The sequence below is a fragment of the Nesoenas mayeri genome (assembly GCF_963082525.1).
Source record: "Nesoenas mayeri genome assembly, chromosome: 4".
NCBI lineage: Eukaryota > Metazoa > Chordata > Aves > Columbiformes > Columbidae > Nesoenas > Nesoenas mayeri.
The window spans coordinates 45,001,223-45,145,401 of NC_137540.1; positions in this window are offsets into that span (position 1 = coordinate 45,001,223).

The following is a 144,179-nucleotide window of genomic DNA, read 5'->3' on the forward strand; positions in this document are numbered from 1 at the left end:
CTTGAACAAATACCTGGATCTACTCACATTCATTCTGTGATTTGAGCAACGAAGTCACATATATGTAGTCAGTTATATAATCAGGTTATACACCTGCAGGGAAGGTTTGTTCCTATCATCTGAGAAAGGGGTTCATTATTTGACGGTGAATATAGCTGATCCTTCTCTCTAAGGTTGGTCTACATCTGAGGCAAGGCTAAGAGCTGATCCTGGGCCCCCCTGAGCCTATCGTGGTGACACGACACCACGTGAAACAGACCGGGCACAGCACACAAGACCCAAATGCTGAGAACCAATTTTCCTGTTTACAGAGGACCAGGACATCAGGTGATGCAAGACAATGTTGCTCCAATGCCGCTCTGTGGATATATGAATTGGGAGTTCAGTTTTAAATCCTGCTATATCCCTAAGAGTAAAATGGGATGGAAAGAGGTCCAATAAGTGGGTCATTGGATGGCAGACTAAACTTCCATGGATAGATAAAAACATAGTCAAAGGAGTCTTACTGTAGCAAGGCCAGAAAAAGAGAATCCTCTTGCTCAGAGACAGTCAGAAGACAGCTGACTTAGAGAAAACGGTGTACCTGACTTGAGTTTAAATCTTTGTGTTTAATTCAAATCTTTCAATTCAAAGCTGAGCCAGGCTAACAGAAAGCTATGAGGTACAAACTGAAAGTTATGATATTAGATTAGTTTTAATCCATATAATACATCTGCTAGATGAATAATGCTTCAGATACTTTAAGTAAATTTGATTAATTAAGTTCCCTAATGACATTCTACTGTTTCTTATAAGTCTAATTTTGTTTCAGGGCTAATAGGAGAAGAGCAGAGAACTGAGACACAGTCTCTCATCTTGGCTATATTATAAATTAGTTACAAATGCAACATGCAACACAAAATCACACAGCTGATTTACTAGTATGCAAGCAAGCACTTCAGCTAATTGTATAATGATACCTAAATTACTGAGGCACAGTGACACTCACTTGTTATGCTCAAGGATATAAGTAGAAAAAAAAGTGTCAAAATGTATAATTTTAGTGTAAAACTGGACCAGAGCTGAATGAGAGGTAAGTCCTTAATTAGTATCAAACTGAGCTATCTGGCCATTACAAATCAAACACTCACCAACACTTAAAAGTCATTACTTTTCTTTCTGCACACTTCAAAGCCAGCAAGCCACAGAGGCGCTTTAAATGTAATTATTGTTACTTAGTGGAACTCAAACATCTACTTTTTTTTTTTTTTTTTTAAACAAAAAATAGTGCTTCGTCTTGTCTTCTGCTTGTGTGTACATTTCTGTTTATTCTTTTAAACAATCATTTCTCAAGTAGTAACTTTCTTTCCTCTGTGCTTTTGGTCTCCACCCATGAAAACAGCAACAGTTCCTGTACAAACAACATACACCTATAAGAAAATTATGATAACGCCCAAAACGCTAAGCATTTTTTGTCCCATATAGTTTTTCTTAAGTAAAGTTATAGTACTTTTTTTCTAAAATTTTGTTGTAAGGCAAAAAATAACAGTTTCTCATTTAAAAATCTTGGATGCCCAAAGCCCATGAATATGTACACAAATTTGGCTATGATTATAGAAGAAGATCAGAAAAAAAAAATAAAGGAAAAAATAGTGTATTATCAGTAAAGGAGACCATGTATTTTGGAAAATAAATGCCTGGAATAGAAAATGTTAACAATACCAGAAAAATAATATAAAACGAAAATCTTTTGCCTACTGTGAAAACTCCTGTGGCAGAAAACCTGGGTGTTGTATTTTAAGTTTTTGACATTAACTTTTTCATTCTGATCTGCAAAGAAGCCTAAAGATATCCATAGTCTCTTGCAGACCACCCCACTAGGAAAGGTCCTGTGTCCTGACTGGGAGGAAATAATTGTCAACTGCACAGAACAAAACAACTCTTCCATTTAAACTCTTCTAATTAGAAGTGATCAGGGAAAGAATTAGATGCAGAAGCAAATAAGCTATGTAGAATGCAAATGAGCTGTTTTCTCAATTGTATTCAAAGTCATCAACAGCTGAATGAAAATTTGTTATCCCAAACCAGGTGCATAGGCATGGAGCCCTCAGCATATAAAAAAATATATGAGGGGTAGTTGCTTAGAGGTTCAAGGCATCTGTGTCCCCTCTTGAGCCAGAAGTCCTGGAGTTGCCAGCACAGGTGGATGGTGTTGGCTTACTGGCTATGAGTCTATGGAGGGAAGGAAGATAAGAAATAAAGGGATATATTGATCAAGAATATCTTCTATTTGTCTATTTCTGCCAGATTTCCTATAAATCCCTGGCAGATGGTGAAGCTTTCCTTGCCAGAATCTAACACAAGGGCATCTAGCAATACAAACAGGATTTATCCTACCATAGAGGTAAATTCTTTCCTACCTTCCCACAGGATTCAATAGCACTTAACTCACGCCAAGTGACACTGTTTGTACTCAATGGGGTGTTTGAAGCCCGAGGGAAAGGAACAGGTATGGAAAATGTAACAGATCATTTTCCCATGGTATGTCACTGCCACGTGCAGGCTGGTCGTTCTTTAGTAAAAACAAGGTGCTTGTATCAGTGGGTTCACTCAAAGAATAAGTTGCTTTGAGAGAGAGACCAGCATCTGGTTCTGTTCTAACTAATGTAACCCACAAAGAAATTGCTGTCATGAAACTAACAGATGTGCTTAGAAAACTGAAACTGAGTACTGGTCAGTCCTATGTGATGCCATTATCTTCAGCAGAGCTATATGGGAATAAGTGACTGGAGATTAACTTTGGGTCTTTGTTGCAAACAGTTCAGATACTTGGGTGGAATTCTGCATAAGCTTAGCTCTGGCTTAAATAGTATGAAATTCTGCTGTGTAAAGCAGAAAAGAGTTCAGCCATTTGATAGGAAATAGCTGCACATGAATACCCATCTGTTACTACTGAACTCTAAACACAATTGTGTTTTGTTGATGTTTTAATTCATGTGTACTGCTGTAATGTGCCACAACAATCTCCTCCAAATTGTTACTATAATTAATAAGAAGACTGCTATGGTTTTAGGTTTGAGTCAGGAAGCTGCTATTTGAATGATAGTACCAACTGATTTGGACACAGTAATATCATCTGATGGTGTGCATGAAGAACATGCCCAGCTGGAGAAGCTTTGAAGCAGTCTGAGTAGGAGAGTGAAGTTCTGTAGTATAATTAGTCTGGAAAATAAAGACAGTCTGAGTCAAAGATGTTATCACACTTATTCATTTCTGTTTTATTTTTATTACGTATCATCGAAATCTAAAGGACAAGCAAAAACAAGTATTCCCTGAGGGACAGATTCTGCTGCCACTCTTGATACAAAGCCTCTATAGACTTTTGTAGGCATTTCTAGTAAAAAGAGATGGAAGAATAGAGAATCGCTCTGTCTGTGTTCTGTGCACAGCAATGGGCAACCAAAGAGTTAACACCAGAAACCCCTTACAGTGGAGATAATACTGATTCAGTCACATGACTTCTGGATTATCAATAAACAACTTAATGGTGTTAAAATCACACATGATGTTTTTCTCTTGCCTCTACCACAAAGCAGTAGAGACCACCCAACTCAGCATTTCAGTTGTGCTGGATGTGTGTATATTTGAAAGAATTCATGAAACAGTTTAACACAAAATGCGTTTCAGAACACATACTTCTATGATAATGACACTTGGGAACTGTGTGATGGGATGAGTGGTAGATGGTGTGAGTGCATGGGAAGCTCCTTTTGGCAATATACACTGTTAGGAAGAGGTAAGTCTGAAATGTTGGCTCTTGAAATCAAGAAAGTAACCAAAACTTTCAGGGCCACATACTGAAATAGGCTGGGGTGAACAGAAGCTTATGAAATTACATGGACTGAGGAGATCACAGCAATGGAAGATGAAGTGAAAAGAATAACTTCTTTACAAAAAAAAAACTTCACTGTAATAAAAACAATGATAGTACATGGTTAATATACAGTCAAAACAAAAGCATAAATCACACTTTCCACTTACTATACAACTCATGTGTACATTTTAAGCATCTCTCACTAATAAAAGCCAATGTCCTCTAGTGTTAGAAGCTATAAAAAAAAGGAATGTGAAACTGCAAAAGGAGCTCTGTATGAGAAAGAGCAACAAATCAAAGCACCACTATATAATTCAAAAGTTGTAAATGCATTGGACATTTTGTGCTTTTAATTGGACAGAAAATGTGAAAGTGAGGATAAGACTACAGATAAAAAAATAACAGTTCAGACTGTAAATTCAGCAGAAAAAACCCACGACTCTTTAAAGTCTTATAGAAAATATAGACATTTTCTTTAAGGTGACTCAGAACTACGGCAAGATTCTGCCTTTGTCATTTAGAGAGGCTACTGCTATTGCAGTGATGAGGATAAATTACCACTGGACAATAAGTTACTTTGGACAATATTGAGGACTATCCATCATTCTCTGTTAAAGGATTGAGTGAAAATCTCAGATGAAAGCAGGATCTTATTTATATCAGTAAATAATACTGTAGTTGTAGCTGCTACAGACCGAGGCTGTAAGTTAGCCTACTGGCTTGCCTAGCCCTGCTACAGCTTTCAGATTTGCCTGAGAAACTTACTATTCTTGGCAAACTGTAAGGTCTAGATCAGCTACGCGGTGATTTCCTCATATTTACAAACACTAGCTGTATTTAATCATGCAGGAAAGACTAAATCTCTGCTACCCTAGGATAGTTATATACATCTCAACTTTTGCAATGAATTACGTGCTTACTGTAACATTTTTTCATATCCTCTTTCTGAATCGGTTTGTACTTTAATGGCCACACAGACTGCTGTTTATGTACATCTTCCTTCTCAGGGAGTCTGTCGGGAGGCTTTGTAGTTCCACATCTGTTTTTATACATCCTTCTCTTTCTGCTTCTCTTTCATACCAAAAGAACATACATATGCATAAAAAAAAAAAAAAAAAAGGGAGAAAAGAAATCCCTTTATGTCCCTTTCTATCTCTTTCTGCTATCCCTCCTTCCCTGTTTTATTAAGATTCAGGATTGTCATTTTCCAGATGATCCAGCTGTGTCAACAGTGGCACTCTGGCAGTTTTATGTATACATATGTCTCATGGATTCACACTCTGGTCTTGCACACATTTTGTGAATAGACCAAATGCTCTTTTCTGCAGGAAATGGCGATGCAGAATATGTCCAAAAGCCAATCATTGCCATGCTTGGTTGCCTAGGATTTAGCTAGGAAGGACTTAATATCACAATATAGATCAAGGCAATGCTGGAAAGAAAAACACATCAGAAGCCCTGATAGCCTTTTTTTTTTTTTTTTTCATAATTTCTGCTCTATTACAGTGTCTTTCATAGTCTTTCAGTTTATGTTAAGCATTTATTCATATAACTATTTTTCCTTCTTCTTACTTCTTCACAGGGTATTCAATCACGCATTTGTGTCTATTTTTCCATATAGTAGTTAGGAATGTTCCTTGATGATGAGAAGTTCTTGACTTGGTAAAGCAAAGACAATAACTATGAATCTTAACTGAAGAGCAGTTATGGGGAAAATGTTAATATAAGCAATTTTACTCTTGGATAATGGAAAGAAAAGTGTGTTTAGAAGAGAATGAAGCAAAGATCTTTTTCTATTTTGATATGAAAAGGTAAATGAATAGGTGAATATAAACTGTATATACTCCCATCTTTACTTGACGTGGTAATTTAGTCAAAACAGAATTGTTGTTTATGTAATGTCAGTAGTGGAATCTGAAAGAATGAAAACAAAGATTTAAAATGCAAGTTGAAAGAAACTGTGTGCATTTTTCTCCGCAGCACTCTCACATTCATAGGCTTCCACTGACTTAAACAGCTTCCCTGGGAAATTGTGTGCCAAGTAGAAAAAAGAAGAACAAGAATTACTATTTCTTAGAGGCAAATTTTCCTGCTCTTATTTATAGGAATGGTCTTAAAATAATTTTTCTATTTGCTTTAAAGAACAAAAAATGATGAAAAATTTTATTAATACTAAATTCTGCAGCTCTCAAAATCATGATTACCATTTTACATGGTCATTTCAATGAGAACAATATGAATTGCAATCAAGCTCACCTATGCTCTGTGAATCTAGATTTTAAGTAGATGTTGAAAAATCACTGAAGAAGTATGAATATTTTACTCCATAGTTATTTCTATAACACTAAGATTTGGGGTCAACTATTTTTCATTTTTAAGTGATATTGGTACATCTTTTATTGAAACATTACTATCTAGGATTTCTGTGAACGAACTGTTATTACTCTGAGCCAAAAACCAGATTTAAATTCATATGAATATTTAATTGGCTAGTTTGAAAACACAAGGGTCATTTGAGTCTCCCAAAAAACACTTGGAGGAAGGCTTGTGAAAGGAGCATATGCTACTTGCAGAATGTTCAGGTATGGTAGTGTAGCTATGGTTTACACTATGGTGTTGTAACTATGGCTTATTAGCTAGTGCAGATTTGAACTACCTCCACCCACAGCCCCTAAACTTCACTTAACCTAATCTAGGGAAATCCAAGACGTACATGAGCAGTTATAGGGCAGGATAAGAAGTCAGCTATTTCTGGAGGAAACTGGCATTTTATATGAATTTATTAATCACGTTTAAAATCATTTATCCTTCTACAGAATCCCACTCACTCTACACTGCCTGTAGAAGTGGTTCAAGCCCATTAGAAGAAAAGGCAGAATAAATCCAATGGTCAAGAGTGGTTTCTTCACTGACCTCTGACAGTTTTTATTTAGTCCCTACATTTGATCTGGCAACAGTTTGTATAAGCCTATCTACCCTTGCACTCAAAGTGTTTACAAATATTGGCACCTTTTTTATTTAAAACATCTGTGAACAAACAGTTATTGATTTTATTTTTTAAAAAGTGCATGTTAAAAACAATACCTGAAAGTATAGGAACTAGAAAGTGGTGATGATCTGAAAAGAATCAAGAGAAAAATAAAGTCTTGGAAAAAAATACTGATGAGACAGATAGATTACATGCAGGGAAAAGAGAAGACAACTCTTTGGCATCATTGGGACTGGACGCTACACAGGGTGGAGCACAGTAGTATCACACAGACAATCCACACCTCCTACAGCCAGTTTAGATCAGTTACAAGCAGCAGGGCTGGTGACTGTGCCTGGGATAAGGCTGATCCTAGATAGATACAAAATCTAAGGTATGAGGTAGTATGGCCTAAGTGGCATAGAGGTCATACACTGAACCTGTTTCCACAAATTAACATGCTATTGTGCATCCCATGAATCAAGATAACTTACCCTCCATATATTAGCTTACAGCAAGTTTGGGTTCAACAAATACCCTAGCTTAGATCTTAACTGATATTAAGTACCTGGTTTTCCATGCAAACTTGTCTATATATCCAAGTATCTTCTTCTATTTGAAACCAAAACTGACAATTTTGTTCTTCAATGAAATCATATTCATTTTAATATTCATTAGATGCACCAGTAAGGGGTTTAGAAGAATAAATATGAAAGAGCTCAATCTCATGTACTTATGGTGTTAACTCTACTTCTTGCAGTCAGAAAATGTGTTCTCTTTACTTAAGGTAAGTACTGCAATCAAAGCTTCTGATTTACTTGCAAAATAATATTTCCCCATTCCAATGCCTGGAATTGTTTCAAAGCCTGAAAAACCTTTTCAATTGGGAAATTACAACTGTTGTGACTGGGCTGGAAAATAACCATGAGAAAAGGGATTTTGCCATGGGAGGTCACAACACCTTACCAAACTCCAGTAGCCGATAGGTCTTTTTGCAGGTGAAATAATGGCTAGCTGTTCTGAACAACAGTCAAGAGTCAACTCTACATAGAACAGTTCATAAAAGGTAGCCTGTAATGGAGTTTGTACTTTGTCCTCTTAAGTTAAACTAATTGAACTTTGAAGTGTAATTCAAGGTATGGCCAGCTGATACCAGTAAGACCATAATGTTTGGTATTAGTATACTCACACAATCTAAAATCTATTATTTGTATTGGTGTACCAGGTAATCAAAAGAGATAGAGTCTAGAAAAAAACAGCCATCTCTTGTCACTCAGAAATGTCGAATCAGTTTTCACACTGGAAATGGCAGTACCTTAAGTACAATGTGACACAGCTGTTCAAAATAAATGCCCAATACAAAACTACTTTTGAATTAGTAAAGGGGGAGCATCATTGAATAGGCTTGTAAGCAGCTAATTTACTTTTGCTTTATTTTGGAAATAAAAAGAAACTTTTCTGATAGTGAGCAAAACTGGAACTCAGCTTCCTGTTGTCAGTGTCCACTAGAGATATGACTCCCTCAAGGGAGTTTATAAATTAAGTTATAATTTGGACAACTTTATTTCCATCTTTCTCACCACAATATTGCTGAAGACACCCTGGATCAATCACTTAAAAACCATATTAGCGTAAATAATGCTAATTTAATTTTATAAACTACTAATTAGTAGTTTTAATAATCTGTTGTAGTTGTAGCTGTAATAATCTGTTCAAAAGAAGTTTAAAAAATGAACCTAACAACTTCACTAATATTCTCGCTGAATCTGTTGATCTCTGAACTTCAGAGGTGAGGTGATCCAAGCAACCTTGACAGATAGCCAGGTGCCTCACCAGGCTGAAAATAAAAAGACAAAAGCTTGATTAAAGTGAAGGACTTGGCAAAACAGAAGCTGCACTCAAGCTTTTACGAATATGCAAGTGGAAGACAGTGGAGAATCAGGCCTTGCGTCTTAATATGTATAAATATTGTCTCATCTGGTGCTCCCAGGAATTTAGGAGAGTCCTTTGAACTGGTTAAACAAGTACACTGTACTTCAGTCTTTAGCAGACAAGCATTTATGTCTTTCATTGGAGTCAACAGCCATTTTACACTGGCTTCTGTTGTAAAACCCAGGAAAAAGGTTGGGCTGTAAACAGCCTACAGTGCTTGTTCCACATTGTCATGGCATGACGCTTGTCACAACTTTCCCTTTAAAGTGGCTTTGCTGTTCCAGAGCTTTGTGATTTCCCGAGCAACCTGAAGGACAGAGCACAGAGGAGCATGCATTCCTGCAAGGCACTTACAGTTGTTTTATTCTTAAGATTTCTGAAGGAAGGTACCACTGAAACCAGCTATGCCATGAAGAAATTTAAGCTAGATATTTCTCCCTGTGCTCTTTGTGCTCAAAACACTTTGAACACAGAAATTACTGTTTCTAGAGGTAGAACATGCAGGCTACATTTGGTCTAGTAAAACTTGAATTCAGCTTATCACTTGCTCAGTATTTTCCATGGAAACTTAACTCTTAGCCATATATTAATTTATTTCTTAATCCTAATCTATTTGTAAGAAATTCTAAATATATTTTCTATATATAATGTGTACTGAACATTTTACACCGAACTTAAAAATAATAATAGGAATAATAATATGTTTCCAGGACACCAATAATTATTTATTTTCTTATTCCCTTTTTTCTCCCAGAAAAAAAGAAAAAAGAACTGTCCTACTTAAAAGAGGCTTTGAGAAATACAAACTAAAAGCAGCAGAGTAAAAACCATTTACAAAACTTGAAGTGACTGATGATGTAGATCACAGGCCTCAGTTTAATTGCATCTGTATCTTCTATTTGTAACATTAGTGGAAATATGGAAAAAATAACTCTGAGGTCAAATGTCGTTCAGTTTCACAGGAACCAAAAACCCTCTGGTATACTATTTAGCTGCTTACACCATATCGGTTTTCAAGACAGTGGTGCATGAGCTATGAGAGTAGTATGACATATGAAAGGAATCCTTTCCCCACTTTCCATAAATCATGTTTTTACAGTTCAGGAGGAATTCTAAATAAACAAAGTAGGAAAGAAATGGTGGCAAACTTTTCTGCAGATGGTACACTACATGAGAACAGCCGAGAAGTAAATAGGGTTTTAATGCAGAGACTAGGACTTTAAAGGATATTTGCATTCTTTTTTTTTTTTTTTTTTTTTTTTTTTCCATTCAACTCTGTTAGATTGCTTAGCATCAGCAGTTTGTTAGGTTGGGTCTCGCAGAAAAGAAAAAGTCCTTTTAAAAGCATTATCCTTCACACTTCATAAATGAGCAGAAGGATCATTACTCAGTGGGTTTTGTCTTCCTTGTTTATGATTATTGATAGACAGAAATATCTGGTTCAGGGCCCTAATACTTCCTTGAGCCGAAAAGCTCCCAGACTACACCAAATAGGGGCTCAATCTGTCGTCATCTCTGAAAAGATTGCCTTTAAGTTCCTGCAGTGGAATGGACCACGCGAGGTTTGCTCAAGAGTCTGCTGCTAAACATAACTTAGAAATTAGTCTGCTGGTGTAAAGTATTTTTTTTTAGCATTATGTAGTGATTGTTTGTGTGTTTGGTTTTTTTGTTTGTTTGTTTTTTGTTTATTTTGTTTTCTTTTTTGTTTGTTTTTTGTTTGTTTTGTTTTTTGGTTTTGTTTTGTTTTGTTTATTTTGGCCAAGGTTCGGTCTTGCATTCTTTGTATAAATTGCAGTCCTCTTTACCTGGGTGGTAGATTGGAGTGTTCTGGAAAATTGAACTATTGTAAATCATTAAGACAATATGGGAAAACATTACTAACACAATTATGACTACAATCATTAAATGCTTATACAGGGATTAATGATGCAATAGCTTGCAATATTCTGTTTTATTACTAGCTGAACATAGCTATACATTCCAAAAGAAGAGACTTTTTAATAAAAGGACAATATTTAATTTTATTAAATTACATTTATATTTAGATTATTTAAAGAAAGAAAAACAGTCACTACATTAATTTGCTGTCAGGAACAGTTTCCATATATGAATATTATTATTTGTTTCAACACTTGCTCAAAATATACTGCAGAGATGTTATTCATACTTACCTTTGACATAATCTTTTTCCTGGTTAAATGTCTTTGAGGTTTTACCTTCAAGAATTCATGCACATAATACTTAGTCACTGAATTCTGCTCAGTGCTTTGCTAATCACTGTCATACAGTCTGTTTACTTTATCAGTTTCAATTTGCTAAAAATCTAATTGGAGATGGTATGATAGTATTTGTTCCTCAGATACTAATGTTAATGAGGAAGCTTTTTTTCTAAAGCTTTTGTTCCACTGAGTAGTTCTTGTTCCTGACAAGGAGTATTATGCGAGAATACTTTTTACTTCTGGAGAGAAATTTGAATCCTGTTCTACCTGTTGAGCAATGCAGGGATTATTTAGTCCTTTAAAACATGTTTTGACAAAGCACATCCTGAGAGAAGAAATATGCCTTGTGAAATGGCAAATAGCAAAGCCAGAGGAACTTGCCTCCCTATGTGTCTTCCATATCTGTAGTATATGATGTAGATAGAAACAAATCCAGAAATATTGCTTCTTGTGTGGATATCTGGACTGGTTCTTTCAAAATTTAGAATGACACTGTGAAAGGAAACTGAAAAGGAATCCAAGTCAGAGAAGAGAGAAATAACTCCATTACTAGTAAGTGAAATGCTAATGAAGAAAAACTAAAGGAAAATTATTTCCTTTCCATTTACATTCTGTTTCTACTGTATGATTTGTGCTCGTGTCACATAAGCAATGTGAAATAAGCAACAGAGAGCCTCACAGGAGAAAGAGATTTCACAGAATCACAGAATCACAAAATGCTAGGGATTGGAAGGGACCTCAAAAGATCATCCAGTCCAATCTCCCTGCCGGAGCAGGAACACCTAGATGAGGTTACACAGCAATGTGTCCAGGCGGGTTTTGAATGTCTCCAGAGTAGGAGACTCCACAACCTCCCTGGGTTGCCTGTTCCAGTGTTGTATTACCCTTACTGAGAAGAAGTTTCTTCTGAAATTTAAGTGGAACCTCTTGTGTTCCAGTTTGAACCCATTACCCCTTGTCCTACCATTGGTTGTCACTGAGAAGAGCCTGGGTCCATATAATGTTATAGTTACACAGTACAGTAATTTAGTGACTCTGCCTGAAACTTCCACACTGTGAACGGTTCAATTACCTTTCTCCTTCTTCGCATGTTAAGGTGTAAATTGAGCCCAGTTTTGCTACCGGTGCTTTTTTTTTTTTTTCTACATGTTTCATGTGTATCCCAGACCAGGGACAACTGAGAATCATTAATGTGAGTCAATTGCATGGGAATAAATTGAAGAATGGATTGGCTTCAGCTTAAGGGAAAAATGTTGGAGTCATGTATATTCTTAGTGGAAAAAAACCAACTGCTTAGCTTGTAACAGATTCTCCCTTGATGAGCTGGAGAATTAAGGTCTGAGGCAGGGGACTACAGGTCCCTGCAGAACCTGGAATCACTCAAAGGGTTCAAGATTGTGATGGGGATCTTCCCACGCAGAGCTTTTCAAAACTGTGAAACATGAAGGCCTTTAATTCCGACAAAATATTCACATAAAGGTGACAGAAAGGTTTCTAGGACACAAATTTCCAGCAGAACTGAGAGTGGGACAGATACACGTCAGTTATAGTGGTGTAATCACATATTTTCTAAGTTTTTATTGTCTTGACTTACAAGTTGGCTTTGATGTATACTGACTTTCAGTTCAGATGCAGCACTGTGGAACAAGTGATACTCAAATGTCCTGTGTAAATGCATCTCCAGTTGCTCCATTTCCTTTCTTCCAGCATTTCAACTCCTCTCTCACTTTCCCTAATGTGTTTGAAGCACATTTTTTTTGGAGGATATCTTCTGATTTGTTGCCTTTTCATTCAGAAGTGGGAAACTCTCACTGCAATGAGAAATATTGGGAAACTTGTAACAGTTATTCTATATAGGATGATGTGGAAGATGGAATACAGTCTAGTTCTCACAAGCGGGAAAATCTGACAAGAGTAATAAAATATCCTTTAGCTATAAAGTAAACAAATATTACGTGGTTAACTATAAAGACACAATTCTCCTACTGCTATGGTTGTGGTGCCACCAAGTCAATAAGATTTTAAGGTTTCACTTATGGCAAAGGATATCTCAGAAACTTGAACAACAGGAAACAGAAGTAACAAAAAAAATCTAATTAGCTGGTGTTCATATTACTGTGGTAGGCCTAATAAGCAATAGGCCTAAAATAGCTTTGTGCCTTTGAAAACTCCTATATTCTGCTTCAGAGGTGATAAAAAATATCACTATAAACAAAATAATCCTTATTATGATCAAAAATATTATTATTATATCCTATTGCACATAGAAGTATATGGAGCTAAGGAACTATAGAACAGCAAGTGAAAGATGATTCATGGCAAGGCTAGGGCTTTTGTCCTTCTGTCCAGACGGAATAGGAATTATATGCTCTTGATATGGGTACCCACTTTGCAGCGATAACACAACAGAAGCTTGAAGGATCTTGAGCCACTGAGTTCATTACCACTGTATTCATTTCAGTTTTCAGCTGTATTAGGTGTGAGTAGTTTATACCAGAGTGTTTTGTTTTTCCAGTTTTGCATTGGAGAATTGTATACGCAAACTGTCAACAAAACACGTCCAGTTGCACAAGTGACATAAATTATATTCAAATGAACAATGAATGTGAAAGTTTCCAGATGAAGACTGGTAAGACAGTTTCTTTCTTTCTAGGGTGACCACTGGGACAATATACAACCTCTTTTAAAAAATAAATTCCTTCATGAAGTTATAAAAATGATGAAAATACTTATGTACTTTGTGCATGACCCATACAATCTCCTACTGCTCCAGGACATCAGGTATGTAACTTTCTCAGAATGGCATCAATAAAACTAATTAGTTGCTAAGAAAATAACACTAAATTAATTCTAGCAAAGAAAGTGAATTGCAAATTATTTTGCAAAAAATGGAAGATCAAAGTCATGAATATTAAAAAACTAATTCAAATAAATACACTTCTTTGTGCTATTATTTTTACAGCCTTTTTCCCAGGCAAGAATTATGTATTAGAAACCTAAGTTCCCAGGCAATTCACGAGTAAAGTGAGATTGACATTTAGAATAACATGTTGTGTATGTAGCTGCTGAGAGTTAAACAGCTGGGTGGGTAACTGAGTTATTAATGCTGTCCCTGAAGTCAAGCTACCTGACGCCTATCCTGGAGACAAGTGCCTGAGTCTTAAAGAAATTCAGTTGTATGAAGAACTTCAGTTTATTGGTCAGAGCATCTGGCCTAGAAATACAGAAATGTTGGGTTAGTATTTCCTTATTGCCTCAAAGAATTCAAGCCCACATCATTTATTAAAAAATTTTCCAGACATTATGGGTCTGAGATGGAACATGACGTTTCCACCTTGTAATATGGACACTTGACTAAGAACATGAATGATCTGGAGGCAGCAAAAATAAAGCACTGACAAATTTCTAAAACCTGCTTGGGGAGGACGGCCTCTTCAGAAACTATCCTAGGCATTAAACTACTCCAGCTTAAGTGTTTTTTTCCATCATTTCCTATTCATTTTCTAGTTATATTCATATTAAGACAAAGAAAAAAAATCCACACCTTTGAAACTGGCTAAGGAAGGTACTGTTTTAGAATTCCACAGCTCTTCATGATAGAAGAAAGGTCATGTTTTAAAAGATTGTAGTTACTTGCAGCTGCATTCGAGTTGAACTTGAAGTCTGAATTTGTATTAGATATGCTCAGATGATGTCTCGCAAGTTGAGTTCCTTGGAGAACATATGTAGGAAATGACATAATTTTGGATCTTAATCTAGTCGCATAAGCAAGGTGTGAGCCAAGCATTGTGAACTACTCAGACGTGTCAATTGTAGGCATCTCTGGAATTCAGTTATAGAATGAGTCAACTTGGTAGTTTGCATGGCAGCACAGTAAAGATTTTTCTGAATGCTGTTTGGGCTTGACTTCCAAACTTTAGTGCAGCCTGAGTGCCTCATTCTTTTTTCTGCTTTTGAACCTGTGCTGGTTTGTTTTCAGGGAGATTACTGCACAGAAGGACAGAGAGTTGGCTTATGTTGTAGAATAAGAGAAAACATAGAAGTGGACTCGGTTGTGTATAAAGCCACATTACATGGCAAGATTTTGCTTTGGCTTTTAAGGTATCTAGGTACCAGGAAGTTTTTTCTTCTAGTTCAGATTAAAAATTAATTGTGCTTTTGTATACATAGTAGAAAGATCTTGTAGGCAGCACAAAAAGGGCATTGTTCTTAGGCTATTTTTCATTGTTTTGTTAGTGCATGCCTCGAGATAATTTTCTTCCTTCCAATTAGGAATCTGGCGTGTTTCAGAGATATGGAATGTACAATAATTATAACGATCAAGTAGTTGAGTGTTTGAATGTGTGCCTAAAATGTATAGGTAATTGGTATAAAATGTGCAAATATTTGACTAAGTGCCCTGAGACACTCTTCACATCTTGAAGATGATATTCTGGTATTGAGACTTCATACAACTAACAGCTTATATGATATGCTTTGTTCATATCTATTGCATACACTTGCATTTACATGATTCACTGACTGGGTTTCCTCAAAGTGACTGTTTTCCATGCTTTAGGAATATAAACTAACATGGGAACCTGAATTTGTACTGCCTTTATCAGTCTGTTGCTCAATTTATTTATGTAGAATATCTACATTGTGCTTTTACTTGCAGCTGAAAGCAGCACATCCATGTTTGTGAGGTGTTTATCAAGTGAACCATCTGAACCTAGTTGTCCTTTATTTTCTCCTTTAGTTACCATACGTTCTTTTAGCTTAATTTTTACCTATTTTGCAATATACATGTTTTGAGATTTTTTTCAGTATATCACATTAACAATTATCCCATTTGAGACTTAATTGGTTATTCTACATAATACTGTTGTCCTGGTCCAACCAGTATATGCTGCCCTTTGTCAGATATCACCTTATCTTAGAAAGATTATTTTTTCCACTTCCATTTACAGACTGTACCAGAATAAACACAGGGAAATGAGCAAAAATCTATAGTGCTCTGAAGAGGAAAAGTAAGTTGTAACTAACACCTGAAAGACTCATGGAACCAAATGAATAAGACTGAGGAAGAAAAAACAGATTAAAAGAATCCCCTAAACCCAGAGGGAAGGGTACTTCACTGGTTAAAAACTCCACGTGTATAATTTTCTGATTCTGAATCTTTCCAAGGAGACATCTCTAGAATTACTTATTTTAGTACTTTCCAAAGCTTTTAAGTTACATCAAGATGGTTGGTTAATCCCTGCCAAATAACTCTGAAAATTCTGTTTGCTTTACGTAAATACCATTTTAACTGTGCTCCCTCCAAAAATGAAGACTCCTGAGGGAGAATTTCACTGAGGAACACTTTAATAAGTGCGTAGAAAAACCCTGTGTTTTCTGAAGGTATGCTGAAGTTTTATGTGAAGTTATGAGTCACATTTTTAAAAAATTCCCTCATTTCTAATCCTAGAACTGTAAAAATGAAATCACATTTTCCCTAAATGATAACAAACCAAGACATATTAACTCTTTCTTTGTCCCTTTATGCCTGGTGGATTTTTTATAAGAAACAGATGGCCAGCTCTCTATTTCCTTGTTCTTTCCTGACCATACTAACAGTGCATAGTTGACTATCTATGTTTCCTTTTTTCTCCATGGCATTCTGAGTTTTGTAAGTGATAGGAAGAAAGGTTTTGTGATAGTGTGCACATAGCATGACTTTTCAGGAGGCTGTAGCACAGCCTCATTTTGAACTTGTTATCTAGCCGCATAATTCTATCAGGTTAAATGAAATAATCTGTGCCCTATCAAAGCCTACAAGACATCAGCTTCAGCCTGCTCTTCTTTCCAGAAACTCCTGATATTGAATCCTCTGTGACAGTACAGTGACAAGTTATTCTGCCATGAAGCCAGCTCCCTCCGTGACATTATAGGAAAACCTGTGGATAAAAACCAAAGAATAAATGTCAATGTATCGGTTAAAAGATAGATATCACATCTAAAGCCAGCACTGGAAATGGTACCTATGATTACTGATTATTTTCTGCCTTGAGGGCTCTTTCAGTCCACAGAAAACAAGAAGCATATAGTAAAAGTGAAGAGAAAACCACAACAGATTCAATATCCTTGTAAATGGAGAAAATGAAGCAAAGATTACATTCAGTGGTGGATAAAAGACTTTTGGGATAGGATCAGCTAAGTGCCAGAAATAAAAAAGGTTACAGTGGTTATAGGCAGACAGTGGGAGGTTCAGGGCTGGAGTGATAACAGACAGCAGCAGAGACAGGAAGGTGATAAAACTGAATGGATGAAATAGGATTAAGAGAGATATAGATAAATTAAATCAACTGAAACCTTACTTTGGTTCTGCCATGTAATTATATACAGTTATTTTACTGATCATGCATCTCAGAAAATTGCAGCCATTTTCTTCATTTGAAAAAGAAAAAACAACAAGCAAACCAAAACCACACCAAGCTAATAACATTCACAGGCACAGAGGGAATATATTTTTGCAGTTTTCTTGACCCATATCAGAATATTTTCTTCTCTATTATAAACCTCCCTGTGTCAACTAGAGGAAGGAGCCTTCCCTGGAAAGACATCACATATTACTGCTCAAATCAATTTTATAACAACAAAATTCCTTAGAGAAAACTGACTTAATCAAGGAGGTCTTTTTGCTGTCTTACAGCAGGGCCATTTTTTCACAAATTAGCTATGGGGAATCTATCCATCAAGTGGGTAAGACTGTGATATAGTAGTTATAGTAGAATCTATTAGTAGACACTAGTAGTGATATTAATCTCAAATAATTTCATTTGATTGAATAAGCATGTGGTCAAATTCAGTGTCATTTTTTTAGTCACTGGAGAGAAGCTGGTACCTCCAAAGTGCAATTCATCTACTAATTTCCGTAAGAAAGGAATCTAGACAGCTGATTTTTAAATGCCTGAAGTTAGTTGAGAGGAATATCACCCAAAGTGCCCAGAAAGACTAAGCAAAGTAACTTGGATATCTACTGTTACCAGTGGAATTATTTATCAACACAGACTCTCGATGATTTAACTTGAAGATAACAGACCCATGTTCGCATTCTTAGCTTCTGTTCTTTAGAAGGCAGAGATTTTCTGTGGAAGATACTGGACAATCTAAATGCTATCCCAGGTGCAGAAAAATAGCCTAGGTTAGGAGAAACAGAGAGAAAATGAGTAATAAATGCTGTCTGTGATGTCTGTCTTCCATCGATAAGAGGTGTGAATCACTGCATCTTTGAGGAAAAATGTTTACGTGATGGTCAGCCCTGGAGTCAGCTACAGCCTGGGAAAGGTGGCCTCAGGAGCTGCCTGCTCAGCACTAGAAGCACTTACTCTGAATTATGCTGTCAAACAGCTTTACAGAGGACTATGGCAAATAAATTCACTTTCTTATAATATTTTCATGAGTCAGACACCATTATGGGCATGGAGTGGCATGCACTGGCCCGCCACATACGTCTGGGTGCTAGAGAGGCACAGTGGCAGGGATTTCAATAAGTTAACACACATTTTCCAAAGCCAGCCTCAAGTGGCCTTTGCTACTATCTCTTATTATCTTATCCTTCTTAAAAGTTTTCTTTTCCTGGCTCATTTGCAGTACACACTTAACCAGGAAATACCACGAATAAATATGACAGTCAAGAAGTTGAGTTAGAATAGCCTTAGGAAAAAAAAAAAATCAAAGTTCAAAGCATAACAATGTTCAGATCTGAAAATCAAATAAATTATTGAGATGTCACTAGGTTTTAAAGAAGGCCTCAATAACTTTCTAGTGCCTTGATAACAGGATTAGTTTTCCCCTGAAATTTGGAGATAGTTGCAAATTTTCTATTGGATCAGTTAGAGTCATTGCTTTAGAATGTAAATCCAGCTTTCCATTGAATATATGGGATTTGATTTGCTTATTACAGAGAAAGATAGTTCAACCATTCAAATAAAAGCCTGGATTGCAGTTCCCATCCGTGTTACATCCTCCTAATATAACAACTTCAGCATTTTGTCTATTTGACTGGAAGGAAAAAAAGCCTACAAAGACAAAGATTTTAAGACTGAATTAAGGAGACAGATATTACATAGGAGCATTGATTTTTTATGAAGAGTAGATAGAAAAAGATTACATTCTAAACTCATATTTTGTGAATTAAGAGGGCAAAATACAACAGATATTGATCTCTGCACATAGGTAAACAGCAGTTGCAAATATAAATTGCTATCTCACAACACCATTCATGCAATGTATCCCCAGGAGCTTTACTTGCTATCAATATAAAACATACAAAACTGCTACTGAACTAGATAATCCTTAGAAAACAGATGTCTTTTAAGTAGTATTAAAGTCAGAAAGCCAGCTGCTTGGACCTAGCCAGAGGTTGATGCAGGATTTGAGAAAGGGAAAAACATCTGTCTTTAAGTCACACTCTTATCTGGGACTGGCAAAAGGCAGGTAATGGCTTGCTGTCAGTAAACTACTCTACTGAGACTGGGAATGGGACTGATGGAAGAAATCTTGCAAATTCTCCCATACTTCTCCAGATTGCTACCAAGGGCAACATCTTTTTGGGTTATCTAAACAGCCAGAGTCACTAGAACAAAGGCCTAAGAATCCAAACCTAAAACAAAAGTGGGATGACACAGGGATGATTCCAGGGCCAAGAATGGAGTAAACCATAGATTGCTTGAGAGGTTATACCAGGTCCTAAAACTTGTCTATATCCTCTTAGCATTGCTTGGCAAGATGTTGTTTGTACTAGAGAAGAGTTTTAACATCCCTACTCCCAGGCTGCTGGGTATTCTGTCACCAGTTTGTGTGGGGTTTTTTTAATCTATAATATCACGCCAAGAAGGAAAGTGCATATGTAGTAAAAGGATTTTGTTTGACTCAGTGGAGGATTTCCTACATCAAATGAAACTGCTATGCCTATGTGGAAATGTATCAGATCACTGAGAATCAGTATCTGTTGGTCTTTTTCTTATTTTGACTGGTCATGGAGTGATTGTTAATTCGTGCTGCCCTGCTCCCCTCCTAACACCTGTCACTTCTCTCTTTGTCTTCTCTGTGTGCTCCCCTTTGTTCACATTTCTTTCTATTTAGGTTATTTTCTCCTAAGTAAACCTCAGTTCTTACAAAATTATGCACATATACATATGAAACAGGATTAAATTAATAGTTTCTTGGCTGGTTTATTTGTATGTCATACTTCTTTTTTTTCAGGTTCATCTTACGAGTCATATGAAAACTATTGAGAACAAAGACTGCCTATGATGTTGTTTTTACACTTCCATGAGCATCACTTTTCAGTTGGTCTCCAGAACTATGTTACATTTATTATAGTGTCTAATGGTGAGTCCTATAATTAATGTAATTAATAATTCTGAGCTTAGAGAAGTACTAATGTTACATCAAAAATGCAAAGTATGAAAAACATATAAGGCTATAACATTTAAAAATAATAAGCTAACAAAGAACTGTCAGGAATATAGTAAAGTGAATGATTGTCAGGAAGTCACAGAAAGTTATGTATTTAGCAAAGTACATATTTTAGTAAAATGCCTGTTTATGAAATACTGCATAGAAACCAATCCTCTTCAAAATATTGTTTTATGACAAAAAGTAACTAAACAGCAGTTAAATGCCACTGACACTAAGAATACTTTCTTATTCAGGAAAACAAAACTCCAGCTAAATGTCATTTTTACCAAAAATATGTATCCCACATACAAGCTTTCCTAAATGCAATGGAGAGCTATGATATTTACAAAGTGTTTCAGTTTCTGAGAACATCACATAGCTTGATGTCATCATCCATTGAATTCTCACATGAAGTAGAAACATCACTTTTTCTATATACCTTTCAGATATAAAAGCGAAGACTTTGAAACCTGTCCAAGTCATGTGAGATGACTGAGTTCAGGCAGTGATAGGAATCATAGTTCCTTAACTTTCTGATCAGTGCCTTTTGTAGCCTTCTGATTAGAAGCTTTCTGTGAGTATTCCACTCATGAGGGATCTGAGACTCCTGTGCAGGCACCTGAGATCATTGCCTTTTCCTGAACAGCAGACAGAGAGGTTTGCCTATGGAGATGATATACGGGCAACATAAGACAGCTACAGAATAAGACTATACCAAATTGTAACCTTCCACTCATTTTGTGAATAAAACTTTTACCACTATCTCTTTGCAAATTCCTTTAGCCAGGAAAGTCCAACTTAGAAGTAGATCTCTGTGTGGTGGTGAAAAACAGTGACTTCTTGAGATTGACAATATGATCTGGTAGGACTTAGGGCAGCCCTGGAGAACTAAATGGTTGAACCCTTCCTTACTGAACAGGCACTCTTCTGTAGAAGAATGTTCTGTATTGGCTACCCAGTGAGTCACTGCTTTGAACATCTGCTTTTGAGGGGATCTAGCATGGAGAGGGTGAGGATAGAAGCTGCTAGTCAAAACACCTGACTAGGAAAAAAGTTGCTTCTATTTGACCAGATAATCCCAGGTGACAAAGAAAACTCCAGTAGATGCTAAGACTGGTTATGGTTAAGTGATTAATTATTACGTAATGTGATTATTTAATATTTGTCTATATTATGCAAATGTTTGATCAAAAGTCTAGGAACTCTTCCGTGTAACAACTAAGACTTATGAAACGCAACTCAAGGATGATCAAAAAGATCATTACTTTCTTTGAAAATGTCTCAATCTTACTGTAGCAGAGGTGATGCTGAAGGGAGAAGTGGTGTTATCAGTTAGCTCTTACATGGTAAGAGAGACGTGGTGAAGAGGAAGGGGAAAAGAAGGAAGGTGAAAATTGGAGCAGATACAAAAAGAATAATCTGAACACAAAGTGTGTGGTTTGCAAATAAAAAAATAATTAAAAAAAAGATAGAAAGAAGGAGTAGGAGCAGAGATGGGACAGAAGAAATAGGAGGAAAGCAAGCCTTTGAGGCTAGCACACTATTTTGCAGTACTGCAAAACAACATGATTCAAAGTGTCTTTAGTTTTGTTAGACTCTTGAGATATTTGTGAGTAAAACTTCCAAATCTGACTGGTAATATCCAATTTTATGAGTCTGTAGCACTCAACAACATTGTGTTGCATGCTCTGGATATTCACACACATTTCTAACATCCTGATCACTTCCCATATGCCAGAAATTCTGAATCAGCTAGTCCTGAGTATAAAACCAAAGAAAAGACTACTAGCAGAAAAGTGTATTATAAGAAAAAGCCTACTGTCATAATAATTGAACTACTCTGTGAAATTATATCACAAAGAGATAAATTTTCTGTCATGTTATCAGTTCTTAAGCTTAGTTAATGCCTTTCCTTATGAATCTTCGCCTCTTGAATGATTTATAGCATTCAAAAGCAATACAAGTGAAAATTGCTTTTTCTTAAAGTGAAATTTCTCACCCGTGATATTGTGCCTATGAATCAACTTAAAGATAACTGAAAATATTGCATGTTTGGCTGAGCTGTGTTTTTGGGTACCGAACATCAAAGCCTACAAGACTTTGGGATAAAAGAGCTACCGAGAAGTTCAGCAATAAATCCATCTGAATGGGGTGTTTGTCCAGTTTGACCTGAGAGATGAAAAAAATCTCAAGATTTGTGCAAAAATTCAGTTATATGTGACTTTAAATGAAATTCAAAGTATTCAAAAAGTCACCTGCTACCTGGTATACAATGTATGTAATTCTTTCATTACTGCTAAGATATAAATTTCTTTGCCAGAAGCGTTTTTGAGAAAACGTGTTTAGGCACCGAGACTTTGCTTTTAGGGGATCTTTTGAGATCTTAAGAAGTAGTTTTACTTTAGCTGTGTTATTATCTTTGCTCTTTGCTGTAAAATGCAGTAATGATGCAGTTTTAATTGGACTTTGAATCTAGTAGTTTTGAAATGGTAATCTACAAGAAGGTTTAAAATCTTTAAAAAATGAAGGCTGTTGATCTAGTTATAATAGTGTCTTGGTTGAAGAATTAATCCAAGATGTTTATCTAATACATGTGAATAAGCAATCACAAAATGTATGGAAATTATTAATACTTAAAGAACCACTGAAAGTGGCTACATGGAAATGAACAACAAGAAAAATCTGTCTTTTAATTGCTCATGTCTATAATCCCTTTCTGTGATATGAACTTCAACAATGATAGCAAACAAATAGAAACATTTCCTCTCAATTGCTTCTACTTCTAAGCTGAACTTGTGTGGAGCAGAGTTCTGCTTGCTGCAAAAGGGGCAAGGATTTTTTGGGACCTGGACAGGAAAAACCAAAAGAGGTTATACATACATACATACATACATATATATATATGTTCTCAATGAAACTACAGAAGTCTCAGAAATGTTTCATAAATGTGTGAAATAAACACAAATTAGAAAAATATGTCACTCCTCAGGTGTACAACATCACTGAGTTGCAATAATCTAATTGTTCTAAACCGAAACATGTTGTTTTGCTGGAATGAAGAAATGTTGAATGAAAACTTGTATGTTTTTCCAGGGATGAAAAAGACTCATATTCTCATGTTGCAGGTGACAGAAATGAAAACAGAAAGAAGACATGCTCAGTGAAGCTCTAACACAGCACAGTTTTCACCACATTGATAGCTATAATGCCTGTAAACAGATAAAATAACACCCTTTCTGAGTGCAAGAAACAGAAACTATTGCATCTCTAAGTAAATGGGAGATTTCAGAAATTAAATGTCAACGGTATTTAATTCAAATGGCTATTAGAAGGATTCATCCATATGTATGCACAGCACAATCTCCCCTCTTGACACATTATTAGGTAGAATTCAGCTCAGAAGGGCTTCTCTTAGTAAAAAGAAAGTTGATAATATATACACAAATGATGCTACAAACACAAAAGTAGTGGTTATCAGACAAAACAAGAGTTTTCTTAAACACAGTGCCATCTGTAGTATTTAGCAAGGATAAGAGCACCAGAAAAAGCTTTTTTTTAGAAATCCTGTCTTTTTATGCCTTTTTTTTTTTTAAAATATTGTTAGTATTCTTTTTAGCATTTCAAATGACAAACCTTAACCTGATCTTACACCTCTTTCTAAGTTATAAAAAAGAACTTACTTATTTCAACTACATGCCATTCATTTTCTGTGGAAGTTGGCAATTTTAAAGTTATTGATTTAAATAGCAGCATTTAAAGGCAGTGTAATTTGCAAACATTTCCAGTAACTAAGTTAGGACTTAGAAAGAATGTTGGAAGCTATAATGAAAATTCCAGTTTCTCTCACTTCTTATCACGTTGTCACATTCTGCATTCTTGAGGCAGACTCAAAATAATTATGTAGCCTTTATGATACAGCCACTATTTTATCAGGAAGTTTAGTGTTGTCATTTTAACTGCAGAGCTTGTATACTGTACTCTCTATATATTTTTTTTTAATTTTATTTATTTATTTTTTTTTTCAGCAAGGATTTACAAATATGTCTACCTGCTTATTAGGCCAAGGTATAACCCTAACACACAGTTTCCAAACAAAAACAGAACAAAAGCTAGGCTGAGCAACAACTATAATGTAAGTACTTGTCTCATGCAAAGAGAAAAAAATAATCAACACTTGCATCCTGGAAGGTGCTGGTGTATGTAATTTTCTGCTTTGTTTGGTTCAGTGGTAGTCAATGGCATGCAGAACTGAAACCTGAGAAAGAAGTCTGTTTCAGGCTAGTGCTTATTCCTATTTCATGTAAGAAAGAAAAGCAAATAAAAACCAATGCTCATTAAGTTGTGGAGTTTCATAGCGGAAATTCTTTACAGACCACTAATTTAATGATCAATGATCCCTTGCAAAAGTAGATAGTCCCATTCACACTTGAAAAGTGTGTAATCCATATTATCTGGCAAATAACACAAAATCTAAACCGAGCAGCCTTTCGCCTTTCTGCACAGTTGCTTTCCATTGCTACACATTTGTCCAGGCTGAGTATTTTAAAACTAGTGCACCAGACCTGCTGACTCTCCAGTTACTCTTATGAAGTTACTCAACTGCAGTGATTTAAGAGAAATATTTGTGGGCATGTCTTTGCTGCAGAATCAGCCAAGAGGCTCAGTATGTGGGTTAGCTCCAAGGAAGAAAGGGAGTACTCGATTCTATATTTGAGTTACCCTCTCCTGATGTGAGTTACCCCAGTCTGTGGATTGTTAGGACATTCAGAGTCATATTTTTTGTTCCACATCTTTGAGGTCATATCTTTGACATCATATCTTTTGTTTTGCTTGTACAGCATAGCGAGTCTGAACCTTGCTGGGAGAATGCGGGTCGCATTTGAGGGTGTGGAGGAGAGAGTTTTCAGAAGGCAGTGAAGGACAATGAGCATAAGAGTATTTTACTCAATGTACTGCTTTTAAATAAGCCAATGACAGTGAAAACCCACCCCATGCTCTCAGCCTGGCTAGCTAACCTGCATTCAAAGGAACTTTCCATTCTAGTGCCTAGCCTAGTGCTTTGGACAGGAGAAGCAAGCAAAGAAACCCCATAAACAAATAAACCCAACTAAACAACCTTAAATCCCAAATGAAATAGTGGATTTTGGTCTGAACCTAGAAATTATAGGCTGCTCTATCTATGATTGTTACTACTTGTTGCATTTGGCTGAGGGTGACAGAGGTTCCTGTAAGGGAATGTGCACTGCTATAAATTCAGAAGTGGATACCATTATACGCATATCTTTTGAACATGGGCTGCAGAGTCTGGATGTCCAAATGAGCTTCAAAATGCGAACTAATTTTAGGAAACTGGGAATGTTTGCTGCCAGTGAATTAACTCATTAGGAAGTATGATTTTTTAAATTTGATTCAGTGTAAAGAAATAAACTACTATGGTTAAATCACTGTCAGAGAAAAATATCTAAACTTAAGTATTTGAACAAATGCACACAACTTTTGAAATATATAGTTCATAGGATAGTGAAGGCAGGTGAATACTGGAAAACTGCAAACTGTTCACATGTTAAGGGTTTGTTTTGACTGTTTATATTCCTTTTGTAACACTTCTTACAAATTCTTTGCTGGATCCAATTACTATTAAAATATTGCTTTAGGCTGATGTGTTTTGTTTTTTTTTTAAGTAAGCATTGCAAAGTACTTGTAGAAAATTAATGGTGAATTTTATATGTAAATATTCACACTCAAAGATTGCTATTTAGCAGTATGTTCATCTGTCATCGAATAAAAACAAAGCTTCTGCAGATGTGCAGAACAACATCCAATAAATACTTTGTGGTTGTTGTTGTTTTTTAGGTAAATAATAACTTTTTAAACAGAAAATTTGGTTAGAAAAAGCACCTAACATTATTTTTCACAAATAAATCAATCAGTTTGAGTGCGTATATCTAAATCAATGTAGGTGCTTGTTTCACTGACTGATTGGCTGACATTCATTTCTCATAGTCCTACTTCAGCAGATACTTAAAGCTTGTTGTACAACCACTAGTAGCTGCTAAGCCCAAGATGAGCTTCATCTTTCATATGGAATATCAGACCTTCATGCATCTCATTGAACCACAAGAGAGTTTTGGTTTTGAGCTGATCCTTGGTGAAAGGTAAGGGATAAGGAAAGCTCTGGGTCAGCGATAATATTAATTCCTACTTAAGTCAGCTTCCTAAGTATTTATACAAGGAGTGTCTGTCTCTGATTGGGTGTTTCTGGAATTCTTTCCTCTTGTAGTCTCAGTATATATACAACAGTCTTTGTCAATAATGCAGATCAGCTTTTTAAGTTAGGCAAAAAGAAAGTAGATGTAGTGACTGGTAATTCCCATACTGGTCACAACATACAGTGAAAATCACCATGTATTTGCACCATGATCTAACAGTTACATGGATCCCTGTCCGATGCCTGAATGACATAGATAATGCAAAATTGTTTGAAATTCTATTTAACAAATGGCTGACTACATCTGAAATATTCTTTATCCAAACGCTAGATAGAATCATGGTAGAGGCTAGTACTGCAGCCTGGTAGCAGCATCACAGAATGTTAGGGATTGGAAGGGACCTCGAAAGATCATCTAGTCCAATCCCTCTTCCAGAGCAGGAACACCTAGATCAAGTTACACAGGAATGTGTATAGGCGGATTTTGAATGTCTCCAGAGAAGGAGACTCCACAGACTCCCTGGGCAGCCTGTTCCAGTGTTCTGTCACCCTCACTGAGAAGAAGTTTCTTCTCAAATTTAAGTGGAACCTCCTGTGTTCCAGTTTGAACCTATTGCCCCTTGACTTATCATTGGTTGTCACAGAGAAGAGCCTGGCTCCATCCTTGTGACACTCATCCTTTACATATTTATAAGCATTAATGAGGCCACCCCTCCACCTCCTCCAAGCTAAAGAGACCAAGCTCCCTCAGCCTTTCCTCATAAGGGAGATGCTTCACTCCACACACAGCCACAGTGTGTTTGGGAGACAAGTATAGTTATTGTTTCATATACAGGAAAGCACCATTTTTATTTTTACTTTAATTACTCTGCCCCCACCAGACAGAGAAGAAGTTAAATGTGACCTTTTAATTCTCTCTATGAAAACTGAAGCAGGTAATGGTAGGTACACTATCTGATAACTCCTCAGCATAGGAATTCCCCAGTATAGCAGTTGTTCAGGTTAAAGGAAGCTGTGAATCTCAGAAAATGGAAGACAACACTTCTGTTCACATAGGAGAGAAAAAGGTTTCAGGACAGAGGATGGGAAACCTTAGCAAGTTGGACTGGAAGACTGTGAGGCCATCCAGCTCAAGGTTTGCTTGAACCTAAAACCAATTGCTGTTTGACAATACACATGTAAGACCACACTTGTGTTATTCTTCAGTGTGGAGACTGACCCTACTGCATATATTTAGCGTCCCTCATCAAGCCTTTCTTGCCTAGGACATTTGCTGTAAATTTTGAAAGCATCGATTCTTAATTTTTCAACCAGATTTTTTTTTTTTTCTTTTTGTTTCTTCAATCGATGATTAAAATCAAAGACCTGTGTGAAAACAATTCTAGATCCTGGGGACACCAGTAAATCTTGCTTCTTCACTTAACATACAGAGACAAACTTTTAAATTCCTTTAATAAAGCTAGACCTTTTGCTTTCTATGCACACACTCTGTTTACTGAAGGGAAAAAGCAAAGATAATATTTGGGATTTGTATCATAAGTGTCTGTCTTCACCAAAAGACTGCTTGCAATGTGTCATGCAGCTTTGCTGTCCTTACTTGGCAGAATAATGCAATCTATGTTGGCTATGCCACTGCTGGATAGACTCCTCTCATTGACCGCCCTACTCACCAGCCTCCAACCCTAGATCTGTAAACTAACCATATCTGTACTGAATAGCTGATTCAAGCCGTCATGACAGGGTTAGAGTGTGATTACCAACTCTTGAAAGCAGATCATCAAAAGAGTTTTACTGTGGGGCAAAATTATTGAATATTTATGGAGCATAGCTTGAGCCAATTGTTCAGAAGCTCCAACATACAAGCTTCTAGAAGACTGTAAAAAGAACGGTGTTGTGTCAAACTGAGGAATGTTCCCCCAAACCAAAATCTTTAGCTGTTTTCTTCTGTAAAAAAGGCAACTGTACTCTAGTTCCTACAGCTGTAAACAACATCAGAAATAGTTCAGGCAGACCACTGTACAGAATGAAATCATAGGCCACAAAAATTTCTTATGTTTTATATCCTGAGGGTAACAGTTTAAACACAGTAATGTTTTGCAATTATGCAATGCCTTTGAGTTGAGGAGCCCCAAATTTTTACAAAGGTGTGTAAGAACTATGCTTTTGAAAGACTTACAAACAGCAGTGGGGAGGCTTCCATGCGCAGTTGTGTGAAAAAATAATTATTTTCTCTATGGTTCTCTGACTGTAATGAAAACAGAATCAAAAATTCTGTTTAGGTCAATAGATAGTTAATTTTTTGTTTTCTTGGTGAAGATGAAGGTCACACACATTCATTTTTTTCATCTAAAATAAACCATTCTCTTTTATTTTGCAAGTTGGACCCTTTTCCTAACATACCCTTTACTCAAAACAAGCTTTAAAAGCAAAGAAATTATGTTCTATTTTTAGAAATATTGACATGATTGACCTCCAGTGTTGCCCATTTTAATCTTGTTTTGAGGTCTCTCTTGAATTTGATACAAATTCATGAAATATTTGTGTTCTTCTCCTTTCTAATTAATGGAACTCATTTCTGCTCTCCTCCCATTTATGTCATTAATACCTCTACATCGTGAATTTGCACCAGTAACTGGTCCCACTGTGTAATGATTGATGTAACAATTCAATCTGAAAACAGTGTCATGATGTCTGAAACACACTTAATTGCACTGCAAGCCAAGCCAAGCTTGCAGGGGATGGATGGAGTTTCAAGGCAAGCAGTAATTCTAGTTATTAAGAAGCTGTGAGTAATGCTGGTAGTAGAGGTTATCCATACTGGGAATCATTCTTAATGTAAAATGGAGTACCCGAAATAATTCTTGTTAATCTTCTTAAAGCCTGAGACAATTAAATTAAACAGGTTATGAGAGGGGAAAAAAAAGCTATGAAAAATTAGATGGAATTGTATTTCATTAACATTTTGAAATTTCCAGGTGTGGGGGTTTTTTTTGTTTTATATTTGTTTTTTTTTTGGTTTGGTTTTTTTTTTGTTTTTTGTTTTTTTTGTGTGTGTGTGTTTTTTCCTTTCTTTCTTTTGTTTTTGTTTTTGTCTTTTTTTTGTTTGTTTTTGTTTTTGTTTTTCACACTAGCTGTAGAGTAGATGGGACACTGGAAATGAAAAAGAAAAAGGGAAAATAAACTCATCGGTTCTCCAGCTTCCGGGAAAGCATTTCTATTGGCCTAGAAAAACCTCAAGCACATAAACGTGACCATTAATTTTCTACTGTACTCTGAGAGTGTGGCATGTGCCCAATTGTAACTTTAGCTGCCTCCACTTATAGAAACTTTAATGACAGAGGCACTGAAAATGAATATGGCATCTATAAATAGTGAGCTAAAATTCTTAATTTTAGCTAAGTCACGCCTAATTCTAAATAAACTGACGTTCGCTAGGATATTGCTTCTGATGGCTTATGATCAAGTACAGTATTTGACCATATAGTGTTGAGTTGTGACCATATAGAGTTGAGTTATCCCCTTCAGACTTGAGCTTTGGAACAATTAAAGACACTACCGTTAGGGAATCAATGACAGCTTTCACACAAGGCCTACTGCCAGCCATGAGACATGAGGAGTTTATTCTGGACAGAGATTATAGCTAAGAACTTGGAAGCAGTGAATGTTAAATCCAGGAAAGAGCATGAAGGATGGAGAAAGGAGTGAAGGAATCATCTGAAACAGGGTAAGCTTTCAACTTTGGCCATCAGTCATAACTGGACTAACACGTCTGTATTTGTACACTGATTGGATTTTCAGGTATGTACGGAGATCACCTCAAAAAACTTTCTCCAAACTGAGCACATTTTAGTACAAAGAGACAAAGTAACAAAAAATATAAGCCCGTGGTATAAAGGATCAAATTCTCAGATTTTCTTGCAAAAAACTTTCTTGCCATTTAAATGACATGAAGTCAAGGCAACTCTAATGACTATGAAGAGACACAGCCACTGAATGCTGTCAGCTCTTATTTCTTTGGAGTCTTATAATGTCAGGATAGAAGGTTTTCTACAGCATTTCTGAATTCGCTTGTCTACTTACATGTAAAAATGAGGAGACAGAGAAAATTATTTTATTTTTGAATCTAAGAATGCCTATCAGATTTGGATTTGGGTCAAAGGTGTTGCAAGGTTGTTTTCATTGTGCAGATTGTTTTTCTCATTATAAAGTTTTAATGTAAGAGCAATCTGATTTTTCTTTTTCCTCAGGCTGGTTGGTAAGTGTCTTTTCTGAGAATTCATCTCCATGAACCATACTGGAACATTTCTTATTTGTGACTACTTATATAAATATGAAAGACCAGAATATGTTTTGTTACTAATACTCATGTTTCAAAGAGCAGATCCATTCAACAGGCACTGCTTCACTAGTCTTTTTTGTATGAAAGTGTAACGTGTTTGTGGTTAAATATCCTCAGAAGATTCCTCCTCTTCTTTTTTAATAGCTTTGTTTCAAATTTCCCACAGTCATAAAAGACCACACAAATAAAAAATTCCTGTAAAAATGAATAGCACAGTATCACAGAAATTATCTTAGCTAATTTGAGCACAGAACAGTTGTCAAACATGGTATTAATTTTTGATGTGAAATATTTATTGTCTCATTTTCCCTTGTCTTCAAGAAGAAAATGAGATGATGCTTTATTTTAAAAATTAAAGAGGAAATTTCAGTAACAATTTATATTGCATGGTACCAAAGTTCTGTAATCCAAGAATAAAAATGTAGTTATTTGCCAAAGAAATAAAGAACCTTTCCACTGAACTAATACTGCTCAGTGAATTATAGAGCAGGATAAATACTGTAAAAAATCGCAAGTATATTAACATGTTTTTAAGAGAACCTTGGCTGTGATCACATTCTTTTTATATCCCATTTCCAAAAATGCTCCAGCAACAATGTTTTCTGGCAGGAACATGTACAAAAATAGCCAAATGTTAGTGTGATTATTACAGAATGAGTGTGGAAAAAAAATTAATTTCATTTTTCACTTTTTGGATATAAAATACATTTCCTGGACTCAGTAAAATACTTAGGCAGATGCATAAGTCTCATTTTTTTCAAAATGTATGCTAAGATATTCTCGTCTGGAGTTGATAAATAACTTGAAAGTATGATATTACTCTAAAGTTGCATTCATTTATCAGAAAGGTGAATTACATATCTGTAAATAAAATGGGAAAACAGACAGTACTGTAGTGGAAGGGATAAAACATGGATACTAAACATCTCATAAGCTTCTTTAAAGTAGAAAATATTCAGTAGTTAAGTTTAAAACCACAAATTTTGATATGTTCAGAGGTGTGAGCAGCCAAAAAAAAAAAGTGATCAGTTATTTGTGATAATTTTTTTCATCTAATAATTAACAAATTATCCACTTGTGAGGAACAGAGGATTTTCATACATTAATAAGTATTTGTAATTTCTTCTGCATTGTGTTTCTCAAATAAAATATATGCTACTGCTTTCTTCTTTGATAGTGATGAGTCAAATCTGTTTAAGAGCAACTGCTGTCTTATTTAAATTCCTGACTCACCACATTCAGATTTTTGATATTTCTGGCACTTTTATTAATGTGGTGTTTTTCTGCTTTAAACAAAATTACTCCAATTGCTAGCAGATTCATTCTGGTGACAGCCAGTTGTTACCAGGTCCAACTTAGGCCAAGGCTGCAAGTACCTAACATAACTTGTTTGGGGCCTTGTCAGTACATGCTCAAGTCCTTAGGTTAGCCAATACCTGTTGAAGTCAACAGAAAGTCTTCAAATAGACTTTAACTATATCCCTGAGATAGAAGAATTTGTATTTTTCTGGGAATCATGACTGCATTGAGGACTAAAATAGATTAAATTAGATATGTAAATTAGACTAAATTAGATATGTAAGAGTTCCTTGTCCTCTGAAGTTCATTTTTTTTGTAGTAGTAGAAAATTCAATTTTTTATCACAAATGAACACTATTTTAAAATGCTTTCTAAAAATCATAGGAGTGTCTAAACTACCTATTAATTAATGTCCAGTCTCTGTCAGACTTACTTCAGTTCTTATATTCTGGAAAAAAAAATATTAACTTCTACAGTGTCACAGAAATGGTCAGGGCTACTAAGTTCAGTAATTCCCATCCTTTCTTGTTATATTCAGGTGTGAGTACCATATAGACTTCTCTCTATTGCTTCCCTTCCCTTCCCTTCCCTTCCCTTCCCTTCCCTTCCCTTCCCTTCCCTTCCCTTCCCTTCCCTTCCCTTCCCTTCCCTTCCCTTCCCTTCCCTTCCCTTCCCTTCCCTTCCCTTCCCTTCCCTTCCCTTCCCTTCTCTTCCTTTCCCTTCCCTTCTTTTCTCTTTCTCTCTTCTTTCTTCCTCTTTATTGAAGAAGAAGTGTATATTTTTTTTTTTCTTATAATTCTTGTGCAACAGTAACAATTATTGCTGGATAACTTCCTCTTCTTTTTGTTACTGATTGATACGGTATTTTTACTGTGAAAGCAATTGGTCCTGCAGATCTCAAAAAACAAAGGATTTTTAAAATAACCAGTGATAAATCTCTAGTGTTTAGTTAACTATCAAAGTAAGGAAAACACAGGGCAAGCTTTTTAAAGCAAAGCGAGTACATAAGCCATGGCCTTTGGGATATTTTCCCATGATTTGCTCATACTGCAATTTTCAAGCTGAAATTCAAAAGCTGAAAATATATATATATTTACTGCAACTCAGAGTAGAATAAAAGCTTTCCATGTAAGCATTCTCAGTAAGCAAAAATATCTTTAAGGCTATAGCTGCTACCACATTCTAGAGTTCCACAGCATAATGTTTTTCAGACCTTTTTTTTTTTTTAATGTTTTAGATTCCAAACAGTCCTAAATGGTTTCAGCCATCGTATAATTTAACACTGAGTCATTCCACATTCCTACAACAAACCTTCTGTTATGCATAATTATACATTTTGAAAATAGATAAGCTAATTTTGCAACATGAATTTTCTATGGTAGCTGTTCTGCTACTATTTTAGCCTGTTTTTAATGCTATACTCACTGCAACAGCCCTCTTATATACAATTACAATTTTGAAAAGTGACCAACTTTCACTACAATTATATGCATCAACCCAGACTCTCTCCTGTGGAAGAGTGGTGTGCACAAATATTTTTATGTGTTTCTAGACCTAAACAAAGATGTTTGAAAGAATGTGCCACTCTACAGGCATTACTATGAGGTAGAGGTAAAAATGAGAGAGCTCTGACAGTTTCTCAACAGTCAAATATTTCTTTCACCTTTACTCACTTGTTTCAGTTTCTAAGCTGATGTGCAGCAGAACAGAGTGGAGCTACTTTGTGTTTATACAAGACAAGTTATGGGTCCAGGAAGTTCATTTGCTTCACAGTAGTCAAGAGCCTGCTTTTATTTCTGCACACCTAAAGAAAAAATATATTTTTCTGTTGCTGTCCTAAAAATAAAATTCAGCTTAAACCTGTGCCCTGCTTTTACTTTGTATATCTCAACCCAGAGAGAGAATTGACATTTGGTAGTCATCTTTTGCTTGCTCAGCAAAATGGAAGGTTAAATTAACAGAGTGACAAATACTGAAACACTCATTTATGTGAAAGGACCAGACATACTAATGGGCCTAGAAGATGCTGTACAACACCCCACTTAAAGATGTAGTGAAAAGGGCAAAATTTCTTAAAAAACAGAGTCTCTTATTCTCAAATTTGCCAATAGGTCAACACAAAAGCTACTGCTTGTTGAAGAACAATAACTGAAAAAAAGAGAAGAGGTTAGGCAGACAAGTGAAGCACAAAAGGCTTCTGAGTTGGAAGTTCTTTTCTTTCTACAAAGGAAGAGCTTTGGATTGTCCCCATGTGGAGGATGATAGAGATAAGCAACTCTCTGGTGGTAACCATCTGGGATGGGAGGGAAGATCATAGGATGTTGTGGGATTCTCTTTGTTTCTTTCTTTAACTGTGTATGTCTTTGCTGTTTTTTTGAAGCTTTTCCAAACCCCAAGGCTTCTGAGGTTCTTGCATCACTAATTTTAACTTTTTTTTTTTTTTTTTTATATAACAATATCAGAGCAATGTACATATGTGTTAACACAGGAGAATATCAGTGTTGGGCCCCTAATTAGATTCATTCATATTGATACTGAAATTTTTAAAAGTCCCCAGCACAAATATGTTCAAGTAGTCATTATTGCCCTTCTGATGGGAAAATATAGCAGTTGTTGCTCAATGTACTACTCCTGAGCCAAGAATATCCATAGAATTAAGTCTGACTGAAGCTCAAATAGATTGTGACATAATGAACCTGATTCATCAATGCTGCCTCACTAAGTTTCACATTATATCCTGGGAGATCCTTGGAAACTTATTGTGTGTGGGGTGGTGGTGTCTGAAACTGAGATATAATATTCAAATCAAAGTCTTCAGTAGCAGAAGCTGTTGCACATTACTGGAGAATGACCAAGTAAATATTGGAGTGCTGCCATGTAAGTCAAGAGACAGAGAAACATGTTAACAGAGACAATTTGCTGCAGGGAGCTACTTGGGAAGAGTTTAGGGGTGGGAGGAAAGAGTTTAGGGCACAAGGGAACAAACCCAAACATGCCTTATATTTATTCAGCACTCTGTAGGCCATTCTCCAGTGGCCTTACCTTTAATGTCGAACATTTAATTTTTTTTTTTGTAGACAAACAAGAGCTCAGTAGATGTTCTATTTTCAAGGTCTCTGCTCATCCCACTCGTCATGTATTCTTTGATCAGTGGGAAACTGAAGTAAAAGGCAACGCTTTAGGGCTTGATCCAGAAAGCTAGATAATTTTATTTACATGAGAAGAAATAGACAAATGTGTGCTTACAGGTAGGGGCTGTACACGGACATATTTAAAAGATAACTTGGGAAGTGTTAACTTGTCTGTATGTGAAAGCTGCTCAGACAACTCTTAGCTAATGAGGTAAAAGAAAACAGTAAAATTGTTATTATCAGCATGGATGAGAAAGGAGTCACACATTTGACATCTGATTTATAGGTAATTCATATAGCAATTGCTTGAAAACTGTGTTGAATTATATTTTATTTCAGTATCTTTAATAATTTTAATGATTTCTATCTAGAGCACAGGATTTGAAACCAGAACTCAAAATCTAATGACATTTTTTACAATTCCATAAGAAATTAGGTCTTCTTCAACCAGTTGCTCCGACTTGTGGTCTGTTAAAATGGCAGTTACTGAAAAATGTGGATTTTTTTAACCACTGGGACGTAAAAAGGGCTATAATTTCTCAAAATGCCTAATTAAGTGTGAAATTTTGAAATATGTTATATTCCTCCAATTTAATTTTCTATTGAGATGTGCATGTGTATCATAATATATCTTCATAAAGTTTAAATAATGGTTGATAGATTAAATACAAAAGTAGTTTAGAATGTCTCATCAATCACGAAAAAAACATGGCAAAATCTTACTAGTTTATTTCATTAAACCAAAGTTTTGTACAAGACTTCACTTGTATAGACAATTATGTTCATAAAATCTGCTGTTACCTAGATCGTGATGAACAAAATGTTCAGAAGATTAAGTTACTTCAATGGTCACTGTTGAAGTCAAGTGTTTGAGTTCAGCATAAGAACACATTTCTATGGCCTGTGTTTTATATAGTTTCAAAGCTCTTGAACTTTGTTACACTCCAGGTGTTCTCCATTTCCATTTTCTACTGGCTTACATGCATTTTCAATGACCTTATCGTATACCAGGAGGTGTTTTTCTACCTGTAGATCTTGGTTTCACTGTCTAAGGAGTATAATTGCTTTGTTTATGTCTGGAGTAGCACAGATGAGATCCAGTGGTGCAACTTTTTCAGGCTACAACTTACTTTTTTTTTTTCCACCCCAATATAAGTAGTTGTAAGTTATTCTATGTTACACTTTGCACATTTTTTCACACAATCATTGCCTATCATATCCCCACTGAGTGTAGCTGTTAATAGCTTGTCATTTGCTACATATAGTTACATGACTGATAAAATATCAAAGTGGTCTTTCAAGATTTAAGACTATATGCAATGAAACTATACGCTGTATACATTCAAGGGAATTATGCATGCCCACAGATGAATATGATTTACAAGTACATGGATCATTATGAGTAATAGAAAATAACATAAAATTAAGAAAATGTTGTAAATGAAATGCACAATAAAATATAGAAGATCTGTCATTTGCCATGCCTGCTTGTTGGTGGTTTGGTGTTTATTTCCCACCTCGTCCCACTATTTTTCTACTTTTTTCAGTCCTCACTATCAATTCCACTAATTTTTGTGTTGTAATGTTACATCCTTATTTGTAATTTGGTTGAATTTGGCAGCAGATGCAGGACATAGGTAGGCCCTACCTTGATGTTTTGGTTTGGAAATACTGAATCTTGATGAAAACTGTATTTATTTGCTTATTCACTGTCATTATTATAGTAGATACATCTCTGTATGGCTTACTGAAATTTTTTGAACACTATTTTCCTCTGATAGGCAGTACTTTTTCAGATACAATTTTTAAGGAAAACTTGGTATATTGAACAGTGACTTTTCACTATTTTTCCTTTTTTTTTTTTTTTTTTTTCCAAATCAATAGTGCTATTGATTTTCTTCTGCTAAACAGCCGTGACCAATGTCCTCTGGTCAGTATGTTTACTGAAATTCCAGTGGGACCTAGAATGAGGAACATTTTGACAACTGGACATAAATAAGATTCAAGATTGCGAAGCTGTATTTTATCTTGGCAGCTGCCCTGATTAGTTGCATTGGAAAATGGTTTCAGTTCTATGAGTAAGGAAGAAGAATGTGACTGGACTATAGAATGGTTTTGGATTTCTTTTTCTTTTTCTTTGCCCCCCCACCCCCCTACTTTTTTAGATTTGAGACTGGCACTTAGACTGCTTTTGTAAAATGCCTTAATATTATATTTCTGGATTTTTAAGAGTATATAGAAAGAGAGGAAGGTGGATTCAGCTACCAAAAGAAACTTTCTGTTTTAATAAATACTTTGAGTTACTGAATCTGTAACCTGCAGGATAATACTATTCAGTGGATTGTCAGAGTTCACATGATTCTGTATGTAATTACCTTGGTATTATAATTGCTGTCTGTAACTGCCTATGCTGGAAATGATGTAAGTTTCTGACCAGGGGGGATGTTTTTACATTATTGTATTATTCATGTTTAAAGCAAGTTTGTGAGGAGTATAACTGGAAAGAGAGAAAACAAGGAATTTAGATTAAAGCCCTTTATAGAAAAAGAAATTGAATTTGAATTTTTTTTTTTTTTCATGACAGCGTTGTTGTGAGGCAGATTAAAACAAATTCTATCCTATAGAATCTTTATTTCTGCTCAGAAAAAAAAAAAAAATGAGAGGATTTGGGAAAAAGTATCAACCTCATGAACACTTCCTTAAAATAATGTGTTTTAGAACAAAACCCATGCCATTGTGAGAGCCTCCAAACTTATGTATTACTTTGCAAAAGAACAACAATTTAGGGAATGAGATTACAACACTAATCTGTACGCCATGTAGTTAAATGTGGTTTCAACATGCTTGTGGACTGGTTCTTGATGATTTTCTGAAGAGGAGGAATCTGCTTATTCAAATTTCAGGGTAAAGGTAATAAAATTTGTAAGATCAGAAATCTAGCAGATTCTACATATCTGCACTAGCAGAAATCTCTGTTTTAAGTACTTTCAGATAAGCATATAATTCAAATTAACAGTTATTATGACTTTTAATCACTTTTTCTATTCAAGTTCACATAGTGAGTAGAGACTTCTAAATGATTAATAAATGTTTCAATAGGCAATAATTAGCTGTTGTGCAGCAAATTAATATGTTAATTCTTATTTGAAACATTACCATCTTGTATTTTCTCCTCTTTTGCCCTAAATTGTTTGTACTACATATGACTTTTGTCAACCAGATAATTCTAAAATTCATCATTCAAATTCAAAACTAGAAAACAATTTACAGCAATTTTAAAACACTTAAACACTGACTCCTGAGATCTTAAAGGTTTTTTAAATTCTGATTTACCACCTTCCCGATGTTTCACCTTCCCATATAAGCCAAAAGAGCTATCCATTCTCTCAATTATTTCGAAGTTAAAAAAAAATAGATATGGTATTCTAATCACAATAAGACAGACATATATTTAATGCTAATTAAAGGTAGAACACATTTTTGTAGTATATGTATCTGAAAAGGATATACCCCATTACCTGATCTAGCAGTTGCAGCAAAGAAATCAAGAATTAAGAAGGAAAAGGGAGGATATGTTTCCTTACAAATCAATGGTCATATTTTAAATGCTATATAATATTTTGTAATAATGATGCTATTCCTCTCATTTACACATTAAACATTTATATTAAAATAAAACTGCTTATATTATTTCCCCTGTTTGCTGCATGTCCACAAAGAGGTCTCAATTATCTTTACTAACATAATTTATTCTTACAAAAGTTCTTTTTATGACTTGACTGTCAACAGCTACTAAAAGTGTCTTGGACTGAGTACTTGTTCTGTGTGAGGTAATTAATACTGGTCAGAATTATACTTTGGACATGTACAAAATAATCACAAGCTCCCTGAATCTCTCAAGAAGAGGTAGTAGCTTAGTTGAAAAAAAAAATCATGGAATTTTATAGCAGTTTTAATGCTTTGTAACTTGGCTGCACTGTCTTAGCCCACAGCATCATTCCTGAATATATTAAGCTCCTGAAAGATTTAATGACTGAGTGAAGATTTTAGATTAAATTGCATTTTATCACATTCATGTGTGTAATTGTGTGAGCACGCATAGCCTCGGTTGCAAAGAAAAGCTGAAAACCAGGGCTGAGTCATCAAATACCTTTCTATCAAGACTCTGGCAAAGGACTTTGAGAAGAGCAGTGTCTTATTCTACACAAGGTTATCAAATGCATTGTTTTTTATTTCTCTCATTCTCTCCAATGAGGCCTACAGCTTCCTCACAAGGGGAGGAGGAAGGGCAGGTACCAAACTCTTCTCTTTAGTGACTGACAGAACCTAAGGGAATGACAGGAAGATGTGCCAGGGCAGGTTTAGGTTGGACATTAGTAAAAGGTTCTTCACCCAGAGGGTGGTGGAGCACTGGAACAGGCTCCCCAGGGCAGTAATCATGGCCCCAAACCTGTTAGTATTCAAGAAGAGACTGGACGACACCCTTGGACACATGTTGTGAATCTTAGGGTTGTCCTATGCAGGGACAGGAGTTGGACTCGATGACCCTTGTGGGTCCCTTCCAACTCAGGACATTCTATGATTCCATGATTCTAATTTGTATTGCCTCTTGCATTTTGTAAAGCCATTAGCAATGCTGTCCCAAACTGATCATGAGTCATACAACTCTCCTAATTTAAAAATGGGAAAATACTTTCTAAGTAAGAAAGTTCAACAGCTGCTTTTTTTTTTTTTTTTTTTCGAAAGAGGGCTAGCTTTAACTTGTGCAGCAGCCTGAATCTCCAAGATTTAGGACAGTGTCCACCACCTGCACTGACTGTTGACAGAAAACAACAACATGCTTCTGCTTGGTCTGAGCTGCAAAATGCATGTTCACATTCTTGCCTGGCTCATTTACTTACTTCCATAGATATAATCTTTGGAAGAAAAGCTGTCTTTGCTTTTGCCTGTGAATGTATACTACCACTAATGTGAATACTTGAAACATGAAGTTAAGCCCAGCTTCTTGTGGATCAAGAGGGTTGGGCTCTTTGGATCCAGTGGCAAGTCTCTTTTTCTTCTGAATGATTGCATTCATTCTGTACCCAAAGTAAGACAGACTAGCCCCTGAGCCACTGTATTTTACCGTAGTATCCTCATTTTGTAATAGATAATATACCATTAAAGAATTCCAGGAGAAGAGCACTGGATGCCTTTTTTTTTTCCCAGCCTGTGATGCATTGCATAAGGCAGTGTAGTTTGGTAGAGGCATTGAAAGAAATTTCACTTGGTCCACTGCTGCTATTTTCTGTCCTTCATACACTGCTTAAGAGGTGTAAAACAACAAAGAATAAATAAGAATCTGGCCTTTTTTTTTTTTTTTTATGGTTTCTTGTGGAAAAAAATCACTTATGAACACCTGAATGGGTCACATGAATGGGGAATAGATGCAGAAGTAGTCTGATCATGACTGAAAACAAATTGAAACTGCCAGAGATATAGTCTTGGTGTTATTCTCCTAATTCAACACTTGTTCATATGCCTGTTGAAAAATGTTAAAGATGGAAAACTGTTTCTCTGCAGAGATTCCATCATTCACTTTAGGACTTTAGTGATACTCCTTAAAAAAGACAAACAGGCAAATGTGCTTGTGATGGTTTTTCATCATTCATAAAAGAAAAGCTAATAATGAAAATATGTATTTGATGTTTTATTCATGAGCTAAATGTTCTAAATTGGTTGCTGTAATAATATAGTTGTATACCTTTCTGCATGGTTCCAAGTTTATTTTATTTATAGTCATGAAGGATACAATATAATGATGCAAAGAGGGATGAGTGATTAGCATAATGGATGTACTGATCAAACAGCTTCTTCAGAAATTTCCTCTCTCTACTTTCAATAACTATAATTATTCTTTATTCAAAGTAAATTGCAGCATCAGAAGGTACACCTTTTTGGTGGCTTCTGCATTTTGTTTCAGATGAAGCATCTGACAATAAACAATGTTGCTCCCCTTTGCTCTTTCTTATTAAATATAAGTGAGTTTTCACATTTGTAGTATTTCATGGTCATTCAGATGATAATCTTTAAGTAGTTTAGAAAAAATAAAGATTTTGACTAAAATTTTGTTTTCATATATAATACAAAGCTTTATTTTCATAAAGAAGTCTTTTGACAATAAAGCATTCCCTTTAGTCTGAAACATTTTTAGTTTTAGAGAATAGATTAAAAAGAAATGAGAAAATAAAAAAATAGTTAATTTTTTTTCAAAATTAACTTACGAAACAAAAAGTGTCACTGACTTTTTCCCAACTCAAGTTCCTTCTAATCACTTATATTTTATTCACTATCTGCTTAAACTGGTGGAATCAGAATCCATTCCTATTCATAAACAAGATGAGGAAATAAGTATGAACCTAATATTCCTCCTAAGCCATCCTTTAATCCTCACAACCGATAAAACACAATTCAGGGAAAAAAAAGCCTGAAAAATAGTTTGATATTGTGGATTCAACTTCCTAATTGTTGCGTAGGGCCACCTCACTGCCTGATTTGTTGCATTCAAAATAATGTTCATGTGTTCAAAAATGAAAGTACCAGAGAGAAAGTGACATATTATTTCCACTGTGGCTTAATTAAGAGGAAAGACTTTTGATTTTTATGGTTTGCTTTTAATAACCCCCTTGTTAGTACAATGTAAGTTACAATGTAATTTTTCCCTATGTCAGTTATAGATAAGCTAACAGAAAAAATCTTGTGAGGGGGAGCTAAGGAGTCATAGTAGCATATAAAAAGGAGGATGAAGTCCTTTTTGAGGCAGATTTCCTTATCTTATAAAGTTAATTGCAGTGGGTTCTAGATCCTGCAGAATCAGGTCTATAGGCAATTAAGATGAGCCCAACATTAATAACATTATACTAAGTTGCGCCTTATGTTAAATGAACTTCATGTAACTGAATGAAATTGCTTTCGTATGAACCTACAATTTGCCAAATGTAGGAGTTTCAATATCTGGTTTCAAAATCTGGCAGTTTATCCTTTTACCCTAAGGACTTATGGGTTGGAACGAACTACCATCTGGTCCTTGCAAGTCAATCTGTGAAGCAGATTATAAATTTTTGAATATAACATTTCTGCAAAAGAGTTCTTAATTTTTCTTTGTTTTTCTATTTTTTGAAGATAAAGTGTTCATGATCATCTTTTAGTGTCAGAATCTCAGCTGAAGACGAATCCTCTTGGATGAGTTACTTGGCAACAAACTTCTTCACAACATAGTTTCTCTTTTGTCCTCCATTTTCCTAATTTAATCTGGCTTAAATTCAAATATCTTCTCTGTTTAGCTATCTTGAGTATCCTGTCTTTGCAGGTTAGGGAAATGCTTTTTGTTCTTCTTCCAAATGGTATGAACAATCAGAGTAAGTAGGAATGTTGCCATCTTTCTAATGCTTATATTCCAAAAGAGTAGGAAGACTTCCCAGGATATTAATTACTCCTAGCTGTATTGTGAATGGAATTCATAATCAGTTAAGACTTTTAGTTTTCAGAAAATCTGTATTAATTCTACTGTAATTTTAAATGAAGAGCATGGTGTGGTAGTATTGACTGGACATCCATATGACTTCCTTTTTGCTAAAGATTCTTCTTATCCAAAACCAATCTCCACTTAAATAATTAATTTAAAAATGCCTATGTGATTAATCTGTGCCTGCTGTGTCAATATAGTCCAACAGCTAAGGCAGAGAGGTGCAGAAGACTTAGACATGTTTTTCTCAGCTTAGGCTTGGGCTGACAGGGTGTCTTTGGGCTATTTACTTTTCCTCTCTGAGTCAGCTTTCTCACCTGCTGGAATTTCTGAAATGTCCTTCTTTTGTGAAAAAGTCACTAATCTGCAAGGGAAAGGTATTATGTAAATCACAGTTACCTAGTTACAATATTATTTGGTGTGTTAAAGTCACAGAACTACATTTCAAACTTCATATTTGTAGTCTTGGTCCTATCAAAGTACCATACATTTTCCAATCGAACATGCTAGATAGGTGATCTGGAAGTATATCTCCTAAACCACAAACATATCTGATGAAATATGCGGTGTTATTTCTCACACTGGCTGTGCTTTGAAATGGCATTTTCCAACCGAGACCACACAAAATCATGGTGAATGAAACAAGAGAAAGGAGAATAATCGTCTGATGAATCAGAATCTGTATGGATTCTCCTTCATGGTGGAAAGTCTTTAGAACTTCTCCATGTTTTCTGAGCTACTAATTAAAGTAAAACTTAGTTTCTTTAACAGTGTTTTTATATTCTTAGTTAAAACTTGTTATCTGTAACTATATTTGTGTATGAATACACACAAACTTGTATCTAGATGACTTAGAGATGCTGAGCAACTTAATATTTGTAGGCATTTCTTTAATTATCAATCAGACAGTAGCACAAAAACTATTGACATTTTCCTTCAGACAGTAGAGTCCAAACTCCTCAGGTGATATTCAATTATCAGATTGTGGTTCTTTAAGCTCTGGGCAATGCTACCTCTCTTCTTACTCAGTGAGTCACATCTTTTTTGTTCCATGGATTTTTTGAGGGAGAGAGGATGCTTTTTGTGGGGGAGGGAGGGTGGGAAGTAGAGGGGAGGGTAGCACAGGTTACTTTCTAATAGCTCTTGGCATCTTTCAGTGATCAAAGTGCCCTTAGCTCTCTGATTCTGTCAGAGGAAATGTGGATGGTCTTTGTAGTACTTCCTAGCATGCTGAACACTGAACACTACCTACAGCAATGCCAAGAAAAGGACAAACCCTTTTAAATTTTACTTTGGAGACTTAGCACAGGCATGCAGAATTCTGTTCATCAGTTCTGTCTGGAATGGTGAGGGTAGGTTAAATCTTTTTGGTTGCCTTTTAAACAGGCTAATAAGTTATTACTAGCTTTTCTTGTGAGAGGTCATAATGGAGAAAAAATAAGGGAAGTTATTAAATGCTTTGGCACCAATTTCAATGCAGTGAGAATTACAGGTGGTTAAATCATAATATTGCTGGAAGGGAATTCAAAAGGCTATTCAGTCAGTGTCCCTCCACCTACTGCAGGGAAGGGTCAACTACATTTAGGTAGAACCTGAGAGACATCTGTGCAGACTTGTCTTAAATACCTGCAGCACTGGAAATGCCACAACTATCTCAAAAGGTGTGACCCAGGCTTTACCTTACTGCCATAATATTAATATGGTTTTGTTAATATCTTTTTCATTGTAATTTAAGCCAATTTCTGTTTTTCATATTCACATGAATATGATATTAGGTTAATTTCTTCCCCTTTCCTGAAGTGTTTATTTAAGCAAATACTTACTTTGTTTGTTCTCTCCTTGGCTCTCAGTTTGTATCCTTCAGACTAAACTTTTCCATCTCTTTATTCAATATTCTGTAATAAATCATTCTTTAAAGACCTCTCATATTTGTGCCTCTCCTCTCGACTTCCTTCTGTCACCTTTCTTGAAATATGTTGCCTCAAGCTGAACAGAAAGTACTTCTACTTTGTCCTTACCAATGCTGTCTAAATCAAAAGATTATTGCATTTGTCTTTTGTTTAGATGTGACAATCAAGGTTTAGTTGGCTGATTGCAAAAGCATGACTCCGCTGACTTATGTTCTGCTGCTTATTAAGATAACTACTATATCCATCTCTCAGAGTGTTTTTCTACTCAATTATTTCAGACCATGTATTTATGTAGATGCTATCTGTCCTTTAGTAAGTTCTACATCTCTCTGTTAAATAACATCCAATTATTTTTCAGGACGTGTCTCCAATTTGTCAAGTTCAATTCTGTCTTTCAACATATTTGTAATCCTAATTTCATGAATTCACCACCCAGTCTCTTAATGAAAATATAGAATGAGTATGAGGACACAGATGCACAAGGAATAGAGCTCTGCAGAAATCTGTTTGCCATCTAGTTCAGAGAGAGCCATTAAGAACCATTCTTGGAACACTGTTTTCCTCAGTTTCACATCTAAAATATTTATCTAGATCATGATTTTACAATTTGCTTAAGAGAATGCTATACATAAAACCCCACAAAATATATGACATCTACTGATTTTTATCTCTCCATGGTGCCAGTTTTTCTGTTGTAAAGTAAAATAAAATTCTTTTGACCTGATTTTTTATTGATGAATTCCTGTTCACTGTTAATTTATCTTTTTTCGTGTATATTGGTTACACTTTTTTTTTTTTCCCCAGATTATTTTCTACAATTTGAAATTAAGATATCAACTCAATAATTCCTTACTTATTTCTTTCTCTCTCTTTTAAAGCATAGGCTTTAAATTTTTATTTTGCCATCCTTCTCAGTTTGTCAGAGATCTGCAGTTTCATCCATCAGTTCTTTAAGTTACCGAGTGCATTGGGCTAACGTGTTTTGGAATAATGAAAATTACCTAAACACTTTCTTATTTATTTCTTCCTCAATCAAGAACAAGATTTTACTCTTTTATTCCTGGTATTATTTGTGATAGTCACTTTATCAGACTTGATATTTTCCATAAAAAAGCACTGAAAAAAAGTTCTCCTTTTCTGCTCAAACCAACACTTCCTATATGCTGCCGCATGTTACTAATGTTCTTACAAAAGAAATAATTTTGATTCTTCACATCTTTAGTTAATTAGATCTCTTATGTGCTTTTACATTTCTGATTTTGTCCATACCTATTTTGTCTTCATCCTTGATGATCTGACCTAGCTTCCACTTTCTGCTAACTTCCTTTTTGTGCCTGAGATCCAAAACCAGCCCATTGTTTAACTCATTTTCTGATATCCTCATCTTTCCTTCACAGTGGGATTGCTTGTAGTTGTTTCACAAAGGATGCTTTGCTGAAGAACTGCCTGCTCTTTATCCCACACCTCCACAAGCTGGACTCCCATTTTTTTTTTTTTTCCAGGTTTTCAAAATCTGTGTCGAGGGTTTAGATTGTGGGGTGACAATAAAACCCTGGCAGATGTATTGCTAACCTCCTCTCCCCGCCACTTCCCCCTTTTTGCCCCTCCCTCTCCCCCCTTCCCACTGAGGACAGGTGATCAGGAGGAAAAGAAGGACAGAGAGAAGAGAGTTGGAAAAATTAAAAATGTTTTACTAATGCTACTAATAAGAATAGAGAAAATAATACAAAATATACAAAACCAACCTTGAAAGTCTCAGCAACTGTAGAGCCGGCATCCAAAGTCCTGGATTGGACTTGCAAGCCAACCGGAGCTGGATTCAGCCTCTCACTAGGCCTCAGTTTGCAGGGATGACTAGCAAGGTCCTCTCCTAATGTTGGCCATAAGCAGAAGAGATGAAAAAGAAGGAAAAAGGGACGAGATCCTCGTGATCTCCCACTTTTATATGAAGTATTCACATGAATGGAATGTTATACACAGTTGGTCAGTTTCTTGGTCACCTGTTTCTCGTTGCCCCTCTCACGAGGTGTCCATCCATGCTTATCAATAAGTTTGCATTCCATTGCTAGGTTTACCAAAACATGTATCTGGTTCTCCAGGAAAATGCAGTTAATATGAAGGCTTTAGCTGACAGGCAAATTCACTAAAAGAGAAACTTGTTTTTTAACAAAACCAGGACAATCTGCCTCCCTAAGTCAATGGTTATTATTTGGCTGCTATTCTCTCCTGTGTTAAGAAGCTATTCTTCTCTCCTGTCCCAAGGAGGTTTTCATGCCATTGTTTCCTAAATCATCTTTCTTCTGGATATTTAACTAATCTCATTTTACCAGTTAAGAATAAAACTGCAAATGACCTTCCAGTAGATCCATTCTCTATTTTTTGTTTTTCTGTGATAAATCAGACCATAGAGGTTTTTACAAAAACTTGAAAAAGTAATTGTGCTGTTCTGGGTTCCTTTCCTAACAGCTCTTTGTAAGAGCTATTTAGGAATTAGTATGGTAACTATTCTAGCAGACTAAGTGTATACAGTTCATGCAATATTGTTGTTGTATTGTTTCATTTCATAATGTACTAGATTGACATCCTTGGAAACTGAATTTTATTTACAGAGTAGGCATGACAGCCTACATTGCTTCACCATTGCTTTAAAAAATATGTTCAGATCTTAATAAAGATCCCAATAGTCCTAAAGCCAAATATAATTAGTTTCCATATATTACCCACAAACATCTCCCCTTCTTACATAAAAACTATTGAACTGTAGATTCTGCACTCTACTGAACAAGTCTGCCTGTCTTTGTGCCTAAATTCACTACGCTTTCAGCTCCTATGCTTTGTGGTGATTACTTTAATTGATGCCTGAAGTTTCTAGCTTTTTGCCTAGCTATAACTGGCAGTATGCATAGTGGTACATAGCTTATATTTACTATTTTTGGAGGTGCAGATATTTCTTCTTTATATCTAATCTAAGTCTACCACTACCCCTTGTCCTATCACTACACATGCTTGTAAAAAGTCCATTTCCAGCTTTTTTGTAGGCTCCCTTTAGATATTGGAAAACTGTTACACGGTCTCCGCACAGCCTTCTCTTCTCCAGGCTGAACAACCCCAACTTTCTCAGCCTGTCCTCATAGAAGAGGTACTCCAGCCCTCATATTAGGGAATGGCACAGTAAGCAGAGTTGTCTTCATGTTTTTGTGTGGGAGTAAAGAGATTTCTCCTACTTAGTTTACCCCTGCTTTGTGTAAACATAAGCAACTTCATTGGAGACACTCCAGTGTATGCAAGACATGAGGGATGAACTTGACAGCATGTTTTTGGGAAATATGAGAACCCTGTATGACCTATTTCACATACAAATGTGCCTGCACGTGCACACAATTTAAATATCCCTTCTTTTGTGAAGTGAATGTTGCTTATTATTTCCAGATCTGGAGGTAGGATAGGAAAACGATCAGTTTGAAATGATTTTTCAGCACAGCTTCAGTGAAGTCGTGGGCTAAAGGTTTACACTGGATCTCCAACTACTAGCTGTAGAACTGACTCATAACACTGTTGAGAACCAGAACTCTGAATTGAATTTGATACAAGAAGAGGGTACGGGGTGGTCCTTCTTGTGGTCGAATTCTGACATCTTTCAACAAAGATATCAAAATTTAGTTGTTCTTCCAGGTGGCTAAAAAGAACCTTCTGATACAAGGTAATGATATGATGTTTTTATTTGGACAGGCTAACTCTTTCTAAGTTCTGGTGCTGTTTGATTACTGGTCGTACAATGATAAAAGAAGTTTTCAAATGTAATGACAGTTTTGCCCCAGTATCAATAAATTATGAAGAAGTAATTACCAAAATTTTCAAGTCTGTTTTTCCTTGTATTATTTGATGATTAAATTAGAAGTCTCTATATTTGTTATTTAGGGAATTAAAACTCTACAGATGGAAGGTGTTGACTCACTTTTTTTTTTTTTTAATTTTCAGGTGAGATAATTAGGTTTTCTACTAAATTTTAGTCACAGGTAGAGTTATTGTACTTATTGAATTGGTGCTATGAATCAATACAATATGGAATAACACAGATTAATTTTTCATTAAGGTATCTGCAATAATATATTTTGTGCACAAGTATATTTTGTGCACAAAACTACTTTGACACATTTAAAACCTTTCACACATAATGACCTGTATAGTAACTATTCTTTACTTCTATTCAAAAAGTGTGGAATTGAGACACCTGCCAAATAAAAAAGCATTTAAAAATGCTGAAGATGATCTAAAACTGGGAGAAGGCAAGCACAGAGCATTTGAAACCATTCTAAATAGGATTAATTTTCAACTACAATATATACTACCATTTGACACCGTCACATACAAAATGATCCAAACTCATTAAACATAATTCCTGTCTGAGACACTTCCACATTCTGAGTAACACACAGCTTCTCAATTTCTTTGTAAAATTGCTACATTCGACAATGTGATGGCAACCATTTTATTACTATTTTTTATGATACAAATTTTCTTTAGCAACTCTATTTCCAGTAAAATTCAAATGTCCTCAGAGCCAGAAATGGAGGTGGTATAATTTCTGTAACTGATTTTGTTAAGTTAAATTTTAAATTTTATTTAAGACTACTTTATTCTTATTGGGGCATGTGTTATAGTTATGCGACTCTCTTCTAAAAGCATATGCTCTGTTAAAACTGCTATTTCTCATGTTTTTCTTTGATCATCACCCGAGCTATAAGACAGCATCACTGTTTTATGTTGCAATCAGTAGGCACAGTAAACTTGAAATTACCAAGAGAATGTGAAGTTTTAACTGAACTGAAAGCCTGATTCCCTTACAATGCCCACCAAGAGTGGTTGAAACTGACTACAAAAGGAGGCATTTAGTATTGCAAAGAGTTGTATTCCTGACCTACATTATTTTGTACATGTACTTTTTCATCACCTACTGTGTTCAGCCACATGGATTTTATAGGGCTCCATAAGAATGGAGACCTGGCTGTTAACTCCCTGCTACGAGTTACTTGAGATGCTCTTCCTGAGTTTGCTGCTGTCTCTTGATACCTTGTTGCCATTTAGGGAGGGATTAATTCTGAAGAAATAAATGAAATAGAGAATAGTGAATATCAAGAACTAATTGGCCCAGACAGGCTATGTGCAACCAGACTAAGCAGTCAAGCATGGAAACAGAGGAACAGGACAGACAAAAGCTTGACAGATAGAAGAGGGGAAAGGGCCGAAGGCTTGGGAATGCTTGGCTTGTTTTTACACCTGTCCTGCCCCCCACACTTTCTTCTGTTATTTTCATATATATTGCACATTTTTACCTTTTTCTCTGTGGAAAATAGAAGTGACAGCATTCTGGGGGTGGCGGTGGTGTGGGGTGAGTGGATTTTGTTCTCTTTCCAGTTACAGCAGAAATAAAACACTTATTTTGAGACCCTCCTTTTGAAATACTTGCAGACTAATTTTACAGATTAAAGTGATTTAGCCGGAACTTTTGAGAAGGTTCTGAACTTATTCAATTTAGTTCCATAAAGACTTTAAGACTGGCTCAGAACTCTATGAAACTCCCTTCTCTTATCTTCTGTCTTGTACATAAATATATGTGGATGCAAGAAGTTTCATATTCATCTTACACTGTAATATATAGGCCCCAGATTTGTAGGTGTATGTAAATGTTATATATATATAATTTTAGCTATTTTTTTTTAAATATCCCTCTAGTGGAAGAGAATGATTTTATTCACAACATTAATTGTCTCCTCAATTCTATCGTATTTTTTTCTTATTTCTGTCAATAATATAATGCTGGTTTCACAGCTATGATTCGGAGAAAGCCTAATGAGCCCTTTGAGGACACTTTCCCTTCACAAAATTTTTAATGCAGCCCTTCAGTAATTAATTAGAATTTCATTTGTTATTCTCCACTTCAATAGGGACCAAGAAAATGCAATTTACTTGCTCCTGAACTGTTGTGGTTTCTTAACTGTAATGACAACATACCATGACAAGGAAAGGCTTCTTGGATATCTGTGTAGAGACTGGTATTTTTTCATGGGAAGTGCCAACTACTAGTTGCTTTCTGATTCCCTGGACCTGCTCCCAGATTACTGTCTGCTCACAGCCATCCTGTGTTTATGAAAATATCATAAATAAAAGATCCACTCTAAGAACCTTCTGAGGGGTTGAAACTGCCCTTGAACTGTACTATAATCCTAAAAAATATCTATCTTTGTGTAGGTGGTGGCCAAATGCAAGGGAAACTGCTCTACTTGTGCTGTGCTTACCATCGTCAGGAATGGACAGGACATGTATGTGGAGTGCTGGAAGCCTTGAGTTAAATACGCCATCTTCAAGGCACTGGGGTGTCCATGATAGCTAAATGATATGGGGTTCCCTCCTCAAAGTACAAAGCCTAGTAAAACAGCTCAGAAAACGTGGGATGTATCGCAGAGGAATTCTGAACTTCCAATTGTAGTTTTAGTGTTTATATGAATACAAACATCTGAATTATGTACAGACTTCTGATACAAATGGTCTGACATGCTTTGTATGTGTACACAAGCATGTATACACCTATATGTGAGCCTAGCATATTGATGTATCCTGCAGCATAGGTATTTCTTCAGTGTGTATTTTCAGGATTCGGGCAAATTTTGGCATTTTGGCCATGTGTCATATTCCTGTAGCTGTGAAGCTGGCTTCCCCCAGAAAGATCAGTAGCCTTCTCACAGTGAGTGCTCTGGTAACACTGGGAGTAGATGGACAAGCAATGTGGAGGAAAGACATTATTCTCAGCACTTCTGCTGGAAACACTAAAGTGACACTTGTTCTTTTTCCAAGTATGAGTGCACTGTCATCAGAGGATTCAGTGGTGGACCAGAAATCAAAGCTCCATCTTTTAAAAAATAAAATGTATATTGAAATAATTTATGTCCAGACCCAAGTGCTGAGAAAGGTATAGTGTAAAAAATATAGTGTGACTAAAAAAAAAAACTAGTGAAGAAATTTAGTTGGCTTAAATGTTCTTTCTTGGTCTGTAAAGTATGATGCTAAACAAGTAAAATAACTCTAGTTAGCAGATGAGTTTGTGATTATTTGCATATGAGGATACACAGCTCAATGTCTCTTCTTTCAACCCTGCTCACTTTGGCCGTGCACAACTGCTGTAAAATGAAGCCCATGCCATCTACTGCAACCACTCAAGGCAAAGATCAACACAACAAATCAAACAATAGAAGGGGCCTTTAAAGGTCAGAAAATGTCATAGTAAAAACCTTGGAGATTCTTTCAAGCAGTTACAAAGAGAAGTTGCCTTCTAAGCCAATGTTTACTACAGGTATTATCATGTCTTCCTTCACAACAGATGTAGGCTTTGGTGGACACTTAGAGCAAATTCCAAATAAAGGTCTTTCCACTTTGTACATTTGTAATAACTTTACTCAGAAAAAATGGTGGACTCTCAAGATGTGATGACACCATCACTGCAGTCGGATGTACTAAAAATAAATTCAGTGGTATGGGTTTCTTTGAAAGCCTCTAACACTCTAATACTCTAATAACTCTAAAATGAGTTAATTAAAAACATGGTTTTCTATATCTCATTAATCAACTTCAGTTTTTCTTTTACACAATAACATTCCTGCAGACTGATTGGGCACTTGTGCACATTGTATTCAGCTGTATCTTCCAGTGTTTACCAAGCAAAGCCACTGAAATTCCCCAAACGCTTCTCACTCTTCATGAATGGATTCCTGTCCCAATATTTAAGCCATACTTTTATTGTGTATAACATTTGTTTAATGCAGTAGGCTCTACATGTGAATCGGAGTTGAAATATACTTTTCTATCTCAATAAGTAAGATTAGAACAGATTGATTAATAAATAGGCTCCAAGTAAATGCCTGTAAATCAGATGGTAACAATCTTACTGTAATGACTCTTTGGAGTCTCCACTCTTTCTGGCATTGGATCACAACAGATTTTAGTTAAAAGCATCAGCAGTTTAAAGCAAATCCTTTTCATTAATGAGTTCTTGTGACAAAATTAAAAAAATAGGATCCAGAAACGCAGTGGCTGCTGCTCACTTGTGATACAAAATTGACATATTTATCACCAATTCCTTTGTCTTTAGGAAATTTTAGAATAGGAATATGTATTACAGTAATTTTAAATTCTAGAAAATATACTGGGTTGTTCCTGATCTCACCTGAATACTTCTCTGCACGATGGGAGTCGTTCCAAGTCGACTTGACATTTTATGTTTTATTTCTCAGACTTTGCTTGAAGACAACTTCTTAGGTACCCACCTTTCTGTGCTTTGGTTGTCCTGATTCTACAGCAGCAGTGTATCTTTTCCAGAAATACAAATGAGAGATAAAAGAAGGAAGCAATCTTTTTGGAACTGTTCACTGAAGCATTATTGATTAGGACAGCCAAATGCACAATCTCTATGTACATAATTTTCACTGAAACAAAAATATGAACTAGATTTTTATAGACACTTGCTCAGTTTCTTTTACTTTTAAAGGCATGAATATGCTATTATGTACAATGGGTCATATCATGTACTCTGCATCGATACTTTTTCTTCCTGGTTACCATGTTCTTGTTAGAATGAAGACAGGGCAGGAGAAAGGTGAGGAAACACTGTTCAATAAAGTACTACTGTGGAGTTGAATTTATGATGTGTACAAGCCTGTTTTTTTCCATTCTTACTCGGACAAAACATAAGCTAACACAAGAGGGTCTTTTTCTGAATATATGGCATAGAATCTGTCTCTTATGTGTGCATGTTTGGACTTCAAGCCTTTAATTTATGTGCTTATTGGAGCTTATATTTTACTTGCAGTGTATCCATACTGGATGGTAAAAAGTGAATTGTGGTTCTTTAGTTCTTGTATAATAATTGGAGAACGAATAATATAAGGCAAGCTCAAAGACATCTTTATGTCAAAGTCCATAAATGGAGGGTAACACAAATTTTGAGAGGCTTTTTAGGTTGATGATAAATTAAGCAATTCAGATTTTCTTGATTTGTACTTCTGTCCTCAGATGAAAACAACCATAAGAACTCAAACAATGATTAAACAAGCCTGTGTTTTTTGAATGCTATGCAGACCTATTGGAATGGCCCACAATATTTTGTCACAAATGACAAATGACTTAATGTTATATTTATGCCTTTGATCCTGGCACAAAAAATGTAATTCCACTAGAAAAAAAAAACATAAAGTTGGTATTCAGACTCTCTTGAAGCACTCTTTCTACCCCAGTCACTCCATTTCGTACCTCAGCATAGTCTCTGTGCTAAGTTTTGAGGCAGTCTTCATGTTGAGAATAGCATTTGGGATACTATTTCAGTTTTGTTTTCCAAGATGCATGTGGGAATTTTTTAGAGCTGCTTTAGAGTAATTTGGTCTTTTTTTTTTTTTTTTTTTTTTCATGGAGTATACAACGGCCAAAACAGGTGACAGCACAATACAGTGGCAGAGTAGGGATTCTCTCACAGTGTACTGAAGACACTAGTGAAAAAATAACTTTTGGCAGAACGTATTTCCAGATCAACTGATCGCTGATTAGAATATTTTTCCCCCTTTCAGGTGAGGTGTGATAACATTAAGAAGGAAGAAATTTAGCTTTGCTTCTTGCTAATGTGTTACTAGAGGATGCTGAAAAAGTTATTAGTTGGTGCTGTGCTATTATACTAATAAATGTTTCTGATGTTCTGTTACTACTCTATGACATTACATTAACAGATGATAGTGTTATATTTCAATAAATAAATAAATATTTAAGTATTTCTCTCTAAATACTCATACAAGACTGCTCACAATAATATGGAACACCTTACAAAGGCTGTTTGAAGTGAAGCTAATTAAGTAGGTAATTATTTTCAGCTTTGTCAAAATAAACTGCAATTTGGAATCTGGGTGAGTTTATTAAAAACTCATTGCCTTTTACTTTTGAAGTTCTGTTTATTTGGCATTGTTCCCTTACTCATTGATGTTTGCAGCTGATTTTGGGCTTTCCTCACCCAACTCAAGACAAAGCTCCCATTAGAGTGATATTGGTGGGCTGCTGAAACCTGCGCGTTGATTTCCCTATAGGGTAGTTTAAACCAAAGTCTGAAACTATGATCTATGTAATGCAGCTGATTGAAGTCTTCTCTTCCCACAGATGAAATTGTGCTAGTGAGTGCTTATTGAGCCTAGGTTTTTGTAAAACTTTCATTTTATTATAAGACTTTCATACACATTCTATGAAAGTGTTATGTTTTATATAGAAAGCATTGCTACGGTTTCAGCTGGGATGGAGTTAATTTTCCTCCTAGTAGCTGTTATAGTGCTGTGTTTTTGATTTAGTTTGAGAAGAATGTTGATAATACATTGATGTTTTAGTTGTTAAGCAGTAAATGACTTTTCAGATTCTCACACTATGCCAGATGTACAAGAAGTGGGGGGGGGGCCACAGCCGGTATAGTTGACTCAAACTGGCCAAAGGGATATTCCATACCATATAAAGTCATGCTCAATATATATTTCTGTGGAAGCATTAAATCACAACAAGAATTTAAGCAGGGGTGTTGAAAGTAGTGAAGTTAAAGTGGTGATAGAGGTAGGCACCAGGCCTATTGTGAAAAGCCAGAAAGTATAATTCTACTGGAAGAAGATAGTAGTTACTAATGAATGTCTTCATCTCAAGGTTAAAGAAGTCGAGGATGTACATCTTATTTCAGTACAACACTGCAGTTTTATGGCAGAAAACCAGACACTGCAAATTCAGAATATCTAGACACACTGAGCTCTTCACTGACCTGACAACAAGATTTAGTAACCACAGTAGCTCTTAGTTGATCTAAACAAAATAGGCCTTAATTACATTTACTTTTTTTTTTTTGTCTGTTTGTTTTCTTTATGCTCACTTTTGCTATAATGGAGAAGGGAGAGGAAGAAGAAATAGACCTGAAATTAATAGTCTAACATTTATCTTCCAAAATACTGGCTGAAATAAATTATAGTTAAATAATGAGTAGCTATTTTAGTTTTTATTTTCTTCTGGAAGAAGGGAATGTTTGCTTTTCCTAGCACTTAAAAGAAGCGATGGAATAAATGGCATCTATTCTTTTGTCCCTCTAACCTCCATCTGTAACATGTAAAAGCATTCTGACAGCTGAAGAAACACATGACAGCCTTTATAAACTGAAAAGATCTCTCAAGCTGTGTAATGGGATACTGACTCCTTTCTTTATTCTATAAAGTAGCAATCCCAAACAGGAGCTGGTTTGTAAGGATCAAGAATGTCTATTGGCTTCTGGAAAGAACAAATTTTTATTTGTACATAGCAAGCTACTTGTCTCCATAATATCTCTGTTGTGTTTTTGTCTACTGGCCCTGCTAAGGAAGGGGCTGCTTTGTTCTGGTCATGGGCTCACTCCTTTTCTCTGGCATTGTTTTATGTTCTAAGAAGTGTATTAAATTTTCAGCTTAAGCTTCTTCCTATCATCACAAAAACTAGACTAACCAGCTGTATTCTGTTTGTCTCCTCACATTTGGTTAAGGACAAAAAAAGAGACAGAAAGACAGGGTAAAGACTGAGCTAGAGTGGCTCTAAGCTAGGCCAGGGGACACAAGCAAGTGATAATGACTTCAGAGATTGCTTTTAGTCTTTCTTCTCTTCTTTTCTGCCTTCCCAACCTGAGCCAAATGTAACTTAATACAAAGTTGATTGAGTTTAACAGGTTCAAAATTTCCTACATGTTTTTGTTGTTGCATTTAGTTCTGAATATGATTTCTACACTTCAAATGACTATTATTAAAAGGCAAGTGCATTTCAACAGTCTTCATCTGATCAGTTGACTAATGTATGCCACTTAATGTAGTATGTGTATAGTAACAATGACAGGAACAAAATAAGACAAGGTGCAGAAGCTGTGAGCTATTCAGAGCTTGTCACAAATCTTAAAGTACCCAACAGTTTTCAATGATCAAAGAAATGCACTTTATTTATAAGCAGAAATGAAAGAACCATCACTGCAGCATGAAGGAAACTCTGGATAACTGACTGCTATGCTATGATAAAAAAGCCCCCAACAGTCTGTCTGATGTTAAATGTTCCAAGTACAACCAATTGCTGAGCAGATCTGTAGTACTATACCATCGATCATAACAATAGGTGATGACAATGTAGTGGTGCAGTGAGTAGTTTAAAAAAGCCACCAGATGTCAATTGCTTTATTCGAATTTTCTAGCTTTTATGATTCTGTTTGAGACGCTTAGAAACACAGTAATTAATTTGTTTTTCTTCTTATTTTTTCTCTTTTCTTATTTGTCAAATAGTTTTCTCTCATCTTCTTCAAATGCCCAGTGCAACCGAATTTAATATCATTCTGTTTTGTACACATCCTCATTTGTACAAAGAACTCACTGATCTTAGAAAGGTTTTTGAAAAAACCCAACATTTTAAAAGGAAGTGTTAAACTCCTACACATTGCTTTCTTGGTTATTCAGAAACAGTTGCTATTTATTAATTAATCTTAAATACATCAGCAAAATCTTAAAAGTTGACAATTTACATTATACTGCTAAAATCACTAAATTTCAAAGAGTGAACTGTAGATTGACTTCAGTTGTAAAACATTAGATTACTCCAGACTAAATATATGTTCAGGATTCTACATTAAACACATTGTTATTTCGAGGTGATGACCTTACATGGATTGCAGGACTGCAATGAATATAATTGGGAAAACGAGTTTCTTTACTGCTCCACAAATAATAACATATTTTTCACACTGAAGTTCAATAATTCTGCTTGTTGCTACTGCATGAATAATCTAGTGCAGAGTAACAAAACTCTCATTGAAACATTTTATACTGAATGAATGACTTCAAAAGAAAGGTCACATGGGTCTTATTTCTATGGAAGGGGCTCATTGCTCCTGGAACTATCCCAACATGATTAGAATTTTCCTTCTTTAACTGTTGGAAAATAATTTTGAAAAAGGTTTGACTGCATTAAATTTTACTTCTATTTCTTCCTTCTTATGCCACCCATAATCTTAGTCTAACTAAACCTTACTATTTAGTTGCATTTATCACCTTGTGGTAGGTCCTAAGATAATTTCCCTGTTCTTGGAAACCTCTTTTATCTGTTTTTGTGGGATGCTTCCTCATTCCTGCTGACATTCATAATCAAAATAATGCCTGACAGATCCAGATGTGGGCCTGCTTTGAGCACCACATACTTCCCACATGAGAAAAAGATTATTCAGACTTAGTTTCCTGAATCTATTCCTAAAGACACTTCAGAAAAACTCCCTTCAGAAATGTAAGGCTTTCAGAATATGGGAGGTATCAAGCCAAAACTTCTATTTTTACTACGTCAGATTTAACTACCCAAGAAATCACTTGTGTTATTACTGCTTGAAAAGTTTTAAGTGCTTGCTACACATCTGTCAAACAGATTGGAATATTTGTTTTGAAGAAAACATAGCCTGATGGATAACGGTTTACAGTGTAGGATCCTTGGAGTCAGGTCTCTTATTTTTCTTGTTAAAAATATACTCTTCTTTGTACAAGAGACTTGCATGTAGGTCTCTGCCATCTTTGATCCTGACTCCACGAGACTTTCCATCAGGGTGTTGTGTGGATTGGCTGGCTGCTCCCAATAACACATTCAGCATGGTTGGAGCCTCACCAGCTGGGGTCTGCATCCCCTGCCTCAGCAAGGGAACAGGGTAGGCCCAGGGGTGGCAGCCGGGGTCAGCCACGAGTCTCCATTGTCAGGCATGCATACCGAATATTTATTAGGATCTTACTTGTAAGAGAGATTGCTCCATTTAACAAAAGGTCTACTTCACCATAAGATATGACTAAGAAAATCTTCCTGTCCACAGGTGTGAAGTATCTCAGATTTTCTTGTCCATGTTGAGATCATGGACCCAGTGGTCTTATCTGCGTGACCCCCTGCATTTATAGAACATTAGTTCAGTTTCTTGAAAACCAGTAACTTATTTTATCATGTCCATTTTTTCAATCCCATATTCCAAGGAGTATTTGAACCTCAGACTTCACAGTTAAAAGTACAAAAACAGATGAGCTAAGCGGTGCCATAGCAGTCATGTAGCTCACTGATAAACTCACTTGTTGGTCATAAAATGTCTGTTAGGAATCACTGGTTCTGTGAAATTAGTATTTGCCTTATCAAGCAGAACCATAGCTCTGTATTTGGTAAGCAAAGAGTCTATAATGATACTGAGTGGTCTATATTTCAGTGGGGAGGGGATAGTGTAGATGTAGTTATCCTCTTTTCTCTGAAAAAAAACCAACAAAGGCTTAATTGATGAAGAAGCAATGGCTCACAGCTCTAAACTGTAATGGGAAAAACTTGTACACTTATTTTCTGAAGCTGCTCTGCATCTGTAGGTGTCTGACTTTATAGGAAATGCTAAAGTGGAAGCCTTTATGCTTGAGTCTAAGAGTTCTTTTGAGAATCACAGAATCAAAGAATCACAGAATCACAGAATGTTAGGGATTTAAATTTTTTTCTATTTCCTTTATAATTTTGCCAAAATCTTCAAAATCGTTATTTTCTTCTGCATTTCTTCTATAACTTTTTTATAATTTGGACATTTTTTTTTTCTAGAAAGCAATTTAAATTTCAGAGTTGAAGTCAAATGAAATAATCAGAAAGCACAGAAGCAAATTGTTACATTTGGATACACTTATGGTCTACTGTAATGAGATTTCAATTCTCTATCCTATTCAAGACAGGGGGAGTATTTGAAAAATGAGCTTTACTGACATGTGAATACTATTTCTCATTGAATAGTACTTATGAGATCAGAGACCATTTAATGTTCTCTTATTTATTGTACCATTTAATAAAACACCCTCAATAAGGATGTTCTGAATACCAGGTGGTTTCCTTTGGTCCTGAAGACTTAGAGTTAGTGTGCCTTTGAGCACTAGGCAGACTAAGGAAAAAGAATGTCTGGTGGAAATCACTCAGTATTTTCATTGTGATGTCAAAGGATCAATACATATACCTAGATATACATATATATACCTGTGCATATGCTTTCAGACACACACATAAAAAAATCTACTTATAACTTTGTATGTATAGAAGATTGATATCTGGCATGACCGACAGATATTTTGTGTTTTCTTTTCTGCTAAATGGAGTAATGATGTCTGTCCTTGAATATCTTTGTTGATGTTATGATCAGAAAGACAATTACCAGCAAGTAAATTTTCAGAACAAAACAATGAAAAAATACACATATATAATAAATCGATTCATGGCTATTTCCTTAACCCTTATTGAACAAGGTGGGATAGAAAGTAGTATGAAATAAAACATTTCTATATATCCATTTAACTTTTTATTGCTTTGCACTTTTTACCTCTTAAATATGAAAACATAGAACAATATATCTTATTAATTTTGAATATTTCATAACAGAAGCCAATTGTCACATGTATTTTGATATTGAATAATTCATGGCTAATCTGCTGCATCTACAGGGGGACTGATCCCCTTGTTATTGTAAGAGACACTTAGATTATAAAAATTAACTGAGTTAATTTTGATTTTCCCTTGAGATATTTTAGGCATGAAGCGTACTAAGGATTCTGCCATCGGGGGTTGCCAGGGACCAGTATATCTCTTTAATGGCTCTTTAATACTTGATGAATTTCTTACGCTAGCCCCTAGCATAGGGAATTTTCACAGGCTTTTCTTCAAAACAGCACATTTGGGGGAAATATTGTGTGGGGAAACTTATATCAAACTATTGAGTTTGAAGAATAAACACTATATCAAAACAGATATCAGAATAAGGTTAAAAAAACCACACCACAAATGCCAGAAGGCATTTCTATTGGTAACTTAGAAGAAAGTATGGTAGAAAACTGGAAAGGGTGCTTGAAATTATATTTGTCAAGTATAAGATAATTTGAAATTGTCAATGGGAATGAGAGGGGAAACCTCTAATGTAATAGAAAAAGTATTTCAAAGAAAATACTTGTCTGGTTAGGAATTAGATGTTACTAAGTAGATAAATATGTTATACATCATTTCATGTGTGCCTGAAAAATTATTAACTGGAATATTATAAACTAAGGGCATCTTCAAATGATCAAAAGTGATTGTCAGCTAAAATAAGGAAATAATTTAAATTATTTGTGTGCATTTAATTTACCACATTGGCAATCTTAACTTGCTCTTGTTTTGAGTAAAATGTGACAGTTGAATTCACTAAGACATTAGACACATTTAAATTACTCTTTTTACTTAGTAATGAGGACAGATGATGTTGTGATCAGGCATGTATTGACTCCATTATAAGATATAGAATTAAAAAAATGTAAACGACAGACAGATAAGACTTGTTTTATTTCGTATTTGTCTCTAAATATATTGCAAAGAAGTAGATTTGGAAACTAGCTGAATGCCAGCAATGAAATAAAAAAAGATGAGTTTTACCACAGAATGTACCTTGCAATGCAAACTGTCCAGCAATACAGGATCAGATCACTTCATTAATTTATATTGTGTAATTAATCAAATACTTTCATTTTCTAATATAAAAACTAGTGTAGAAAAGATAGTAAGACAAGGACTGATGTGAATATTGACATTCGAGACAGCTACCAACATCTATAACTAAAGCAATTTATTTCCATTGTATAGAGAATTCTGTAAGATCTGAATTTTTGTTCTGAAATGGGACAAAGAATTTACTTATAGATTTTAAAAGCAAATGATCCACTTGCCAACACTTCTGTAAAATTGAAATACTTCACTAAAATTTTGATATACAATAAAAATAAAAATGAAGTTTTGAAATAAAAATGGATTTTATTTTGAAAAGGTTGAATACAGTAGTTTCATACACTGGAGTGTGTTTCTATTTTTTTTTTTTTTTAATTTCAAACCAACATTCACATTCTATCTGATTTTCAATACCAATTATTCAATGCTTTCCAATATTAACTCCTAATGCCTTTTTAGATTGAAAAATAAAATCTTCTGAATTCTACAAGTCATTTGACAAGGTAGAAATGAAGTTAAATAAAGGCCTTGATTCATTACAGCCTTTAAGACCTCATTGAAAAACCAGTAGAAAACACCTACATAAAACGAAGTATTCTGGTGATTTGTATCTTGCAGAAACTGAGTGTTGTTCACAGTACTCCTGTTTTAGTGACAAAAGCTTGATCCAGGCAGCAGACCCTCTTAAACAATCAAACAAGATAGTGTAAAAGAAACTGATTAACAACTGCCAGGAAACTCAGATTGTTGAGGTTCAGGGACCATAGTGAATCATATATATCCAATACACTTTTCTCCATTCTCCAAATCCAAAGCTGAGAAAGAAAGGGATGTAGAGAGGATGAATGAAACAAATCCACTTAAGACTATAGAATATTTGCGGGACGATCCTAAATCCTCTAGCATTACAGTGGTGGGATTTGTATTATCCCTGACAACTGTAGCTAGATGGAAGCCAAATCAAACTAAAATTTAGATGAATGACTCAAAGATAAAAACAGCTGTTATATACATGGTTGAAAGTATTTGCCAAAACAATAAATATGAGCACAGAACAGATTTGAAATCTGACAAATTGAACAGCAAGATTGTATAAAGTAGTTGGGATGTACATTAAAGACCTTAGTTCTAAAATTGTTACAAAAATTCTTAAAAGGTTCTTAAGGAAAAAACAAACAAACAAACAAACACAAAAATAAAATGGAAATTTTTAGACCAAGTAGTTACTGTGCTGGGCCAGAGCCCAAAATCTCTTGGATAGTGACTCAATGTTCAAGTATTCAGTGTTCTGTACAAGGATCCAGAAAAAACCCTACATATCTTTGGGTCTAAAAATTGTAGGCACTTTATTTTACTGAGTAAAAATATTTATGATTCTAAGCAACTGCTGCTAATGACTTCATTATAGCTGCACAAAACAATTTGATATGTCACACTTGAGGCTATCTTTATTTTTTGACAAGTTCCTGTGCCCAATTCCCCATATTTTTATTAGTCTTTTATTATCCTAAGAAGTGAAAAATTGTATGCCTTATACATCTTTAAAGGGTTTAAAATCCTGCTTCTGAGCTTCCTGTAAAAGGAGCTGTCAGCCAGCCAAAGAGGGGAAAATATCCTGTCTCTCTTGTTACACAAATGCAACTGTGGAGCTAAGAGTCCAAAACTCATCAGGAAAAAGAGTTTTTCCTAATGTATAGATGGACTTTCTTGTATTCCAGTTTTGCCTATTACTTCTTGTCCTTTCACTAGGTACCGCTGAGAAGAGACTGACTCATGTCTTCTTTACTACCACCTTTCAGATATTTATGCATATGGTTAAGATCCCCCTGACCTTTCTCTAGACTGAACAGTCCCAACTCTATCAACCTTTCCTTGTATGACAGAAGCTCCTATCCCTTAATCCTCTTAATCGTCCTTTGCATATCCTTCTTTTACTGGGGAGCCCAGAACTGGACCTAGCACTCCAGATGCATTTCACTAATGTTGAGCAGAGGGGAAGAATCACCTGCCTTGACCTTGAACTGCTGATGTTCTTCCTAATGGAGCCCAGGATATTGTTGGCCTTCTTTGCCACAAGGGTACATTGCTGGCTCGTGTTCAACTTGTTGTCCACCAGGACTTCCAAGGCCTTTTTTTTCAAAATGGAATTTCCCCTTGAATGGGATATTCCAGTTCTTTAGTATTTCCAAGGTTTAACTCCTACCACTTTTTCACACTTGTCAGTACAGTACCAATCTCCCTTCCTCTTCACTTCCACGTATTTTATAAAACCACTACTTATTTTAATGAAGAATGTCTCTATTGAGTTATACAAGTTAATTGCTTCTTCAAGATCTGCAAGAAACAGATCATTTTCCTGAAAAATAATGGCCTCTATATTAATCTGAACTCTTAACAAATTCATGGGTTAAAATATTATTCTCTCTTCCATAGTAATCCCATTCTAGGTTTTCCCTTCTTTCAAGAATAAAAGTCGAATTATACTGAACTAGGACAGCACTTCAATCCTTATGAGAAATGATGTCTGTAGTTATAGATGGATATTTCTTACAGTATTACATAGTGAAGTAATAACATACAACAAAACACAAGAATTTCAAAACCATGAAAATCTTGTGTGATCTCCAATGGGAATGTATTTTAATATTTTATAATAATTGGTTACTACTACGTATCCTTATTCAATTCTGAAGAACTTTTAAGGAATGAGAATTGTAATTTTATTTCTAGCTGGGAAAATAACACCACATTATTTTGATTTTTTTGTTGGCAATAATTATCTACTCTAAACAGGTATTAAATGAGTGCTCCGGGCATGCTGAAACCAAAGGTTAAATTTAGCTATCTATAGATAATTTCTGTCAAAATTATTTCTAGATATGAGTTAGTATACATATTTTCAAACCTAGTGACATTCTGGTATTTGTATTGAAAACCAGAAAGATGGAATGACATTGTTTCTACTTAGTGCAGATGTTCTCCCTGTGCAATACCTATAGCACTGTGCCTGACAATTCTGCTAATTTGGATTGAAAGGTAAAGGCTGCATTTTTCAGGATTGTAGAGTTTAAAAGGAAGTAATTTAGAACAGGGTCTAGAAAGAGAAGACCTTTGTTTGCTTTGTATTTATTCCAAGTAAAAGGAAAGACTGTCAGACTATGACTGGTTTTCCTGCTGTTTTTGCAGGTTTCTGGAAAGAACTCTCATGTTCTGTTTCAGTATGTAGCACATACAGAGAGTTCTTACCCTGATCTAGTCCAGCCTACTGTTGTTAAGGCACTTCCTTAATGGGATCAGAATCAGAACTTGATGAGGCAGGAGCACTGGCTCCCAGTCATTCTAGGATTCTAAGGGGTAGTTGTGGATAATGCTGGAAGAAGAATAATGATGTCAGAGTAAGAATATAAAGAGGTATAACTGAATCACGCAGCTCCAGTTCCAGGCTGGTCAGGGGAGGAGGGGAAAAAGCAGAAGATGTGATGCAGTGTTTTGGAGAGCTGGAAAAGAGGAACAACATGCAATTACTTTTAAAATGTTTTGTTGTTGTTGTTATCCTACCCTGTAATACTTTTTTTTTTTTTTTCATTATTTTTTAGAACCCATTTAATCCAGGATTTAACTTATAGGAAATTAATATATTAAATTTGTACATGATGTTCCCATAGAATATGCATAGAATTCATTTTAATACAAATATATTTGAGGAAATCATGAAGTGTTTTCAGACATTCAGATCAGTCCTCAAAGAGAAAAAAAATGAACATGTTTTCTTTTTAAACAGACAAAATTGTTGTTTACTATTAGAGTATGTGCTTTAATTTGCTTATATCTTCAGGAGATCGATTTTACCTCAGAAGGAATGAGACCACTTATTGACATGTGTACCTGTTTGACAGATCACAGAGAAGTTTTGTATTCTTATGTAGAACTAGATACTAGTTGTGACTTTTAATGCAAATTCCGTAACAACAATGTGAACCTTCGCAACAACAGATTTCAAACACATTATAGATTGAAAAATAAATGTATTTTTTGCCATTCATTCTATTCCCATTGCTCTGTTTTGTTTTTTGGCATTTAGAACAGGAAGTTGTATCTGTATTTAATGACAGATGAAATAATAAGTGTGTAAAATTTAGCAAGAAGCACTATACACTTAGCGTATCGTGAAGTGTCAGTGTTATTGACATTAATTTAACTTTGAGAAAGGAATTCCTTTCACAACTGGAATAGGAAGAAGATCAAAGGAAGGAATAGTGAGAACGACTCTTATGGATGAGTTTTTGTTGCTGTTGTTGTTGTTTGTTTGTTTTTAAGTATATCATAATAATGATGCTGGTTACTCAGATGATACCTTTAAAATGGAAATGAATTGTTTTTTCCAAAGGTACTTTCTAAACTTCCAAAAAACCCACTGTCACTTTGCATGTTTCTAAACAGCTGAAATGCAAATATGTCATTATTTCCATTCCTCAGTTTACAGATTACTTTTTCTAGGTATTTGGGTATTTACCATGGTAATGAAAATGCTGGAGCTTGGGAATGTGCCATGAAATTGCAACAGAATGTACTATAAATGCCTTTAATGGGAATAATAACAATTATCAAGAATGAAAAATGTATTTTGTATCTACTAAAAATTGGGGTAACATTAATTTCCTTTTCTTGCTTTTCTTTTTCCTTCTAGCTCATTTTTTGGATAGGAAAGTAATTTGTCTTCTAGACAGAACTGATTTACTAACAACATGCTCCATGCTATGAGGTGAGGCATTATAATGCCAAAACCAGACTTCAGTTGTATCTTTGTGACACTATTAATTCTATTATCCTTTCCTCCAACACTTTTGCTTAGATACTTCCCCTTTTCACCTTCAGTGCACCATTCAGAATTTTGCCCATATGCTATAGTATAAGTAGATCAGACATGGACACATTGATGTAGAGATTTTAATTTTCTGGGGCATTTGAAGAATTTTAAGGACAGTTAAACTATTAGGAATCCCTTTTCTATATTAGGACACAGTCTAGAAGTCCACAGAACTATTGCCTATCGAAGAGGATTCAGACTATGAGAGCCAGAAATAAGCAGATACAAAACTAAATGTATATTTGACTTAGCTAAAAATAGGTCATTTTGTCAGATGTTATACCAAAGAATGATTATGATACAACTTACTTATTTGTTTATCTTAAGTTTTAGACAGTCTGTGACATCTTGTCCCACACTCTGGCTACATTGTTCTAAATGGCAGCACATGTGAGAAATCGAATTATCTTCCAGGAAAAACATTGCCCAGTGATATCACTGTTCATAAAAATCTAAGGTAAAAACCCCATTGATCTCAAAGCTTGTCCAACTTGGAAAAGAGAAGATCTTTGTGGGGAATCTATGAGAAGCTTATCAAGAAGATGGAGGCTCTTCACAATGTTATATGGTGGGAGGATGAGAGACACAATGAACATTGAAATGAGATTCACATTGGATATAAGGAACAACATTTTTTTTATGAGATAGACAGCTGAAGAGGTTGCATATAGAAATTATACAATCTCCATCCTGGGAGGTTTTCAAGACCTGGCAGGATAAAGCCCTGAGCAACCCATTCTGGTCTCAGCTGACCCCACGTGAGACAGGAAGCTGGATTAGAGATCTTCCAAAGTTCCTTTTGAAGTGGCTTACCCTGTGATCCTAAGTTCCTGTAACAGTTAATTTCTAAAGCAGGGAACTGTTCACTGGAAGACTCTTGTATAATTAAAAAAAAAAAAAACAAAAAAAGTAACAACCCCAAAAACCAGAAAAAAAATAAATTATTCTTAAATTTTATAAATTCTGGAAACTTTTTTTAAGGTTACATTACACTGACATGTATTTTAATATTATGCCAGACTGTAATTTTTGTGCATATGGGCATCTTAGCCTTTCTCTCAACAGGAAGTTTCATAATAAAGCAGCTAATTTAGAAATGCTATGATTTCGAAAATCCTGCCTTTTCATGCCAGCTAAACCTTCAGTAATATATTCTAAATAGTGACTAATTGAATTTTTGTGGGAAAGAAAGCTTTTTAAATTTTCTTCCAAGTATAATAGTTCATTTTTTCAAAGATTACCTTCCACTCCAAACCTTGCCTGCCTTACATTGCCAGACCATCACAGGTATGGATGTAACACCACTAGTGTTACTTGTTTCTCTTGAGTTCAAAGACTGTTTGTTATGATCTTTTGAAACACAAATATTCAGTTTCAGGGTTTCTGCTTCGTTACTTTAATAAAATATAAGGACGTATTTCATTAATCAGTCACGTACTAGACAAAATGCATAGATTTACATCTGGCATTTGCTATTACACACCTCAAAAGCAAGTATTTTTTTTTTTGCTTTTGGTATTCTTGAAAGTACCCTTCTAACTGAGGGGAATTCCAGTTCTCCAGGAGGGAGGAATTTTGTAATTGAAGGAACAGAACAGAGTTGGCAGGAATGAATCATTAAAAAACCCCCTCTCTCCTAATTAGATAGCATATATTGTCTTCTTCACTTTGTTAAAATTTAGAATTCACTTTGTGAAGGGTAGGTTAAACAAGGTTGGGTTGCATAAACAGGGTAGATGTTATAGCCTGCTGCATCCAGAGCATTGGCTGCCAGCCCTGTGGTAAACTGCCTCAGTTGGAAGTCTGACTGGAGGAAGCAGGGGAAAACAAAGAGGACAGGTAATCTCATTTTGTTATTATTTTTTTTTTTTTTCAATGTAGTGTAAGAACATCTGTGCTGGATCAGATCAGTAATTCTGCTTTAGAGAGCGGTCAGTAATAGGAACAGACTGTAACAGACAGGATAACTGTAAAATACATTGCTTGTTTCATGTTTTCTGGCAATAAGAGGGCAGAGCCTTCCTGACTCAAACAGTTGCTTTTAGATCACTACATTCAGTAGCCAACAATCAACAAATCCTTTTGAACTGATTTATACTTTTGCACACAAAAAGATACTGTGGCAATAAATTATTCTGTAAAAATCTGAAAAAAAATATACTACTAAGATCCAGAGATACCTAATTTAAATCGAGGCCTGCAAATTTAAATAGAACTTGCAGAATCACAAGTGAAGTAATTTTGCTGCTGGAAAATGAATCTGTTCTTATCCAAATAACTAACTTGTGCAGTGATGAAATATTTTTTAATTAACTCTCTTTCATCAGCTCTGGTAAGCTGGAGACACTCAAATCCTAGAGTGGGACTTTTCATATTAATATCATCAGAAGCAAAAGTCTCTGCATTTACTGCTTTACTTAGTGGACACACCACCTTTTCCAGTTTTCTCTGATATTTTTAGCTCAATATAAAAGAATTGTTTCTTTTATTGTTTCATAAAAACAAGAGGACAACATCAGTTATGTGATGTGGTAGTGCATGGAAGACTCTACTTGGAGCATCCGTTTATCAACTGCACAGCACATCCTGCCTTGTTTATGGGAATACGTGGTGGAGACCCAGTAGGTCCATGTAGTCCTGTAAACCTCATGTAGTTGTACTAGCTGGCATTCAAAACCAGTCAACACTGGTCGCTTGTCCAGAGGTACCTGCATCCAGTTTGGGTTCAGAGATTCCTTTGTCCTCTTTTCATAGCATCAGCAGTAGGTTATTGAATGAAAAGGGAAAATTACTTAGCCTTCTTGTACGTCACTTTGGTATCTAGTGACAAAAGGTGATATGTAACAGCCTGATATTATAGCTATTATTCCATTAAGTTATTATCCTAACAGCCTCTGTATTGGATACATAACATAGGCTTTTGCTTTTCTGCAGCAAACATTTCTTAAGTATGTGTAATTACAGAATGGTTATCTCAGTCTAAGTCATATCTAATTATGTAAATAAGCGTATATGCCCTCAAACTGCTTTTTGCATACGGTTCTGACCTAGGAATCATGCCATTACTTGCTCATATTCATGGCTTAGAGGTGTTGGCCTAAAGCTTCTTTACAAGCAAGTTTATTTATAAAGATCTCATAGAAGTCTTAGTACTCTTTTTTTAAACTTATTTTGCTTTTCTTTCAAATATGAATTAGTGGCAAATCGAAAATGATTAGAGATGACTAGATTATGAATGCTGCAGTGCTGAAATTTCTTTAATTCTGTACTTAAATTCAAACATGTCTTCTGGGATTTTATAAAAACTGATATATAACAAAGGAGAGGTACAAATATTTGTTTTACTTTGCTGGGTAAGAAGCTTGAATGTTGAGACAGAAGTTTCTGCTTGTGTGAGAACTTATTTTCATCCAAAAATCACACCAAACCAGAAGGTTCCTGTTGGTCATCTTCTCCACAGACAACAAACTATGTTGTCTCTTTTTCTATGTGTTTCTGTATTTGATTTTTTTTTCCTGTTAAAATGTTAGCAAATCTAATAATCTCTCTTGCTTTTTCCTCCCTACTCTCCTTTTTTCCCTCCTAGATGAAGATTCCCTAGATAATGATTTTTGAGAAATTGTGTTTCTGAGGAATGGCTGGCCTCAGTAAAACAGAAAATCTTAGCAAAATATTTTAACTAATTCTAATTATTGGATGTTAAACACAGCTATGCAACATGACTAGGTAATTAAGCCATGTCTAGCATAGTCCTGATGTCTGTTGATTTAATTAATAATAATAATAAAAAAAGCACATTGCTTGGTATGGAATCAAGTATTCGCATAAGCCTTAACTACTTAAGACAGTAGAAAGTAATAAAGTATTATACTGTCAAAAGTCACTCACAGAATCATGATCAAGGTCGGAAGGTGTCTTTTGAGACCATCTAGTTGAACATCATGCTCAAAGGATGGTCGACTACAACAGGATGCTTGTGGCTGTGTTCCTTTGTATTTTTAATACCTCCAAGGATGGAGACTCTACAACTTCTCTGGGCAAGTTGTTCAAGTGCTTGTTGTGTATTGATAAGGATCATGGCTGAAAACTTTGTGGCAAAACTAGTTCATCCAGCCACAGGAGATGACACATTCAGTATAGGGGGAACTGCAATTTACATATCAATGACAAGCTAACGAGCCACAGACCAGGCCGCTGGCCAACACCGGAGGTAGGGAATGACCTGTAGGGCACATAGCTCCATCTTCTGATATGCCCAGCTTGGCAAACAAAGGAGAAAAGCTGAGGCCCTTCAACATGGCCTGGGACTTGTCGAGACTTGTCGATCTTTTGCAATCACCCCTTCCACCCAGACTTTCCCCTACTCAGAGAGCTATAAAAAAGCTCACCAGAAACAGCACTGGTAGGGAACCCACCCTCAGGACCCTCAGCCCACCAGCCTTGCCACGGGAACTATACCAGACATCAGAGGACGCTGTATTCCTGAACTACAAACCCCAGCATCCTCGCCATGGGACACCGGAGGCCATACATCGTCATACAAGTCCTGTCATCCACTCTGCAGAGTTGTAAGAGTGGCTGGATTCCTCATCTTTTTCTTTTTTCCTTTTTCTCTGCTCTTTCCTTCTCTCCCTTTTTCTATATCCGTATTTCTTTGTCTCTCCTTCTGTGATATATTACTCTCTTTCTCTCTCTCTTATACCTTAGTATTTCTTCCCTCTCTGTCACTCTCTTTCTCTCTCTCTTCCTTTTGAACATATAAAAATAACATTATCTTAAGCTCTGCTGTTGGATTCTTGTTAAGACTTGTATTATAGCTACTAATGGTTGCCAATACCTTGCTTGTAGAAGGACTTTTGCTGTTAATGTATTGATAAGTTCTGCCAAGCCACTATTCACTGTAACTAGTATTCCAACATGTACTTTTAGTAAAACTCATAATTGAATTGGACCCCTGGAGTGATTGTCTGTCATTCACTTTGCATAACCACGCAGAATTAACCCAGAGTTAACTCACACCTGGTCTCATCTGTTGAGTCAGGGCACGTGTCGTGTTCAGAGTTAATTCATCCCTCATCCCATCTGTTGGGACACGACAGTACTCAACTGTTGTCCCCACAGGAATAAAATGTCTCATTTTTTTCGTATGTTTAGATGGAATTTCCTATATTCCATTTTTTTTGCCCATTACCTCTTGTTCTTTCACTGAGTACCACCGAGAAAAGTCTGTCTCTGTCCCGTTTATTGTTGCCCGACAGATAAACAAGGATAAAACTCCCCTGAGCTGGACTTATTCCAAAAGGTCCATGTCCTTCTTTTACTGGGAAGCCCAGAACTGGACCTAGCACTCCAGATGCATCTCACCAGTGTTGAGCAGAGGGGAAAAATCCCCTGCCTTGACCTTGAACTGCTGATGCTCTTCTTAATTCAGCCCAGGATGTTGTTTGCCTTCTTTGCCACAAGGGTACATTGCTGGCTCGTGTTCAACTTGTCCGCCAGGACCCCAGGCTCTTCTTTGCAGTTCGTTGGCACCCATCCTGTGTCGGTGCCTGCAGTTGTTCCTCCCTAGGTTCAGGATTTTGCAAGTCCTTTTGCAGAATTTCATGGATATAATTGGATGTTGATATTCATGAGAATATCAGCCCAATTTTGCAGCTTATTAATGATATATATTGACAATTGTCAAAAATTCCATTTTAAAATATTTTTCAGTGGCTAGCTAAAACCAAAAACTGGTCAGAAACCTTTACCAAGAATAAAAGAGAATGCCAGAAACAAAGTTAAAGGAGTACTAGCACCCTTATAATCAGTGCAATTCCATATACTCTACAATTTTTTGAGATTTTTCATTTGAGAAGAAGTGACTGTCTTGAATAAGTACAGTAGTTCACAGGGAAGAATCAGATTAGGAAACAGAAATTTTATCAGGGGAAATCCAGTCAAGACTGGCAAATATTTACAATCTCATAAAAAGCTGCATTGAGGCTACCACATTACTGTTCCCAAAAATTTTCTGAACCGGATTCTTCTGCCTACACTCAACTTATCTAACATTTGTCCCACGAACAGGCAACAAATGAGTTGAAAATAAAGAAATCAAGCAAAGTATTTATTATAAATCAGTTAATCTGTTTAGGCATAGCAAAAAAAAAAAAAAAAAAAGAAGTGCACATTTGACTGCAGTCTGTGCAGATAGAGCATAGACTTGTAAAAGTAAATCATTTTTGGCTTCAACTGACACAGAGTCCTGTGTATTGTAGCACCTGGATGCTTACCCAAATGAAAGCTGGACTTCTTGTGCAACATCATCTCCCATTTCTGTTTCCATCCAAAAAACTGGCAAATAAGTCAGAATTTCCTTTCTTCTCTAGACACGTGCTATGGCTTGTTTCATCTAAAAATCTTTGGCATTTTACCCAGCTGTGTGTGGCCTTGAATCTTCTGGTGTGGTGCTCAAGCACAAATAAGAGCAAATTCATTGTCTGAATCACGTAGGTCTCGATATGGATTTGTAAAATGACAGGTGCTTTTCTTTTGGTTCTGATTCAGAAAGTTATCAAGTGTTTCATTAAGATTAATAATTTGTTTTCCTTAGTCAAAACAAACACACAAATATTTGGCAGTGCTGAGCTCTTTCTTCAGAATTCTGTGCAGAAGTGATTTGTAATGAAGCTTATGAAAAATGTCATTCCTGTAGATAGATGGAGATTCGTTGGTTTCCATACTCTCAGCTTTTTTCTTCAGTCTGTACAATTTCCAGCTACTTCAGGGTTTGAATGATAAAGTAGGTGATCCTTCTCAGTTATTTTCAACGTGTGTATATGACACATTGTTTATGATGCTTTCACAGTATTTAGGTCATAAACTATCAAAAGCCACAGTGAAATTTCACTGTAAAAATAATTCATGTCAGAACAAAGCTTTTAGAGGATACTCAATTATAAATTAGATAAAAATGGTAAGAATTATATTGACCTATACTTCTTGTAACCATGTTTGACATTGACTTTATTTTACATTTTTATTCCCTCAGTAAAGGCTTATAGCAAGAGTAGCTTTCTTTGAGTTTTATGGATGCTAAGGCAGAGTCAGAAAGAAATCGGTTTTAATCTGTCTCAGTTTTAACAGAGGGTTATAGACATCTAAAATCAAACAGTTAAAAAAAAGGACGGAATATTCTTGTCAAATTGATGGTGTCGATGTAAACAAGAAAAGTATTAGGTGTAATATAGTTCAGGATTATAGAGGTTCTTCAGAAGAGGTAGACAGTGTGGTTCATAATTTGGGCTGTAAATTAAAGAGATTGTCTTGTTTTTTACAGATAAAACATATGAAAATGAAAGTATTTAGTGGTCTTAGAACAGTCCCTTGAAAAGAAGAACTTCTTCAGGTCAGCTGGAGCCATTCAAAATTCAAAACCTCATCTAAATGCATCATGAATGGATTTTACTATCACTTACTTGCAAAGGTGGAATCTGAACACAAAAATCAATCTTTGGTGTCTTTTATAAGAATTAGACACTGAACTGAGCTTTAGTATTTTTTTTTTTTTTTAATATGTGTAAAAACTTCTGAGAATGCTCATATGCACTTTTAGTGTTGATTGCTTAATATAGAAACATTTTTGCTTAATTGTTATATATAATCATACAAGCTGATTATTTTTTATAAAAACAAGAGTTTTGGTGAAAATGTGATCAAATATCTTAAATACAGCTGAAGTTCATAATATACATTATTAAAATTAGGGAAGATATTTATTTCTTCTTTAATATGAAAAATGAGACCTATTTATGATAAGATTGTATATAAAACATATTACATAATTTTCTTGTGTCTTTTTAATGAGAAAGACTATTTACAGATTGCAGCTTAATCTTCTGCTTCTTAATAAAACATAAAAATAAAAATAAAGCAGCAAAACCCAAGTGGAAATGAAAATAACAATGCTAACACCTAGTTCACCAATTTAGTTTAAAACTAATTTAACCTAGAAGGTATAATCACCACAGTTCCTTTAAATAATTTGTAGGAAATAGTTACTCTTTCTAGAAATTATGATGTTCTCTTAGTGCCAAGCATAAGTTCCCTCCCAAAACACAAAATCAGGCTAGGCAATGATTTCTGTTATTTTGTGTGTGTGTGTGTGTGTGTGTGCGTGTGTGCAGAGATTTGGCTGTAGGAAAGGAGCAGGAGAGAGCAGAGAAACTGAGACACAGCAGCAAACAATCACAAGCTGCAGCCTGAAAAAAGACTGCAAGCATGGCCCTGACAAGGACTCTAATAACACGCATTTGAAGCTGAAGTCAGATGGAACTGCAGGCAAAAGGACCGGCCCTTAAGTTTTGATCATCCCATATCTGAAGAAATAAGACTTTGTACATTTTCTGTAAATGGAATGGATGATCTAAACCCACCATCAGTTCCCCTTTCCATTGGGAACAGCATTCATGTCTCTAACACTACCTAGCTAGATAACTTCAGAGAGATAACACTAGCGATAAGCGTGACAGGGAAGGAGAATGTAACAATAAAATTCTGAGACATGGTTCATATCTTCAGGCTGGTATGCTTTTGAAAATGAAGTGTTTTCAAATGAACCACTGGTCTATGTCAGGTTTTTAAACCACAGCTAGTTGGAAGAGCAAATCAACGCTCAGCAGTGTATTTCAGATGTGTCCTCAGCTGTTTCTTGAGGACTGTCATAACAAAAAGATTAACATCCATATACTTCACTGTTGCTATTCTGTGCCACCCCATGTTTTCTAGATCAGACCTGTTGAGCATAGGCATAAAAATTAGTTGCTTTTCTTGGAACACAGTGCTTTTTTAAAGTAGGTAGTCTTTCCTTAAACTTATTTACTTTTTAAACTTAATAATTAACTTTCCTGTGTTGTGGTTTAGAGCCTTCAGATCAGTTAACCAGACTCTGGAGATTTTCTTCAGACTAATTACCTGAGGAGCAGGATGGATTTTCTCTTTGATTTTAGTGCCTAAAGGGATTTCTGTCCACTTTCTCTTCATGCACGGAAAAAACATCTTCTACATGTGAGAGGTATAAAGGTGATTAACCGAATCTTTAGTATATGGCTTCTAAATAGTAACTCAAACAATCTATTGAGAAAGAATTTGAAAGTATAACAATATAATAAAATGCTAGGTAGATAGTTAAAATATTTTGGTATTATGTACAGAATTTGACCTCCTTTCTCAAGGCTTTTATGAAACAATTGGAGGACTAGATGGAAGGAGTCCATGTACAGAGATCAAGAGACAGATACAGTGCTTCTGTCTTATTACTCTATTCTCTTCTATTCCTTTGGATATTTTACTAATGATTTTATCTTTTTGACAATCATGCAACTATTCTTTTGTTCCTTCGGGCATAATTTTAACAAGGTTATTTATAATCAGTAGATTATAATCACTTTTACTGGCTACAGAGAAAGAACAGTAATATCGAAGCTGTAACCCTTGAAAATATTATTCCTTCCTCGTAGCAGCTTATATGTTCATGGTCCTATACTCATCTCAGCTGACAAATCCTAGATTTTCTAAACTGAAAGCCTAAACAATTTCATGATCTTATTGCTGTTAAATTCCTTTCCTTTCTTACACTGTTTTTTGCAGTATTTTTACTGCAGTTTTAATGAACTATATATATGTGTATATATATATATATATTCTTTTTTTTTTTTTTTTTGGTAGTAAAGTTTATCTGTTATAGCTCCTGCAGCAATTAGAATATTGTTCTGATCATGATTCCTGAAGTCCTAATATATGAATCTTACTTCTTTCCAATTCCTTGAAAGTTCAAAGTAAAAACAAGTATAAAGGCGTCTACAGAGAGGTTCATTATTCCAGGTTATGGTCTTTTGAGGCAAAGTAAGTAATGATACTTTGATTTAGAGTTATTTGATTTGGACTGAGGCTTTAGAGCATGTCTATGTTTCTCTACAATTTTCTTGAAAATTAACCAGCAAGAGAAAACTCCTAGCTCTACGTATACTCACTACGATGCCATCTTCTCATGAATTCACAGAAACAGAATGTTTAACTTCATTGTGTGGGTTACAATTGCAGTGTTCCTTTTCGTACAAAATAATTGACTAATTAAAAAGCACTGTTCACCACAAGACATTGTGAAATAATCCTGTGGCTCTGACTGCATAAAATAACACTTGTCTTGATTGCTGCAGATTGGCTTCTTTCTCTTGAAAGGGAAAACCTCAGGCTGAAAAAAGAAGCAACTGACATATCAACGAGTACCATAACAACTTCAGGGTATTGCTGGTGACAGTGGCCTTGAGAAACGTAGTCACATTTGTAGGATTGATGTCTTCATTACTTCAACCTGTACAATATAACAGCAATACAAAATATCCTCTCTAATTTCCTCCAATTATTGGTGTGCCAGGTGTGCCTTTTCAGTTTTCAAAATGAAGCTCATAAGCACTTGTATTCTCCATAATAAAAATCAAGATATTTTGTAACCAGCTAAAATGGTTGCATACTTTTATTATCTAACGCCATCTTAGATTGACAAATAGACATTTTTTTATATTCTCATTTTTCAGAATGATTATTGTTGGATTTCTGTAACATGCTCAATATTTTTCTGTATTCTGTGGTAGAATGTAGACAAAGAGACATGAGCCCTGAAAGAAATAAGAATTGATTCATAAACTTGAAGAATTTGTGGTTTTTTCCTCTGTCTTATCATAGTTACATTAACTGTTTATTTGGTCAATATTAAAAAGGACAGAAACTGAGGCAATTATTTTAAAAATATTAAAACTATTATTGTAGTTCAAGAAAAAAAGTGATATGTATGCTTTAATACTGTCCAAACCAGTTAGAAAATGTTCAACTCTGTTTATCTATTTCTGTGATAAAGCTGAAATAATGTGTCTGGAGTGCAAAAAACATTACATTGTGAACAGTATATTTGTAGGTACGAGTAATGTATTATTCAATAAAACTATTAAATCTATTATTAATCTAAATTTTAGAGAACGGATGATGACTAATTTCCACACTTTTCCACACAATTAACATGCAAAAGAACTCACAGAGTAAGCACCATTGAATTTTCCACTTTTTCTTAGTAGATATTCAGTAAGCAAAATATTCTGGGGGCTTACCACATGTAAGTGAATATAAAAGTTATTTTGAAAGAGCAAATTAACCTTAATACACTTCTCTCTCCCACTTTTTTTTTTTTTTTTTAATCTGTAAATAGAAATTACAGTAGATAAAAGTGTAAATATATTGTGTCTTTCAAAGTTGATGAAATACAGGTGTGAATGTGACCTAGACCTCCTCTACAGAAAAGCTTCTACTAATAGACCTTTAAACTTTTTTTGGAAAATCCAAGATAAAAAAGGAGAAGCAGCCTTGTATAGTTTTGTTTTTTCCTTCTAAAAAAGTCATGCATATTAAACAAAACCACCTTTCTTACTTGTAAACTAGTAATTACTGTGGAGCCAAAATTCTGTAGGCTTTACACTCATCAGTAAAAAACATAGCTGTAATGTGAGCCAGTCAGGAATTAAAACATAAGCTCAGTTTAATAATTCTTCCTACCTATCCCCAAATTCCTACTGCTGGAACAATGAGAAGTTTACGAGAGGTAGAATAGAGACAGTAGGAAGAAGAAGCCATTTTGTTACGTTCTCCTCTTAATACTACTTAACTTTTTCCTGTCTTCTTCAGGGAAATACAGATACATAAATTAGTAGTTTATCTTCCAAAATGCTTAGCTTGCTGAGGAAGAAAGTGACCAAGTGTATGAGATACACATAGAAACACATATATATATGAGACTACATATGTGTGTGTATATATATATATATACACCGACCACAGATGTTTAAGACCAGAAGGAAGTCATTGTCCTTTACCTTTACCTGCTAAACTTCAGGAAAGAAAAGAAATTCACACAGAATTTTTGCTTCTGCAGAATGTTGAATAACTTGTCACTGACTATGAGTGTTTCATTTATGCCTGAAAGGTGTGGAGAAGTTGTAAGACTGGAAGGCAGAACATGAACTATTTGCCTCTAAATGAAGGCAATTTTCATTTTCATGTTCTGGAACTTTAATATACAAATCCATTCTTTTTGCAGTCTATTTTGTTTTCCATCATCATACATGCAGTTGATAAAAGCATGTATTAAAACTTTTGAAAATGAATCATATGTAGATGGGAAAAAACAGATTTTCTAAAGTAGAACAGAACGATAATAGAGGAAAATTTCTATTTGATAAAATTCATGTCTTCATTTTGAAAAAAATCAACAGAGGATAACCTGAAGCATTTATGATTTAAATATTTGTTTTGGCAGAAGCATCACTTCATCTTGCCTTCTATCAGTGTCATATACCTGTATGCATCTGAAGTACAAGGAATTAATTCGTTCCCCACTCAGAAAGCATTTTTTAAACATCTGATGTAATAGAAAATAAAGCATCAGCCAAAGAAATAAAATAGTTTAAAGATCTAATACACTTCCACAATGACTTCTTATGAAGTTATGACACTACAGCTTCCACAGACTTTCCACGTTTTTGCAGAACGTGGACCAAAACTGGAAATACTTTAAAATTATGAAGATATCTCAGACAGATCATTATCAAGTGGATAAACAAAAAAAGAATAGAAAAGACAGAGAAAAGATCAGAAGAGAATACATTGTAATTTATTTTTTGTAGGGCACCTCTAAGTACCTTGAAGTGCTTTATAAGGTAATGAGTTAACTATTTGTAGCAAAGCAACCATAATGAAAGAAGCAGCTATTATGTGCCAGCATTTCAAACACGTCCCAGCAAGCCTCCTGAATTTCAAGCCTAGTTTTTGGGCTATGCTGCTTGTGTCCAGGAGTAATTGTGCTTGGAAAGTTGCAGGTGTAAATAACTAAAAAACCCCTAACAAACCTACTTTACTTTTAAGAGCTGTTTTTTAAATATTGGCCTTACAAATTTGTGAAAGCACAAGCTTGTCCTTGGAACTCAGCAGTTTAATTAGTTTGCTCTTTTGTAGGTATTTGTTTGTTTGTTTGTTTCAGAAAAGGTGGAGGATAATTGAAATTAAGATACAAGGCCACTATGGGTTATTTTTGAAGTGGAAGGAATGTAGCAACCAGTGGGAAGGTCAAGTCTTAAAATTCAATTTGAAATGATCAAAGGTTGAGGAAGAACTGAAAGAGGGGAAGAAGCTGCAGTACTTCACCTCCTCCTGTTTGCTTTCCAAAATCATGTTCAAAGGAAAATGGATGACATAAGTTGCAAGAACCTGTATCAGTCACAGAATGAATATTAAAGTTCTTGTTCAGGTTGTGACTGATAAGCTTACTTACATTAAGCCTTTAAGGGAAATGAGTATATAAATTTATCTAGTTTATCAGGCTGGGAAACCAGGAATGATTCATGCCTTGATAAGGCCTTTGAAAAAAGTAAATGATGTTCTCTTGGCCTTGATTTTTCTGTTTTATTTTGGTGGTTGTTGTTGTTGTTTTTTAAAACAGTTCTCACATATATAAACCACCCCCCCCCCACAAACAAACAAACGAAGAGCATGAAAGAGATGATGAAAAAAGAAGATGCTGCTACAGTCACTCAAATCTCAAAAGTAATTTTCAATATGGGTTATGGAAAAGGTTTCTGAACAGAGAATTAAAGAAAACTTGATTTTGAGAGTCATGTAAATGTTGTGACACTGAAGGACTAGGGACACCCATCAAAATAATGTTTTTCAGATTAGAGAAGCGTGAAAGTACAGTATTCAAAGTTTAACAGACCCTAAAATACTCAGTCAAAATACCTTGCCTACTGACTTTTCACTGTATGTCTGCACAGTAAGTTTTGGATATTCATCAGAGACACTCATCAAAGAGATAAGAAAATATGACAACCAACAGCAAGGATGTTCTACTTTAGCATTTAAATATTATGATTTGATGTGACCACTTAAGAATTGTTCGGGGAGGTCTGCACATAATATGCTTTATTTACTTTATCTTCACAGTGTAAAGGTGAATTATTAAAATATGTGGCCTAAACTCTGAAATTAATGATGAAATATTATTGTAAAATTGTAATAGTTGTTTAATCTGCTATTAGCCTGAACTACACTAACAACCTAGGCTATTTTTACTAGCCTTTAAAATAAATTTTTAATTGATCAGTAGATTAACCCTATATGTGATATATTTTCAAAAGCCAATTAGACAATTTGCTCCATTTTTGTTCCAGACTACATGTCTTGTCTTTATCTTAGGTGCCTGCCCAGAAAAAATAATCATACATAGTCTAAATCAGGAGTTCCCCTATGTTAGACTTCAGTTAGTGGCATGAACTTCTGGCCCAAACACAGGCTTAGGCAGATACATTCAGATAATTTGCAAGTTTTTTGTACCACTTGGAAGTAGAGTCCATAGCAAAATTTCAGAACCCCAAGTGTAGCTCAGGTTTTAGTTCTACTGCCTTTTAAAACACAGGTTAATCTTATGCCAAGAATTTTTTTTTTTAATTTATGATTTCTGTAGGGCTTATATACTTGACAGTAGTTTTTGTGATAGATTTGACATATAGCTCCAGGTATTGCAGGAAAATATTTAATGAGAGTGACCATTCTTATACTATTATTTTAAGTTTCATAACATTGAAAAGCTTAGTTAAGTATTTCATATTTTTGTGAGATACTGTTGCTACCATGCACACTTCTACCCTTATTAAATATCAGTAGTGATATTTCACTTTTAGTTTTAGGAGTTCTGCATGTGAAAAGGCAAATTGAAGAGAGCCCAATAAATTTGTGGTGATTGAGCAGTAATAAGATAAGTATATGGGGAAATATAGTGGAGAAAGGGGATCCCTGTAAGGAGAAAAACATACATTTATGAGGAGACATAATTTATTTTATCACAGACTCTCTTACAAATGCTTCTTATTTCAGTTTTCTTCTTCAGTGGTAAAAGTCATCTCAGAAGTGCCATAAAATTTGGTAACTCTGGAGACTAAGGTGTGCAGAGGAAGAAGCTGTCAATTCATATGAATGCAAAGATGGTATGAAAATGGAACTGCAAGCATTCTAATTCTTCAGGAACTTGGTCAGAAGTCGAAAAGTGATTTATGCATATATTCTCACTTAAACCATTAAATAGAATATCCATTTATGCTTAACTGCCCAACGATTTAGAGCAAAACAACATAATATTTTACAATTAGTGTTTTGGACTTTCTCCAGAAAGCACAGAATTAAGATGGAGATGACACTGGTTGAAGTACAATATAGAGAAACTATCCTTAGATTATGTGGAATCATAGTTCAGCACTAACCTCTGAGATCTTCCCTTACACTAGAATTGTGACTCATGCCACAAAGCTATATTATGGCAAGTGTCATAGTCATCTATTGAGGAACCAAAGGCAAACCTCTAGTTCCGAGAATAAATTGAGATGGAAACTGAAGATGCTTCCTCCCCACCACCTCTGGGAGCAAAAGTAGGCCTAATGAGGTCTTTTCAGGTGATGTCCTAGCTGAGCATGCCTAACTTCTACCTTCAGTCTGATGCAACCAGGCAGAAAAAAACTGGAAAGAATGAACTGTAAAGGGTGAGAGAATCTGAATCTTGGACCCAGAATTCACTTTCCAGCTGGCATCAACTGCAGTCACTGCTCAAAACACTGGCAGCTCTGCTGACACCTCCAGATAAATAGTTTTTTTTCCATGTCAGCTGGGAAGAACAAGCTGGAATCCAATAACTCAGTGATATAGATGAAGTATCTATTGAAATGATTCAGTTGCTATTATTGTGATGGTGTGGGACTATTCCTTAAGTAAAATCTTTTATGCTATGTCCAAAGTACAAGCAGCTTAAAAATCAGTGATCAAGCTTCACCACTTCTTTCAATGTTTCTCTTTCAAGCAGCAATAATTTTAAGACATTTTATAATGCAGTTTTTATGAAGTCCCTGGGAAGATGGCAAAGATACTTCTGATTTATTTATTTATTTTTTCCTGGAAGGTGGGAAGCACCAATGAAGAAAAGAAGTTGAACACTTCTGTATCAGTTACAGAGCAGCTGCCAACTGACTTCCAAATTTAAGACTTGATTTTGCTCCTACTGGAGTACACGATGAAGAGCAAGTTTCTTCCAGTTGCGCTTAGAACCTGAAAGTGAGTGTTGGAACAAGAAGAACTTATTTTTGCAGAAAAAGTTATTGCTATTTTTATGGAAGATTCTTACTGAACTAAATACCCTTTGTCTGAACCAGCCTTTTAATAGAAATTATATGCTTTTTCTAGAATTCTATGGGACAAATGAAATAATAATAGAAAATAAATCATTCTTTTAGTAAATGTCATAATTTTTTGATTTATTTTTATAGGATCATATTTTATTTCTATAGATCGGTGGTTTCTTTTACCTTTGTATTTTATTTCCATGAGGGCTGTCAAAAATGACTTGTGAAAACAGACAAATGTAAACTCATCCAACACATTTTTTCTGGTACTACTAGCATTTCTACAGTACAAAATTTCTGTATTTATTTTATTGTATTTTATTTTTTTTCTAGTTAAGCTGCGAAGTAATACCTAACTTTTTTCATTCTATGTAATTAGTACTATTATTCAGAAAGATGAATGGATATCTAATTGTTTTGATATTTTACAAAGTAACATGGAGATTTTAATCACTAAATGGAATGTTACATATTCTTTCTATTTTAAATGTCTTAAACCTCTGACTGCTGAATGATTTTATATTTGCATCCACAGTGTGGATAACAACCTAGTCGCATGCTTGAACTACTACAAAAAGGTTGAAGACACCTGACAAATAGACAATATAATCATCACAACAACTAAAATACAGTAACTTTCACACCAGGATTATTCCTGAATCCTGATGCTAAGCTACTCCAAGAGCTTGGCAAAGCAACTGCTTCATTACACTGACTAGCAGGACTCTGATTATTGAATAAATCACTGAAGAAAGAAGAGATTTGTAGAATTCAGTGTGGGTTTAGACCTGAGCTTTTAATAATGTCAGATATTATATCAATTAAGCAGTAATGACCACAATTCTCTGCATTTCATGAAGAATAATAAATGTTGGAAAGAACTAATGATCTAAGGTGAATGTGAAGACTGTTAATGCCAACTGGTCGTTAATTCCTTAAGAAATGCAGAAAGATAAGATGCTTGAGACTTTCACAACAGGAACACAATGATTAAAACCAATCAGAGATATTCTTCCTCCTTTTCTGCCATGATTTCTGCTACATGTATATGAGCGATGCACTTTCACTTGACTGGGCATGTATATGTCCTATGTTATTAATCAGACTTTTCTTTCAGAATGTTTTCCCAGGAATAACATTCATGGTGTATTATCTCATTCCTATTGTCTAAGTGAAGAAATCTTTGTCTCAGATGTCCATGACAATTTATAGAAATAATCATTTCACATTGAAAAACAATGTGCTATTTCTATTATGGTTTAAGATAGTCCTGGTAAACATGTAAATTGTTTCTGCTAGGGAGGTTATTTAATACGTTTCTGTACAGTTAAAAAGGAATATTGTGTCCTTCTTATATCAGTTAAAAATTACCCAAAGTTGAACTTGTTTTTAATACAAGTGGCATGGAAAAGTCTTTCAGTTTTATTAAGTGGAAGATTGAATTACAAAATAATTTCTACAGGAATAGAAAATGAAATATTTATATATATATATAATTATATAATTTTTTTTTTTTTTTTACAGAACTTGATAGAATTACATTGATATTTTATTTCTTATAAGATGATTAAAAAATATTTTAAGGAAAAGATGTTATTATGCCGTTTTATATGGGTAGTCCAAGACTGTATATTGCTGTAACATATGCTTGTCTTTTGTCATTGAGAAAATAAATCCTATAGGAAAATTGGTTTATTCTTGAAAGTAAATAATTATAGTGTGTGAGAGAATAAAACAGAACGAATAAGAAATTTAATGAAAGAAGTAATTCCATATTTTAAAATATTGCCCTATGGCTGCAAAGCAGAAATGAAAAAAGTGAGAAGGAGAAAGAAAAGGACTTGAGGAAAATGGGCCAATATTCTTAGAGACTTCAGTAAGCCTCAATAGAACTATATCTACTTACACATATATCACTAAATTATTAAAAAGAACTTAATGAAATTCAAGAGAAAATATTATACTGAAATAACCGAGAATTCATGAAGAATTCATTAAAATGAAATACAAAATGAAGTATAATTCTGTTCTGTGTCAGAAGCAGAGGAGGATATATTCTATTCCATATAATATACCTAATAGTGGGACCTTACCATGTAGCTGAAAGCAATTTACAAGTCTGAAATGCATACCAGACAAAAAGCAGGAGTCTGCAAATGTATCATCAATGAAAATAGATATAAAATGTAGGGACTTTAAGTTCTCTGGCTCACACTCATTTTCTGCTTCAGATATGGATGAGTTTCTACAAATAAAGTAGTCAGTATTTTTATCTTCTTCCTAGTTCTCAACATAAACAGTGTGGAATACAGAGGAAATGTGAGACACTCCTACAATAATATTCTTTGTTGAAAAATGGAACAAACCCCAGTGAATTACTGCTTTTCCCATAGAGACGGGCAAAAAATAAATGGAGCAGAGTTGAAAAATACGGAGTATTGCACACCTCTGCATTGATATAAATGGACACTTAACTGGAGTAATATTCTTCTGGAACTAGGCAATAACAAATAACTTCTATTATTTAGACTGCTCCTGAGGGAGTGGATATATGTGCTACCCCTTACTTAAGTCTAGAATGAAAGTGACAGTCTACTCATGTATAATTGTAATTTGAATTCTTCTGGTATAGTGATCCATGATCTTTCATCTTCTTGTCACTGCAAAAGATTTGGAAGAAATAAATATCTTGAGTTTATAGCTTTACATATATTCCTGCATTTTTCTCCACAAGTCAAAAGGGAATCGAGGCAAAATAAAAGTGCTGTCAGTTTAGGATGAGATACTTTGTTTAAAATTTTAAGATTGCTGTTTCCATATTCTGTATATATATATATATATATATTAATTATTATTATCCAACAGTACTCAGATCATGTTAATAGGAAAGCAAAATGAAGTTTATTTTACAGTAGTAAAAAATTTTGTCTTTGTATGTAAAACATAACTGAGATGCTTTCAATTAGAAATACTTCTGACAGGAGATTAGAAAGTAGAATTAATTCATATGTAGAAATAGTTGAATACTATGGTTGAATTTATAGAATATTAATGTCACACAGTACTAGATTTTAATTATTTGAATGTAATATATTGAATGTTGGGGGTCACATACTTTGAGATAAGTTGCAGACTTAAGGTGTGCCAATGAAACTTGTCAGAAACTGTTTACTGGCATGATTCTTTCTGACAGAAAGTACTGCATACTCTGTTTCTTTTGTAAGAACATAACCATTTTGCTAAAATTCTAATAGAAAACTATTTGATACTTAGTATTGGCTAGTCCACTAACCCAGCCTTTTGTCTGCTTGGCAGGTGGGATGTTGAGAATCTCCAACCTGGTTACATTACACTATACTGCATTTGAGGTGGATACACTGAAGACATGGTAGAATGATTATGCAGCCATGTAACTGTATCTTGTCATAGAGTGATCTTGAACTCTCCTCTCCTCCTCCTCTTCAAATGTTGTGCATACAAGCCAGACAAACCTCCTAAAACAGATCACAAGATTTTGAGTTGCCTGTATAAAGCGTTCTCTCTTATAAGCCTGCTAGATGCTTTGTCCCTGTCTCTATAAGCTTGTTCCCCAGTGTGTGGTCCACCATTCTGGGTTCCAAGAAGCAAGATAAGGAAAAGATTAGGAAAGCTCTAAACAAGATGCTCCTTTGAAAAAAAAATAAAAAATCTTTAAACTTTAATTTTTCAGTGCAAAATATAGAAACATAATAGTTTTATTGACCTTGGATCATTTATAAGCAAGCAATACATTTCTTATCAAACAAATGTTTAAATTTCTCATCAGGTGAGCTTATGACATGCGGTTTGGATATTACCATGAACAAATGTCTATTTACTAATGATACTTCCTCCATACCTTTTTGCTATAAAGAAAGAAGGTTACACTAATTTTGAGTTACCGAGAACATGCCATGGGCTAAATGCACATTTGTGGACAGTTATTCTGGCAGTTATGCACAGGATTAGTTAAGCTGAAGACTTCTTAACTTGGTAGCATATCCAGTTTCAAGACAGTGATTCACAGATGTCCTGTGCCATCATCCAGGAAAAAAAATTCAACAGGTAGCTACAAATTTACCAAAGGAATTAGTTCTATCTGTTTCTGTTTTGTATGTCCACAATGCCTATCTTTGTGTCTGAGCTGAAAAGTCTTGTTCTCTAAAACAGTTTAGGATTCACAGGTTAAGCAACCTTATTCCTGCCTCCTCTAATGGTCCAGCTCTAGTAGGCATACTCAAATTATGCCAAAGTCATGGTGCGAACACTAGAGTTATCTGCCCCCAGGGGAGAGTAACATAATCACTTGCATTCAAAAACACACTGCAGAATCCTCAGTTTTCATGATAATGAACTAGGAATTCCTTGGGACATGGAGTCTACTTCAGTCTGATGAATTCAAAGCAGGTTTTGGTTTTTGGTGTGTTTGTGTTGTTTTTTTGGTTTTTTTGTTTTTTTTTCCCCTTGGAGATGGTCAATAACCCGTTTATTTTTGTGTCACTTCCTGATGACATGTTAGATTTGGACAGATATCTTCTTCAGATGAAGCCAGTAACTTCCTCCCCTGAACTAGCCTTATTAGAAGTGGTATTTAAAGTAGTTATGTTCCAAAATTTGATTTCAGCTCAAATGTCTGAAGGTCTTTAAATTAAAATGGAAAGTAAGAAATCATGTTTGTGTCATACCTCCATGAAGTATGTAGAAATATACATCTAATGCAAATTAGACTCTGTCTTTCTCTTGCTCTCTTTACAAAAGAGTAGTTTGTTTAATAATTCCTCAAAAGTGTTTCCTACTTTTGTTGACCTCATGCTTGCATAAGTGTACCCAAGCATTCAAATGCTTTCAGGAGCTAATGTCAGAAAAGTAGATATTTTTTGAGCCGTTGGCATAAAATTATTTAATACAAATATTTAAAAATATTTTAAAGGCCCATATAACCTCATTCATTTCCCAAGGAAGGACCAGGATAGAGATGATGAAAACAAAAGAAAGTCCATATGCTTTCTCCTGAGTTTTACCTTAGCAGTGAAGAAATAGTGCTCTGCACCTGTGTCTGTTACTTCAGAGGTTCTGACCCATGTGGCCTTTGCTTCTATAAAGTCAGGATATTATGGTAACTCACTAAGATTACCACATTCATCACGTACACCATGGGATGTACTGAAAGTTTATCCAAGATTCTAAATATACTTTTCTAGAGCACTAAAACAAAACTTGCCATAAAATTCCAGAAGTTAACTGAATGAAAGGTCATGACAAAGTAAAAGTTAATATTTTAACTCTAGTCTCTAAGACTTTTTTTTTTTTTAATCAGCATATGATTCCTGATCTACTTAAATAAGACTAATTATCTTTTCTAGTCATTCAGTTTCTTCAGTTCTGTTGAAAAAGAGAAAAGAAAAATGCTCACAGGAAGATCTAAATCTCAAAAATATATCCCTTCAATCATTCTTCATCTTGTAATATTGCCATTAGCTTGTTTGCTTGTAATGTTAATCCGTTCATTGCCAGCAGTTTTTTAAAAGAGAATCTGTCTTGTTGTTGGGATTTTTTGTTGTCGCCAAGATAAAGGCCCGAAACACCAAGATAAACCATTTTTCCCACACATATGTGCTGTATTGAAGAACAATGATCTAAATTATATTGAACAAATCCCAGCCACTAATAGTCCCTAACTATTAGTTGACTAATAGTATTTTAAATAGTGACCAGAGAAAAGAACCTGAGGAACATCTCTAAATTTAGCCTCTCATTGCTATTTTATATAAAGCATTGTTAGTTATGCATTGAAAAGCTTGGTGGCAATCACTAGTGATTCAGTAGATAAGTTCGATTAAGTGTTAAGCAGTCTACTTCTTGTTAATATAAATGGAGCAGATTACAGCTGTAAATACCAGGGCAGCTATGCTAGATACAGCATCCCGAGTATCTCAAAGTAGTTGCTGCAGTGCACTTGAAGGGTTGATTTTTCTTTTCTTTGTCTGCTAAATTAGTAAGAAAAATGTACGGCAGCCAAGAATTTTAATATTCTGTGTTAGAAGTGCACTTCCTACAAGCACAGTCAATATATGTCCTTTTATCATAGAACGGGAAAGCATTTAGCGCTATCCAAAACCACTGAGTTCACACATGCAAGTTGTCCAGCAGGCTTGCTCTTTCATTGGAAACACTGAAATATAAAGTTTTTGTCATTTTTGCCATCTTCTAGCTCTTCAGTTTGCCCTTAGGCTGTTTTCCTTGTTCTTTAGTTCCCCTCTCTGTGTTTCCTTGTATTTTATATTCTCTCCAAAGGAGAGGCTCAGTAGGTTTATTGTTCTTACTGTTCGCAAAGAGAACACATGGGAGGTGCAAGTGGCCAACAGATATTTCACAATTCTGGATTGTTTTATTTCCAGTCAGGAATTTCCCATGGACCATGATTGCTGAGTAAACAAAAATATAGCCTTGGAAACAGAGATTTCCAGAATAGAGTGGGAGGTTTTTTCCTATCAGTAAAAAGTTACAAACAGTGTTAAAAATTGGTTGTCCTAAAAGAAATTTTGAGATGCTCAAAAAGCCCGAATGAATATCTAAGAAGTGGTCCCTCTTTTTATACCAAAAAAATTAAAGTTCAAGATTCTAATGTTCTTGATGTTTCCTTTGCTAAGGCTGAGTGAATGTTATGACAAGAGACTTTTATGTCAAATAATAGATATATTTATAGCAGGGATATATCTATAAATAGTTTCATCTGGAAGCTAAATCTAGTGTATTGTGATCAGAATAGGCAACAGTTTAAACTGTTGGACATGCTGACTGCTACTTACCACATGATGCCTTGCAATAAACAGAAATTAGAGTATATCTAGACACTTGAACATCCGAGAACAGCTGTCAGGATAAATGTACCTTCATCCTCCAAAGGTTTTCACAGCTGGTTTCACAACAAATATACGAGGGCTACCTGCAGGGTGGTCCATGCCCTGCATGTTTGGAAAGACTTGAAGTTTAACTGAGCCAGTAAGCATGTCTCCAGGCTGAATGTAAGTAAGATTTCAAATGCTGCAAAAAGACATAAGAGTATGTGCATTCCTTAAGAAATTTAATGCAGCAGAAACACTTTGAAAACCTCTCTTCTCTATCTGCATAGATAAAAGCAAACACACTGTACATGACAGATTTGTCACATTGCTTATGCAGTCTCCCTAAATGTGTGACAGACAGAGCCTCAGACATTGTGAACCACGTTAATGTACAAATTCAGGTCCTTTACATTACCATTTAATGCCTTCTAAAAGGCTAGGTATGTGCACTGGAATTTATTACTTGGAATAAATTCTACCAAGGTTGGGATTTATAGCATCTGATCCTGAATGATCAGACAGCATGCATCTGAACCACATCAAGAGGAGGGGCTGCCTCAGCTGGGAGAAAGGCAGGAGTCAAGGGTCTGTGACTCTCACTCACCTTGTCGGAGTTGGGCTGGATAAAGAGAGCTGGCTGGGACCACATAGTAAGAGAGGTCAACTTGACAGAGTGCTCCTGGGTGAACTAGCAGTGGATAGTGAATTAGTGCAGGTTTTCCAAGCTAATTGAGACTTTATTATGCAAATAATAAAATCTGGTTAGGAGATTCACTTAACACAGTCATAGATGTCTACAAAATTTGAGCTGGTCACTTCAAGCTTTTGTATAATCAATTAAAAGAAGACACTTCACTGTACAATTTGCCATACTTTAGACTAGTGTAGTCAAATAGTATGCTAGTTACAGATTTTATTCTTTGTTTCCACATAAGCAGTGAGTCAACTGCATGGCAACCCAGACAGACATGTTATCATAAAGCTGTGGGAATTTTCTAGAGTTAATTTGTTTATTTCACATGTCCTTACAAGGCCAGATATGGGTAATGCTGATTCTGCCATCACCCTCATGGAAATATTGGTCTCTTTTGATAGGGGATATCAAATATCCCATACATTTACAATAACAATACTGTGAAATTATTCTGAATAGAACATATAGCCTCTGGTCGTTATTTCGCTTCTCGTTTCCTTATAATTTCTTCTATGTGTGATACAATATAATTCACAAAATGCAGACTGTCCAAGTTAAGATGCCATATTTGAGAGGAACCTGTTGCCAAGGTAGTCTTGGTACCAAGTCCTCAATTTGGAAGTATAGACAGATAATTTTGAATTCAGAAGGCACTGAACATTTCACTGCTTTATCGTCCAGCCAGGGGTTTGGTTATTACAGGAGGAAGAGGTAAACCCAATGAATAAAGTTGACATTAATTTGAGAAATATATTATAATCCAACAATTGCCTGCTGCATGATAAAGAAAAATACATAAGCACTAATCCATGAATAAATACAGCAACATAAAAAAGGCATAATAAAGGAAAATAAAAGAAAGGTTATACATAGTATGAAAAAATGAAGCTGAACCACTTGCTTCTTATTACTCATTGCCCAGTTTCTGGAAGAAAAGCAGTACAAAGAAAAGGTTGACTTGCTTCTTTGTGCTTTGTGGCAGTCAAATCAATACACTTTTTTTTTTCCTTGTTAAATGCATAGTGCTAAGCTCAGAGAATTAGTGTTATTTCATAGAAAACTCATGATTTTAAAAGTCTTTAGAAATTGTTAAGAATATTAATGGAATTTAATTATGGAAATGACCTTTCAAATTTGGAAAAAAATTTAGAACAAATAAACTGCTATGAGAATGCTTACTTGTGTAAATATATGAAATTTCAATGAGTACATACTTTTATTTTTTAATACTTACCTGTAAATTAATACTATGATAGAACAGCTCATCTAAAGTAGGTGCATCATGCACTAATATTATAGTCCCTGAACTTCTACAGGCAAAATCGCTTCACTGCTTGCTAAAATGTGAAGACGTTTTCATTTCCTAGAGCTGTGAAAAGGCCTGAAAAGAGTTCATCCAGTGTTCACACAGAACATATAATGCAATTTTACTGAAAAGTTTTTTGCTGTTGAATTAAGATTTTTCCAGAATTTTCAGTATGATATGCACAGCAAAATGTTTTTCAGCAATTCTTCAGCTGGAAATTCTCTGGATTATCAGAAAAATTACTTCTTTAGTAACTGCCATTTAAGTTTTTAACATGGACATTACACGAAAAATTTGTAAAAGCAAACCAATTGTAAGTCCGTTCCTGCTTCCATGTCATGCAGGACTCGACAACACTGAGATACTGGTTTCTTTTTGCAGAGAGTGAAGAAATAAAGTCAGAAATCTCAGTTCATTATTTGGTCCTTTACCATCTCATATCATGTTTGCTATAGTACTGTTCAAACCTGCTGGTACAGGTGTGCATTCCTTTACTTTTCTCTCCCTTACAGCTTCAAACTTAGTTTTGTTGATGTACAGCATATAATTTCTGTCCACCTCCACTACATGGTATGAACAGAGTAAGTTAGCTAAAAAATTTGATTTTGTTACTGATATCCAATCTAGGCCTCCATATGCTTCATTATTGTACAATTATGTATATATGTTTCAATTACACTGGTAACAGAAACATGTGCAAAAGAAATAGCTGATGTAGGTGTGGATTAGCTACTTTCAGAAAGTTATTTAAATAAAAAGCTTGCCCAATACATTTCTTTTTAATTATCATTGTCTAAAAATACATTTTCTATCCTATAAACATTCAAAAGAATGCATGTGATTAACATTTTTTGGCTATGCTCATGGTTAATGCTTAAATAATAATAACAATACTGGATTCATCGTATGCAAGGCACTTTAATTGTGTGCCACTGAAATCCTACACAAGGAACAGTTATGATACAAAGCAAAACCTTACTATTTGCTAACTGGTGTTCTGTAGTTCTCTCTAAATGTAAAGCCCACACTGTCTCCAGGATCTTACAATCTGAAAGACTGTTTGCAAAGTGTCTAAAATTGGACACAAATATAAAATTAAATCCATGTACATAATGATCTGCTAAGAGATATTTATATGTATTTGTATATACATTATGTAGAGACAACCACATACTTAGTTTGATTCAAATCCAGTCTTAATGAAAGAACAGAGAAATACCTACTTATATGCTTTCAAAAGCATTATTTGTAGCTGGGTCTCCTCACATGATAATTTATTTTAAATTCTGGTAGCTGAAACAGTAAATTTTAGCCTTATTCTTTTTTCCTCTAGAACATATTTGAATTAACAAATAGCTCACTGATTGGTGCTATTTTAAACTTATCAAATAAATACTTCATTTTTTTTTTTTCCTATAGCATGTTTTCCAGTTATCTGAGGAAATAAGTGTTCTTTATAAAAAGAACCACATTGAAACAATGCAGATACTTCAAAGCCTTAGAATACCTGCTAGAACTTGCTTTAATGTATGTATTTTGTGAAATTTAAACAAAAGACAAAATATATATGCCTTTCCTATCATTACACAATTTGCCTTTTAAAAAGTTATTCTGGGCTCTAGACATTTACAGAGCGATAAAACTGTTTTAAAATTAGATTATAAAGTGATGCTATAGATCTAGGTTAGTTTAAAGGACAGGACAGGGAGTCATAAGAACATAGACTTGCTCTGACTTCATTAATGATATGATGAAGGAGACTTTCTGTAACATTTCAGTTTAAACATTCATAGTAAAAGGAAGGCATGTCATCAGCAGGAAGGTGGGGACACAATTAGATAAGCTCCCTTCAATTAGATAAGCTCCCTTCAGACAACCATATCCCGTGTGAACTGCAATCAATTCTCCTTTTCATTTCCATTCACCAAGATCCACAGAGTTCCTTCTGTGAAGAAACAAGAACTGAAAAGCCCAGTTAACATGGCTAATAGTTTTATTTTCTTTCCCCTTTCTTTCCTAATGAGAAAAAACAAATAGGAAATGATGATCTGCTGTTGAATGAACTGAGGTGCTGAATCTCTTTAGGATTCCTGCTTTGTTCCGTAGATTGTGACATCAGCCCTAGGATGTGACAGGGATTTGGGTCATTGCAACTTGGCTGTGTCCTGGGACATCTAAGCGTGCCATGCTGCTGCCCGTCTGAGACTTGCTTAAGTAGAGACGGCACAAAGACTTATCTGGGATTTAGAAATATTGCATGCATTTCCACCAGTAACAATTACAATACAGCAGCGTTACTGTCAAAAATGAGGTGTGCTACATACACATCATGCAAATCACGGTTGAGGTAAACTGCCTTTGAAAAGTGAGAATACATGTGCCCAGCTGTGTGCTCTGTTTTTCTAGGGGCATAGAACAGAGAAATGGATCAAACATTTCTGTGTATCGATCTGCACATTCTCAGTGTGTTGGTCGCTTGACTCACCAAAAGCCTCTCCCATTGTAGATCTTCTGTAAATTGTATTAGTGAGTAAAGCATTTGTAAGTTCTTCTGAAAATAGCATTTGTGTCTCAGAGAGACCCTGACTCTGCAACTCAGGATGTTTCCCTGATATGTACAAAGTTGAATTACATTTTTTTAAACTTAGATGGCCTTTTGAAAGTCTCAAAGGTAACAAAGGCATAGCTAGCTCAACAACACAATGAGTGAAAACAAATTTATTTTACCTAAACCTGGGCTGTCACTCTAAATGAATGCTTAATGTAGTCAAATACACAGCTAACAACGTATCAGTGCAGAGAATTACTAGTGTACTTCAACATTGGTGCATCTACTGCAGTAATAAACTTATAGTCAAATACAACTGAAAAAGGGAAAGCTGGATTAAAACCACAACCTGAGCTGCCTCTGAGTCACGGGCACTTGCTAACTTCGAGCTGATATGTAACACTTGTCATCCTATCCATGCTTATGACAGCCTCAGCAACATTTAAGATGAATAAACAGCTTTCACTTCAAAATTAATTTCAATATGACAGGGATAATGCAACTAGAAGGGTGTCTGTGAATCAGTTGGATCTATGCCTGTAACATAATAAATGATATTTGTTAGCAAAAGAGCTTTAAAATTCTAAGCATTCACTACATACTACAAACTAAGGATCTGGTCCCTTCAGACTGTTGGTGGAGATTTAGCTTTGAACAGTACAAAACATTAGGCTTGAAACATCAATATATGTCGGACTTACACTTTGTAAGGAACAAGATATATTATTCTTATTTTCATAATGATTGGATGTGGAAGACTCCTTATCTCCAAGCTCTGTTATCCTGATTTTGACAGCTAACAAGAATCTGTGTCCTACAGAGAACTAAACAGGCATCTTATTAACAATTTTTTTCAGATGAAAAAACCTGTTTTCAGGTCTTCAGGATGTCAAGAAAGTATACACTCAAATAATTTCCTCTGCTTGTGAAAGGAATAAGGTGCCAGCTATTTGAAAAGTATGTGAATACGACTTGGTAGACACCGTGCAGAATCAAGACTATCTCAAAACATTTTCAAATAAAATATGAGGCAAATTAAGTGTGGGAAGGAAAATTATATAAGGGACAGAATTAATTTATGGGTAACCACCATACATAATATTCCATGGTTTAAATTACAAAATATCTCTGCATATCTCTGGATTACATTTGATCTTTCCACAGTGCTACATAGAAATGAGAAAATTAATTAAATGAATTGGGTAAATCTCAGTGCAATCAAGCACAATTTCTATGTCATTGGAGGCTCGCTATCTGTGACCAAACTGGGTGTATTCCAAAACTGTGCACCCCTCCTTTTCTAACACATCAGTTCCATGGCTTTATCTACTTTAGAAGATCTATAACAAGTAACTTCCAAACCAACGTGAAACCTCATTATAGAGCATCTTTGCTGTAGCTGTTTCTATTTACATCGCTTCAAGTACAGAAACAAATAATCCAGGCTTTCCTACAACTTCAGCATGTTCCTGACCTTTCAATGACACTTCTGAATGAATTTACTGCATTTTGAAGACTGATGCTGTTGGCATTGAGGTCTATGACCAAACTTCAGTTCACTCCACCAGAGAAAAACTATACATAATGTCAGATACATGACTGGTTACATAGGAATACATTCCTCCTGTACTGCCTTTTTTTCTTTCATATCAACCCCTGCACAAAACCTCTTTCTGAGAAGCAGCAGAGGCAGCAGCAGCAATGGGTAAGATGCAGGTGTATTTACCACCACAGTACCCCCGTTTGCCATTTTACTTTGTGTGGCTCCCCTTCTGGAACTGGAAGATATGCATTACACCCCTTCACTCACTGGGGCATTATCTCTCAAGATTATCTTCAGTCATTTGAAACACAAATTAATATTTATTCTTATTAGTATTAACTCTTCTCATGAAGCACTGTTGGACCATAAAAAGAAAGTTAAAAAAGAGGGATACTGATTCACCCCTCTTTACAGGAACCTATTTCTACTCAGAAATGAATTATACTGGATTTGTAGGAGACATAGAACTTAATTGGTAGCAGCTATTACAGTGTGTTCAATCTGGAGGCTCTGATGTCCATCTTTCTGTCATTGTCTGGACATTTCACTTACATACATATGATTCACAGATATAGCGTTAATATACTGCACAGAGTTATGAGTTATATAAAATCGTGGTATTTGCAGCGTTTTGCCTTTTTCATAAGAATATACAGGGCTAGGGACTCAGACTACACAAAACTTGCATACAAATCAGCTATTTCAAATGTCAGGAAAAAAATTACATTTTGTTCTCTTATTTGCTACTGCTTTTATTGCAAGAAAGTTGGATGCTTCAGGAACAAGCAATCCTGTGGCAGCAGGAGATCTTAATTTAAAATTTGGGTTTCTTCTGTTACCGATCCAGCTAGCAAAGGGGGAGTCAAACGTCTGCTCTGTAACAAAACTTTCCTCTGAAAAATGGCATGGCAGTCACAGGCTACTGTAATCTTTCAGAACCTTTCATCTTTAATGCACATCTTTAAATATCATGATGGTCTAGATTTGCTCAAGAACTTAGCTGGAATTTGAGTTGCAATACAGTCATTCAAGGTTTCTCTTCCTAGGGTAGTCCATACCACTAGTATGTAAAATAACAGTTTCTGGCCCAATTATTAGTTAATTAATTGGTGTAAATTAGAACAAGTGATCTAAGTTTTATTCCTCTCTAGAAGATTATTTACTTCAAGCCAAGTTGTTCGGCACTGGCGTTTTAGAGTTTCAACCACTTCAGTTCAGAGTCAGTTGCATTTTTATATAAATTGGATAGTTTGTAATTCTCTCAGCAGAAGATTATTGCCTCTGACCAATCCAGCCTAAGCTTCTTTCCTACCATTTCCTACTCCCTAGCTTAGACAAGCAGTATGTATTTTATTTGGAGCCTACACAGGCTTGTTAATGTAACATGTTACCTGAAAGTTAGACTTTTCAGTGCTCAGTTTCTGCTTAAAATCTGCCTACTGTGGTTGTTTGCACTGCAGACTATCCCTGAGTTCTTGAGTAAATGACCTACTTTACTTTGTGTTTATTTTGGTTGTTTACACATAAATTCTACTACTGCTTTGCAATGTTAAGCAGTTCATTAATTAGCTTGAATTGTAAACATGCTTTTCAATTTGCCCTTTAAGGAGTATGGTAAGTGCTTTCACACCACTTCCTTGAAGTCACTGTTATTCTCCACTCTAGTAATGGCCTCCATATTAATCTTTTCAAAATTACAACATTTCTTTCAGGTTTTACAGCTTACTATGAATCCTTTGAGTTGAATATATAATAATTTCTGAAAGGCTATGTTTGTGACATTTCTTATCTTTACTTGCTAGATAACATTGATTTTATCTGTCTTACATTATTCTGCACAAAACAGTGGTCATGGTGCATTTCTGTGTCAATATCCTATGAAAAGAGAGCAGAATAATTAGTTATATCAAGGCTATGTTAGTGACATTGTCTCTCACCTTGCCAATAACAGCTTCTGTAGCTCAGAATGAGATTATAGACTTCTGAGAACAATAGTAAAAATAGTCTTGCAGGGATTTAAAGTGTTTTTCTTTGCAGTCCTAATGTCTTAAGACTGTAACAAGAAGTTTTCTAGATCTCTAATAATCAGTGTTCGAGATTAACAGTACGGTCAGTTGATGAGCAGATAGAGTCACAGAGGAATTAGATGGCCTGTTCAGACTATACAAAAATGTACATTTGGAGCATGTGCTTACCATTGTCATGGAAAATGTGTTCAAAAGAAAAGAAATTAAAAAATGAGACTAAATGCCTCACATAATCCCCTTGTGACTTTTTAACTGTCCCAGTATTAAAGTCATTGGGAAAAAAAAAATGCATTATAAAATTATTCTCAACATGTCTAGATTATATTTTTTAAGTTGAATTTGCTTGTCCAAAATATAATAGCTGATCACATTTTTGCTTTCTTAAGGAAGGTCTGCTGAAGAACATGTTATTTGACTTTTATGAAATCATAATATTTTACATGGGAGAGCTGAACAATCAGTAGTTTATCAGTGCAGAATGGTGATACAGAAAGATCAAATGCATATGGACAGAAAATCTGTGTTTACAAATTGGTTCTTTTTCAGGCAAACTTTAAAGTGAGCAAAAAGCATGACTTCTCAGCAGCTATTCATTTATGAAAATTTTAAAATAGAAAAGCACATATTTTTGCATGTTTATTTTAAGGGAAAAATTACTTTTCTGCACTGCATCTTACAGATTATTTACCCAAGGAGCAAGGTGGGTACATGTTCCTTTTACCGTCTTTCAGCTCACCATTATGTAAAATGAAAATGTCCTAACAGTTCTGTGGTTTTCTGACCATCAGAAGACAGTATATGATACTTCAAAGCCTAGAGAAGGAAATGGATTGTGAAAAAGTCACATTTTCATACATATGCACTTCAAATATGGCAGAGAAGTATACTTACGGCAGCACAATTCACTAGTCAGCCTACCTGGTCTTTTTCGTAAAAAGGTCTCTCTTCCTCTTCAAACCCTTCACCAGCTTTGTAGCCCTCTTCTGGACACTCTCCAGTAGCTTAGTATCTTTTTTATCCTGTGGAGCCCAGAACTGCATGCAGTGCTCCAGCTGAGGCTGCACCAGTGCAGAGCAGAGTGGGACAACCACCTTCTTCACCCAGTTGGCAAAGTTGTGCTTTGTGCACCCCAGGACATGGGTGGCTCTCTTGGCTGCCAAGGCACACTGTTGGTTCATGTTCAACTTGCTGCTGACCAGAAACCCCAGATCCCTCTCTGCAGAGCTGCTTTCCAGCATCTCATCCCCCAGTCTATATGTACAGCCAGGGTTGCCATGTCCCAGGTGCGAAATCCTGCACTTGCTCTTGTTGAAATTTGTGCGGCTGGTGATTGCCCAGTTCTCCAATTTGTTCAGATCCCTCTGCAGGGCCTCTATGCCCTCAAGAGTGTCAACGGCTCCTCCCAATTTTATGTCATCAGTAAATTTATTAAGTATTCCCTCACCTCCTGAGCTGAAGTAATTTATAAAGACGTTGAAGAGCACTGGCCCTAAGATGGATCTCTGCAGAACCCTGCTAGCGACTGGTCACCAGCCCGACATAACCTCATTTACTAGAACCCTTTGAGCCCAGCCCATCAGCTAATTGCTCACCCAGTGTATTTTGTGTTTATCCAGCTGTGTGCTGAACGTCTTGTCCAGGAGGATGCTGTGAGAGACAGTATCAAAGTAACAGAGTGTATCACATATAAAGCTGGTGGGGAATGACAGAACTGAAGAGTCGTTTACAGCCACAATAGACTGAAAAATCTCACAAAATAACATTAAAATTGACTGAGTTCCTTTAGCTGTCATGGTATTTCTAACATAACTCTCAGGCTTTCCTCTATAAGATTTCTGTTTCCCTTTTTTATGAAACTTATGTAGATCTTCCTTAAGTTTTTCTTATCCCTTCTCTGTAATGATAATCTATATGTTGAAGAAAATAAAGTTTGTCAGTATTCCCTGCTTGCCATGCTCACTGCAGTAATTTGAATATTACCTCTTCAAAGAAGATGAAAAACTATGTGACCAGTTAATATTCAAACTGTATTGAAATCTGTTGTGTTTTCATACCCGAGTTACACCAGGATGCACTTTGGAATTAAAGCAAATGTAATAGGCATTTTGCTGCATCTCTGCAAAAGCTATAATAAGAAAATCATGCTAAAAAATTAGGGATATAATTTTAGTGTTATTTATATGTTTTTCATGCTTAAACCAGTTTCTGTTCTTTGTTAACAAATTCTTCCAAAAAGATTTTAAGCAACATGCATTACTCTGTGAACTTTCAGTACTCTTGCAGTTTTATCAAGATTCCTACATGTGTTCATTTGTAGTGATTTTTTTTCTGAATAAAATAAGATCACATTAATATAAAGCAAAATCCACAGATGTACTACTTCTGCCTCAGAGAGCTTGTTTCCATAATGTAAACAGGAGACCATATAGGGAGATAGAGAATGGAAATTATTAATAATAGAAATAGACATATTTGCAGAAATTATTCAGTTCTATGCTGTAGTTTCTTAGTAATTATAATCTGTTGCACATTAGCTGGGTAGCATTTATTTAGCTTTCTTAATTTAATCACAAAGAATAATAGGTTGCTTGTATATATATTGAAATGTACCATGTTGATTCCAGACCAGCTCTTAAATTTGGTGACAACATCTGGCATTTTGATCCTTATCTCTTGAGTTACAGCACCCTTCTTACTTACTTCCTGTAACCTAAAAATTTTATAAGGAAACTCTTTATCTTTGAAGTTACTGATGAGACAAAAAATAGAGTCCTACTAATGAGAACATATTTAGCTGTGATTAGAAGCCATTATTTTTTCCTTGGTTGTGTTTTTTTCTCATGGAGATGTATTTGGTTCACTCCTCATTTGGAATTTTTATTGTTGTCTATGTCTTTTCCCCTTTCCTTATTCCTTATTATCTCCTTGATCCTCTAAAAACTGAAAATGAGATAGGTTCCATGATTTTTTGGTGAATTTATATGACCTATTTATCACCTTATACCCTATCTAATTAGATCTTCCTCTTTTTTTAAAATAACATTCTAGTTTCAAAGTCAGGCTGACTAGTTTATAATTTCCCAGGGTTGGTGTTGGGTTTTTTTGTTTGTTTGTTTGTTTTATTTTGTTTTTTGTTTTTTTTTTTTGTTTTGGTTGTTTGTTGTTTGTTTGTTTTGTTTTGTTTTAACAGGTAGATTATTTGCTATTTTTTCTGGTGTATTAGGTTTTCAACTGTCATCAAGTTCTCAAAGATCACTGATGGTCTTGAAATTGCTTTGACCAGTTTTAGATCATTAAACCAATTAAACCAAAAATATTTCAACAGTTTTTCCTCATCCATAATTTTTAAGTACAAATACATAGGATTTCTCAGCTAATGTCTGTAGGCATCCACCAATTTTAAGCAATGAAATACTTTCAAACTTTGAGAGATTCATGAAATGTAAACATGTCAAATTCTGACAAAAATCAGGGTTTTCATATATTTTTTCTTTAAACATTTAATTATACTTACTGTCAAGAACAGAAGAAGGAGGTAAAATGAAAGATTAAAGTTTAGAAGATAAAAAGAATGTAAAAGGAAAATATATATAGGAATCATAGAATCACAGAATGCTAGGGATCGGAAGAGACCTCAAAAGATCATCTAGTCCAATCCCCCAATTGGTCTTTGTCATCCCAAGCTGACCAAAATGACCATCACACAAAATAAGGATTAAGACTGCTCCAGTTTTAAGGTTGTTAATTAGTCTGAATCTCAAGCTGTAGTATGAAACAAGCAATGACTGTTGCTCTCACCAGGTACTTCTGCTATGGGAGCTTCAGTTTAAGTGTACAAGCCTCATATGCTGCTCAACAATGACATAGTCAGTGTGGTAAGAATAGCTGTCCCTGCTCAAACTCTTGTAGCTGCTCCCAGTGGCATGATGAACTCAGCTCTGTTTGCTACTAAATTGATAAACTCCTGTCGACATTATCATCAGTGAATTGGTTTGAGAGTTCTGCCTCGTATCAGCTTTCCAAGATATGTCTTCAATGGCCTTTTTCCCTGAGAAGATGATTATGTGCAGCTGACAGGGTGAGAAAATTTTGCTGGATTAGAACTTCATTCAGATAGAATATTGACTTTTGAATTCACTGCAAATAACACAGCTGTGGAAGCTGTGCATATTTTATTTTATTTTATTTTATTTTATTTTATTTTATTTTATTTTATTTTATTTTATTTTAAATTTTTATTTTATTTGAAACCGCAGAATTTTAATGGATTTTGACAGCTCCATTGTAGCTCCATTACAGGATATAAAGTTATATTCCTTGGCCCAATGCCAGGTGCCAGTCATCCTGCATGATTTAAAATTGTAGTTTAGTTTCTGAAGTATCACCTTTCCTGTTCTAGGAATTCAGCTATTGTAAGTGAGTACATTTATTTCATCATCTAATTTCAAGGTTTTCTATTGATTCAAATGTAGTAATTTACTGTACTTGATGTGTCAATGAAGAAAACATTTTAAAAAAATCTCAAACACCTTTCCTGTATGTGATTTGTGACTTTTTCTCTGCCTTGTTTTGAAATATAATTCAGTGTTCTGTTGAGAGATGTTTTAAGACATTTAACTTCTCATTGGTACTTTTGGTTTTTTTATACCATGCTATAGCAAGTAAATATCAGTGAACTAATGTATGTTTGCACAATAATTTTTTCCTTTGCATGCCTTCATATGACTATAAGCTCTGAAGCTGGAGTCTGAATGTCTTCCTAACTATGAAGTCATACTATTTTTTTAAGAACCATGGAGTTATTAAGTAAAACTTACAATTATTGGGGAATTAGGAGAGTTTCTTTTTTCTTTTTGTTTCCTTTTCTCCTTCTTTTTCTTTTTCTTTTTCTTTTTCTTTTTCTTTTTCTTTTTCTTTTTCTTTTTCTTTTTCTTTTTTTTCTTTTTCTTTTTTCTTTTCCTTTTCCTTTTTCTTTTCCATTTTTTCTTTTTCCTTTTCCTTTTCTTTTTCTTTCTCTTTTTCTTTCTCTTTTTCTTTTTCTTTTTCTTTTTCTTTCTCTTTTTCTTTCTCTTTTTCTTTTTCTTTTTCTTTTTTCTTTTCCTTTTCCTTTTTCTTTTCCATTTTTTCTTTTTCCTTTTCCTTTTCCTTTTCTTTTTTCTTTTCCTTTTCCTTTTCCTTTTTCTCCTTTTAGTGATACATATTCATTGTCAAGATGACAATCAAGCAAATTGTATGCTTTTGTTCCCATTTGCCAAGACAGCAAACCCCACACATAGTTGCACATAATTAGTAATGATAAGTTTCAATCATGGCTAAAAGGCACGACAACACTGATGAAGTAGGTCAGTCTATGATGGGGTTGAATGTTGGTGTTCCCATGGCTTTGCACTGAACTGCAGCTGGTGCAGATCAGCATTTCACTGTCTTTAACATGAAACCCTTGCCATATGTGAAGTAGTAACAAAACAAAGTTAAAGAGTTATTAGCCATGTACCTATGCAGCATGTTGGGAATATGTCATTAGTTATATATGCAACCTTTAGAAATCTATCAAGCTTACTGCATATTATGCACACATTTGTGTTCAGCTGAAGAGAACATGAGTTTCTAATCCTTTAACCTGCAGTTGAGCATAGCTTAGACTGATTTTTGTTAAAACCTTTTTGTCCTTTAACAGAAGGTACTCTTCAGCTGTTGAGCAGGCCGTGTCACTTTCACACACCACCTTACTAGTGTGGAGATGATAGAATCAAAAGGCATTCTAGGAAAAGGTCTGGCTAGGAGAGAAAAGAGAAAAGAAAAAAGAGAAAAAAAAAAGATAAAAGAGAAAAAAGGGAAAAGGTAAGTAACACTTCTAAATGCTTTTCCAGCCTTGTGGGACTAGTAGGTGAAGGACCTCCTGCGAGACGTCTGTATTTAGAGATATTCATTGATTATTTTCTTATGTTTCTTCCTGAAGAATGAAGTTTTATGGGAAGATATTTTGACTAATTTTCTCAAAGTCAATAAGACAAATATCATAATTTGCATAAGTTCCAGTTCAGAGAAAGTCAGGGTTTACACATGGGAAGTTAACTGTTTGTTGTGTTAGGAAAGATATCATTTATAGGAGATAGGTGATATTCTATGCAAAGTTTTAGGCAAGTAGAGGCAAAAGCTTTCAAAATGTTTCCGAGAATAATAAGAAAAAAATTCTTAGCATATAGCAATGATTTAAATAATCATATGAGGAATCCTGTATTTATTATACAAGTGATTATTCCTTTAGGCAGCAGGAATAGAACTTGGAGCAGAATATCAGGAAACTAGATTTGCTAGAGAACAACACCAGCAACATCTGCATCTATCCCAAGTACATAATCTAAGTAGATTATTGATTTTAATATTTAACACATCTACTTGGTTCATTTACATCAGAGTAAATATTGTCATTGTTGTTGCTTAGAAGCTAAGATACTGAATATTTAAAACGCACAGTTGGAGTCCCAGAGCTTTTCTTTGAAACCTGAAGTTAGTTTCTATCTTTGTATGTTGCTTTCACAGCCTCACCATCACACTTACAATTCTGCATTTTCTAGAGTACAGGTTAAAGGATGTTTAAGAGAAAAACACACCTTTCCTAGGCCAGGTTTACTGTTTCATAAGCGGAAGTAACTGTCAATCCACTCTTCAATTATATTAATAATAATTTCTTTAACGATCCTTCCTTCTTCTCACCTTCTAAGACATGATAGATACTCACCCAACCTTGGATTTAGATTATTAGTGGGATAGTTAATCCCACTATTTTACTTGAAAGAAAGTGAGCCCTCCTTTTGGGTTCAGAAAACCTACCAACATTATGAATAGGCAAAACAATATAGTACACAATTTATTTAATAAAGTCCTTCTTGGGTTCTAGCCTTGTTAATCTTTCAGTCATATACCTCTTAGTAGTCCCAAAGTACTAGTTCAGGGGACCAAAAAGCAACTAAGTTGTCCAGATGGACATTCTCTGACACTATACTGTAAAGCAAAAGTATCCTGAGGGTCATACTCAAGTCCGGATGTTCTACCTTTACACACGATTCACTTGCTTCAGCATCTTCTTTCTCTGTGGTGACCCACTAAATATACCTGAGCTGATAGTATCAGGTATGGACTGATGTTCAATGAAAACATAGAAGAGTTAGATGTCCAGGCTAGATAATTTTTTGACAGTTACAGGTGACTGTCAAAAATGAAGGATGCTTGTGTTTTTCTCTGAAAAGACTGAGTTCAGGCTGGCTTAGAAAAAAAAATATTAATTGGTGGAGCCAGACTTATAGTGTGCTCTGACTGCTGCTTATCTTACAATCTCTAATACTATCAGTTATACTATTAAGGCTCTGTTTATTTGTACGGAATTCACTGGTCTGAGCTTAGTTCCTCTATCACAACTCCCTAAGGGATTATGTTTAAACTTAAACATAAACCTGAAATGGAGATTTGAGGGGCTTTTATACTTGTTCCCGGTTCTGAATTTTACATTAAAACCATGACTGCAATAAGTTAAGCATGTTGAAAAAAATAGTCAGAGTATTTTATACAATATCGGTGTTCATCTCTCACTGTCAGGAAAAAAAAGGGAGCAGTAGAGTTTGCTTTATGTACTATTTATGTTTCAAATAGTAGCAACTTTTTTTTTTCTTTCTTTCTTTTCTTTTCTTTTTTCCTTGCAAAGCAAAGTTTCATTTAAGAATGCCAGTTTCACTGAACCTGGTGTGATTTGTATGAAACAGTCTGGGCTTGACTTCACTGAGAGAGGTCTGTTGAAGATCCCAGGAAGCACAGGACCTCTTTTGCCAAGACAGTGAGGAAAGCTAACTGTGTCAGTCCTCTTTAATCTTGATTCACTCAGAGTACTTGTCTTCAACAAAATACAGTTGTCTGTTTTGAAATACACCTCTTTTAACCACTATTCAACATAGATTCCTTGCCTGAGATCATTCATTTAATAGAGAATCTTCATGAGGCAGTCACTTTTTCAGAAACATCTATTCTATTGAAGAGCAAACCCCATTCTTAAGAATTCTCATTTTTAATTAAAGCAGATCATTCTATAGCAACCTCTAGCTGAAACACTGTTCACCGTTCCTTCTTCCACTTCTACACTGTCTGGCAACATGATTAAACTTACTTCAGCTGGGATATGGCAGGAAGTAACAAGATTTGGAAAAAGTAATTTTGAACTGTCCCCAGAATACTTTTCTGTCTTTGACACAAGACTGAGTTAAATTACTCACTCTAGTGATGCTAAACCATAATCTTTCCTAGAAAATATTGATCAATTATAGCTGTGCATTACTCTTTACGTAAGTACACTTAATAAGTGGAAGCACATCCACTTTCTTAATACTCAGAAGCCAAATTCACTATTACTTTGCTTTTATACTATCAAGACTCCTCTACAACTTGATGAGAAAAATCTCTTTTCCATTTTCCATTGGCTACAGTCTTCTCCTGGCTCCACGATAATAACTGTGGCATCATGCCAAGGAAACTGTCAAGTTAAATGTGATTCTCATGTTCCATTGAAGAGCTATGCTTTTCACTTCGTAAAGGGGGGTTTCTGAGTTCTGAGCACTCCCCCTGACCCAAAAGATTCAGCCCAAGAACAGAGCAAAAAAAAAAATTAACAGTGCAGAAAAGTTTCACTTTAGGGCTGTCAAATAATATCTAAAATATTATGAGTTATTCCTCTAGATATACTTTTAATTCTAGGGCAAGCAACTTTCAGTGTGAATTTAAAGATATCTCCCTTAATACTAGTCAAAATATAACTTTTTTCTATTGTAATGTTTATTGCTGGCAGCTAAAGTAGTGAACTTCATGTGCTTCATTTCCAGAGTGCTGGAAGAGTTCCTTCTGAAAAGGCATCTGCTAAAACGTTTTCTATCAAGGAGAAAGGAAAAGGTCTTTTCTAGCCAATTATTTCCCCATCTCTCTTATTTTGATCATCTTCAACATCATATGGAAGCCATTACTGTTAGAAAGTTAAAATCATATTTGTACCAGACAAATTGACTCCAAATATGGATTTTATTTTAGACACCACTACATTTGACATGCTTACTATAATAAGCCATTTCTTATACTTAAATTGCAAGCATTTCTGTGGCAATTAGGATACAACATATTCTCCATCGGATGTCTACCTAGCTTGGGTAGCTTTCAGGATAACAACTGTCCAAGAAGCCCTGGTTTGGTCTTAAAAATCCAAACAGATGGAAAGTTTTAGTTTATTTTAGTGTATTTCTAAGTTTTCTTCAACTAAATCACAGGGCAAAATAAAGTTTAATAAAATGTTGAATTACTAATAACAAAGCCATATCACTCATTTAGACCCCTAGTGTGGCAAAACACACCAAGTTGTGATAACATATCGTCAGGACAGGAAGGAAATTGACTTTGCTCCTTTTGGGAAACACTAAATTATCTTATGGAGCTTTCACTGGTCAGACCATGAAACAATGGAAATGAAAGCTTTAAAGAGAGTGCTCATTTGTCATCTTGGTAGAGTGAGTACATGAATATGAAAGTTTGGACAATTTCATATTTATATTTATGGATGTCTGATTTTTTGCAAGGTAATGGAATTTACTTGCAGCAATCCCAGACAAATAGTGGCATTTCATAGTTCACTTTCTTTCACATGTATTCCCAGATATTTTGTATTCTATAGGAAGTGATAGAAACCTACGAGGTAGGCAGCTGCCAGAAGTATTTTTGGTTTCAGCTTAGGATCCATCACTGACTCATTGTCTGATTTTGCTGAACGTCAAGTTAATATTTCAGACAGTTCAAATACTAACAAAATAAAGTGCAAGATCCTATTGACCACCAGATACTCAGCTGGAATGTCATTTCTGTGTTAATCAATTAAAGCTAAACAGAAAAATCAGCTCGGCTCAAAGAGCTCAAACCTGGATCAATAAACAGTAGAGAAGTTATGTTGATAGTATTACAACTTTCTGAAATGGGAACTGCGGTTCAGATAGAATATTCTGGGCAGAATTATTACAAACAAAACATTTATAAATATAGCAACAATAAAAATACCTTAATTGCTTCTTAAATATTTGAAAAATATTTTTGCCTTACTTAAAATTCAGTTACATAACTGATATGGATATATTGTGATTAAACACTACATGATGTTGAGTTTAGAAAGTGAATACAGACCAAAATAAAAAACGTCATTTCTGTTGACCAAAAAGCATTTAAGATCGGCAGAGTTTGAAGGACTGTGACCAAATAAGGCAATATATAGCAAATGGAAGATCTAAGTGAAATCTAAAGAGGCAAATGTCTCTCTGAGAAGGTCAGAGTAAAACATCTTAATTCAATTTATTACTAGGGAGACTAGAGCTATGAAATAAAATGTCCAGATTAAATGATTCTTAGTGCAGATTTTCTGTTTCCTAACTATGTTACATGAAAGGAAAAAAAAAAGGATAGGTCAGGAAGGAGGCTATAAACTCCCCTCCAATTATTCATTCCGAATAGTTTTAGTAGTGTTACTTATGGAATGATTAAAAATGGGTGCAATTACTACACTTATAAATTAAGTTAGTGTAAGGCTAATATATGGCTTCATTAGCTTTTAGCAAGGCCAAGGTTTTGACAGTGTTCGTAACATCTTTCCCAACCTGAAGGATATGAATGTAGAAAAACCTAGCATTTCCACTGAACTATTGAATGGGAAGTAAACGACAGGTAAGTGGATACAGGAAATTAATGATGTTGGAAGTATATGATGTATTTTGTGGCCCATAAATATTCTCCACCTGTTTGTTCAATGTACATTCACTTGGGTAGTGAAACTTTTTAAGACTTTTCTTAAATATATATGTAATTGAGACGGAGAATTTTTTTTTTTCAGGTGTTTTGCAGCAGAACTTAAGGATAGTTTAACTATGTTAATACTTAAGATTTATTTCCTTTGTGATTGTAGTTTGAGGCAAGAAAAATCAATAAACTTTGGAGTATTTTTAGGATTTTGGAGGAAAATAGGCTTGCTTATATTTTCCCATCAGAAATAACAATGTTGCAAATTTATTCTTGCTGCCCAAGTTTCTTACTCTTAATTAGTACCTGTGGTGTGTCTGACAATTCCTTACAGTAGGGAGAAAATGTCCTTGATGGACAGACCAAACCTTACCTTATTTATTATTCAACAGAAACCAGTAGCACCTCTTTTAGAAGCAGATGCTTTTGATCTCTCACTCCAACACTTCAACTGGAATGTGAAAATGAGGATGGTGTTAATTCTAGTTGCTGGGCCAATATTGACTACATCTTAAAATATTCCATTTATAACCACAGCTAAGTTTTGAAAGTGGACTTGCTGAAAATTTTGCATTTGTGTTCATTTCACACAAAATTTAAAGCTAAAATCTAGCCTAAACCAGTGAGGGAGGAAAGGAAGGAAAACAAAATGAGAAATGTATCTTTTATTTTAACATCAGAAACATTAGTTATTCTCATATCCTTACACCAGAGTATAGGTTAAAACTTTTCTTTCCACTTCACAGAAGAACAATGGGCATAGAAACAGATCTTTGTATCTAAGAATACATAAAGCTGAAAAGACAATTCAGAAACATAATTGAGTCACATGCTACAACCACTGCATAGAAAGGGGAATCCATACAATTACACAGAGAAGAGCTTCAAACAAATTTTGCTGAGAACAAAAATATAAACAAATTAGAAACAGAAACATTAAGCATTCACATGACTGAATGGAACACATTATTCACTCTTGAGACCCTACAGCCTTTGCTTTAGAGCACATTTGCAATTGGCTTTTCTTATACTTGGGTATCCATGAAAGCTAGTCAAGTTTTGAAAGAAGCCACAAGCATAAATCCAAGTACATTCTATGTTTTCATCTTTTCATGTTTTGTCTCTCAATCCAGTTCAAATTAAGTTTTATTGTAGCTTTTGTTAGTGCTCAGAAGTACCAGCCAAATTATGTCAAATGTTTTCCAAAGATAATTTTGCTCCCTTCTTATATGGTGAACTACATGAACCTAATTGTAATTATTGCACTGCCCAAGTGTTATTTTGTTCTCAAATAGCTCTGGATTTTATAGTCCTGAAGTGCAAAAACTGTGATGACTGCTAATTACAACTTTTAATTTCATCTAGAGCAAGAATGAAAACAACACGTTTGTCATAATACATTGAATTCATAAGCTTATTTTGCCCATTTGTACATTCCACTGATTTAAACTGCTAGAATTTGTTCACTGTTATCTAATTAATTTCAAATGCCTAGATAACATTGCTGTCAAACCATGCTGACTTAATTTTCAGATTTCTTTTAAAAGACAGAAGTACATGAACCTCAAGCTGTTCACTATTATGTTTCAACAACTCTGTATAATGATGCATTTCAGCAGAGTATAGACATTTTCTGTGTTATACATGTGACAAATAGATCTGCCTCCAATCCATGTATGGCTTTTTTGAAAAAGGAGAAGAGGTTTTGTAGAACAGAAAGTACATACATAGAATTAGTCTTACTGGATATTATCAAAGGAAAAATAAGCATGGTTGAAAAACTAATTTGAATATCAGCTTCCAATTTTCTATTTCTATGCGTGTTTATTTTACAAACAATGACTTTTAATTCATTTTACCCTTTGGTTTACTTACAGAAAAATTTCTAGGACAGAAATTTGTTCTGGCAGACTAACACTAAAGAATGTTCCAACAGTGTTTTTTTAAAATAGCATAATTATGTCCGATGGTCAAGTACAGATTATCTGTGTCCATAACTTATTGAAGTACCATGGAAAATATAGGCTGTCATTGAATAAATGCTGTTGTGTGCCAAAGGTTCAAGTGTCTATCAGATTTGGAAGTAAATATAAACACTTGGAGTAGTAAATACCACTTTGTGTTTGCAGGTGTGTAGTCAGTTCTATAGAATGGTCCCCAACTTCATGTTAACAGATACCCTTAAATTCTGTGGGAGAGATTCAGATCTCAGTTATGGCACTAAACCTCCAGCAAAACTCCATTGTCTTCTACTGGATTTCTTCCAAAGAAACTGAGATCAGAGTCTGTCTGGGTGGTTTTGTATGACAGTCCTGGCAGTGTTTACCTCCCCTGATGTTTACTGCTGGCTCCTGCAGCACTTCAGAAATGCTTACAGTGTCTTTAGGAGGTAATAAATATGGGGGACTGAGCAGTTCTGAAATTTTGTTTGTGGGAAACAGAGTTTTCTGATATCTTCTTGCCCCGAGATATAGGTGCATTTCTTAGATAAATACTGAAGAATGGTGCAAATACTTTTAGTCTATTCTGAAATTTCATTCACTTGCTGATGACAATCTGTGATAACCTCTTTGTTGAACCTGAGGAGCAATGTTGTTAGACAGACATTTTCCCTCAAGATTCAACTTGCTGAAAATGATGTTAATTTGTCTGAATTCATGCCTCCTTTTCTGTTTCCTTTCAAAATGGAAAACAATGTTTATTTAATAAGATGCACTCTCTCCTAGATAAACTTCATAATTTTATTTAACAGCTCATCTGAGCATGTGGTTTTATGTCGGTTGTACTACTTGAGGTATAAGCTTTGGCATTTTACAAGCCCCTTAACAATGTTGTTGAAAAGCCTTAATCAATTAGTTTACTCAATTTATTTCTTCATATTGGCAGTCAGCCTATTGCTAATAGAACAGTGTTAAAATTTATTATTAATAAAGAATAATCACTTTATCAGCTATTCTGAAATTAACTTTCACATTTCCTGCCACTTTTTTTTTGTTTTACCATGGATCTCTGTGATCCTCCTGTTTGCTGTTGAGTTTGCAGGCTGAATCCAAAAAGAGTTGTAGGAATGAATGTTACACTTCAAAATAGGAATAGATATGTAGGATTGTATACCATGCACTGCATGCATATTAACAGAAAAGTGTCCTAGACAGATAAATAAAATAAAAAACATACAAGAAGCAAATCATGCAGTGAAAATAATAGGACGCAGTGAGTGCTGCTGTTTCCCTGAAAACCTGATCAATGTGAAACGGGATTTAAAATAGGGATGTCCATCTACATGGAATCTTTTTAGGATTGTGACCAGAAGTATGCTTTGAAACAAACAAACAAGCAAACAAAAAACCCAAGCAAAACTTCATTATTTGAAAAATGTTTGTCTTGTTAGGTTGAGATCAGCAGTATATCGGCCTGCTCTGCAGAGGACAGCAGGTTCACGATCATCCCACAAGACTATACCGAAGAGATAAGGTTCAGCTGCTTAGTACAGAATGAGCAGTCTTGAATCATGATCTTTGAATTTGTTTAAAAAATTATTCTTCAGTGTAAAATATCTAAGCAGTCTTTGGAGTTGTCCATCCCATATGATGCTGAGCTGTTAACTGTGTTCTTTAGGAGATGAGCTTGAATCTGTTCAAAAACAAGAAAACAAGACAAGGAATGCAGATTTCTTACTCTAAAGTATTCTAACCCACATTTTTTGTAACTTCTAGTAAAAGACAATTAATGTGCTATATCAGAGACTGGAATGCAAAACCACTGTAAAAGTATAAATAAAGTTTTAAAAAGATAAATAAAAATGCACACATTCCAAACAAATAAGCAAATAAAACAGGGGTAAGTAGTAGGAAGCCAGTTAAAATTTCATCCTACTTTGGTCACAAAATGAAAACTGTTTTGGAAAGACAACATTATCTTGGGAATATTTTCCCCCCAAAAAATCCAACTCATTAGTTACAAATGCTGAGAATCACTTTTTAGACAACTAAACTACTATATAGAAAGGAAGAAGGTCCTTCTCATTTCATTAGTCTGTAAACAGTATTGTACAAATGTGGTTAAACAAATCAGAGTTATTTGGCTAATATACATTTATTGAATAAGCAATAGTCTGTATCTACCCAGGTGGATGTTCTCAGTAGGGAGTGAGGCCTCTTAGGTTCTGCATCCAGAAAGTAACTTTGAATTAATTTTTCTACATTTCTGAACTTGTCAGTATGTGTTAAACATCTTTGGAGTATGGTCCCCCTCACAGGGAACTTATGTGCCTATTTTCCTAATCTCTCTTACACTTGGTTGAGACTATTCTGTACATGTACAAATGTTGTGCTGTGGCAGCTTGCTGTATTGCCAGAGAGTTCAGTGGTCAGTGAGAGAATTACATAACTAGTTCAGGCATGCCCTGAAGGACATGATTTGTTTTGTTTAAATCTCAAGACAGAGATATAAAGTCTGTCTACGTCTTCTGGTTCGAGACACCATCCTGATATTTCAGTGAGATATGTGTTGTCTCCAGTGAGGGAACAACATGTTGCACCTTGGAACCCTAATTTTTTACAATGCTGGAATACAGAGATGAGTGTCAATTCAAGTCTCTCTTTTCCTTTTTGTTTGTTTGTTTGTTTGTTTTTTTTTTTTCCCCCTCCATTCTCTGCAGATTCAAAGTAGAAAACATATTTGGAGTCTAATCCAAAAGTTTGTAATTCCTCCTGCTTGCACCAAGCTTAATCTCCAAATGTTCTTTCAAAAGAAGATAACTATTTATTTAGGAATGACTCTGAACCTCTGATTTTGATTGTGACTTTTGCTTATGTAACCAGTATTTTTATTTATTAATATATTTTTTCCCAAAATAATGCTTTGTATGTTTGAATATGGATTTATCTAAACAACAAAACATTTATAAATATAGCAACAATAAAAATACGTTAATTGCTTCTTAAATGTTTGAAAAATATTTTTGCCTTACTTAAAATTCAGTTACATAACTGATATGGATATATTGTGATTAAACACTACATGATGTACAGTATTTATGAGATCTCTTCTATTGCCAGCTTTGACTTGATTACATCCCTAGTGCTGTGTTCAGTTTCCCTTGTGTGATTATACAGGAGTTGCGAGTGGTTTTGAAACAGACATTTTTATTTCTCTAGTAAGCAATATGTTTAAAAAAGTAACTTTCTGTAGCAAGCAGTTGTGCCAAACATAAATAAAGACTATTACAACTCTATTAAAGAATCTAGATTGACTACAGGTAGGATCATTTTGGGACAGTTTGTGAATAAAGAAGTCAAAAGGTGCACATATCTCACTGCCATTTATGTAAAGATGGTGAATACTATGCTTTGTGTAAGAGTGGAATGATGAAGTCTTAAAAGGAGTTTTGAATTTCTTCACTTTCAATTTCTTTCTTTCTTTTTTTTTTTTTTTTTTTTTTTCTCATGGCCCTAATATTTCCACCTTAACTGGCTGTCCTAGTGGTAATTTGTTTCATATAGTTTTAACAAGTCTGTGTACTGGAGATAGAAAAGTTTATTGATCATAACAAAGCTTTGTTACAGATTTAATCTCGTTTTCCTTCATGTATGGTTTTTACAGTATTTCTTTAATCAGTGTCTTCCAAGCACCATGACTAATGGCTGCACGCAAAGACTTCACAAAACTACAGTGCTATTTATAATGAGAGATAAGATTTTGAGATACAATGAGGAAGATGGGAAATCATATTTAAATTAAGGGTTATCAAAGGCTGAGGGGTTCCCTGCGGTTGTTTGTTAATGCAACTTGTCTTTCAGCAGAAATGTAAGTTTGATTTTCAACAATGGAATCCAAACAGGCTCGCAAAATGTAAAAATATTTTTGAGATGGGATGACTTATTTTAGCTATTCAAAATTTTACTAACTACATTAATTTTATAAAAAGAAGAAAGGATGTGGAACATAAAATAAAGTCCTTGTCAGAAGTAACACTACTTAGTGAAAAAATGAAACAGAAAACAAATCATTCAAATAATTTTACTTTAAAATCTCACTTTAACAACTTGAGAGGTTTCTTACTTCTGTCTAGTGATGTGAGTATAAATTATCCATTGCACATACTGAAGAAAAAAATCCATCTAAACTTGCTTTTCTGACCCAACATGAAATCTCAAATTATAAAAGCATGTTATGCAATACTTTTAGAAATTCCTTTTGTGTGTCAGTAAATGGATTCTTAGCAACCATATACCTTTTATTGTTTGTTAATCCCTGAGTTCTGGAGGAGATCTTTTGAGAAGAAGGTTGCAGTGTACCAAAAGATATAATGTTGCCTCCAAGATACTGTAACATTGAGTTAAAATAGTTAAAAATAAATATACTTATTGCATTTTTAACCTTTCATGAGATATCAAATGGGCAATCACCACAGACCTACATTTCTAGAGTAGTATTTTATTGTCATTTTTCTATTTAGAAGTAGAAATTACTCACACATATAATTATATGGAAACTGTTTTGTTGATATTACCCAAGGGGAAAAACATTTGACTCAAGATGTATTTATTTTGAATCTTCAGACGGAACCTAAATAAAAGAAACTCAGGAGTATGTGTACATGTTTATATATACTTACATATATATAAATACATACATATATACATTTTCTATGGCTAATTCTAGATATGTTACTAAATTCAAAATTATACTGTAAAGATATACACAAGTTATTACACCTTATTTCATTGCTTTATTTTTTGGGTGGCTGATAAAATCTTATTCCTTACTGCTCAGTGTTATTTTGACAAGTTAGTTGATGCGACCTCTAACACCACCATTTGGAAATTATTATATAGCCTTTCAAGCTTATTTTCACATACCTAAGTAGAACTTCATTCTATAAAGGCTTCTACAGGTAATCCGTAGCTTGTTTTTGCTTCCTGTAGAAAGCCTGAAGTCAAATTAAATGATTTTGACCTAAGAATATTTCAAAATGTATCACAGAATCATAGAATCATAGAATGTTAGGGATTGGAAGAGACCTCAAAAGATCATCTAGTCCAATCCCCCTGCCAGAGCAAGAACACTTAGATGAGGCTACACAGGAATGTGTCCAGGCAGGTTTTGAATATCTCCAGAGAAGGAGACTCCACAACCCCCCTGGGCAGCCTGTTCCAGTGCTCTGTCACCCTCACTGAGAAGAAGTTTCCTCTCAAATTTAAGTGGAACCTCTTGTGTTCCAGTTTGAACCCATTACCCCTTGTCTTACCATTGGTTGTCACTGAGAAGAGCCTGGCTCCATCCTCATGACACTCACCTTTTATATATTTATAAACATTAATGAGATCACCCCTCAGTCTCCTCTTTTCCAAACTAAAGAGACCCAGCTCCCTCAGCCTTTCCTCATAAGGGAGATGCTCCACGCCCTTAATCATCTTTGTTGCCCTGTGCTGGACTCTTTCCAGCGGTTCCCTGTCCTTCTTGAACTGAGGGACCCAGAACTGGACACAATATTCCAGATGTGGTCTCACCAGGGCAGAGTAGGGGAACCTCTCTCGGCCTACTAACCACCTCCTTTCTAATACACCCCAGGATGCCATTAGCCTGTATGTTAGAAAGGAGCCTTACTTGGTTATTCTTATGAATGACTGCCAGTTTTTTTAAACCTTCCGTCCTGAGGTACTGAAAACTGATTGCATGGACATACTAATTTCTGAGTATATTATGAAGAACTATCTCCTGTTAAGTATTTTGTGTTGCCTGCAGCCTTCAGTTTCCTGTACTATTTTCTAGTTTTCATATTCTCCTCAATGCTATCCTGTGTTTGTTTCTTTAAAGGTTATATTCCATCTCAGCAATCACCTTTATTTGCCATGTCTGGATATTTGAAGCCACAAAGGATATGCATTTTATTTTCTTTCCTTTGCACATTTAGTGTGCCCTATTCATCCACATCCTACCTCTTTAGTCATTAAATGCTTTTGTAACAACTCATAGATTGTCATAGGTTGTATAACATGTTCACATGATGTTGCATTCCTCATGTAGATTTTGAAGATCTTGCACTTATTTTCTATAAAAGGCTTTTCAACTATTTTTCAACTGTTCCTCATTATTCCATTTGTCTGGGAGGATTTTTCTTAAGAAAAAAAAATTGCTTTAAAAAAATTATTGTCTTTAAGGAAAGTTTCTTAAGGTTCTCTATCAAATCTACTTCCAGCTCAAAAGTGATTGATACTGAATTCTATGTCCAAAAGAACCATATAACCAAAAGAAATTTGTGGGCTGTGAGCTCAGATGGGACAAATGGTAATAGCCTCACTAGAGTCAAAATATGCTGAGGTTGTGGTCTATTCTTTCTAAGCAGGGAGCTAGTGCCCAAAGCGTGAATGCAACTCAAAACTTCTGATTTTCACCCCATTAGCTGTTGTGGTCAAAGGAAATGTTTTTTAACTAAACATTAAGATTGTATTTATCTACTGAGTATCTGCAAACAGCTTTAATCTTGTTCTCTAGCACAAATAACATTTATGTTGACTGCTCCAAACATTTAAATACACATAGGGGCTTCCAATACTCGAGGGAACTTCAGTGTTTTGAGAACTTAGCCAATAAGAAAAATACTGTGGATTTTTTTTTTTTTTTTTTCCAAGCATTTTACCAGGGAGAAAAATCACAGAATGTATTGAGTGAATTATTTAACAAATATTCTTCAAATAGTTCTAATTCTCAGGTCCAGAATGCTACCAAGTTAATTTATCTTTGACATTCTTTTCTGCAAGAACAATGTCTTACAAATACAGGATTTATATATATATATACAAATTATCTCAAAACCCTATCTATTATTCATAGTAATAACTGTCTCTCTGACTGACAGATGGAAAAAACCCAATGCTTTATGGCACTGAAAGAACATTCATTAAATACCTGCAGCCCTAGTTAATCTCCATCAATTTTTCAAAGGTTATACTTTTAACATAATTCCAAAATAAAGCTTGAGTAGCAGACAGAAAGTTAGACAAAACTGCCAAGATAGGAAAAATCTTTCAAAGCAAGACTGAAAATCAGAAAAATAGTTGAAATACAATTATAAGCCAGGCCAGAGGTTTCATGTTCCTCATGCACATAAGGAAGTCAACATAAGTCCACAGAAAGATATTTCTGCACTTCAGTAAGAGCTGAATCTTACCGGCTACATGGTGGGTGGAGGTAGAGATATGTATGCCTTTTTTAGGAGTACAATGAGATTTAGATGTTATTTTCTCTTTCTTCATGGAGATTATGCTGTTTTTTTGGAAGAAGTCTTCAAAGTAAGCTCATCAGATGGCTACACAAAAGAACATATTATTACTTAGCTTTTTAATGTGGCAAGATAATGAGCAATCCGAATTCAGCTGCAGCTTAGAGAGAGCTCTTAACATGAAACAAGAGTTACAGATTTCACTTTTTTTTTTCTAAACTTACACATTGCCAATAGAGATTTTCAAGTTTTCTTCCCAGTAAGATACAAGAAGTTGTTTTTCCCACAAAGCTAATCTTCTAATAAAAATTAAACATAGATCACAGTGAAGCATAGGAGCTGAAGGCCAAATGCTCTGTTTTGCTTACCGCCTCTCAGTTTCACCTATGTGGCCATCTGTGTTCAGGCATGAAAAGTTTCATACTTGCTAACACAGAAGAAAAATCATTCTATTGTTTGTTTTTGCTTTTGTTTTCTTTAGTGTAATCTCAGAGAAAACAAATACAGATTACTATCCATTCTTTTGTACTATGTGCAAAAAGGAAGTCACATTTAGTCCTCTTCTATTTTTGTTTGAATATACAGGATGTCAGGACACTTTTGTATTTGAGGAGAATGCTACCATAATAAGCCAAGGTGAATCGAAGTAATGTACATAAATATGAATACAGAAATTAACACAAATGCAAATAAATAGAGTTATAAAGGACTGCCTTATTATACTGTAGCCCTATAACCTGCTACGATAATTTCTTATTTCTGGGTAGCAGTTTGTAATTAACTTAGGCATACAGTTTTTGATGGTGTTTTGGGTAAGAATGACTTGACACAATAGTGTGCCTGAATGCTGATTTCAGCTATAATGAATTTATAGTTATACTGACATTCCTCATTTAACAAAGTATTCTCCAAACTATGGCATAGTGTTACATAACACGTCAACTGGCATCCTCTGTAATTTTTAACAGGATTTACCTCTCAATCCATTCTGTCCAGCATATAATACATTAAATGTCATCCAATTAGTTGTCCAGTTTCTTCATAAAATAGTATGAGTTCATTACATTCTGATGAACAGAGAATGCAGTCATAATACCAGCTTACTTTAAAAGCTGTTTATGTAATGAAACAATCCCAGTTCATTACACTTAAAGAGTCCTTACTATATCTTCATGTAGTTTTATCTTGCCAACCTTTAATTAGTGATAACAGCATGAGAAGACTTTAATTTCTGGAAAGGCAGTTGTCATTAACTGCTAGCTTAATTTGCATTAGATTGATACCCAAACAAAAGAAAACTGGAATTTAGAATTTTTACCTGTTAATAATTTTTACATGTGCATTGCCTCGTGTTTAGCCTTTTCATTTGAGAGAGGTTTGGTGACTGTCTAATAATATTCTACTGCCTTTTTTATATTGTTAGATAATTAACAAAATATTTATAGTGAAGTAGATTTTATGATTTATTTTAGTTTAATGGGACCAAGAATAATACAAAGGCAGTTATTCTAAACAGATTTTTCCTCTTGTATGCCTTGATATATGTTTAGCCTAATATTAGAAATAAACATAAGTTGATGTGTTCTTGGGTTTATCTGACATTTACTTATTGATGAAATGTTCTCATTGTCCTTCCTGAAATGATAATAATGAGGCAAATTGAAATAATGCTATTATTTTTGACTTGATGTGAATCTGAAAGCATTTTAAAAATGTTGTACAGGAATCACTTTGTTTTATTTTGAATGAAACACCCTTTTGTGTCTCTAAAAGAATCAGTAAGATAAAAAACTGGACAAGCACACATCTCCCTCCATAATCTTCTCACATTGTCTGCCTTACAGGCTGGAGCAGTCAGTTGCTGAAGGACTGCACCCCATGGAAAGGACCCATGTTGGATAAGTTTGTGGAGGACTGTCTCTTGTGAGAGGGACCCCATGCTGGAGCAGGTGTGGAGCGTGCAGAGTCCTCCCTGTGAGAAGTAAAGAGCAGCAAAGACAACATGTGATAAACTGATTGCAGCCCTCGTTCCCCATCCCCCTGTCCTGCTGGAGAAGAGGAATAGAGAAAATTTAGAGTAAAGTTGAGCTGCGAAGGGAGGGTGAGTGGAAAGTGGTTTAAGTTTTTAGGTTTTTGTTACTCTACTCTGATTTGATTGGCAATAAATTAAATTAATTTGTCCATAACAATAATTGCTAAGTGATGTCCCTGACCTTATCTCAACCCATGAGCCTTCCATTATTTTTTCTCTCCCCTGTCCAGCTGAGGAGGGGAGTGTTAGAGCAGCTTTGGTGTGCACCTGGCTTCCATCCAGGGTCAACCCACCACACAAGGGGTTAAAAGCACAATTTAATATTGCAGGTCACCAAAGTGCTGTCATGTAAAAGGTTCAGCTATTTTTTTATACACTTACCTACTTGTTTTGATTCTTATTATTCCTGAATTCCAACCAATTTTACTATTCTTGTTGTCAATGCATTCTAACCTGAATAAGGTGTTCCAGATGCAGCTGAAAGAGAAACTTAGAGAAAGCATGGTTTCTTTATTCCGTTTCATTATGACGTTCATTTTGCTGCCAGTTCAAGTGGCAAACTTCTTTCTGATGAGATGCTGCATTTAGATTTCTGGAATTTCCAGGCTTCTATTTTCCATTGCATATGTACTCATATATAAATACACATTTCAAATTACTTTTCCTATCTATATTATTTTCTCTCTTAAAATTCTGTACCATATGGAAACACTGATTAGTCAGTCCTGTTATGTCATGTCTGAAAGCTCTGCCTTCTGGAGAAACTAGGAAGCACCCATGTAAGAACAAATGAGTTTCAGAATCCATCTATTGACCTATCAATTTGCTGCCTTGTTCTTTTTGGGCTTATCACAGTCACAACATGCAGGGATGGCCTGCAAAATGTTTTCAGGTTTGTGGAAATATGGAATGACTCTAATCTCATCTAAGCATTTCTTTCTATGATTATTCTACTCTCAGTGTTATACAGTGAAGATGCCTGAGCTTATATACTTCTTTTGCTGCCGGCCATCTGCTTGCAGCAGCATTTTTTTCAAAAGATGACTCTACTTATATTTAAGATTAAAGGACCTTCACTAGGAGAAGAAGGGGGAGAGAATGGACACATAAAACCCGGCCTTTAAATAAACTGGTGAAAATATGAATAAACCTACTGTTGGAGAAATGGTCACCAAAATGGACATACTGACTTTTCTACTGTCTCTGTATGTCCTCAGAGTATCAATTTTAGAAACCACGATTGGCAATTTGCTTCAGCTACAGCCACCAATCACCAGTATGTGGGAGAAAACCATGACAGAATTGACAAACACATTCTTATGGCATGTCAGATTTTCTAAACAAAACACCCATGAACATATGCTCTCTCTTATGTGTCTCAGAATAGCATTTCTCAGCAACAGAGTAAAAAGAAAAAACACTGAACTTAAGTAGACCAAAACTATGTGGCACATATTGTTTTGTTCTGTGCACACATCTGTCAACTTATGCCACATTCGAAGATTGCCATCAACAACAGGAAATTATGTACACAACCTTTACTTGTTTGTCCAATGCTACTCTTAGACTTATCAGTAGTGGAAGCTTGGGAAGGTGGAAAGAATTCAGTATTTGTTGTTTTGGAGAACTGTTTATCTCGGAAGTCTGTGTGTGTTTGTGCATGTGTGCACATATATGCAGACCCACACAGATGTCCGTGTATTTGAAAGACTGGAGAGCAGAGCTGCCATAGGACTTGCTGCACCAAAAGCACAGAAGAGGGACTGGATCATCACTCTAAGAAAGGCAGTCTGATAGAGGTGTTTATTTGACATTATTAAATGAAGAGTGTCAGGTTTAGGTTTGTGCATGGGAGCTGAACACATGGACTTCATGACAGAGTGCCTTGCTATGACCAGGCAGCAGGAAGATCTCCTAAATACCAGCCAGTAGTGAAGAACTAGAAAACAAAGGGAGAAGAGAGTGCAGGGAAGGAAATATCTGGCTTATGGTATAGACCATGTGGTCACCATGAAATGTACACTTGAAATGTGACTTAAAACATGTGGTTATCCAGAGCTGTTAATTATATTACATATATGTCTTTGTAAATAATTCTGTCAGGGTATTCAGTGATTTAAAGAGAGCTTTTGCCCTCAAGCAAATTATTTAGAAATTGTCGACTGTATATGGGTAGGCAGAGAATAATATATTTGAGTAGCATCTTTCTACAGTGTTATCTGAAGTCACATAAAAAACATTTTCTGCTCCATCTATTTATTTTTGATTTCTCTTAACATTTTTCTTTTCTTTTATTTCCTGCTTTTGTATTGAGAGCCTCAGATAGACCCTTGCCTCTTCTCACTTGAAAGAGCAATGAACTGTTTCCCTGGGATTTGGACACCTATGTTCAATGATGATTAAGATTTTCAGGAAAATCAAAGTTGTTAGGCTCCCTCAGGAAAATAAAGAGTGGTTTGTGGCATGCTTATCCTGTTCCTTGACCCAGGTCTTGGATTTATTTTTAAGGTGGGTTTTGCAGATAAGAATAAGATTTTAGACCACATTAGTTGATTGGTTAGTAAAGCTCATTTCCACTGATAGCAGTAGAACTTACTTTTCTCCACAGTGAATTTTTGACTATGGACTGTTTAGAACACAAAGCTGTTATTCCTAACCCAGAACATGTCCATGGATTTATCAGGATATGAAACACTCTTGTGTTTTGTGTAACTGGAGTGTAAACATGTGCATACACTGGAGTGTACACATGGAGCTATAGCCAACCTATTTGCAAAGTTTAATTATGAGAGAAGTAATTTTGTACCATTAAAAGCAAATTGTATATTGTAGCCTCAGACATAAGGATTTCAGCAAAAGATATTCCCAAGAGATTAGGCCTGTACTCTTTCAGGAGATCATTTTATTTTCATTTTCATCACTGCATTGCTACTGAAATGAAGACCCTTCGTTCTCCTTCCTAACTGTTCTGTGTAGGATTTGGGAAGGAGGAGAGATTATGAGAAACTCTAACTTCAAGTGAATCCACAGTTTTATATTTTCACACATGAAATATGCAGTATTTTTAAGCAGAGTTATCTCCTGATGCACAATCCAGGGGACGCTTCAGAAGTGGGAGACAGTGCATCATGCTGTATTCCTAGAAATTACCCTCTTTTATTTCTTAAGGGGAACTAATGATTTCCTTTTGAGAAGCCAGGGGATTATTAAATCTTTGTGCGGTTCAGTCAAGATACATGTAATAAAACTTTTTGGCCTCTGTATGTCATCAAAACTTTGTATGTCATCAGACATAGCAGAGATGGAACAGCTTTTAGCAACTGTACAGTTGTCCTACAACATTTAGAATGTAAGAAAGAAAGAAATTTCAGAGCTACTTGAAAGTGCTTCACTATGTTGACTAGTATCTTAAAAGTGTGGGAAATGAACCAGAATAAAGGTATCACCATACCATTTCACAGTGATCACAGAATAGTTATTGAGCTTTTCCCCCCAAATACTGGGATTGATTTTCCTCCCCTCTTCCTCCATTTTTAACGTGGTGATGAATATAAATAAGTCACAGGAAAATTACTTCTCCACTGTTTCACAATGCTTCTCTTATCTAACAGGCACAGCTGTCACATATTCAAATGCTTTTACTTACCTTGTCTATGGATGGAAATATTAATGCTTATGTCATATTTAATGGAAAAAATACTTATTATCAAAGTACATACTGAATTTTAACCAGCCTACTAATATATTGTCCCATAAGAGGTAATGATTGATTGTTTTATCCAGTCCACCAAAATGCCTTTTTTCTTTTTCTCTCCTGCTCTCATACTGACTACTGTCACTGGATTAACTGGATACATACTCTAAAATATGTGCATACATGAAAAGTTCACCATGTTTTCTAGTCCTTTTGTCACCATTCATGCCTTTCTAAGAAACCCCAGAATATTTCAACACATAAGGCTAAGCGTTTGGAGTTATTCCTTGTAAAACTTAACTGGTTAAATCAGAGAAATAAAATATAATTTTTCAATAAAAAGTTCTAAAAAAATGGAAATTTTGTACATAAATGTACTGGCAAGTTTTGTGCTTATATTTAAGTAAATGGAATCAGTAAAATGAGATTTATTAAATTCACTTTTTAGTCTTCTGATATTTTTATTTTTACAATGCTATATATGGGTTTCTAGTCCTGTAACATTACATTTAAGAACTTGCTGAATTTGTAATTTAAAAATCACAAAATTAACCTACAATTTTCTGAATGTTTAAAAGTGATTATCTGTGTCTAAAGTATATTACCTGCATGTTCTTTTCAGAAGTTGTATTCACTTCTACCAAACAGTTTTAAGAAGATAATGAAGCTCATTTGATGGCATAAGGGGTATCACATAGACAGCACAAAACTTGTAGGCTGCAGGAAAATGAATATTTGTAATGGTTGCAAACTTTAAGGTTACATTCAGCTCCAGCTAACAAGTCTTCCATTATCATCACAGAAAAGACCAACAAAATATGATAATATTTTAAAATTTACAAATCTCCATGCAAAGCTATTAGGAGTTTTGTGTCATTTTGTGCTTACACAACTGGAAGCTAGGAAACTCTTCTGCAAATATATTTAAAATATTTATTTATTTATTTACTTAATTACTTATTTATTTATTGCAATTAATTGGAAAAAATCTTATAGTAATTACTTTTTTTTTTTTTTTAAAAAAAGAGCTCTTCTGGATGAAATTATATGCAGTATCTGGCTTATGATTAAATTTCAAACAGAGTAGGAGCATATGTTGCACAAAATTCCTTTAAAATTACTGAGTAGAAGATTTTGAGTGTAAAGTGTTAAAGCTGCATTATTTACACAGACAATTCATATTATCTTTGAGGAAGTCAGTCAGTAAAAATCAATAATACATAGATTTGTATACAGACTTTATTGTTAAAATGGCTGAACAGTTTCCAGAAATGCAGTAAGCAACACGGATAGCATATGTCAAATGCATTTGATTCATTTTCTGCATGATAAAATACTAAAATTTGTCATTTTTTTGGTAATAATGAATTACTCGTATTTTGTAGTAATCTGGTAAATATTTATGTTAGAGAAAATTATGGTAGTTGTGCCTTGTCCTTGGAGCCAGATGTCTATGATGATCCTTACTTCCTATGGGAGTTCATTCCACTTTCTTACACTGGTCATTGGGAAATTGCCGCTATCATAAAGAGTTAAAATGTGTTTAAAAAATATCCTCTGTCCTGAAGTTTAATTATTTTTTTAGGTTAGGGCTGTCAATTAAAAAGAATAAAGAAATTATAACCAACATTATGTATTATAAGGATTATTTTTTTTCTTTAGACTTTTAAACTAGAGATATAATATGCAATAAGATAATTAAAAGACCACATTGGACAGAAAAGCTCAATTGTACTGAGAATATGGCCGTATCTTACCAGGAGGACTGGAAAAATGATTTTTAAAAACTAGCAGGGTACAACATACAGATGTTTCCTTCATTGTAGGAGTATTTTTTAAAGTGAAAAACCTTTTGATGGAGAGGATAAAATTACAGCTGTTACGGGCCCACATGATAATTCATAAGGTGTTTCAAACCTTCAAAGCATTCTAAAAGTACAAAACAGAAATTACATATTATTAGGCCTGTTTTAAAACTAAGGTGTTTGTTTCCAAAATGTATATGAAAAAGGAAATTCTCCCACACTCTTGTTTAAAGTGTTTCCTTGTTTTCTAATTTGTAGCTATGTGAGCCAAAGTAATCACAGACAGTTACCCATGACTCTGTAGCATTCCAAGTCTTTATAATTCTTTATAATTTCTCCCTAGTACAAAATTCTCAAGACATGTTTTATATAGACTTATATGCTACAAATAATTTTATCATCTTCACATATATTAAAAAAAAAAACCCTTTCAGTTAGATAGGTAAACATTGTTTTGTATATATAAATACTTCAAGCTTTACAAGAAAAAGGAAATTGAACTGATGTCATGCTGCTTCTGTCAAGATCCCATATGGTCTCTGCATGTTTAGGAGTTTGGTAGTGGGGGCACCATGCCAGTGCGTTCCTGAAGATGCAGGACATAAAACCTCTGAGTTGGAGTAAGAGGTGAGAAAGTTCTGCCTGTCCATTCAATCCAGCTTATAACCAGTGTACATCTTTCTTTATGATGTGTTTTTTTACTCCTTCATGCAGTCCAGTTTATAAAGGCAAAGAGAAGAGGCTTTCAGTTCTTGTCTCAGGAAAATATGTAATAGCTTATTGTAATACAACATTTCTATTTTTATTATATGATTATATACTATTTTTTCAGTCATAGACTATTAGCTGTTACGCCTGAATAAAAAAAAAAAAAAAGAAAAAAAGAAAAAAAAGCCTTTTTTTCTGATAGGATTGTGTCTGACTCCAGATTGTCTATTCACCTTTTTAAAAATTGTTTTCTGTTTTAAAGACAAAGTTATTAATCAGCCTCTCTTGTATGAGATAAAGCAAAATACAGTGGAAGTTTTCTCACCATTTTGATGTCTCATATTACGAACCTCCTCAAAATTGTATTCGAGATTGGTTTAAAAAGTCACTATCAGTGTAATTTTTTTGTCATAAGACATTTATCAATAATATGATACTATACTTACTTTTCTTCCAGTTTTCCTAGCACCCACAAGATGGATGACTTTCAGTCAATTTCTGCTCATGTAATACAAACATACAGAAATAGCAATAAATTAAGCTCATTCTTCCCATTAAGAATTTAAGTTGACTTGTAATGATACTACCTATAGCACGGAGTGTCATTCTTTAAACTAAGTTTAAGCCTTATGTGTTAAACTGTATTATGCTCAAAAAGCAATCACCAATGTGAAACTTCTCTGTTGATTAAACTATTGACATTTCACCCAAGTCTTCTGCCCAGTTATTTCTTTCATTATTTCCTTGGGAGATTTTTTTTTTTACTACTTTTAGGTTTAATTCCCTATTTTTTAATTCAGTTATTACTGAAGCTGAATTAAAAATGTAAATTTGTAAGGGGGCTGAGGGAGGAGAAAACTCATTCGATTTTTGTTTCTATCCAAACTTCCAGAAGAAAAAAAAAAAGGTATTCCTAGCTGAACCACTTTTTAAACCTTCCTGGGATCTGTTTCTTTCAACAGAAAGGAAATGAAAGCTTTGGTTTTCCGTATGTCTGTTTGAAAAGGTCCTTTTAACTTTATCTTTCTGTAGGCAAAAAGAGTAATTGAAAAGAACTGTACAGAGAGAAAACCATCATTCTGATTTTCACTAAAGGAAAAAAAAAAAAAAAAGACAAACCAAGAAAAAGCATTACATCTTAATCATGGTTTTTCTGCTACAAATTCTAGTTCTCTGAAGTCACACAAGAAGATGTAGTTGGCTGCCATCCTCTTGCTACCCATTCATAGACCCATAGAATACTATAGGCTGGAGGGGACCTCCTGAAGCCACCTAGCCAACCTCTTGCTTCTTTCAGTAGAGCTGATCCCTATCTAGCAAGTCCCCAGCCTGCGTTGTTGCATTGGGTTGTCTGATCCCAGGTGCAAGATTTGCTAGCCACTGAATTCATCTTGATGAGATCTCTCTGAGACCTCCCTGGTAGCATGGGAGTAGACCATCTCACATTCAGGCCATTGATGAAAGTGTTCAATAGCATCAGTGTCCATTACAAATACTGAGGAGCATAACTTACAGCTGGTCTCCAGTTAGACATTAGCTAACGGGTGCTATGGGAGATCATTCTGAAAGGCTTACTAAGGTCAAGATGAACAACACCCACTGCTCTTTGCTTGTCCCCAGAGCTCTTCGTTTCATCATAGAAGGCTATGAAGAAGGTCAGGCACCATTTGCCCTTAGTAAAACGAAACTGGCTCTTACAAGTCGCCTTTCTTTTATGTATGTATCCAGAAATTAATTTCAGGAGGATTTGCTTTTCAGATTTTCTGGGTACTGACATTAGGCTGACCAGTTCATAGTTGTCTAGATCCTCCTCTTTTTGTTTGAAGATGGATGTAGTTAATATTTGCCTTTTTTTTTTTTCTCCATTCATTGGTTACATAACACTTTGAAGTGATTAGCAAGAAGCCACTCAATATTACCAGGCTCCTTCAGGATCCTTGGAGGCTTTCTGGCTCCTTACATTGACTTATTCTCTCTTTACCTAGTGTCAAGGGTTTTGATTTCGGGGTGACAATAAAACCATAGCAGATGTATTGCTAACCTCCTCTCCCTCCCATTCTCCCTTTTTAGCCCCTCCCTCTCCCTCCTTCCCACTAAGGACAGGCGATCGGGAGGGAAAGAAGGACAGAGAGAAGAGAGTTGGAAAAATTAAAATTATTTTACTAATGCTACTAATAAGAATAGAGAAAATAATACAAAATAGTCAAAACCAATCTTGAAAGTCTCAGCAACTGCAGAGCCTGCACCCGAAGTCCTGGATTGGACTCTACAGCCAACCAGAGCTGGATTCAGTCTCTCACTAGGCCTCAGTTCGCAGGGACAACTAGCAAGGTCCTCTCCTAATATCAGCCATAAGCAAAAGGGAAATAATAATCAATCTTCCAAACTTCTCCATACTTATACTTCAACCATCACCCCCCATACCATACAGGCTTTAACTGTTTAGCTTGTTTGATTTCGCTGCAAGTTTCACATTCATGAGTAACCTGTGAAATAGTGTCCATAGTTAAGTCCACCCCTCAATCATGAGCCCATTTATATGTTGCATCTCTGCTTTGATGCCCTGAAACATCATGGGCCCACTGAGCTAGGGAAAGTTCACCTTTATGTTGCCAGTCCAAGTCTACCTCAGCTACTTTAATCTTAGCAGCTTGATCCGCTTGTTGGTTGTTGAAATGTTCCTCATTGGCTCTACTTTTAGGCACATGAGCATCTACATGACGAACTTTCACAGGCAGGCTCTCTAGTCGAGCAGCAATGTCTTGCTACGGTGTGGCAGCCCAAATGGGTTTACCTCTGTGCTGCCAGTTGCTTTTCTTCCATTGCTGTAGCCACCCCCACAAGACATTTGCTACCATCCATGAGTCAGTATAGAGATAAAGTATTAGCCACTTCTCTTGTTCAGCAATGTCCAAAGCCAGCTGGATGGCTTTCACTTCTGCAAACTGACTAGATTCACCTTGTCCTTCAGCGGCTTCTGTAATTTGTCGTGTGGGACTGGAGTCCACACAGCAGATTTCCACCTTCAGTGTTTATCTACAAGACGTCAAGCTCAATCTGTGAACACTGCAAACCGCTTATCAGTCTCTGAAAGTGTATTATACAGTGGTGCTTCTTCAGCACGTGTTACTTCCTCCCCATCTGGAGACATTCCAAACTCTCTACTTTCTGGCCAGTCCGTAATCACTTCTAAGATCCCTGGGCGATTTGGACTTCCAATCTGAGCTCGTTGTGTGATCAATGCAATCCATTTACTCCACGTAACTTTGGTTGCATGATGTGAAGAGGGAACCGTCCCTTTGAACATCCAGCTCAGCACCAGAAGTCGAGGTGCTAGGAGGAGCTGTGCTTCAGTACCGATCACTTCTGAAGCAGCTCTGACTCCTTCATATGCTGCTAGTATCTCTTTTTCAGTTGGAGTATAGTTGGCCTCAGATCCTTTGTATCCTCGACTCCAAAAACCTAAGGATTGGCCTCAGGTTTCTCCTGGTTCTTTCTGCCAGATGCTCCGGGTAAGTCCATTATCTCTGGCTGCAGTGTAGAGCACATTTTTAACATCTAGTCCAGTCCAAACTGGTCCAAGGGCCACCGCATGAGTTATCTCACACTTAATTTGTTCAAAGGCTTGTCGTTGTTCTGGACCCCACTCAAATTGGTTCTTTTTACAAGTCACTTGATAGAGAGGGCTCACAATCTGGCTGTAGTCAGGAATATGCATTCTCCAAAAACCTACAACGTCCAAGAAAGTCTGTGTCTCCTTTTTATTAGTAGGTGGAGACATTGCTGCAATTTGGTTGATCACATCCATTGGGATCTGATGACGGCCATCTTGCCATTTTATTCCTAAAAACAGGATCTCTTGTGCAGGTCCCTTGACCTTGTTTCATTTTATGGCAAAACCAGCATCCAAAAGAATCTGAATTATCCTCTCACCTTTCTCGAAGACTTCTTTCGCTGTGTTGCCCCATACGATGATGTCATCAATATATTGCAAGTGTTCTGGAGCTTTACCTTGTTCCAGCGTGGTCTGGATCAGTCCATGGCAGATGGTAGGACTGTGTTTCCACCCCTGGGGCAAGTGATTCCATGTATACTGGATGCCCCTCCAGGTGAATGCAAACTGCAGCCTGCACTCTACTGCTACAGGAATAGAGAAAAATGCATTAGCAATGTCAATTGTAGCATACCACTTAGCTGCCTTTGACTCCAGTTCAAATTGCAGTTCTAGCATGTCAGGCACAGCAGCACTCAACGGTGGTGTAACTTCATTCAGGCCACAATAGTCTACAGTTAGTCTCCACTCGTCACTAGACTTATGCACTGGCCATATTGGGTTGTTAAAAGGTGAGCAAGTCTTACTGATCACACCCTGGCTTTCCAATTGACGGATCAACTTCTGGATAGGAATCAAAGTCTCAATTTGTGTGATATTGCTGGCAATGCACTGTCATAGTAGCAATTGGTACCTGCTGATGGTCAACCAACAGCAGTCCTGCAACAGAAGGGCCATCTGAAAGACCAGGCAAATCAGACAGCTGTTCAATTTTCTCAGTGTCCACAGCTGCTATACCAAATGCCCACCTATATTCTTTTGGGTCCTTAAAATACCCTCTCCTGAGGCAGTCTATGCCGAGGCTGCACAGAACATCTGGACCAGTCACAATGGGATCCTTTTATCAGTTTTTTCCAGATAGGCTCATTTCAGCCTCCACAACAGTCAGTTTCTGGGATCCCCCAGTCACTCCAACAATATTGATGGATTGAGTTCCTTTATAATTAGAAGGAATTATTGTACACTGAGCACCAGTGTCCACTAAAGCTTTGTACTCCTGGGGGTGTGTTGTACCAGGCCATCGTATTTGTACAGCCCAATAAACTCTCTTATCCCTTTCCTCCACCTGGTTGGAGGCAGGGCACCTCTAATTTCTGTTTTGCACAGTCTCTGGATGTGAATTAGAGGTTCCTCCAAGAGCATCAGAATCTCTTCTGCTCCTTTTGTAAACTGGAGCAGTCACTTTCCTAGGAGTTTTTCCTTTTATCTTATGTACTCGTTCTTGAAGTTCTGAGGTAGGTCTTCCATGCCATTTGTTCATGTTTTCTCCCTGCTCATGTAGGAAGAACCACAGTGAACCTCTTTTTGTGGATTGCCTCTGTCCTTTCTCTCAAGATTGGAAACACCTTCTCCTAATAGCTGAAACATAGGTTTGTGCAGGTCGTGAATGGTACATGTCTACTCTGAGTTCTTTGATTTCTTGCAACAGCTTTTCAAACCGGTCATCAGATTTTTCACACAGTTTCTCCACAGCAGAAACACAATCCTGTAGAGAACCAGCAAGGCTGTCCTCAAAGTTCTGGAGCTGCTCAATCACTTCAGGAATATTTCATACACCTCCAGCTGACCAGACCATTCCTGCCAATGACTTAGCATATGCAGGTGGTGCACTTTGTACAAATCCGCGCCACAGAGGTCGTGTACAATTGATTCTATCTGGGTCCATCCCCTCTTGGCTGTTTGGTCCAAAATAGATGATCTCTCACACAGCTAATTCTCTCAGGAACTGGATACCTCTCTCCATAGCATTCCATTTCCCTAACCTGCATATACAATCTTCCTTGTAGGGAAATCTTACTTTCATAGCTGTCAGGAGTTGGGTCCAGAGGGTAGTGGCGTTAGGGTCTCCTGAAATTGCCCTATCAATGGTGAAATCTTTTGAGAGAGATCCCAGCTGCCTGGCTTCACCGCCTTCCAATTCGATTGCTTCTGCCCCATTGTCCCAGCATCGGAGCAGACAGGTTAAAATATTCTCACCTTCACGATGACTAAAGTCTTTTCGCAAATCTCTCAGTTTACCTGGAGAAAAGGACTGAGTGGTGGTCATTTCATTTCCTCCCTGCGCTGATGATGCCTGATGCCCCTTGGGTTGATGTTGGCCCTGTGGCCCCTGTGCCATCACTTGCTGCCCGAGTAGTCTTTCTAGTGACTTTCTTACAACCGGGAACTGATGCTGATATGAGCTCACCATCATTTGATTCATTTCCAGAGTCTTAATGACTGTCACTGGCATGGGCATAAAATCATAGTGATGGCCACGGTTACAGCAGCAACAGTGCCCAGTGTGTGAGGAAGGAGGGGGCTCCCTTGTTAGCCTTTGAGGCAGGAGAAGTAACATTATCTGCAGTGACCTTGGCAGAGGAACTCTGCGTAGGAGCTGTAGCTTCAGCCTGTGAAGCCGTGACTGGGGGGGCAGTGGCTGCAGCGGCAGCTTTCGCTGTTTTGCTTTTTCTTGAGCGGCTCAGAGTGCTTTTTGCTAAAGCTTCCAAAGATGCACCGCAAATCTCAGGACTAAAAAGAGACACAAACCTCCTATTGAACCTCATTTCTCTTAACAGTAACACAAACTGACACACATTCAGCAAACCAGATAACACCATCACAGCTCTATCAAAGCTTTGAGGATATTCAAAGCTCTCTTAAACATTTTTAAACTGTTCTAGTGAAAAAACAAAAGTATTGTTAGTCAGCCTTTCTAAAGATTCGCTTGACCAATTAGCAAACACATAGCCATATTGCTGGAGGTTTTTCAAGGTAAAGCAGAAACTAGTAGAAATTCATTAGCAGCTGCGGTATAATGAAATAAACCAGTGCCAAACCACACAGTATCATCATAACCATTGTCCAGTTTCTTGTTGTTGTATAATGAATACTTCAGTTCAGAAAGAAGGCCCAACATAGGTATGGGATTGCCGAGCACAATGTAGAAAATAACTGATACAACTTATGCCATAACATCTTTAAATCAATGTAATTCACTTTGCCTTAATATCACAAAATAATGTCCGAAGCAAACAGATGCACGAGTATCACAACTCTATCAGTTGGCACTGTGCCAAGAAAATTGAAAGGTATGTCAGAGCAGTAGAAAAGCCAAATTTACCCCTTTCTCTCACCCCATGTTGGGTGTCAATTATCTGTCAAGGGTTTTGATTGTGGAGTGGCAATAAAACCGTGACAGATGTATTGTTAATTTCCTCTCTCCCTGCTTCCCCCTTTTAGGGCCCCCCTCTTCCCCCTTCCCACTGAGGACAGTTAGGTAACACCTAACTGAGCTCTCCTCTTTTGTAGGTAGCACTTCCCCAGAACCTACTACTAGATGCAAAGAGCTGATATGCCTTAGAGTAGACCTGGCCAAACCAAGGGATAGGAGGCACAAAGTTCTTCAGCCTTTGCATCAGTTCTTTTGCACTGCCTGTCATTTCCCTGAACAAGCCAAAATGCATTCCTCTGGAGTTTAGTGACTTCGTCATGAAACTGTTTTTCCTCACTTCTCTCAGGATCTGAAGCTGTACTGCTTCATGGTCAATCCAGTTGGGGTGGCAACAGCTGTCACCTCCTTGATTAGGTCTTCCTTACTTATGTGTAGCAGCAGAGTACCTCTCCTACTTGTTGTGTCCAGCACCTGTGCCAAAAAGCTGTCCCCGCTGCCTTCCAGAAATCCATGGGACTGCTTGCACCCCACTGCATTGCCAATCCAGCAGCAGCTATTGAAGTCCCATTAACATTCAAAGCAAAAACCCAAGCAAATAAGATGTGTGTCCAATGCACATTTTCAATATTTTCATCAGTGAAAAGTAAAATGTATTTAAATCATAACAGCTGAAAGTTCCTCTATGTACCTTCAGATTTTCTGCTTCAATAGAACTGTTAGCCACAGCAGAAGGAGAAACTCAGACAGCTGTGTTTAAACTTTTGTGTGACAGTGCCATGCAGAGTACTCTGGGATCTCAGTCCTCAAAAGCAAAAAAAGGGTACCTTTTAAAGCAGATAGTGTCTGCTTTCTTTCCTACATTCCAGTGTTCTTTATTGGAAATACTCTCTGGAAGGGAGAGGAGGCCAACCTTCCTTGCATTACTGTAATTAGGAAGTCACTGGGGCAGATACAAAGAAAAAGGATCCAGCAGCTTTTCCAGTGTAACTTCAGTATTCTTGGCAGTGTAATAGAAATGTATGAAGGGAATGGCCATCCTTAAAAAAACAGTGAACACTGTGAATTACAGGGGGAAATAAAGACACACACACTCCAAAAAAAAAAAAAAAAAAGGAATAAGAAAACAGCTTAATTTAATTTCTCATTTTGCAGAGACATAACTAAGAAAATCAACTTATTCAGTATAGCACTGTCTGCCTCAGATGTAAAAATTAAGAACAGGACTAAATGTCCTTCAGTTTGAGATTTTTTTCTTACAGAAACAAAAAGAAGCTTATACCAATCCTTTTCAATGCAAACTAGTAGATTACATGAATATTAATAATTTACACTTGTATTTTCAGTATTGATTATCATATTTATTTTATATTTAGCCCTTTGCAAGTGTAACTCAAAAAACTTTACCAAGATGTTTTCTTTTTCCCAAAAGACATTTCAATGCATCACACCAACAAGGTTGAATGGATCAAATATTGTTTCTCTTTGAAATTTGTAATTAAAATAAATACTTCACTGTCTTTAATAGTGCTGTCACAATTGTCTTTTAACTTTCCTTTTGAAGATTTCTCATTCTCACCTTTTGAATACTTCTAACTCTTTTTTTTTTCATTGCTTCCAAATAATTTATTTTTTTTTTCAGTGATTTAATTATTTCCAAAAGGAGTAAATCAAATTTTAAAAGAAAGAAGTATTTCCAACAGAAGAAAATAATCAGTAAAAATTCCATGCAGGTAGCAGCCAAGATACGAAGTTTAAACTCCATATGTATGTAAAATGATCATATATTCATATGTCTCCTTTGGAATAGAAGACATTTTATTTTAATGGAAATTCTTTACTGAATAAGATTAATAGTTATTCCATTATATGGAAGAGGGAGAAAACAAAATAAAACAAAACAAAAGCACCTCCCAAAACAGTCAAAACAAAGCAAACACACACAAACACAAACAAGCCAACAAAAAAATCTCAAACCCAACCAAGTTATTGTTCTTTCTCTGAGCCCTACTTGGATCAAGTGACGTAAGTGTCAAGGAATTAATATGCATGATAATGTCTCAGATAAAGGCCATTGTCCATATGTTTGAGTTATGTTATGTCCATATGTTATGACTTACCCCTGAGTAACAAAAATCAACAATTCACTATCATGTAAGCAATGAAGAAAATAAATATTCTTGGTTTAAGTACACGCAGGCAAAAGCTTACAACAAAAGAAGAGCAATGGTTTAAAGCAGGAATACTGTTAATGGCAGTTACTATTCTTCTTTATGTACAATCTCATGGCATCTGGAGCTGGTATTACACTTATAATGATCTCATATATCTTAAATTGTGGAAACTGAGAATTGGAGCACCCGAACAGTTGCATCATCACACTACAGTGATATGCAATAACAGTATTCTTCCAGTTAGAAGAAAAGCAAGTAAGTGCCTGTGGTCCAGATCACATTGTTTACATTTCAAAGAAAAATATCTCCCTATCTTTCCTTTCTGTAATAGTTCCAGAAGTGATAGAGTTCAGTTTGGCTCAAAAGGCAAAGTTATTTTGTCCAATAGGAAAGCTGAGATACAAGCTGTACCATCTTGAGACCATGCTTAAACACTTGCAATTTTTAAATAGCTAACAAATGAGTTTTTCTTTTGTTCAGTATTCCAGCTGTAGTGTTTTTTAAATAGTTTTACTACACTTTTTCTATTTGGAGTCAAAGGCTCTTTACTCACACCTGTGTCTCTTGGCAGAGTTTAGCAAAGTAATTTTCTTAGCTGTGAAGATGCACATGCTTTGATTTCTTTAATTTTGTAGTAGAAAGCTAGTCGGAAGACAAAGTTTTGATAGAAGCTTTAAATTAGCAGCATGAGAGTGAATGTTTATTTTAGTATTTGAGATATCATGTTTTTCTTTGTTCAGTATTAAATGCAAGCAGTTCTGTTTCTTACATGACAATTACCACATTATGTAGAGTAAAATCTGTTTTTATGAAAACCAGTTTAAAAGTTGTTATCTAAAATTCATTATTCCTGTCTTCTCTATTGAAATTACGTCTGTATTATGTCACCAGTAGTGTAACATTTTACTAGCCTATTCTGCAAAACAGCAAGGTGGCTTACAAACCAAGAAACTAAGCGAGTGTTTTTGAATTTTGAATCTTTCTGTTAGGCTGAGCCTATGCTTTCAGTCATTCACCTGTGACCAGAATAGGTAGCTGCTATGACTTGCATACTTAACAGAAAATTAATAGTATGGATATTATGGAACACCTTATCTATAATAGTTGCTTTTTTATGCAATGACTGGCCTTGTTGCATCTGCCATGCCACCTGTATACAATGCTTTTGTACTGTTGGGTAAATCCACTTTGATTAACCTAATGTGGGGGAATAAGGATGTGTATGCGGGAGGTCAATATAAATTCAGAAGTGCGAGGACTACAGGAGGAGGAAATAGTTGATCAGACAGAATAAGCAGTATGTTAAGGTGAAAAAAAAAAATAAAAAGGCATGCAGGAAAATAAACCTTCGCCCCCATTCCCTCATACAATTTTCTTTTAGGGTGTTCTAGAATAAATCATTTTTTTTAATAAAAACCAGTCTCATCACAGACACTACCTTTCTTGGCAACAGAGCTTCTTCAACCATGACAGCATCAACAGTACTGTGACGCTGTTATGCTCGTAGAAGGATTTCTGCATTTAAAATCCCCACCTTAGTAGTCCTGCAGTAGTTCTTTGATTTCACCATACAGACCTGCTCTTACTTCTTGAAGAAATAAAGATGATCTCCTCAGCTATATCAAGGCTCCTAGCAGAAAAAAAATAGAAGAAAGGCTTATCAATAGTTGTTCACAAAAATACATGCTCTTTCCTGACACACACGTGTACTTTGTATGAAGTGTGAATGAATTGCCAGATAGTAAATGTGAGGTAATATCAGCATGAAAGAGGCTTATGCTACATTAAGTTAGACTCCATTTTGCTCAGGCTTAGAGTATTTACATGGACAGATGCACTAGATTATATAATGAATTACTATGTATTGCGCTTCAGACTCCTGCAAAAATTACAAACCTTATAAACAGTCTTCAAAATGACTATTTGGTTTCACAAAGCAAGATTAATCATGAGTTTTTAAAGCAACAAAACACAAAAATTATTCTATATCATTTCATTGTAATGAGCTTGTTTGTTTACTTTGTGACATATTTCAGTGTATCAAATAGATCTTATCATATTCATTCAGATCACACAGTTGTTTGATAAGCCTCTTCCTTCTTTTCACAGACTATTAATTCTCCTATTTTTCATTGTAGTGACCATCTGTCCCTTTACTTTATGACTGCCTAGTATCCCTGTATTGAAAGTTAAGATTGCTTACTTGGAAAAATAATAATAGAAATGTATTCAAAGTATCTAGCTAAAGTTAGCTGTTGGCCACTAAACTTTAGCAGCTGGAAATAGGCAGTAAACTCAGTCATGTTCAGTCTGAGCCCAAAGCCTCTGAGTCAACATGCAGATTCTCATTAACTTTAGTTGGCTTATCAGATCTGTGTTCCATATGTATGTCAGTTTGAAAACTGTGAACATACCTTATATTTGCTTATATTAAAAATTTATGCATGGTTTCTGAACTTTCATATATAAATGTGTATGAATTATATGCTTTCATTTTACTTTGAATTAGGAAATGAGAAATAAAATAATGCATGGTACTGGTAATGACTTTTTCAAGTACGAAGCATACAAAGACTATAGATGAAAACTGAGACCAGATATTAATGAAGCAGATACCACATATGCTAGGTCCAGATGTAGAATGGAATGTATATTTATTTCCCCAGTGTTTGCTGCTGAAGAGAAAATTTTAATAGTTTATTTTAACCTTAATGTATAATGAAAATTAATAACCAAACACATATGCATATGCAGACCATATAAATATGTATATGTATATGTGTACATATGTGTATGTGCGTATATATGACAACTCTTTATATAAGAACGAGTTTTGTAAAATTGTGTATACAGTGTGAGTGACTAGAAATACCAAAAAATCTTCAGGAGGAACTCAGGTGACAATATCAAAATAATTTCCTTTAGAAACAATTTTTTATTTGAAAAACTTTGGTTTCCGATCTCCAGAGATATGGTAGAAAGCAAATGAGAAAGAAGAAACTGGTGTATTAATCCAGCAAGCCACCTAGTCCTCTAGATAAGTATGTACAGAATCACAAAAAAAAAAAAAAAAAGAGAGATATATTTCCTTCCTATTGTCAATATAAATCAGATTTTTAAAGTTGATTGAACAGAGTTATTTCTATCTGTTCCATCTTTCCATTTCTACATATAGTGCTCTTATCTCGAAAAAGCAAGATTGAATGGAAGAATGGAAATAACTCTCCTAAATCAACACTACTTTAAGACAACAGTGGCAAGGATTTTTTTTGTTATATCTTGAAATGAAATAGTTTGGCAGTTAGAGTCAGTGTAGCAACATATAAAATCTGTCAAATTACACTGCATTCTGAAATCTCTCAATGACAGCATTAAAAAAAAACCAGATTAAAGTGATATAAAGATGCTCTTGAAACTTTAGTACTGAATACCCTGATTTCCTTTTGAATTTCAACATGGCTTAAATATTTTTGGCATGCATGTGGATACATTTAGTAACAATAATTGTATCTAAAATATGCTATGCATAAAATAATATACGCTGTTGCATTAGCAACATTAGTATTTTGATGCATATATTTAGCATTTAAATTCCTTTTAAAATAATAATATAAACAAACAGGCAAGCTTGCTGGTGATGACCATTAAAAAAAATCATGTGGGTAAAGGAAGAGGGGAAGAAAAGAACATTCCTTCAAAAGCTTTCAATTCAGTTGCATGATTAAGCTGCCTCCTCATATAAAAATTTGGCTTTTTGGATTTTGCATTCATTTCTGTGGGGTTTCACGATTTGCATAGTCTGCTTGAATACAGTATAGCTGTTGCTGAACATGGAGAAACTCATATTCTCAGAGTAATCGAGTTGGCAGATTTATCTGGTATGTTGTTTCATGACCACAATGGGAGTTTTAGTCAAAGACCTTCATTCCAGTCTTCAGCTATTACATATTTCATTATCAATTAATTTTCTCTATGTAGCTATGAGAAAATGTCATAGTGACAAACACTCACAGCACTTTAGAACTGTGTGATAACTTCAATATAGTTCAATACATTTTTGAAAATTGCATAACTGGTAGAATTATACCATCCTGAATACAAGGTGCAGAAGTAGGAACAGTAAGAGGCGTAACTTCTCTTCGGTAATGTGAGAAATGGGAATCCTTGAAAAGAAAGAAGAATGTGGGCAAACCCTTGTACCAAATGATTAGAGGCGCTTTCTTAGTGAGTGATTCCAATCACCTATTAAGCATGGCTTCAGTTTTATAGCCTAATTGACTCCCAGTGTTATAACCAGTCAGTTTCCAATGTCCAAACTGGAAGTTAAGTAATCTCCTTTATGGCAAAAGCACCAGAAAATGTGCTGTCATGGAGTAACTTCATGCTGAGTAGCCTTCCCTGAACTGTTAATCAAAGTGATTGGCACCTGGATTTGAGCCCCCAGGTTAATCCGGCTCACTAAGCCACTGTGTTATCAATCTTTCTCCACACTCCTGTGTATTTATTGTATTTTTAATAGAAGTGCACCACTTTAAAGATCTGTTACAGCCTCCAGAATTTAAAGGTAAAGAACAGTGTGTCTATTCCTGCACGAGCAATATTAGATATTCCTTACACATTTGTGTCCAAATAACAGAGCTGACTTCATGCTTAAGCAAAGTGACACTTTGATGAGGGTGGTGAAATCATGGCCTAATATGGGTAGGAAAAAAGAATCCGCCAGGTTTCACAGTAGCAACCAGTTCTGTGTGCACACTTTGTGCTGGTTTCTTAAGCTGTTGCAGAACAGCTTTTCCAGATACCAGTCTTGGGGCAATGAGGCCAGGCAAACTCCTTTCTGTCAGGAGGAAAACTGTGGCTGTGCTGCTGACATACACTTCCATTTGGTATCTGCTTCTGCTCTTGGACTCTTTCTGCTAAGAGAGGCAGTACAGACACTGGACTGCACAAGTATTGGCAAAAGGGTTATAGTGATGGGGAAAGTATTTTGAAGCTGACTAGTCTCCATCATTTTCCCAGATGCTCAGCAAAAACATTTGGTAGTGAGGGATGTGTTTTTTCAATACTTGGAAGGAACACCAATGCAATAGACTGCAGAACCCAATGAGGTGTGCAGTCAGGAAGGCTGTGGCTGGGCTGTGCCAAGAACATCAGTATTTGTTGTCTGTTTTTCCAACTCTGGCACAAAATGTATTCCCTGGTGAGATGTCTAGTCACATCTATATATTGCTGACAGGAAAAAAAAAAAAAACCTGAGGTCACTTTTCAGGTATTTTCTTTGATGTTTGAATGGCCTGATTTTTCCATTCTTTTTTTCAGGTGATTAGTAAATTACCTCACAAATTGTCTCTTCAGTTTTGGCATTCTAAACATAATGTCTGGCAAACTCTTTAGGAAAATAAAGTTCTTAGTCCCTCCAGTACTCTCTTATCTGATATGGAGCTTAACCATAACAAGTAATTTGTTTTGTTAATTTTGCATTTTGTATTTTTGGAGGTTAACTTCAAACTGTAAACTTATATAGCTATTTCTAGTGAGACTTCCTCATCAAAACAATTTTCTGTGTTCATTGAATGATCTTGGTTTCATTTATGAAAAAATAAAATGTTCTAATATATCTTGCTTTCTAATCAGGTCTTGATAAATTAGTTTTTTTTTCATCTTTGATAGACTTACTCTTTAAAATGAGTATGAAGTAGTATAAATTTCATCAAATAAATAAATTATTGTAGTTTCCTTGGTGAATTAAGAATATTACTTACATGCATATATTGCCCGTGTATTCACTCCTTTTTATTTAGTATATTCTAAAACTATGTCCTAAAATACAATTTAGATTTGTCTTTCTTTATGCAAGACCCACTGAAACTCAAGTAAAATATTGTAATGATGAGAAAATTCTGTATTACATGCAGTAAATGTTAGGATTACCTTGATTTATTTAGAACTACAGTTCCTGAAGTATCAAAAAAAGACCTCTTGCTGATACATTTTGAAAGAATCTTTTCATTCATTTTTCTATGTAAGAAAATCACTGTCTTCCTTTATTCTTTCTTTCAGGACATAGTCTGAATGAAAAACAGAAAGCTTTCCTAAGCCTGTATGACCACTTTGCATCTTTTCTTCCTATCAAATAAAAAAAAAATGTTTAATTGATCTAAGAACATAAAATATTGCCCTTTTACATTATGAAAACATCTTTTAAAAAATATCAGGCATAACTGAATCTCATGGAAATAGGTGTGAGAAGTCTTTGATGAATTAACTCTAATTGCAACTGCAGTTTGAAAATGCCTATTTTTCTGCAGGAAGCGCAAGTATTCTTCTAGTAAGCAAGCAATATATGTAAATTAATCAAATAAAGGGAAACATACTAAAATACAATTCAGACACCAAAGACCCCGCTTCAGCGGGGAATGTTGCACTACTCATAGATAAAATATATTAAGTCAGCCTTCAAAGGGATGATTTCACTTACAGGTAGCTTAGCTCCTCTAGAGTAAGTAATTTACTCTAAAACTGAAGCTTTTCCTCTTTAAGTCAACTCTGAAGGATTCTAGTGAGTGATCATTTCAAGAACGCTAACTTTTTTAATTTGCTCAAGATATTTGAAGAACCTGGTTACCTAGCTCGTGTCTTCAAGGTCAATTCATGCGGAATTTCTTTAGGTGGATATTTCTTTCATCTATTTGGAATGAAAATAGAAGTATATAAGGAATATGTATTCTTCTTAGTACTCTGAAATAAGCATCATCATAGGTTTTGTTTGTTTTTTGATTTTTCCAAAATAGAAGTGGAAGCACATATGTTCAAGGGAAAAAAGGTATTGTGCTGCTGTTGTTGAAATTAATGGCCAGCTTTCCAAGACTGATAAATCTTGTATTTCTCTTTTTCTTTGAATTAAAGACATTTTGGGGTATCACTGTGGACTATGATGAAGTGAAATGAACACTGTTCAACATGCCTTGGAAATGAAAAGCTTCCAATCTACAAAAATACTATCTATCATCTATTTCACTCATTAAGAATTTCAGTTGTCCATTTTTCTTCAAAATGTGACGTTCCTTTTACCTCAGGTCTCTGCGACTGTTTGGAAAATCAATAGCAGGTTTACATTAACCAGCACAAAGCTTTACACACTGTGGAGAAGAAAACATTTTGATGAACAGATAGATCTCAATGTCAGCCTCCTAAGCAGTTGTTACAGACAAATTATTCGAAAGATTATTGAAAATATACTGACTTTTTTAGAAAGATACTTTGTGCTCCATGAAAGGCACAGGAAATTGAATCAGCTGCATTACCAAATTGACTTTGCTGTCAATGTAATGTGTGACCCTGTAGTAAAATAAAATCAGTGACCAACTGTCCAACATGTCTAGACCTTGCTGAATTTTTCAACCAAAACAATTATATTTCTCCTTTTCTATTTTATTCTTTGTTTTCCAGGATAAAACTTTGTGACCTTTTCTGTCAAAACAATCAATTGGAAATGGCAGTATGAAAAGTGCTTGACCAATACAGAACCTTGAGACCAAAACTATAATAAATCTTGTCCTTTTCTTTTTTTCCCCAAGTCAAATTTCTTCATTATTATTTTTAGCCCAGTGAAACAAAAAATTTAATCAATGATCAACAGCTAGGCAACTAAAGAATATCACGATAGCATAAATTCAGGTTGTTGCTCTATCAGCTTAATGATTTTGGATTTTGTTAGAATGCTATATAGCAATTCACAAGCTATGACTGTAAGTTATGACTACATCATTTTCAATTAGTTCTAGTGGCAGAGGATACATCAGGTGGAAGCAGCTGCAAAAAATACACTCAGTAAGTAACTGGATGTATTTTGAAGCAAAAGTCTTTCACTGTATTAATTACAAAACCGTAGGGGCTGCTGAGGTGCGTGTCATGAGAAACAGCAAATAAACAGCTGAGATTGTGTTGATCAAGTATCATAATCTAACTACCATACAGACACAAATCTGTTAAGACTGAATGCAGCAGTGGATGCAATATGGAGAAGCTTCTTCTGTGTTTTTCCACATTGAGTTTACTTACAGGAAAAGGTAATATGACACATGTGAGAAAGAGGGTTGAAGTTCTTGTGAAGTCTGTCTAGACATTTGGTAAATTTATGGGATATCAGTCCCACAAATTAATATTGCAAGGGGTCTTTTCTTCCAAGGTAGTTCTCTTTGATGAAGATCAGCTGTTACTTCTGATAACACTAAGTTAAATTCACGGGCCTATTCTTCTTCTCTCATGTTCTTCCTTGAGACTTGAGTTTCACTACAAATCTCCTCTAGTCCTGCCAATTGTTTAAATGATAGGAATTCCACCTGTGTCTCAGCAGCTGGGGATTTTTTCAAGTAATAGTCTCATCTCGGGAAAATGTGGCAAGAAAGAAAAAGCACACATTTGACCAAGAAATACAGTCCTCATAGAGACCTCCTTCATAAGAGCATGCACTATTCTGAAAAAGCCCTCTATGAGTCAAAATCCTTCATCCCACATCCTCAGGAAAGAGCTATTAAGCATTTCCCTAGGTTTTTGTATTACACGTGCCTGTTTTCACACAAAAAAACCCTCAGCTCATTTGTGAAGGTAAAAGATTGGGAGTTTTGTTAATTTGTTATCTTCTCATTTCTAACATTGAAGAGGACCCCTTTGACTATTCTCAAATAGGTTCTCATATTGTTCATACTTACATTTAGATTATAATTTTGTAATTGGATGAGTTGCACATAGGACTTCAGAAACAATCTGCAATCCATCTAATAAAACATGCTGTGCCTTGCTTTCCTACACCTTGTTTCCTTAGTACGAACAGGAACATTGCAAATAAACAAATAAAAAGTTGAAATAAAAATGACTACAGGGCAAATTTGACTGAAGCTTTTCATCCGAGCTAGAGTACTGTGAAATGTAGACGTGAGAGGACATTAACAGTTGTACCAAACAATATATTGTTTTAAACCCAGACGAATTTCTAAGTAATTCCTAGTTTTGTTTGTACAATCAAAGTGCCTTCATCAAGTGGGAAACATTCCACAACTAAGTGGTTGCTATTGGGTAGGAATCCTTTAAATAATTTGAAAACTGCTTTCTTTAACTTGTTGATGAAGTATCAGATGACTTTTAGAAAATTGCAAACAATTAAAACTAATTAATAACCTAAAAATATAGTTTGCATGATTCTGAATTAGAAATGGAATGTGAATATTCTAGGTATTACATTTATATTTTAGCAGAACAGAATGGATGGGACCATAGAAATATTTTCCCTGGGAAT